Here is a 142,068-nt window from a genome sequence, read left to right as displayed (position 1 = left end):
TGCGTTTCAAAGGAATAAAACGAACAAATATTCGGACACAAAGCTATAACCACAGGGGAATGCCATGTCAGGGCCGTGGGTCAAGTCCAGCCCTCCAACACAGAACCTCCGGCCTCCATGATGATTTTGAAAAATATTATTATGCAAATAAGAGATGTAATACCTATTCAAGTCTAAACGCTTTATGGCAGAACATTCCACTAGGTCATATGTAAAGTGAAACATTGGCATTTGCAGAAAATGGTTCTTTACTTTGGGCTACGATGATGAAAATCCCTCCACGACGCAAACGTGCCTACCCCTGTACTGCCATACGTCTATACTTTTCGGTACAATTCTTACTTTTTATCCTTTTCCATTATAAATGAAATCAATATTTTTGCATTGCATTGCATGTTATTAAAAATTCATATGGTTCAAGACAGTACAGAACAAAAACATTTACTGTAAAGCATGGACACCAGTGAATGTAATTTTTGCACTTAACACCTGTATCAAACATACGTTTCATTGTATTCTGTGTCTTTCTTTTAAGGACACAAAATCTTCAGCCATAAACAAAAACAAATGAATGTGTTCAAGGTGTATACACTAAAGGACAAGGTATTTGCAGTCTTGACATTCGTTGTCAATGCTGTTTTTTTTTTGTGTGCCAATAGGACAGTGCAGCAGACACATTGTTTACACTGGTGGATAAACGTGTCTGACTTTTACTGTCCTTAAAACCAGACTTCTTATTAAACTGTGGTCAGCAGTGCAATGGCTCAGTGTGGAGCAGCCGCACAGTCGTCCATAGCAGTGGGACTAATGAGCCAGACTCTGCTGCTCAAGCTGACTGTGCCACTCTCACTTATGTACAAACGCCAAAAAGAAATATATGAACTGTAAATTCAATGTAGCGTCACAGTGGAGTCTATGTTATAGTTTGGTTCAGTTAAAGTTATGTAAATAAGAGTTGTAACATCTGTATTATTAAAAACACATTGTATTTAAAAAGAGGTGTCAAGGTGTCGGTAACCATAAAGCTGCAAGTAAAAACTGTCAATCAAAACAGAGACTTAATACTTATAAACAAGCAAGCAAGTTACTGGGTAAAAGTAAAATCCACAATAGATGAAAATGACCTTAAATTTGATCAATTATGATAAAAAAATATTATTTTCTATTTATCTAAAATTTTAATAATACAATATATCAATAGAATATTTAGTTTACGTGCGATGTCACCTGATACCTAATAATTGGCGACTGATTGACTGAATTTGTACTTTTGTTAATTGTATTTAAACTCAATATTATGTTTTTTCTTGCAGTTTTAAGCATCCATGTACAACTCTAAACTTACTGCTGCCATGTTCTACCTCTCAACTGTGAACCTTTGTTAACTGTTCTTTCATAACGTAATGCACATGCAGCGTTAAAGCAACAGTAGACAGATTTACTAAGGTCTTCATTTCCATCAGCGAAGGTAGATTACTGTTAATCACATGGACTTTGTGCAAATAAACTATTGACCGATACTGCTGACAATCACTTTATTTCAAGACGTCTAATTGCACAGCAACAGTATGTGTAGTTTATTAGCATGGATACCTTTGTCATACGGGCTGGAAACCCAATACAATAAGAATCAATATTGTAAATAATTACTGGAGGCGTGTACAGTTATGTGAACATGTCGGCCTGACCACCTCGTTCTCCTGTTCTCACTTGGCATATGAATGTGTAACATCAGTATAATATCACTGGTTATACGTATGTAATGAATCACAAATATCAAACTGGGCTCGGCCGAAAATGAGTAGAAAATAACCATGTTCTCACATAAGGAAATGGTCATTCAAGTAATTGCTTGAGAAAGAGAAAAAAAAGTATTTAATTGAAATACTCAATGCTTTGACGTGAAGTCTGTCGTGAAGTCTAACTCATTTGTTTTCAATCTTTTGCCATAATATGATACGTTTGTTTGACTGTAATTTCAAAATAAGTATAATTTATTTTCAGATGGTTATTATGAAAAATATGACTATTATATTTTGTATTGTATGGTTGAGCTGTTTATGTCAGAGAAAGATGGTGTACAAAAGATCTAACATAAGATATTTTATGCACTTATGCAGCTTACGTATAAATAATGTCTGTCACCATTATGATACAAATGTTCAAAAGAGTATTTTTATTATTGAGAGATATATTGTGAATATGTTGGATCATGCTTATTAGTGGCTGCTGTTCTCCTGCCCTTGTGAAATCATGTTTAAAAGTGACAAAACATCGTGCCATGGTCTCATGAATGTATCTTATTTATACCTTGACCGTTTTTAAATGCAGTGCCATTTAAATGGATATGGCCATGTAATGTTTCTACCGAATGTCGCTTTGTCTTTTCTGTGCCTCTTTTAACTTTGATAATTTGTCTAAACAATGTAAACAAAGTCTTGGAAAAATACAGAGACCAATTAACCTGACATGCAAAATGCTTTTGCGTATGTTCTGGCATGTGAATTTTGATGTTGTTGATGCTGCAAAAAAATAGTTGCCGTTCCTCTTGTTCCCATTAAGTGTACTAATAAAAGTTCTATTGTTGAAATGTGTTCACAAGCATGATTTCTCGCATGTGATCCTGAATGTGATGCATTAAGGTCTAGTTCATAACAGGATTTTAATTCCTGCACCATAATTGGCTGTTGTAGTACTGGGTGGAGGGGGTTTGAGTGTGCGAATGATCCTGGGGGCTATATTGTCGGGGACTTCGTGCCCCTGGTAGGGTCTCCCATGGCAAACAAGTCCTAGGTGACGCGTCAGACAAAGAGCGGTTCAGAAGCCCCTTATGAGAAACCAACAGGCCCCGTTTGAATCGTGAGGCCGTCCTTCTGTGGACCCACCACCTGCAGGAGGAGCCATAAGGGGCTGGTGCAATGTGATTTGGGCAGCTCCAACAGCTGCCCCCACGACCCGGCAACGGAAAAGTGGAAGAAGATGGATGGATGGATGGATGGATGGATGGATGGATGGATGGATGGATGGATGGATGGATGGATGGATGGAGTACTATTTTGATCATAAATAACAACAACAAAAAAGAATCATATTTTACAGTGCAGAATATTTCTGCACTGTAAAATGTCTTTTGTATTTATGTACGGTAATTATGAAAGGATTACACAGTGTACTGCACATTAAGAGTCAAATTCCAGACCAATACCTGGCAAAGTGGGACAGTCAAATCATCTCAAAAATATAGAATACTTTCTCGTTCAGGTGGCCAAAATGAGTTGAGTTGGGAAAATGGATGGATGGATGGTTCACTTTCTTTTTGCATTATAGATAACGTGTGTCCAGAAGAATAATGACAAATGGTGTCTGCTTCCTGTCTCCTTGTGTGGGATGTTGATAATAGGCTCTGTCTTCATTCTGCTACAACCTTGGTTGATTGGATGTGGTGAGGTCCTGAAGAAAATGACCTCTTTCTGAACGCCTCATCTTCAAACCATCTTTCCACACGATGATGATGTGGTGGCGGAGGTGATTTTCCTGGAGGTGTACAGCGTGTTCTAAAGTATTATGCAAATGCCATTTTTCTCAGATTTTCTAAGCTGTCAACTCAAATGAGAGTCAGCATAATTTTCAAGTCTTTAACTGGTAGAGGATCATTAGAATGTGGTTAAAAAAATATCCCAGTGATTACAGTATATATATATTTTTTAATAAATACAGTAAAAAACTCAAAATCTACTGTTCCAAATTATTATGCAACTCATCGTTTCAATACATTTTAAAGCTACATTTTAAAGCTACATTTTAAATCTTGTACATTTTAAAGCAGCATTAGCAGGTCATATTTAATGAAATCAAAAGGTATTTCCATCCAAAAAATCTTAGCAGGTCAAGTCATATTTTAACATAGGAGCCCTTGTGTGATAGCAGCTTCAAAGTTCTTAAATCCATTAAACTTGAGAGTTTTGGGACAATTTCTGCTTGGATTTCTTTTCAGGATGTCAGAATAGTCTCCCAGAGCTGCTATTTGGATGAAAAGTGCCTCCCACCCTCATAGATGTTTTTTTTGTTGAGGCTCCAAAGGTTCTCAATAGGGTTGAGGTCAGGGGAGGAGGGGTCCACATCATGAGTTTCTCTCCTTTTATGCCCATAGCAGCCAGTGATGCAGAGGTATTCTTTATAGCAGGACATGGTGCGTTGTCATCATGAAGATGATCTTGTTAGAGAAAGCACGGCTCTTGTTTTTGTACCATAGAAGACAGTGGTCAGTCAGAAACTCCACAAATCTTACTGAGGTCATTTTCACAGTTTCAGGGCGCCTAAAGGGGCCGACCAGCTCTCTCGCTATGATTCCAGGTCAAAACATGACTCCACCACCTCCTTACTGACGTCACAGCCTTGTTGGGACATGGTGGCCATTCACCAACCACTGCAGCTGTTTCTGTTCATGAGCATTCAATTAACAGTTTTGGGGAGGCTGGATAGACGGTTTATGCACAACTGCAGCCACTGGAGGGTCCTACACCTTGGTGTTCGGGAGACTCCGGAGGCACCAGCAGCTTCATATACCTATTTGCTGGTTTGCTGATGAGTTTGTCTGGCTGAAACCGTCCTCATTGTGCCTTTATCTGCACAAACCCATGTGTGCTCTAAATCAGCCACAAATCTGTTAACAGTACGATGATTAAGCTTAATCTTTCATGAAATATCAAAGGTTTTCATACCTAGACCAAGGCATTCAACTATTTCATGCCTTTCATCAGAGAGATCCTTTTTCTTTCCCATATTGCTTGAAAATGATGGTCTGCTTAATAATGTGGAACATCCCTTTTCCGTAGTTTTTTCCTTAACTGGGCTTAACCTGACAACGAATCATCACAGGTCTCTGAGATTCATGTCAGTTTTTCAAAGAGCCCTGAGACACAATACCATCCATTAGCTTCATTGAAAAACGTTACCTTTTTTAACTGAAATACAATTCATCATTTGGAATGCAGTGTATGCCATGACAGTTAACGCATAAGGTTGGCTGAACTCTCAAAAGTTCATGTAACTATTAAAGTGGTCAATTTAAATCCCCTAACTACGTTTCATTGGTCTATTGCAATGGAGTGGGAATTCCTTTAAAATAAGTCTGTGTTCTTCTATGTGGCAAAATAGTGTGCTTGCAAATTGTGCAATGCCTTTCTTCCCTTTGCCTTTTCAAATATCTTCAAAAGGGCTGTCTGAGGCTGACCAGAATTGTTGCTTATGAACTAAGTCATTTGTGAGATATTTGCATATTTCTGCACTGTAAAATGTCTTTAGTTTTTTTTCTTCATTCTTTTCTCCATATTTTAAGTGTGTTTTACAATTAATTCTCATTTACAAACACGACTTGGCCAAGAGGCTTCAGCAAAACATTCAACACACAACGTTCTGAACATATTGACAAAAACAATACAATATTACAACAGTGGAAACAAAGAGGGAAAGGTGTGTGTTAACAGGGGCAATTGTCACCTTTAATCTGCCGGCACTTATGTTTGAATATCGATACGTGGGTGGCAGAGAGTCCAGTTTTATTGCCTAAAGCAACGCTAAACCGCTGCAATCTGGATGTTTCAACCCTCTAATGCCACTACACCTTTACATTCTCATTCTAATCAATTGAGACCTTTGTCGACTAAGGATTTGTTCACAGCCAATAGTCTCAAGAGATATTGATGTGTAACGATTAAAAAATAATAACAATTCTGAAGCAATTTGTACTTTATTCATTTTGTTTGAAAGGTGCAGCACAAATACTACTGAAATGCATAACAGAATGAAGTTTGTATTGGAGCGTAGATTCATTAACAATGCTGACAAACTGTTATTTTGTCTCTCTTTCCCCTCAGCAACACTGAGCTGGCATTTCAGTCAATATGCTGTGAACAGGTACTCCAGAGAATGCAGTAATGCAACTCTATCCTTCATACATAATATTGTCCTTTATCCCCATATAAAGATGCAAATACATTTACACTGAAGCAAAACACACCATCATTCAGTGACTGCGATTCCAAAAAGCAGTTTAAAAAAAGAAAGAAAGAAAAAAGGTTTGTGAATGTACTTTTCTCTGACAGTGGCAATGAGCGTTCTAGTAGATTTGAGATTGCAAAGTCTATCAATCAAACAGGGATTTCTTACCAATGAAAATCAAGTAACAAACAACGCAGTTCATCAGAATGCAGATGAAAGCCCTTTACAAATGTGTGAGATGGGCAAAAATCTGAGGCACTCAGGGCATGTACGCAGTTCATGATTGGCACAGACTGTGTTTCAAATTCACACCAAGCAATTGATTAAAGCAGGGATATTACACTTTTGCAGATATTTGATAGTGCTTTCAAACACTTCTTGATCATTTACACTTAAAGGTGCATTATGCAACTTCTTATGTGAAAATTTGACCTTGCAGTGACCCAGCAGGTGTATGAATGGTCAGCATGGCACCTTTAGTATCGATCACAATGGCCTCCACAACACTCCAATCAATTGTTTTGGGGGTTTTCTGGTGAGAGGGTCTGTCGGTAATGAAAACCTTCCAAATTATTGGTCCTGGAGCGTCTTAGCGACCACTGTGACGGAAAGTAAAGGCGCCATGCTGAACACTCATACAGCTGCCGGGTCACTACGATGTCAAATATCAACTTCTTGTTCTACATAAAAAGTTGCATACTGAACCTTTAAATGCAATGTTGATCTAAAACATCTTACTTTAAGTTTCCCTTGACCCATTCTGCAGTTGTTTTTGCTTGATGCAGCTCTGTGACAAAGGGATAGACTATGCTATGCACCGAAAGGGCCGTAACCATTCCTGGTTACGTAAGGCAGAAGATGAAGATGAACCAGGGGTAAATGATTGTTATTATTATTGTGTAGCTAATGCCGCGGCAAATTGAATTGTTCCTGCTGAAGATTCAAAGATTACTCAAACATGCATGACTGGCTCAGAAAACAAGACAACCTTTATAATTATTAAGTTCTGGTTTAGTCCTGAATGTATTCACGGTCATGTTAATAGTTTTTCACTTGACCTTTATTTAACCAGGAAATCAGATTTTCCTGGTTCTGGTTTATCATGTCATGAGTCAGTCACAGCAGTCCCAATGTGAGCAGAGTAGCATCTTCCTGAAGGTGCGCCTCAGTTCAGCACAGCGAAAGGCGTAGATGGCCGGGTCAATGAGCGCGTGGGACATCAGCAGCACCACGTGGAGCTGAAACAAAGATCTATAACACTCACAATACGGGTTCATAGGGCACACCATTATTATGATCAGGTGGAGGAAAAACGGTGTCCAACAAAACAAATACGCGCCGAATAGGATGGTCAGAGTGAGTGTCCCTCTCATGCTGCTGCCCCACCATCTTTGCCTCCTGCCGCTCGGGAGGGAGGCGATTTTGCGGGCGTGGATCCGGGCTAACATGAACATATAGACGTACAGGAAGCAGATGATGGTGAGTGAAACAACAAAGAAGACCACAAAACAGATCATGATGATGAAAGACTCGAAGAAGCGAATCATGAACAGCGCGGACACGCCGCACACCGTCCAGATCAATGCCAAGATGGCCGCCGTGCGTCGCATGGTCATGATGTTGTAGTAATGGAGGGCGTGGAAAATGGTGATGTAGCTGCAAAAAGAAAGCAAAATGCCTGGTTCAGTGGCATGTTTGTGTAAGCTCTCAGAGGGTTTTCTTTGTTCTGTCAGACAAAAGTTCCTTAGAAATCCTCTGTACTTAAGTGTTGTGGGGGTTTTGCTTTTCACGCAAGAAGCTTTGTCAGCAACAAGTGATCTTTATTTGCCAGCAGGCCAAATTTATACTGATCCAGTAGGAGTGTAACTTGTAAATATACCACCTTTAGACTATTGATGGGTTAGAATAAATCTTACCCATTCTAACCTATCTTTAGAATAAAGAGAGTTAAAGATGAGAAGTATGCAGCACTTGAATGAACTACAGATGATGGCTTGAGAACTCTTGCTATGAGTACAAAATGTAACACTTGTGATCCACTGCACATCAGTAAATGTTAATTTGCGTTATTGTTTGGCAGAAGTGAAAACATGGCACAGGAACAAAGGATTATCAATGTATTGTCCAAGTGTAAATAGCTTGAACAAAGCTCAAACATATGAATTATTTATGGAATTTATGCATGATACAATCATTACAAAGTGTCACCTATAAAGTTTGTATACTGCAGTGTTGACGCACTGCGTGAGGAAAGTTACATGTTTCTCTGAGGTGAAAATTGCAGCGGTGATGCATTGACACGCCTATTTGAAGAAATAACTTTACATATCACATTTCGTCTGCTGAAAATAAAGTCACTGAGAATGGAGTGTGGACGATATAATCATAGATTCTCACTGAAATCTATCTATCTGAATATATGCCTCTTACTCCTTTTAGGTTAAAACACATTAAAGCAGTACTAAGTAACTCTTGCCCCTAGAGGCCATAAGCGCAACTGCAGGTGTCGTAGCAAGTTGTGATTTTTTACTTATTAATTGTCCATGAAAATAAATACTACGCTGACAGAAAATACAAAGGTAGAGAGGGATATTGTACATCTAATTACACAATGGAGATATTTTTTTGCACTCAAACTTGGCTGTAAATACTGTTTAAAGTGGCGCTAGCCGCAGTTAGCTTTGCCCGTTAGCCTGTTAGCTTCTTCTTTGTGATTCTATTAGTGTGTATTGGTGGCTCCGGTGCGGTTGCAGTCAAGTTGCAAGTGTGGTTTTCTGGCCAGACACCCCAGGGGGAGATGAAAGATCCTCCAATCATCCCATTAACACTTATGTTGCCCCCCAAAGGGACTACGAAAAGGATTTATTAAGGTAAACAAGTTGCTGCAATAACTGTGATAATTAGTATCTAATAGAGCTGGGCAATTTTCCCCAACATAACTGTTGGCTGCAAATATATTTTAAATATATATACGTATGTATTGTTTTTTGGTTCAAGTGCATCAACATACACAAAAATAGCAAAGGCAATCTCTGTAAAAAACTGAAAAGTCACTGTGTTGTGCTCAGATTTTTTAGCGACATGATTGTTTGGAATGCTATGAATCTATACATACAGTATATATTACACAACATTGAGCCAATTTTAAAAATTATTGAAGTTTATAAAAAATATGTTGTTGGTTCCTTTTTGGTCATTCGGCAGCTCCCTGATGTTTCAAACCTACCAGCCTCACAGATCAGCGCTTGCACTATTTCCATCCAGGTTTTAGCAGTGGCTTACACTTTTATCCCATGTGAAGAGTGCTGTTCATTTTGCTCTCCCTGCTTCACACTCTAAATCTAATTTGTCAGTTATAACTCACAGTCCTGCTCAGGCACGTCTTCAGCAGTGGAGCAAGAAATCCAGTCACAGAAAAGGGTTTGGTCAGTTCAATATGCTGTATCTGTGAGCTTTTTGAAGACAGCAGGAGGGAAGAGAACATCCACCTGTGAGATTAAAGACATGGCCACGTAATGCTGGAGAGTTAAGAGAAATGTGTGTCCAGTCCGTCGTCTATTGTGGCAAAACTTCGGGCTGAGATACTGCATTTCAGTTGTCTTTATGAAATGAAATTAATCATGGCATTAGTATCTAACAAAACAATAATAAATCAAACTGAAAAACCTACTGTAAATCTTACTGTTACTACTCTTTTGGTTTTTGTGTTCATTCCATCGAGAAATTCTCAACATTGCCCCAGCATGGCACTTAAAGGGGCTGGAAGCAAGTTCGCCATTTTATACTCACTACTGCCACCTCAGGCCACATGTGTAACTGCACCTTCTATATTAAGCTCGTGCATGACGGCAATTCGGGCCGAAGTGACACATTTTTGAGTGACCGTACAGGATTTTAGAGGCAGTTGTGGTGAACAGGTCTGAGCTCATTCTACACATTAGGACATGGCTGGAACATGTAGGGGGAGGAAAATACTTAATTTGAACATTTTTAAACTCCTTATAGTCCCTTTAAATAAGTTGCTTAGTTCTGCTTTAAACGTGGACAAGGTACAGCATCAGCCACACACTTTAAACTATCTTCTTATTGTCTCTATAGAGTATCAGGACAGTAGTTTGGCAAAGAGCAGTGTGCAAAGCCGTAGCATGTATTTGTCTCAAATTGGAGTTGAATCCACACTGTGGTTACTTTTACTAACTAGTTCTCTGAATGTCCATGGTCTAAAACGAATTTACTGTCAGGCTAATTCTCACTGGTAAGATAAAAATAACCGTCAGCGGCAAGTTTCAGTTCATCTGTGGTTCTCACACTGTGGGTCAGGACCAGAGGTGAGAGAATGTGACCATTTACCTCCTGAAAGTGCACATTGTCGTTGTGTCCTTGGGCAAGACACTTCACCCACATTGCCCCCAGTGTCTGTGTACATTGGTGTATGAATGAGAGTATGAATGGGTGAGTGGATCCTTGCTGTAAAGCGCTTTGAGTGCCTAAAGTAGGTGGAAAAGCGCTATATAAGTTGAGACCATTTACCATTTTACCATTTAAAAAGTGTGTTGCACAGTGGTGCTGAATTGAGGTCATTCTGTTCAACTTCTGCCTTGCTCTACTGCCCCCTAGTGCATTTTTGCTTTGTGCCCCAGAAAGGCCAGCACCGGCTCTGGACTGAGATCTAGTCACATCTTTCTGCCGCCCACATTACACGATTCGAACGAGTCCTGTCGTGAACCCTCCCATACTACGAGACACGACGCTCTGCGACGGGTTTCAACTCGTCACGACTCGGGAAATACTCACGGCGACTTCAATCGTGTAGTGTGTGTGTTCAGCTCACTGATCCAAAGATCGGCAGTTCCATCCCAGCTTCCATCAGCACATTCTGTCATTGTGTAATGCAAATTTTGAATGGCATTATTCATTTACATTTACTACTTGTGGCACCGGTTTGTAAATGATATATTAGCTGATACAAGTGTATTATTATTATGACCAACCGTAATGTCTTAAAGTAGATTGTTGGCCTGCTGAGCTGATATGGCTTCTCTTCTCCACTGCGATCCAAAAACATGCACTTTGAGTTTGGTGACTTTTGAATCTGAAATGCCCCAGCGAAGGAATGAAGCTGACCCTCAAAAGTTCAGGGTGTCTCAAGCTGGACTTAGAGCCGGGTTCAGTTTATTTTAAGTTTAGAAAAATTAATAAACACAACATATTTTGTTCCACTTGAAACTTAAATCCCAGTCAGATCCACGGGTTTTCTCTGGATTAGTTGACAGAGTGGGACATGCCTCTACATATGTTATATATTAACCAAGGAATTGATGATATCTGAAAAAAAACACGCTACCTTCAGATGCCTCTCTGTTTGAACATACCGTACGTGCTTCCCTCAACATTAAAGCACAGTTTAAGCTCTGCAATATGAATCTAAATTAAACTAACTTGACTTAAATTTAGAATATGAGTGGTTGTTTCATTTGGTTAGGAAATCTAAATCATACTGCCCCTTTTATTTAGTTTCATCTTATTTCCTTTATTTTATGAGCGTAAAACATTAAAAAACAATTACTAGATTCAAAATCAAAGTCTGAACTTTTATTTCAAGTAAATTATCTGAAGTAAGTCATAAGAAAGTCAGAAATTGTGCAAGTAATCTCGAACTAAAGATGCTCAAGGCGATCAAATGATTACCGGTACATGAATGTGGTGTGATATATCATTATACCACCATATATCACCACCAGATAAACATCACAGGATAGTCATGCAATGTGTGGTTTTCTAAGAAATGTTTGGGAACAATTTGCCAATGTTTAGAGCTTGAACTTTTCCCTGTTGCGACACAAATCTTCATTAGATTGTGTAGGTTAGGTTAGGTTAGGTTAGGTTAATTTATTTGTACCCGTGGGTAAATTCGTCTTGCAATTCTGAGAACTAGTCAACACATTAAAACACATTATACAAAGATAAAACATCACACATATATTAATATAAAACATGTAAGTGCTCCAGATACGAACAGGATGTGCCTTTGGTACAGATACAACTGAAGTTTAAGCCACTTGACAGTAACAAAGATTAAAAAAAAGCAAATGTTAAATTGCTGTTTAGTTTGCGCGCAACAAACAAACATGATGCATAATCGTGTCCAGAGGTGATTTGCATTACAAAGATAATAAATGCATGACATCTCAGCAGCACAATGTTCAGACAATGCGTATAGCCATGATGCGCTGAGTGCTGTGTGTGATTAATCTCCTGTACGAAGCAGAGGCAGCTGTGAACATGCCCTATAGAACATTTTAATGACCCTTTCAATACACTGTGGTTTTGCTGCCTTTTAGTTGGTTGTTTGGTTGCTGTGGTTTTTTGTTATTTCATCCCCAAATAAAGCCCCATTTAGCACTAAGCTTCTTGCAATACAATAATAATTACAATCCTTCAATGCGGGGCAACCTGTAAGGAGCAGTGGGCGGCTGCAGTTCAGCACCCGGGATCCATCTCCGCATGTGGATCAAAGCTCATGGTGTATCACTAAGCTGCAGGACACCCGTGTCTGAGGAAACCGGCTCAAGACTTAATTATGAGAGAAGACGGACTTCTCCTGTATTGTTTTAAAAGCGGTATTAGAGAAAACAGCAGTGTCAGCGCTGATAAATGTAGCTGTAATTTAGGTCTTAATGTTGTTTCATTGTTATAATTTGACGGGATTGTGTTGAACAATTGTGTAGAGTGATTGGGTTTATGTAGGTGGTGTGAGTGGTACAGTCGGGGTGTTTGGGATGTGTTTGGTTTGTTAACTAACCTGCTCAGTGACAGATGGAAACTATGTAATGATAAACTGAACTAAGCTAGCATATCTCTGAGTAAAATAAACTCATCTATATACATTCCAGGGATATTTCCGGAAAGGTTACACTGAACTTGAGGTGAACTTCACTCGCTGAAGCCTTAGTAACTGAACTGAACCATAATTAACACTGGTATGCTGAAAATAATTAGCACTTTCAAAGGTGTCATTATTGCTTATTGTTTCTTACGCTGTTGTTCTTGCAATCTCCTAAAGCAAGCTAAAAACAAAGTCATTGTTCAGTAGTCATAATTATGGCTAAATGACTACTGAATACTGCAGAGGCTTGAGCAGGTAAACATTTCTAAGTATGTTAACTACATAAAGACTGCTTACTTCTTCAATACAACAGTGTTAGTGATGAATATACTGTACATCACATACTGAAATCTGTGGAATGATATTCATCTTGCCCGTTAACTTAACTGACAACTAATCATCACAAGCGTCTGAGATTGATGTCATTGATTGAAATAGCCCTAAGCCCTTTTTTATGTTACTGAAAGTTGAGGTTGAACTATTCACTGATGCCATGTAAATAAGGCATCAATATTGCAATGCTGTCAACACTGGCCACAGCTTTTTGAAAGCAGAAGGTTCATTAAAGCAGAATATTATTTACCCGCAACTTCCCTCCAAATTCGACCCAATGTCATCTGTGGTTGATTTGGTGCAATCAAACTTGCAACAAACATTGAAACTCATATTTCTGTTTTCAATCTTTTACTTCTGCAGTAAAGGGAGTTATTCTTGTCTTTATTTACACAAGTACACAAGCCCCATATGTCGGTATTATTATTTGCAATTATCTCTAACATACAACATCCTGTTTAATTCTTTGATGTCTAGGTCATTGCTGGTTTCCAAACAGTTCCTATATGCAGTTTAGTCATAAATGTGCAGCCCTGCGAGACAACTTCAATTGTGAAATTGTGCTATACAAAAACAATTGTTTTGATTGGATAACAGCAAGCAGTAAAGCTGCAAAAAAGCACAGCTCCTTCTTTATGGGATTAAAGATGAAAGGGAGATAAGAAAAAAATCTACAAAAATTACTGACAGCTCAAAATCCAATTGGATAACTTACATGTACATTCAAAATGGAGATATCAGTTTTAAAAAAGCGAAGAAAAAAAACAACAGAAAAGGAGCATTTGTTCTAGAACTACAGTATAAGTGTTTTTTAAATCAAGAACCCATAAAAGATGCATTTAGTGCTCATTTAGTGCTCCTTTTAACCTTTGCAGCCCTTGCTTTTTGAGGTATAAAGGAGAATGGGGGGAAAACAACAAAAGCTTTGTTCAATAGGTTAATGAATATAGGGAAACATGTATGTAAGTCTTATTTTCATATGGACATTTTAAATGGCTTAAATGTAATTTAAACAAATTTGATACAAAGGTGTTTTCAGGGGCAATTTATACATGACTTTGACTGCAAGTAAACTAGTATTTACAGGAAATTTCTTAGGTTATAATCTAATTTTATCTAATATTTGAGAAAACATATTTTTAATTGACAAATTCCCATGCCACTATACAAATTACTTTCTACTTTTCTGTGTTCTTCTATTATTACAATGGATAAATCTTTGTGTATATGTACACATACCGATCCACTGCGATGGCCAGGAAGCTGAAGATGGAGCCCATGAAGGACATACAGAGCAGAGAGTCCAGGAGGTCGTCCAGGCTGGTCTCAGGCTTCCCCGTCTTCCGCAGCTGTCCCACATCAGCGAGCAGGATCATCAGGTTCTCCCAGGACTTTGTTAGGCTGGCCATGGTGTTGAAGGCGGCCAGGCTGCACATGAAGCAGTACATGGGTGAGTGCAAGTTCCTGTTACTGATCACTGCGATCACCACCAGGAGGTTCTCCGCCAAACTGACCACTCCGACAGCAAAGAACAGAGGCACGGGAACTTTCACTTCAGGGCAGTCCGTTCGGTTTAGTGAGGTGGCATTCATGGTCAGCTGAAAGTACAGAAAATAGAGGGTAATGTTTGTATCCAGGAGGAAAAAGATAGAACAGGGTACAAGACAGAACAAGTGGTCTTAATGATCATGATTTCTGCTTAGTTCTGTTTTTTGGAAGAGGGAGCCCATAATTCTAAATTAGATCGTTAAGTGTGGTCCAAACACATCCTATCACGTTCCACGGCATTCAAGAAGCAATAACCAGCCAGTTTGTTCATAGAAAATAATAATAATAGTAATTGATGCAAGGCACACAATGGCCTGTCTGCTTGTAAAAGGCTCTAAGCAACAAAACACATTTAATTTGGCAACGAGAGGGGGGAAAAAAAGCGAGAAGCCCCAGCATGTGTCCTGGAAGTGAATTTGTGAGGGAGTCTGTAGACTCATAATGGCTACAAACCTTCAATCCACAACTTTACATTTTTCTTTGATACACCCATTCCTTGTCCCATCTATCAAGGGTACTCACAAATAGAAAATCTTCAGCTCTTTTTCATTATTGAGGATTTGGTTCACATAAATTATTTCTAACTCAATGGGAAGCCGCTGAAGGGAACCGTGCTCTCTTCCATTAGATTCTGGTAATAATCTTGAACCAGATCAGGAGACGGTTCATCAGGCACTCCACCGGGTCAGTCATTTTTGAAACATAACCTTTGCCATAATCATCAACTCCAGTAAGATTGAGCTACGTGGTTACAACCTCCACTTGAACATTCTGGTCTCATTGGTCCAACTGAGCTAACGTCACCCTGTTCTTTTTTTTTGCTTTCACATCTTCACTTCTGTACCTGACCTTTTGCACTGTTGGACGACGTCTCAGTGGTCGATTTTTCACAAGTATAACCCTGTGTGGTTTTAGCTGTGAACAGGTTTGCCCCACTCGTAACTGAAGTGGCCCCTGTGAGCATGTGAACTAATGATGAGTTAAGTATTATTAGCTGCAGGCTCATCTGTTCAACTTTTAGATAAGTCCAAAGGGTTGACAAGAAACCAAATGGAAACCTAATGAATTTGAATTGGGAAAACAGCCTCTAATCTGGTCAATGGTAGATGATCTAACTTCTGATTATGTCATATCAGTGCTCAATTTTGGGATAAATCTAATGTGGTGAAATGTAATGCCCATAATAATGAATCTCATCTTTCCCCGGGCTAATCTTTGTAAACCAAACAGCCCCTGAGCTATGATGCACATTCCATCCTGTTTTACAAGCACTTTTACTGATACACCTCGAAATATAGCAGTACGTCAGCAGAGCAGCTGTTTCTGAACCCTAGATAAAAGCTGCTTCCCACCTCTGCTGCCAGTGGACCGTTTAAGATAAGAAAAAGTATATCTCCATGAAATAAATATAAAACTGTATAATAATTATGAAGTCTCATGGAAATAGTGATTATTATTAAATGGTGAGTCTTGAGATAATAACGCTGACGAGGAAATCATGCAATGTGTAATTCAGGATTTCTGTACTTTAGATTGCCAAGCATTGATATTCTTTTAGTATAACTTCACTAAAATAATGTATACGCCTAGAAATTACCCTTAGTATTTCAGAGGTTATAAACTGTAGTTATTCAAGGCGTCAACAGAGGGTGCTAAACTCAAGAGTTTGGCCGTGGACATGATCAGAGGAAGTTGGTGAAAGTGTCAGGAATATGCAGGATTACTAAAGCTAAAATCAAAAAATAAAATTCAATTTAGGTCTTATTTGATGTAGGCCTATTAAATATGTGTATTTAACCTCTTAACCCCGCCTGGACGATCACATTTTCTCCAGTTCGGCTTTATCCAATTGTAAAAGCCTCTTGGAAAAAGCTACAACATAGCGACAACAAAACAGATGGAAATGCAGCCAAAGAAGCATCAGAATAGGCGGCATAAACGTGATAAAAAAGAGACAACTACGCAACAAAAAAGCAAACAACAAAATTGGTGACAAAAAAGTGGCAAAAATGTTTGTGTGTGAACCCTTTCAGTGGCAATAAAAACATTTTCTGATGAATCTTTTTGAATTGTACTGTGTTCAAGTGTAGCTTCAATGTAAGTTTACATTAACCTAATTGACTTGATAGTTATTTGTCTCAATGCCATCAAACAAAAAAGAAAAATCACCTTGCCTTCTTGTTGCAATCATGCGGTAGACTAAAAAAAAGGTCCATGTCGGTCTACATTCATGACTGTCCCCATTCTGCATGTACCATTGTGCTCACAACGACGAGGCTTGCACATTGTCACCATGTTCGTCGCAGTAAAGAATTATTGACTAAGTAATAATAAAGAAGCTGTGGGTGAGATCCGCTCAGAAAGGCCTTCATAAATGTTATGTCGCAGAAACGGCTGGAACAATTGATTATGTATCGTCAAGGAGAAAACTGTTCTTGTGAAGTGAACATGTTTCCTGCTTTGTTGTTAGTGTGAAATCTTCTTAGATTCCTAAAGTGAGCGGTGGATTATTGTGAACTCAAAAGGAAATGTCAGTGTCTTGACATTTGTGACAGGGTGCACCGTGTGCCCTGAAACGCCTCACGTAAACCTGTTCCAAATTATTATGCAAATTGTATTTCAGTGTCTGTGTTCTGTTGTCTTAGTTGTCAGGTTAAGCCCAGTTATGGGAAACATTTCTGAAAAAAGGGGCGTTAACCATTATCAAGCAGACCACCATTTCAAAGCAATAAAGGAAAGAAAAAGGACCTCTCTGCTGATAAAAAGCGTGAAATAGTTGAATGCCTTGGACTACGTATGAAAACCTTTGATATTTCATGAAAGATTAAGTGTAATCATCGTATTGTTTAGAGATTTGTGGTTGATTCAGAGCACACATGGGTTTGTGCAGATAAAGGCACAATGAGGACGGTTTCTGCCAGACAAATGCATCAGATTAAGAGAACAGCCAAGTCACGTTTGGGTCGGGTCAGGCTTCAAGAGTTTTATCTTTATTTTTAATTTATGTCATTATAATCTCTAATAAAAATCTAAGCTATAGGCTAGACTATTGGATACACAACATGATTATACTTATTCTTGCCGCTCTGACCGGGCATTAAATAAATTACTATTCAGGCTGCTACGTCCTGTTCACCACATGCCATTATCACGGCTCTACATGTCTATTGATCCACCTCGGTCAGTGTCTCAGGCTCATTTGCATGACCTTTTCCTTTGTCTTGGGGCGGAAGAGGCTGCTATTCTGAATAGATAGGTTGAATCTGGGACCACATTTCATTTTATGAGATGATTTTATTTCTTCACAAAGGCAGCTTTTTTTCCCACCCCTATGAAAAAGTCTTGCTACTTAAACATATTGTTCTCTCATTGTCATAAAGAAATAGAGATAAACTGCTGATTGACGGTCGCAAGAGCTCTCTCTGGGTGTTGGTAAAGCTTCTTATGCTGTTTTATTCCAATATGATGCTTTTTGCAAGTAATTGAGTACACCACATTGCTCTGTTTTTAGCTGGAAATGTTTCTGAAGTATGTTGTATGTAAATAGATAGACCCCCGCCCTCAGTGTTCTGAACATGGCTGGGGTGAGATATGTTCTTAACCAGCCGCAATACACAGCTTCACACTGTATATCCAGAGGCTGTAATCTTGAGCAGATTCTAATCAATTGTCTCAGTCCATATTTTGCAGTGACATAGAGACAGCTGTATCACACAGTATTACAGGACTGCAGGACGCTGAGGATCACAGCCGCAGCTGATGAAAGAGTTCGAAAGACCGCAGGTGATGAAGGAAATATATTCTTTGTTGAGTCTTTTTACAGATGAAATCAGTGTGGTGTTTGCAAGACAATGAACAGTCTATCATCTACCACAGATATTCAAAGGACTCCACCTGTTTGTTGGGTTCATTACATAGGACAATGGGACCTGTAGCTAGCAGTTTCAAACTGGCTCCTCTGTTGTTTATTTCCAGAACGTTGTTTTTGCTCCACATCATAACATTGTCAACAGCTCCTGCTGCAGCCCAGGACTGTCAGTATCTGACAAAAAGGTCAACAGGACCGCATCATCTGAGTATTTGAAAATGTGTTGATAATTTCAAGTTGCCTCGACAGTCATCAGTGTATATCATTGTATATAATGTATATAATTCTATGGTGTATATACAGTATATGGTGAAAAGCAGAGTTGAACTGACTCTGTACTTTAACATTACTCCACAATGAAACTAAATGATTTAAATCAATAGTAGCAATATAAAGCAATTCAAATAAATCTAAAGTAGATTTTACGAATATGCATCATAATATTAACTGCATTTTTCAGGTACTGTCTAACTTCACGTCATCAGCGTTGTACCCTTGTCTCCTCTAAGCCCTTTCAAGTCAGAGTGATCAAAGAACTAATCCCTGGCTTCTGACTCACTGCCCAAGCGAGTGTTCATTGAGTTTTGTCTCATCTGTTTCTGTAACCGGCATGACAAAGATTCTTGCAGACTCATAATACCCTCCCCCACTGCCGGCTACAGAACCAGTCATTTTTTGACAGCAAACGCCTGCACCACAAGAGGATCAAAAACAAATACATAAAGTACATCTAAACTCATTCATTTTATAAAAGACACCCTGGATGAAATCTTTTTAACAGAAAAATCTATATCAATACCTCCTCCTCCTTCGTCTTGAGCGTCAAGTTGTCATAATACACCCAGCCAATCAAAACCGTGGGCAAAATTGAATACAAGACAGACACAATTTCCATCTCAGACGCTCTTGCCTGTGAGATTCACTGATCTGGGAGGGATTGGTTGTCAGGTGTGCACATGTCGTGATTTCGGCTCAGAAAGTCTGACATGACTCACTCATTTGACTTGACTATTGACTTAGACTTGGGAGGAAATGATGCTTTTGACTTCACAAACACTAATTTTCAAGACACAAACTACACACTAATAGTATTAACTCGCTATACAGTCAGTTGAGAAGCACCACTCCACCAAACAAGCTTGAGTTCAGGTTCATTGCACAAAAAGAACAAATATAAAGAGAGAGAAAGAATACAGAACACTCCATGCACCCCTTCAGCTGCCTTGCCTTTCCGCGTTACACTCAATCAGCCGGGGGAAAAAAACATCTCTTTATCAACATCCCTTAATGCAGCCTAAATTGCCTTGTTGTTTGATCCACAGCCATTTGTGACCCTCAAATCAATGTCCCCTGCGTGTGTTCATTGTGTCCATTGTTATACAAAAGCCAGAATTGTATAATTTGTGCAAAATTTTCAAAAGCTTGTGATTTGAGAATAGAGCATGTGGGGAGGGATAAAAGCATACTTACCTGCGTCAGCTATATTCCTGTTAGTCACTAATTTATCAAAATGTTGTTAAATAGAACGAGGTCTGTGCCGGCGCTGTTTTTTTCCGTTATGCGTGGAGTTCATATAGGAGACCATGCTGTTGTGCTAGCCTTAACCTCATCCTGCTAAGGTGAGAACACGAGCCAGTCTGGGGGGTAGTTTTGTTTGTATTGTCTGTTTATAGTCTGGGTGCAAGGATGGGTCACGTCAATGTAGTTTTCGCAAAAATAATCAGGTCTTCCATGCTTTTACTGTCTGTGGGGAGTTACTATTATTGTAACATATCGAACCAAGAGTTTCTGGAAAACAGTGTCCTGACCTGTAGACACAGAGTATGGCCGGTTGCTCTCAGGGGGTCATTTACTAAGCCTGGTGATAAATTGCTAGTATTACTTACAAATAGCGAGTGGGCGTGTTACACCTGATTGTGATGTATTACTGAGCCTATTATTACTGCCGCAAAATGATATGCAAATGAGTTTACTGCGCAAGTAAAGTCTGCACAAAACTGCTTCTGCTCTTATTCCTGACTGAGCGCCTTTGCAGGAACATATATAAAGTTAGGATGGATAAATGACAGACCTTCGCAATCAATAATCATCACTTTAATTAAAAACAAATTAGGCCCATTAGTATAACAAGTCCATCCTCTTGGCTTTAAAGAAATAGCATATGTGATTTGTGTCTGTTGCCTTACTCAAATTTTCCACATAGCGCGACACACACACACACACACACACACACACACACACACACACACACACACACACAATCTTGTACTTCTCTCTTAGTGAGGACACTCATAGACATAACGTATAACCCAGACCCTAACACTAGGGCCCCTAGCCCTAACCTTAATCCTAGCCCTAACCCTAATCTAAACCCATTTCTAACCCTAACCCTAAAACCACATCTTGACCCTCAAACAGTCCGTCAAATAAGTGAGGACCACCCAAAATGTCCTCACTTTACAAAAATGTCCTCACTCTGTTGGTTAAAAACTCAAACTGGTCCTCACAATGTCGTAAGTACAAGAATACACACACACGTATGCATTTGTTGTGGAATCATTCAGAGGTGCCAAGGCTAATACAACAGAAAAGAAACAGATAAAACATGAACTATGATGGTAAGCAACTTGCAAATGTTATGCTAACACCAGCTAAAGTTGCGCTAACAGTGGCTAAATGCTAATATCGGCAATATCCCCTTTTAGAACAGCGGTATGATGTTGTGAAATATTAAATCCGTATGACCTGCCTGATTTAGTGCGGGCTGTTCTGTCACATTAGTCTCGGGTCAGCGCTTTGGCCACAGCCAGAGGCCGGTCCCAAAACGTATACCTGGTCAAAGTGGTTTGGCTATTGAAAAGATCATCGAACCTGGTTGACCAGGCACTGGGTTGATACGCGCCTGCCTGTGTAAAGGTAGCTTTGGTACACTCTACCCTATTTGTACGTGTGAAAACACTTAGTAAATGATCCCCAAAGTGTTCTAACACAGCAAAAATATAATAATTACGACAAAAGAAAAGAGTATCCTGATCATGCTTCTGCAGTTGTGCGTTCGTGCGGTTATGGTTGTCACAGATTGGTGCAGCTGAGGTGTAAGGTGCTTTGAGTGTCACATGCATATATTTAATCCATGTAATTTCTAAAGGAGCTGCTCTTCTATTCGCTAAGAGAACAGCTCTACAATTCTCCTCATGGACAAAGTACATTTCAACCAACAAAAGACTCTCTGAAGAGCATGAATCTTGTTTAGAGTTCGCACCTCAGTGGAAGACAGTGAATTGACGGTAGCCTCGTGGAGCTGAATAGATGAGGCCAAAAGGGTCGCAATAGAAATAGTCCTGCTTAGCTGTGAATGTGAGTATTTTTATCTGCACACTTCACTTTTAATGTAATTAAATCATGATTGTTTTGTTGTTGTTGCTTTTGTTTCATGGATTAAATGTTTTTGCCTTATGTAATTGCATGCTGATTCCTTGAATTACCTTCTACAAATACATGAAGTAAACCTGCCTTGTCATTAACGTTCTTTCCCTTTACGTAAAAGCACAGATCCTAATTGTATAAAGTTTCTGATGAAACTGGAGAAATCAATTCATCATTACGTTTTTTGTGTTGGTAAAGAACTAATTATTTACTTGAAACTACTCAAAGTTTGATGAATATACATACTGTACATTACCACCTCAATACTAATTTTATTTTTGAACTCAAAATGCAATCATTCTTGACGATTGTATGTATGTATTGTATGTATGTTTTCGCTCTGTGCAAAGCAAAGAGTGCGATGCATTTGTGATTTGCTGTCAGCCTAACGGACACTACAAATAGAAAGTACAGTCGATGTAAATTGTATAATTCATCATGCATATTACTGTAATCCCATTGAGAAATTCTCTTTTGCTTTGTGAATTAACATATTTTTTTTCCATGGTTTACTGTAAAGCCTTTCTGATCAAAGCTAAAACTGCATAACAAGGAACGGCGCTTCTTTTACCCGATAGCCAAAGGGAAATTTGAACAACAGAAATGCAGATGAGGTAACAATCCAGGCTCTTTCGAATGGTGAGAATTTAAGTGAAATTTATTCAAAGGCAGATCCTGTATCAATAAACATTTCCATGACAGTTACAGTATCTCAGTTGGAGTTTTGATTATAGTGTTTTGAAATAGTGCATTCAGCTGCCCGCAACATCTGTTTTAGAAGTCTGTTTTAGATTAAAGGAACAGGCCACCGTTTTTCTATACTAGATATGTTCTTACTTGAGCTCAGACGAGTTGATGCGTAACTGTCTGGTCTTTGTGCGATTTCCCTATTTAAACACGGTTACATGAGAAGTTACACAATCCAAACATCTTAGGAGCACTTCGACGTCTGCGCAGAAAAATGTAGGAGTGAAGATATTACGTATTAGGGAAGAACATATCTTAGTATGGAAAAACTGTGGCCTATTCCTTTAAATAAAGCAAATGAAGCAGAGGCACGCGTCAGCATCAGGAGACAGGTCTACAGGCAATGCCCTGCAGTCACCTACTGCTCCTAACAGGTTACAAAGAGTACACGTTCAAACTCCAAGAAACAAAGCTTCAGCAATAAGCTCCCTTATGCTATGACTGTATCCAATTTTTTTAGTTACAGAACCATATAATCGGACACAGAGTTTATAAGTGCAAACTTCCTCGTAGTCCCCTTGGGTGCTCATCATTTGTTGAGTGCGCACAATGAGACAAATAAATATTTTTTTCTACTCATTAATTGTCCGTGAGGGTAAATACTACGCTGACAGAAAAGACAAAGGGAGAGAGGGATATTGTACATCCAATTACACAATGGAGATATTTTTTTCAGTCGAACCTGGCTGTAAATAGAGCTCCACAGTCCCACGTATCCCATGTATTTTTAGCGTTGACTTTTCATAAAAGTCAATTATTAAGACTAATCAGCTATGTGCTAACTACCGACACTTGCGCGGGTATTTTACGAGAAAGAAACACACAATACTTGATAATACGTCAAAATTACTTTTAGAATTTTGCAGTTTATAACGTTTTAGACAAATCTTCAATTTTGCCTTGTATGTTTCATGTCCGTGAGTTGGCACATAGATGATTAGCCGGCGCCCTGATGTTTAACTCTGAATAGTTGACTTTTTCGAAAAGTCAATGCTAATAATACATGGGATTTTTTATGTTGGACCCCGACACGTGACCGGGAGTGGGTGGGACTGTCGAGCTCTATACTGTTTAAGTGGCGCTAGCCCACAGTTAGCTTTGCCTGTTAGCCTGTTAGCTTCTTCTTCATGATTCCATTAGTGTGTATTGGTGACACCCACTCAGTGGCAGCAAAGTTGTAATTGTGGTTTTCTGGCCAGAGACACCAGGGGGAGATGAAAGATCCTCCAATCATCCCATTAACACTTGTATTACCCCAGAGGGTCTATGGAAAGGATTTATTAAGGTAAGCCAGTTACTGCTTTAATTTCAATCAAATCAAAATCACATTTTTATGAGGCTGGAATTATTTAGACACTGCAATGCAATATCAAACAGCAAAAACATGCTGTTTCCATCTTTTCTTTTTTCTTGTAAACTTTTTAACTGTTTAAATTCAACCTCTACATAAACATTAGTTTAGCAGCTCATTTGTGCTCTTCTCTCAAATGTTCCTGTTTTAAAGGGACACTGTGATTAGAATCTTTTAATCTTCTGGTTTTAAAACGTAAATCGCAAATGAGTGTGTATAATGTGTATTAGTAGTTTGACAAATTTTGCTATAGTCCTGCCCATGAATCCCATCATCCTGGACTGTATTTGTTCATTCATTACCCTATCTGAGTGGCCTTTTAAGTAGCCTGGCTATAAATAAGTAAACAATAATAAAAAATAAAAAAACACTTTTGCGTCACATCCAAGAGGTTTTTGGTATTGGGTGGAAAAAACAAGGTCCAAAACAGGATGAAGCCAGATCTAAACCTTGAACTTGCTCAGTAAGATTTTGAGCAACACTGAAGCTTAAGCATAACCAGAACTGCTTTAAAAGGTGTTTTATTTGTATGGAGGAATTTAATTCAGTTCCTTATTGTGAAACTCTGGGGACAGCTGAGCCTAAGGACACAGTGCCTCTGAAAGTCTCGAAAACATCAGAAAAGCGTTCGCTCCTCCTAAATTCTCCTACACCCTAAAAGTGCAAAGAATTCCTGCAATGTGCCAGAAACAGATCTTTACCATCACTAATTAACTATGGATTTATTAATAATAATAACATGTAGCACATACATTTGCACCTCAACAACTGTTTACGACTGTCAGTTATACATGATATATGCCAATGTCTCAAAAGACTGACTCAACTATGACAAATACAAGGAGACGACACACAGAGAAATCATCAGAGAAATTGATTTTGTATAACCTGGTATTTATCGATTTCCTAATTGCTTCCACAGAGGCGTGCCCACCGCACACTGGGAGCTTGAGAGTATTGAAAGACGTGGCGCTGTTTCATCACCAACAGGCACACTCGCACACTGATAAATGTGGGTTTGATCTCGGTGTGGGTCTGTCCCCGGCTGCGGAGCCCAGCAACTGGAGCCTCCAAAAGAAAAACCAAAGAACTTCTCACAGAAATTCCACTTTAAAGTCGGAGCAGTGCACAGATCATTCCTTATTCTGTTTCATATTAAAGTGCGTTTTGCTTTTAACACCAACAGTGAATAAATCAGATTGAACCCCACTCTGAGCCAGCTCTCGACCAAAACATGCTATCAGTTATATCAACCAATAATACAGCTGGATAAAATACTGTATAAGACACAAAATAGGTTTACAGAAAACAAAATGAATGAAGATCAAAATCAGCTGAAACTAATGTACTAATATACTTGAAACCACTGAAGGTCATTTGTTTCCAGTATATTATTTCCATCACATACGTATGAACAAATACATTGACCATTGACAGCAGCATTTCAAAGTGTTTTTTGTTTTTCCTGTCAAGATAACTGCTTCACTGCACATCTATTATTTCTCCTTTTTTCATGCATAGACCTCTCATCCGACCTGGCACGTTTGGTTGACAAAAGCTTGTCATTTTGATTTCTCTGGGGAAAAACCATGCACAGCATAGAGTGAGGGGAGAGATGACTCTATGGACACTGCAGGGTGGCACATGCACATAGGGATTGGATCCTTGTGGTCAGATTGGCCAAATCTCCCACTTTTTCTTACACCATTCAGTCATTTATGTAGAACGCTTTTTGCTTCACTAAATTGCATGTCTTGGCCAGCGGGAGCTCCGACTCTGGCAGGAACAATGTTGAAATATCAGAAAATGTGAACGTGGTGATGCAGTGCTCGGCAGTGCGTGGGTGTAGAAGCAGACAGGAATGGTTTTCTTGCAATTTTTTAAGACATGTCTCGTGGCTTAGTTCAGAGCTGTTTTTACCCATGACACATTTTGAGTAATCTTTTTTAGGTGATCTTAATTGTGGACCTTTATAGTTCATTCACATGTGACCACAAGTGTTAAAGGAATAGGCCACCGTTTTTACATACTAAGATATGTTCTTACCTCACTTTAGACGTGTTAATATATCCCCGTCTGGTCTTTGTCCGTGCGCTCTGTCACGCGAACGGAGCACATACACAGCCTCTCCCACATGTCACATAGCTCCGAAAAAGCTCACGATAGAAGCTACCAAGCTCTTCCACGTGTTCCCTATTTAAATAAAGTTACGTGAAGTGTTTTCATGCGAAGTATATTTACACAGAAATGTAACGTGTCGATTTTATAAGCAAATAAAAAGGGGGACTATATTGTGAGGCGTAATGATACGAGGAGCAAAACGTCCGCGCAGTAACTCCTAAAGGTTATTGACGGAAGTGAGCGGGGGAAGTCTTTAGGAGTTACTGCGCGGACGTTTTGCTCCTCGTATCATTACGCCTCACAATATAGTCCCCCTTTTTATTTGCTTATAAAATCGACACGTTACATTTCTGTGTAAATATACTTCGCATGAAAACACTTCACGTAACTTTATTTAAATAGGGAACACGTGGAAGAGCTTGGTAGCTTCTATCGTGAGCTTTTTCGGAGCTATGTGACATGTGGGAGAGGCTGCGTATGTGCTCCGTTTGCGTGACAGAGCGCACGGACAAAGACCAGACGGGGATATATTAACTAGACTATAGTGAGGTAAGAACATATTTTAGTATGTAAAAACGGTGGCCTATTCCTTTAAGGACCAGCTGCATAAGCAAATAAAAATACACTCTGAAGACTGTACTTTGGAGAAAACATTTTTCATGTAGTTACTGGCCACTAACCAAATACTGGATGGGAGTGAGGTCAGAATCTTAAGATCTATTTGAGATTTCTTGTATACACATGACTAGAATTACCAGGGGACCTCAGAAAAAGGAACATTTATTGATGGAGTCTGTCAGAGTTTCTATGAATGTGCAAATTTGTCATGTTTGGAATGTAAAAAGTCTCCTACCAACTCCAAGGTCTGCGGATAAATCAAGTTAAGTGTTAATGCGCTTGCGAGAGAGAAATGAAAGAGAGAATTTCCTGTGGTAAAGAAGTCTCCAAAGTTAATTTGTTCATAAATTATATACATATTTGTGGCTGAAGTTCGTAATCCCGAGGCCTCTCTTGTACTGGTACATTCAAAAAGTTTAACAAGAGGCATAATGAACTGTGCTTCACTTCTTTTTCCACGTGGATGCTTACTGTGCAGATTCAACTAATAAGAGGGGGGAAATATTCATCTCATGGTAATATTTCAACTGTTAATACAGGAGCTCAATGGAATGTTGTGCCCAAAGAAAGAGTAAATATCTTTCAAGGCTCCGGCAGAGCGAACTGCATTAAGAGATTTCTCATTTCCTGTGCATCGGCCACTCTTTGTTTGCTCACCTCTCTCTCCTCGCCTGCCTGTTCCCCTGCTAAAACACACACTTATATATATGGTAGATTACAAGATTATTAAATGTTATTCATGCTGGATCATAGCGCAGAGCAAAATGTCTGTCTTTGAAATTGCTAACATCATAGTGTTAGCGGGGTTGCATAAGAGACAATTATGTGATCTCATTTGAAAGAAGTGGTGTCTGGAGCCTCGGACAAACAGCTGCTCCTGATTTCTCGAGTCTTAGAAGATGAGGTGTGTTACCTACATGTTATGTCATTGCAGAAGGAATGAGAAAAACTTTGTTACATACAGTGTCTACCTTTTACTATTGACTGTTTCATATTGTCTTCTAGAATTTAAGTTGTAGTGCTTATTTTTTGGCGATAACCCATATTTGGACAGTTTATTAAAACACAAACTGTGTTTAAGTTCTAACTTAGATGTGCATGGCTGGCTGGAGTCGCGTGGGATCGTCCTTGGCCCCCATGCCTCCCAGGCCTTTTAAAGACCTCCCCCCTAGTTACAAGTATGCACTTATTAAGCTAAGCACAAACTTATACATGGACTAAGGAGATTTTCTTACAGATAGCGCCAAGTTATTCTTATCCAAAAGTATCCATGAACTATCAACGCAATGGTGAGAGACATTTGATATGTTCATTTAAGAATATATCACAAGATGCAACAAACGTCTCTGCAAACCAAACTTAGTTAAGACTGCCACCATAAACCTCAACAACAATTTGTAGAAAGAAAAAAAAAACAGCCACAGGTTAGTATCTAGCCTATACAACACACCCCTGTCCTATATCTCCACTAAACTGCGACTCGCATTTTGAACGATTTCAGTCTTATCTTTATAATGAACAAATTTGTATATGTATTTTGTTACAGGAGTCACAGATGTGTATCATTCTATGGTCTTTACACGGGTTTAGCTCATAAAACAAACCAGCCCCGGTCACGACTTGTGCTGTTCTGGTGTGGTCTGGACTATAGACGCCCTATACTGTCTATGCTATACACAACTTATAGAGGCTCAGAGTAAAGTCTCCAACTAGGTGCATGCAAAGGACATGAAATAATGTCAGGAATATATAAGACAATGTTGTTGAGACAAAGTAGCTTCCTCCCACACAAAGTAAAGTTATTGCAGTGTTAAATTTACCACCATACATGGAAAACATGGCAAATGCTACTCAGATGTGTTTATACATGAGGACTGCTTTAAGATCATATGATGGTGGTCATATGTCTGTGCATAGAGCATCATTCATAGTGTTACTCCCTTCTCACAAAGCATTCCTGTGAGCAGTGATGGTGGTAAAGAAGGAGAAATAGCCTGTGGTTGTTGACACCAATAAGGGTCTCATAGGCTGGTTAAAAATATCATCTTTTGTTGTTTAATAAATCAATTTTAACGTTATAAATGTCAGATGATTAGAAACACAACAAAAAACAAGCACAATAGGTTAATCCTCCAGCAAGGTGATTCTTTGAACTTCTTCCTACTCCTTCTGAGAACAATAGTCTTGTTTTGTTTTCTTTCGACTGTAAAAGATGTTTGAAATACTTTGTTGCTCAAATGAATTTTGTTTGTTTATTTATTTAATTAATAAATGAAATGAAACGGCCATTAGCCTGGCTTAACATCTGCAGTTGGGTCCTCGTGCTCCTTACAGATCCCCCAGCGGCATCGAAGGATGGGTCAAATACAGAGGACACATTTCTCTATAGGACAATAAAGTACTGTAACCTTAACCAAAGGCAAAGTATGCCCTACTTGTGATTTTTTTTTCTTTTAGATTGTTAAATGAGTCCCACGAAACTCCAGGTTTTAGTCTTTTACGAGTACAAGAAATGTTTTTTTTTATTTCTGGTTTACATTTTGCAGTGCACAATTACACAATGGCCTCTAAATCACATTTGATTGGTCACAATTAATAATTTAATGCCACACTGCGGAACATTCCAGGTTTAACATTGCTTCGTCACATCTTTAACTCAATCAATGAATTACGCCTTCCCCAGTCTGGCCGTAAAAGTGAAACGTGGGTGTATAGATTATTGATTGTTTCCAGGATAGGTCATAAGAATGAAGAAGCTGTAATGTTCAGATTTAGTTAAGTCTCTATTGCATTCTGCTCCGGTAGGTTAACACTAATGTGTGACGTCACACTTATAGGGGCCTCGATCTGGAGGTACTTGAGCAGGGGGTACTTGGAATTATTACAGATTAAAAAAGAAGGTGAAACAAAGTCGTTTTTTGATCATCCTTAAATTTAAGTAGATTTTCATGATGCTTATCAGTAAAGGGAGAGAGTATTTCCGCTTCATTATGATCCTGCTCATGAGTTTAGTCGATCACTGACAGGATCGTCGAAGTAGGTGGTAGCTAGTACGCCTACATCAGTTTAAGTAAGCAGTTTTACTGCCATCTAGTGTCTGTTATTAAACGAACAGGGACGATTGGTATGAAGATGGCTTGTCAGTGATTGAAGTTTTACTGCGCTTCTGTCAGTCTACCCCAGGGGAAACAGAGGCTATAGCATTTTCATTCATGTCATTTACATTATGCTTGTGAGCAAAGATGCTTGTACCAGACTAAAGCCATTTCAAGCTTTTTCCATATCTGTGGTCCTAGGGGACATAAGCAAAATGACAAAGTTAAAACAAATCATCACCATCACATCCATTACAGAGGCTAAAATAACATTTCTCAATCCCATGTTAATAAAATAGACTTCAATAATCACACAGGTCATCACATTTACAGACACACAAGGTAATCAACCCTTAAAAAAAGAAAAAAACATCTTGTCCTGGTAAAGGAACTTTCAAGCACATCTTAATCTTCACAATTTAGTTTCCAAGTTCAATCCAAGTTCATCTTATTATTAATGCTCGCATCTCTGGTTCTTCATAACCATCCTCTCACTCCTTTAGTAACTTCAGAGGGGAGCTCGTTCCACTGTGGCAAACGACCTATTTAGATCTATGGAAGTGAAATAAAACACCCTGCTGCTGTGTCTGAAGCGCTTTGGGTGCCTTGAGCACTGACCTTACAGGAGCAACGATGCTTACAATGATTCAGTGTGTAGATTAATGAGGGGAAAAAGCGATTTGGGGAATCCTGATCCAGATGACGCTCGCTGTAGTGGGTGTGTGGACCATAGACAGCCATTGGTAAAAAAAAAAAAAAAAAAATAGACAGTCATTGGAGCAGTGTTAACTTCGTCGACTAAAATAGGCTATTTAGTCTTAATTTTAGTCAAAGTGATATTTTTGACGACTAAAATTGGACTAAAACTAAATTAAAAGTTTTTCATGAGACTAAAACTATGACTAAAATGTCCAGATATTTAAGTCGACTAAAATAAGACTAAATAAAAATGAAAGGGAGAGACTAAAATCATCCAAACTTCTATTGACCGTCTGAAAGAGCCTCAGATCATGTAAATTCTCTGCCAAAGGATCAGCTCTGAGCTTTGTTCATGTGGAGCATCCATGAAGCAAAGGAACAAGATTAAACTAGAAATGCGCCATTGCGATTGACTGCGGAATTGCGGGAAGCGAATGCAGAAATTGCATAAACTGTTCAAATTGCATAAATTGCTTAATTTGCATAATCTAATTTGCATAAAGTGGTAAAATGCATGAATGGGTTAATTTGCATAAATTATGTAAATTGCATAAACTCTTTAAAATTCATAAATCCTAAATGGCATAAACTCTTAAGTTGCATAAACGCTTTAAAATGCATTAACTGGTTAAATCCCATAAAGTGGTTACTTTGCATAAATTATTAATATTGCATAAACTTTTATATTCCATAAACTGGTCAAACTGTTGAAATGGCCTCAGTGCTTGATTGGCAGAAGCACAAATGGCTGAAAGGCCTGGAGTCTCCCCATTGGCTGGATTCCCCCACACACACTAATGCAAAACATTTCAAACTCCCGTATAAAAAAACTGGAAAACTGCAGAAGGCCAATTTTTTCTCAAAATCCACAAGTTGCAGAAGCTGAACATGCACAAAGTGCAGAAATTGCATAAAATGCAGAAAAAAGTGCAGAAAAGCATGGATTTGCGGCAGCCCCATTATAAGTCAATGGGAAAAATCTCCGACATTTTGGCCGATTGCTGTTGCAGAAGTCCCAAAAGTAATAGCACCCTTCTCCTCAACATGCGGAACATTTTGATGCATAACTTGCATGAATTGCACAAAGCATGAAGGTGCTGAAAGCTGGAGAAAATCGGGAAAAAGATGGAAGAGGAATAATAATAAAGAACATGAAAACCAATAATTGACTGCGGAAGAATTCCGCAGTCAATCAATAAGATTTTAATGAACATTATCAATGCAAAGTCGACTAAATTCGTCTTAAATTTAGTCGACTAAATTTACTTGCAATTTTAGTCGACTAAAACTTGACTAAAATTGAAGATATTTTTTTTTGACTAAAACTAGACTCAAATCGAATTACATTTTCGTCAAAAGACTAAAACTAAATTAAAATATGTTGTCAAAATTAACACTGCATTGGAGTGGACTGGATGAAACGAGAGTAGAAATGAAGGCAAAATCGCGTGGCACTCGTGGCTGAATGGACAAGTTTAAACGAATGTGTCACGCTGTCATATATGAAACGTGCTGCAAACAAACAGAAACACGCACATTATCACACGCAGACTTCGACTCTGCCGCTGTGTTGCGCAGATCTCTCCTGTGCAGCTGGATGAGCTGGATACATCCACGCGCTGGATGGATACACTGCACCGGAAGTGCACGCAGGTCTGGAGTGTCTACGGGCAGAGTTTTGACATCAGCTGCGAATGACGGATGCTCGTGGCCCAAATGGCGATCACCGGGGAAGGCATTTTGTGAATGTTCCGTAAATATCGTCAGGAAGCCATCGCCGCCTGATCAGGCACACCGGCTGATCTTTGTGGAAACAGGTCAGTCCACGATCACTTTTCACACCGGCAATGCTAAGCGGCTAAGCTAATGGCTATGGAAATATGCAATTGGTCGATATTCCCCAAACTATCGTCTCATCTGGGATAGGTGTTGGTCTTTGATTTAATCGGAGAGGCTCAGGGGTGCACACGTGACTGTTTGGCATGGCCCATCCCGAGGAAAATATGCGTCAATGAGATAAAGTTGCTAGTTCACCAGTGGTCAAGAAAACGCATCTTTTATGATGATTATGATCATTACAGAGATTTAACTCTTTGGTGTTCAGTTTGTTTACCCTCTCATGTTCATCCTACCTGAAAAAAAACAACAACAAAAAACAGATGTAATTGGAATGAAATAAATGTGAGATGTCCTGACCTTGCCATTGCATATATACATAACTAAAGGGCTTTACTTGTTTCCTTTTAGTTTGTGGTTTGCTGAAAGTCCCTGGCATTTACATTGGTAGTTTCCCTCCTGAAGGACACACTTTTTTAAGGGTGGCGCTTCAAGAATGAACTCATTGTTATGTAACTTAACAAATCCGTGGAGCAGGAAAGTTCACTTTTTTTCTGTTTATGTCCAGTGTAGTGTTATGACATATTATTACAGTTCAGAGTCATATTAAAAGTCTGGTTTTGATCTAAATATTCTCCCTTTTATTTTCTAAAAAACAATCTGGACAATATAACGTCTGGAAAAAAAAACAACCTTCGGGAGCTCTGTTGACACGATTGTGAACAGTATTTTTTCCATACTGAGATATGTTCTTGCCTGAGCTTAGACGAGTTGATACATACCTGTCTGATCTTTGTGTGTGCGCTCAGTCATGCAAAAACACAGAAGATTGTTAGCGTTTAGCCTTTCCACCTCTCCGCTATGGACCCAAACGGGGGCGAATTGGAAGCGACGAAGCTCTTCCACCTTTTCCCTATTTAAATACGGTTATCCAAGTATAGTTACACAAAATTAAACATGTCAATTTTGTGTCAAAGTGCTCCTAAGATGCTACGCCTTACAATATAGTCAAATCAACATGTTTAATTTTCTTCTATTCTTGGATCATGTAAATCAGGGGTGTCCAAAGTGCGGCCCGAGGGCCAAATGCGGCCCTCATACCAATTTTTGGTGGCCCTCTGCCTTCTTGCTGAATCGGTACAGTATCAGAGATGGTCCTTTTTATTTGAAATGTAATAATTCTGCACAATTCTAACCTAACAGCTAACATTTCATTGTGAGACAGAGCTGGCATAAAGGTTTAAAGCATAAATAAAGGTATGGGGCACAATTTAAACCTCTGCTAGTCAAAGGTTTGGGGGCACTAACCACCGATCTACGGCCCTTCAACCCGTGTATGCTTCAATATGTGGCCCCCCATGAAAAAAGTTTGGACACCCCTGATGTAAATGCTCATGTAACCGTATTTAAATAGGGAAAACATAGAAAAGCTTGGTTGCTTCTAACTTCACCCCTGTTTGGGTTCATAAAAGAGAGGAGGAGAGGCTAAATGCTAACAACATCTTCAGTCTTTATGCGTGACTGAGCGCACACGTAAAGACCAGACAGTTACGCGTCATATCGTCTAAGCTCAGGTAAGAACATATCTCAGTATGGAAAAACGGTGGCCTGTTCCTTTTAAGAGAGCATTGTGGCAACATGAACATTGCAGCACAGTGTTCTTCCACTGGCAGTCTGTTCCCTGCAGGAGAGGTCAACGTTGAAAAGTTAAGTCTTTATTGGGGTTGCACTAATATTGCAGTTACAGGTTCGGAACCTCAGAACTTGCTTTTTGTTATTGTTTGTTATTTTCTTTTTAGCATGCGGTGACTGACCCTCACTCACAGGAGGCAGATGAAGGATGAAGAGCCCGGTGCACAGATGCAGGGATGTGGAGCACGGCCGCGCCCAATCCTCTGCCAACGGGACAAGCCATGGGGCAGACCTCCTCCAACCCGAGCAGCGCATCCCCATCTCCAAAGACGTCATTACAGCGTACGCCGCCCCCGCCATGTGGTTCATCAAGGACGCCTGTGGCATAGTGTGTGCGGTCATCACCTGGCTGCTCGTGTTCTACGCCGAGTTTGTGGTTCTGTTTGTCATGTTGATCCCTGCGAGAGACCTGACGTACAGCATTGTGAACGGAGTGCTGTTCAACACACTGGCCTTTCTGGCCCTCGCCTCGCACCTCAGAGCCATGTGCACTGACCCAGTAAGTGTGACATAACACTGACAATTAGGACAACATTTCAAGAGTTGTAACTGAAGGTACAGAATTTTTGCTAAAATTGTGGCTTTGCTTGTAAACAGCTCCTTGCTTCATAATGTCAGCCTCCACATGTTGTGCTCTATACAAATAGAAATAGGGTCCCTAAAACAATCAGTTACATGTTTTGCTGAAATATTCTGTACACTGTCAGTCTGCTTCACAAAGTTGTATCAGGGCATGACAAAGCATTATATTTTACATCTTGCTGTGCAAAAACCTTGGAACTACAACAGCTTCTACTGCTAACTACTTTCACAGCTGCTCTTTTAGATTGCGTCATTTGCTTTTTACCCTTTTACTTCTTGCACTCCATTATTGATTGAAATATAAGCTTAAAAATGCTGTTCAAATGATACCCTTAAGCATTGATTCTCCATTAACGCAAAATACAAAACTTTACATTGTTCACTGTTGGAAAAAGCACCACCTGCTTATCATGCTTAATTAATAATAATAATAATAATAATAATAATAATAATAATGCGTAAGTCTTATATAGCGCTTTTCGGGGGACACAAAGACGCGTTACAGATGAGACGAACAAACAAAGATGGCAGAGCTATTGTAGGTTGTAGGTGAGCTGAAACATGTGTGTTTTGAGCAGTTTTTTGTAAGTGGCCAGTGAGTCTGAGTATTACTGCTGCTCATACCCTCTCAAAGTCACAGAGAACTTTTTCAGAAGAAAAGCGCTGATTGCCAGAGCCAAAGCTCATTGTCTAAATTAGAGCCCACAAATCATCTCTAGTTTATCATAATGATCAGTGATGTGCAGAAAATGCTGAAGCCTCCTCTGTTGTGCCTCCAGGGAGCTGTGCCAAAAGGGAACGCGACCAAGGAGTACATTGAGAGCCTTCAGCTGAAGCCGGGGCAGGTGGTCTACAAATGTCCCAAGTGCTGCAGTATCAAGCCTGACCGGGCGCACCACTGCAGGTAGGACAAGGACACTGCGGCAGAGGGGACCGAAAAGAGAAAGTTTAAATTTAGAGTTTTGACCTTCTGTGGTTTCTGTATTTAGTTAAAAGTAGATATTTTAGCTTAATTGGGCAGGAATGGTTAGAAATGTAGGGGTTATAGGTTTGTAATGGAAAGACAAAATACTAACCCCAAACACAAAAGCCCATTTTTTGTTTATTGTTGTTCACTGGTATAGGCTGCAACCATCTTGGACTCTTGACGTGTTCATGTAAAAGAAACAGAGCAATACCCCTTTGTGCTTGGGGTTACATTATACAGCTGTGTTTATTTCTCAAACCTTTGCTTAAGCTGCTCTGTTGTGTGTCTTCAGTGTTTGCAAACGGTGCATCAGAAAAATGGACCATCACTGTCCCTGGGTCAACAACTGTGTGGGAGAGAACAACCAAAAGTACTTTGTGCTCTTCACAGTGAGTACTTACTTACACAGATTGGAGAGGCTTGTTGTGTGCTCTGGAACTGCATAATTATATTCTCATTCCAATCGAATCCAATTATATTTCAGTTGAATATTTGAAAATCTAATGAGCCCTGCACATAGTCAGTAAACATGGCACGTCTTTAAGTGACATTATGTAAATATTGCTGTGTTTAACAAACTGCACTTTTCTTTTCTACTGTTAAATATTTGCACAAAAGATCGCCTCAGGTTCCTAACGTCTTTAAGGTCTACACCAGGGGACTGGGGTGTTCAGGCCTAGGCTCTAATAAAATATTTTTATTCAATCCCCTGTACGATATTGTAACACCCCTGATCTACCCTGGTGTCTGGGTGTTTAAAAAAAGGTCGCTTTTGTCCTAACATGTGAAGAAATGTAATTGGTATAAATGTGCTTTTACTTTTTTAGAATTTAAACTGATGTGTGTTGGGTTTTTTTCATGTTTTACCAGATGTACATTGCACTCATCTCTTTACACACTTTAATCTTGGTGGTCTTCCATTTCCTCTACTGCTTTGAAGATGATTGGTCCAGTGAGTATTTCTGCATAGATCATTCACAATCATTGATTTACCATAGTTTCCCCTCCTCCCTCTAACTGAAATATTACCACTTACTTAAATTCATGACCCTTTCCAGACGTGACACCCGTAAGGTCAAAGCCAGACACCCACAAAGTGAAGAGTTGTGTGCACAGCTGGCTTTAGCCACATATTAGGCACATTCATAGCGTTCAGTTTGTATAAAATATTGTCTGAAGCCCCAGTGCTTACAAAACGTCTTATGACCTTTACCCTTTAGGCTTTAAATAGAACTCCACATACTGTAGTTGTTTTTGTGTTGCTCTGCGCACTATAATGCAAACTCATTCTTGGTCTTTCACATGCCCCCTTAGTGTTAGTTATGTAATAATTCAATGCAATTATTAGAGTAAAACACTTGATGAATTTAACATGAAATTTAAGTCACTGAAATATATAGTAGTAGTGACTTTGAATCCCAGTTTGCTATTTATTTACTGCCCTGTGGCAACTAATAACCAAGTGATAAAAGGCAATAATGTTAACTACCATTACCTTAGTATTTAATCTACGTCACATTGATGCATTTCTGGGCTCTGTAAATGAAAGTATAGTCTGTTTATCATCAGTTTAATGGAAACATTTACTGTATTATATTATTGTACACCAATAATTTTTAGGTTTTTGATTGTTGTTTCATTATGGACAACCTTTTTAAGATTATTGTACATTATATAGAAGAGTTAAAAAGACAGAAACCTCAACATCCACTACCCAGAAATGATGATTTAAACAATCTTTCTCTATGATTGAAAGCTCCTGTATCATAGAGCTTACGTCGTCATTATTGTCCTTTATTCTGGTATTGGAGGCCACATTCCTACCCCAGTAGTGCTGTTGTCTTCATTGTAGCTGCTCCTCTCATGCTCCTCTCTCTGCCCCGTCCCTCGTCCGTCCCGTGGTCATGTCCCAGAGTGCAGCTCCTTCTCTCCTCCGGCCACAGTCATCCTCCTCATCCTGGTGTGCTTTGAGGGCCTCCTCTTCCTCATCTTCACCTCTGTGATGTTCGGCACCCAGGTCCACTCCATCTGCACCGACGAAACCGTAAGTGCCTTCCAAACCCACGCTCCTCACGCTGTCCCGCTTAACCTTCTTCCTTCTCGGCTTCTCTGCTTCTCCGACATCTTGAACTAAAACCCTTTTAGCTGAGAGTTATTATGCGAGTGGAGGGTGAATGACCTGTAAATACCAGCGAAGTAGCAATTAAAACGTTGTCACTGGCAAAGGAAAACAAGCTCAAGAGGTTAAGTGGCATCTTAATGACTTGCTTTGCGCTAATGGCAGGATATAAGTCACCTCTCTTTTGAACATGGTAAAATCTGTATAAATTCCAACAATATTATAAAATGTACCATAGTCAAGAAAATGGGGAAGGCTCAATTTAAAAGTAGTGTCCTGAATGTGTTCAATACTACGTAAACTTTATAATAGGGATGCAAAATGTCTTCTCAATGTTTTTTTTAACCGCTCATTGTACATGACATTTTAATTAAGCAAGATAAACCATCGTCAAAAAAAGTAAACTCAACTAAAAACAAATCATAGACTTGTATACCTCAAACAGTTGCCAAACTTTGCGTATTTGACCTCAGATGGTACTTTCCTTATCATACAGCATGATGGGTAATGATTAGCATTCCCTTTAATTGATTAAGCCCAAAAAGGTAATTAATTAAAGCAGTACTAAGTAATTCATGCCCATAGAGGCAGAGAGATGCATTAATTGTCCGTGAGAGTAAATACTACGCGGGAGAGACTACTGAACGGGAGAGAGGGATATTGTTCATCCAATTACACAATGGAGATCATTTCTTCACTCAAACTTGGCTGTAGATACTGTTTAGGTGGTGCTAGCCCGCAGTTAGCTTTGCCCGTTAGCCTGTTAGCTTCTTCTTCGTGATTCCATTAGTGTGTATTGGTGACTCTGACCCGTAGGCAGCGAAGTTTTCTGGCCAGAGACACCGAGATGAAAGACCCCCAATCAATCTATTAACACTTGTATTACCCCCAGAGGGAATACGGAAAGGATTTATTTAGGTAAACATGTTGCTTAGTACTGCTTTAATCATGAACCCACCTGTTTGTATACAAATTTATAATCTCTGCAGTCTCTGTGTGTTTTCCTTCAGAAGCCAGCAATATTTTTTTTCAAACGTTTGTGAACTGTGAGTCACTGAGAGAGGCCTGCAGGTGAAGACACAGTGCTATTAATACGCCGACAGACTGATATAGTCTCAAACGCTACGCCTGCTGCCATATATCACCCAAACCCCTGCTTTATACCTACCTGACTATTATGATTTAATACAGAGCTGTGGCTCGATGCACCGGCAGGATCATCCCTCACTTTTATCTCCCTCAAAGGTCTATGCAGTTAAAACTCGAAAGAGGAAGTCAATGATTCTTAACTTTGGGTCTGGAGTTGAAGGCCTTGTACTTTGTTGTAACTTACACTTACTTTATAAAATAATCTGTTGTTTTGAATAGAATACAAATAAAAATGGTCACTTTTCAAACCCCTTTACGACCACAAAGTGAAAATTAAGTGAGAATCTGATCCCAATCAGTGGAAAGCTTTGAATGAATCCAGTCCAGAAGTCTGCACCCATAGATATCTAGGACTGGTTTAACTATATCAATGCTCTCTCTGCCGCAAACTTCTTTTTGTCTGCAACTCTCAACTAGGGATCTAGTAGATAGTAACAGTGAAACCCGTCTTAATTTCTAGGTGCACTTGGCCACTTTCAACAAAATCTGCTCTCTCATCCCATTACCCTGCTTAATGTCTCTGCCAGGTCAAAGAAAGGAAAGGATGTTTAAAATAGTGGTCTAGAGTTTGTGACATACTTAAGGACAGTGGTTCCCAACCTTTTTCCCTCGATACCCCCCCTGCTCATTCGGCAGATCCACAGCCAAATAGTTTTTATTTCTCCCTAAAATACAGAATTTTGAGTGTAGTCATTTCTTAGTCAGATGTGATGATTTGTTACCATTTAGTTCACCACCGGGCTGGGAACCACTGCTTTAGGACATCTGGCTCCCTGGGCTTGTGGGGGTTCAGTGAAATGTATGTGCTGATTGTGTAATAGCATAACTTAGATGTTATCTCATTCTCAAGTTGTTTTCCCAATTTATCGAAACCATTGATTTAGTTTAAAAATACAAACATTTACCCCAAAGAAACACAATGCATTGTACAAGGGTTGTAATTTTTGACATTTGCTTGCAGCAGGTGCATAACGTCTGTCTAGTCTAGCCTATCAGCACCAAGAAACTTGCTATTTCCATTGATAATTTACCGACAAACCAACTGAAGCTTGGTTGTCTCTCATTTGCAGGGCATAGAGCAGTTGAAAAAGGAAGAGCGAAGATGGGCTAAAAAAACTAAGTGGATGAACTTGAGGGCGGTATTCGGACACCATTTCTCCTTACTGTGGTTTAGCCCCTTCTCCAGACCCGACCCGAGCGGCAAGGCCGAGACCTACCAGTATGTGGTCTGAGTCCCGCCGGCGCGCCACACCTGCGCTTTGTGTTGCTTTTCCAAGACACTATTTTACTATCTTTTTTTTGTCTTTGTGAGTTTAATTATTGAGTTGCAGAGAAAAAGAAACTTATATTTGTGTTGAGAATCACTGTGAAGGATGTGTGTGTCTTATAAGGTTTCCGTTGTGTCCAAAGTCTTATTTTTCTTGCTGAATTGACTGCTGTTGAAAAAAAGGGGCCAGTTCATCTTACCACACATAGCGATTAAAAAAAAAAGTATCGTATTTTCCGCACGATAAGTCGCACTTTTTTTCATAGTTTGTCTGGGTATGCAACTTATACTCAGGTGCAATTTATATATCAAAATATAAAACCACACATATTTGTTATTTTCACACTGACAGCCGCTAGAGGGCGGTCTAGGCTTGTGTACCAGTATCTGCTACTACTATACCACTGAAGAAAGAAAGTTTGGAGTGAGCGAAACTTGTGCGGGACTGGCGACTGCAATGAAGAATGCCCAAAAGGGTAATTGCGAGCTAAAAGCTTGATGGCCACAGCGAGAGGAACGAACTTGCAATTGAGAGCTTGAACTACATGCTGCCGGGAGAGGCTTGTCAATGGTGCAGTTACGCCGCCCTCCATGCCCAAGTGCCAAGGCTGGTGCTACTTATACTTCAGTGACTTATATGTTTTTTTCCCTTCTTAATTATGCATTTTTTGGCGGGTGCGACTTATACTTCAGAGCGACTTATAGTCTGGAAAATACGGTAACTCTAAAAACCCATGAAAACAGTTTTTGCTGGTGGCCCAATGCACTCCTTCTGTACTTGTACTCCCAATGTGGCAAAGCAGCCATAGTACGTAGGAGTAACACTAGTTTATTATAAAGTATCCGAGGCATGCAAAGTAACTCACCTTCACAAATAGTGACTTAAGATGGGGTGGTATGTGGCTCACTCTGAGTGCCTACTAAAGATTCTATGTAACAACATTAAGAAATTGCTGGCAATGTAAGGTCATCAGACCAAACAACGCAAACGTTACATAGATTAGATACCATATTATTATTCATCCTCCTGAGGCTCTCTCTAATTTGTTAACAAAATATATGTAGCAAGTCAAAGCAACCTACTTAAAAGTTATTTCCTGTGTGTGCTCTTAGACGTTACTGGCCCTAAGTCTTACATCACCAGACAGGAATCAGTCGCATGTTCCAGACACAGGCCGTGTAATGTTTAAACCGCCGTCCTTTTGAAATATATGAAAAGCGCACCTCTAAATCTGCCAACATGTCCATCTTGAGGCCAGCCATGGTAAGTGATGCCAAATGAAACAGAGCTGCCTAATGTAGAAGGTCATACATCAGTTCTTAAATAGTTTGATAAATGTCGCCTCTTGACACAGTGTGAACCTAAATCACGTTTTAATGTATTTATATTCAAATGGTGGGGCCAGGGGTAAAGTATGTCACGTGGAGGTTAAAATAGTTTCAATGTTCCACTTTAGTCTTTCTGGAGCGTGCTGTTCATGTGAAGACGAGAGAGATCTATGAAAAGTGAATCTGATCCTATGCTGCTACAACGGAAAGTCTATCATAGAGAAGCTGGTTTCTTCTATCTAATCAATGATCTGGACCCACACTTGCATTTTAATGTAGTCTGTTACAATTTTAACAGCATTTACTCACTCAACTCATTCTTTCGTGCAGTACCACAGATGATTGTTCCATTTTAACACTAGGAATCACAAAAGATGGACAAACATGTGCCATTGTAATGTATGTATGTTTAATATCCAAAATTTGAATAAATCTCAGCATATCAAAGTTTAAACATTTTAACCAAATTACTTAGTGGAGCATGCACTGATTCCTCTCTGACTAATTTTGGCTGTTGACAGAGGAGATTTATTTGAGATATTTTTATTGGAAAAATGCCATAAGTTTTGTTTTTGTGCCATGTTTGCAATTTTTGTGCCAAATGTTGCCACATCATTCCCATCTTCAGGAAGTGAACTGGTTTAGTCAGCTGTACCTGGTCATGTTTTCAGCATCAACAACATTGTTGTGAGATGTGTTTATAAATGGGTAAAATGAAGGAAGATGTGAAAAGGCCTTGTTTTTTGTTTTGTTTTTTTGCCTTTATTCATAAAACATATTATTAGATTTTTGCAATTTACTCGGTAAAGAAAAATGGAAGTACTGAACTGTTTTGACTGTTTTTCTGTTAGTTTGTCATTTTACAAAAATTGAAGCCGATTACGTTTGCAATGACCTGCGTTAATTGCAGTGAATTAGTTAAACTGACAGATTTATTCTTATTTTATTTTAGCTGCTAAAATGTGTGCTCTTGTACAATTTGATTTCTCTGTAATGGTGAGATATGGACAAGGCAGGGTGAAGCTTGAAAGTTGTTGTAAAATGCCTGAATTTTAACTTCGGATCCTGATTGATTTTTTTGTGTGGATTGCCTATTATTTATTGTACATTTGTTTTTTGCACATTTTATTATTATCTTTTTAATATATATGTATATTTATGAATGCATGGATAAAATTATAGCTGTTATGTTGAAAATATGCAGGTGTTTTTTTACAGAAATTCATATAAAATGATATAACTGAGCACTTGAGTGTAGAATAAATCTCTTGATGCATTTAAGCGTGGTTTGTGTTGTTTACTCTAGGTTTAGCACTTTTTTTCCCCTTGACTTGTTTTCTCTTCACATTCACCCGATCTGTCATTCTCTCCCTCTACTGTCTGTCCACACTCATCCATTTGCTTTGGTTGATAACTCTGCCCCAAGTTTCTCTGAAGCCTTGTAAAGTCTCCAGAGGTAAGCCTGCCCCCTAGTGGTTAAAGCATGAATATTTTACAACCAGATCAAAGTACATGGCTTCTCTTTGTGCATTTGTTTAATTCAACCAAACATTGTGAATGAATGAGTGAACTCTGATCCTCATTGCATGCTAATTATTATATTCTTATTTATTATTATAATTATATGTTATGTTTTATACATTATTATGTTATTGATTTTTCAATTTGTATGGCACTACACATCTAGTTCAGTGTTTCCCAAATATATATATATATGTATTTTTTTTTAACTACCCTTATTAATCATATACTATTCGCTTTATTCTCATGAACCCATAACCCAGTCTCTGCCCTGACCCATAAATTGAGAAAGATAATCTGACACTTTAGTGAGTTTGGGAAACATTGCACTAGAGAAAACGCTTTGTGTCATTTCTGAGCCCTCTCCTCATTTTCTCCAGGGCATTGAGCGTCTGAAGGGAGAGGTGGGGAAGTGGGGGAAGATCCCGTGCTGGGAGGCCGTGGAGACTGCATTTGGGGGTCCTCTGTCTCTGTCCTGGTGTAGCCCTTTCTCTGGACTTAGCTGCAAACGGACCCCCCAGGAGCACATGGCCGTCCCTCAAGGGGAGATCATCGAGGAGGACGTGATCGAGATACCACTCACCTAAAACCTGGGCTGTTTGAACCACTACACAAGATGTCAGCCACAGCAGGGCATCCCAGCAGAGAGGAACCAGCCATAATGGATCCAATATTTATATATTTTTTATCTTTTAACTTTTTAACATTTATAGTTAAGTCTTAGGGCTGTATATATATATACGTATGTTCTTCCAAGACACAACTGTAATTACTTGAGGTGTCAAACTGTCAAAGATGCATGCAGTCACAGATGGGTTGGTTATGGAATTACGAGTTGGCAAAACTGTTTCAAACTCAGGCTGCGGTGCTAGTTAGTGCGTGATATGAGAAGGAATTGCATTATTCTATACCTGTCTTTTTACTACACAGTACGTTATATTGAGATCAAACAAACCCAAATGACTGCTAAGATGGAACAAAATGAGAAAACATGACTAAAATTGAACTAAATTAAATCTTAGTCCGATTGATGCATGGTGGCTTCTGCTATATGGACATTGCAGCTGTAGTTGTTTGCATTTTGAGAATAATATTTGCTTGGAATCTTTATCAAAATACAATCAGCACTTCTTAATTAATAGTTTTAATAGTTTTCAGTGCATGCACAAAGAACCACTACCTTGCTGCTCTCAGTAGTGTCTCAGTATCTATCGCAGTTTTTAAACAAGTTTCGATTAGGTGTGATACAAGTCAGGAAAAAAAAGGAAACAACATTTTACTTTTCTACCTCTGTTATAACAAAATACATGTAAAGTAATCCTGTTCACTGGTGGCTGTAAAGTGTCTTGTCCAAGGACACAAAAAGTATGCTCTCGAAGATCTGAACAAAATCAAGAATAAGCGTTTGCGAGTTATCCTATTTTAACAATAAAACTTCATATAACATACAGTCACAACAAGCACTCCTGAAGCTGCGATCAAAACACTGCATGCCAGATCCATTTAGGTTGTTTGTGTGTTGAATATGATGCAGTACATTAATCTATTGAACATTCCTATGGATGTGATTTATTTAGCTGCAGTTATGTAGTTCCTGCAAATTCGCAATTCATCTTGCTCGTAACATTATCTTTGTCATAAGAATGCTCTTCTGAGCTTTAATGTGTCTGTGGCAGTCTACATTTGGAAAGACTTCCATTCTGTACTTTATTTGATTTGATTAATGATGTGTCCAAAATTACTCTAAAGCATGTCCAATTTTCCTGCCTTTACTAAGTGTTTTTAGATCACACTGTGCCTTATCTCTCCCTCTATGTGAGAAATACCTCTTATACAATTGATCCATTGATCCATTGATCCATTGATCCTTTTTACACAAGTGAACAGTAAAAGGTGTCATTTAAGAGATACTGTCTTGTATTTCAGCTAAAGCCGCCCCATCTGAAGGGCTTTTACCACTATTAGGGGCTCTACTTTTCCTGTGTTTAATATTTGTGTGGGTTCATTTTAATAAAGGAAAGAAACATAAATGTCATGTCTGTGGAGAAACATTGACTTTATTCTGTTTATTTTCAGAAGGAGAAAAGAACAAATCTGGCTCATTGGCAACTAGTTTTCAGCTGGTCCCTGCTCTGTAACAAACAAAATAAAGCACTTATCTTCTATTCACACTTTAAATAGCATGTACATTATATAAATTGCCTAAAAAAATAACTTGTTTATATAAAAGCTATGTACTTACACTTAATAATTTGCCTGAGTTTTAGGAGCATTGGTTTAGAAGACCAATATAAATAATAATTAAAAAAAATATTTATTTTTAATTTATTTAAAATGTATTTTTTAACTAATCCGATGTAACCTTTTGACCAAAGTAAGACAGTTCCCCTTAATGATAAGAGTTATGTTTACGGTGTACCTTATTATACCCATTAAGAAATGTGTCCCACCCTTCGATCCCGGTGGGACAACCAGTGAGGAGCAGGGGGCGACTGCAGCGCAGCCCCCAGGGACTCATCTCCAGATGTTGAGTTATGCTCATAGTCAGAATCAGAATTGACCTATTGTACTTGTTATGGGTAGATTGAGGAAACTCATCCAGACATGGAGAACATGCCAACTCCACACAGAAAGGCACGGAATTCAATCCACGACTTTCTTACTGTGAGGTAAAAGCACAAGCAGTATTCCCTCAGCCACTGTGCCACGTCTGCAATTGTTGATAAAGCAATGCTTATCAGCTCAAAAAACATTTCCAAATAATGAGGACAAACAAGGGCTTAATGAGGACCATCCCAAAGGAGAACTTCACATAATTACACTTGTTTTAAATATATAGGCCTGGGTACCCCATTGTGCTTTGTATTTCCAAGACACTACAGACAGTTCTGCAGTATACTGCATCTCTCGAACACAGTCTTGTCATTGGTCTTTTTTGTCCTCCTCTCTCTGTGGACTCGATCCATGCAGCAGTAAGAGTCCACACAGCGTCAAAGAGAGGCCAATCCACCACAGAGTGTCCTGGGTCTCCCCAAAGATCATGTGACCAAACGCAGCCTGCAAATATAAATGTCTAATCTCAAAGCTGGCTAGTTGCGTAATTAGATGCAAAATACATTATAGTTACTGAAGATGAAGCAATAGCAATAAGACCTACAATTAAAAATGGAATATACTACAGCGGGAACCTCATGGACTGATCATTGTTTTCTTACGGAGGAGATGAAGTTGGACGCTGTGGTGGTGACAGTGGCTCGGGCTGAAGAGGAGCAGTGTCTCAGAGCTTTGGAGAAAAACGTCCACATTACGGCATTACAGAGAAACAGCAGGCCTCCACAGAGCACACGCAGGGGAACATCCAGCTGCAACAGGGGAGACAGATCTGATGACCATTCATGTCACAGTGTTTATTAAATCTGCTGTGCTCCAAAATATGTCTATGGTAGTGTGTTGTAAACAGTGGTACATGGATTGGACTCAAAAAAGAAATGGCAGTACTACAGTGGTGGTACAGGCACCACAGTTTGAGAACCACAAATGTAGGATGTGATAGAAACGATTCATATTTTGCTCAAAACCCCCACAGACGTTTTAATTCAATCATAAATAACCAGGTGAGTTGTAGGCTAAAGAATTGGCAGCATTGAGAGGGACAGTGCAGTACCCAGTCACACGCCTCCTCCCCGGCTCCGTGCGCCTGTGTCCACTCCCTGAGTCCAGATGCGCACATTTGTTTGAGCAAACCTGCGCTAAGAGACAGTTTAGCGGACAGTGAAGCTGCTGCGCCACAAAGTCCCGCTACGACCGCGTACAGAGAACCAGAAACCATGGTTTAACAGAGGAGGAACGAACCGGGAAGTGCGTTCATTCAATAGATACACAGATTATTAAAGCAAACGCCGAAGACACAAACAAACCGGAAACGCAAAACCTTTCAAAATAAAAGTCTTAAAAAAAAATATCGTTACAATTTCTCTTAGATACGTGGACAAAATTAATATATAAGACATTGTTATAAACCAAACAAAAACATTTCAGCAGCATTTCACACAGTTTCCACAGTTTGCTCGGGATTTTTCATACGATTCATGGAGGATAACATTCATTTCAAAGAAACTACTACTACTAATACTAATACTAATACTAATACTACTACTACTACTACTACTACTACTACTACTACTACTAAGGTCATCTACATTCTACATCAAATCTTATAGTTTTACACGTTGGTGTCATTTTAGTACCTTGACTAACTGTTTTAGTCACGTGACTCTTCTCCGGGCTCACATTGATGACGACATTTTGTTTTGGTGGCGCGGTGTCTTCCTCAGATCAAGCCCAGTGTTTTGTGTTGAAAATGAATAAAAAAGGTAAAGTCAGCGGAGTGTCCTGGGTGAAGCCATCGGAACCCTCGTTTTTAAAGAAGTTTAAAAATGATGTTGGGTACAAAGAAGGGCCCACAGTGGACACGAAGGTAAGGGCTCACCGTGTATTAGCTGACCGAGCTAACAGCAGGTAACGCGCGTTTGTTGTAGGTGTGATTGGTTGAATATGTGTGTACCGTGCCCCTTCAGCGCGCGGCGATGCCCACTCCGGACGACGACAGCAGCGGCAGCGACCGAGAGGACGAGCTGCCGCAGGTGGTGGTGGTAAAAACTGGAGACCTCACCGCGGACGAGGTCAAGAAGATCAAAGACAAGACACAAGGGGACAAAGACGATGGTAAGTGCTTTTCCCTCTTTTCTCATAAAACGATCTCGACTCAGGAATGGATGCTTGTCAGTAGTAATGCTGCCTTCAAGTGCTCTCGTAATTTTGGTGAATATACAACTTGAGTAGAAAATTGCACATGAACGCTGCCTCATCTCGTGTTTTCCACTGGGAAAGTGCAAGAATTTTTTCCCGAGATGAGATAACCTTTGACCTTTGGACACAATAGAGTTCGGGAATGTCCACAGTTACCATGGAGATCCGCCATCTTTGCAGCTGTTAGCATACATTTCCATAGACTAACATTAGCTAAAAACAGTATAAAAAGTGGAGGAAAAAAACAGTGGAACGACTCCGTTAGCTGCTGAGGTACTGCTGGTAAATACATCTAACAAACTGTGGTGTCCAAGTGTTTTAATGTGAACAATAACTCCAGTATTATAACTTTTAAAATCTCCATTAGTTTACAATTGCTGCTAATCCCATAATGCTTAGCGATATGACGTCACATTCCCGAACTCTATATGATTTGATATGAAGCTGACACTGTGCATTTAGCTAGTCAATTTGAATATAGTCTCTTTACACACTTATCGTCTTGTAAAACAGAGAGCAAGCGGTTTGTACATGACTTTCTCAGGTGAATTTATTTGTTGAAAGTATATTTGTGTATTGTTTGCTTTACTACCACACAATGCACTCATACTGTCCACTTCACAACTGGAAAGGATCAGGTTTACCAGAGCTCATGAAGGCAGCATTAATCACTCAACCCAATAATTACTAACGCCGCCTCTTCTCCACAGATGACAAACCTGCTGATGGTAAAATCGTCTTCAAGAAACCGGCCAAGCGCTCCTCATCGGAGAAGTTTCAGGGCATCACGGCAAGCTCCAGCAAAAAGAAGAAAAGTGTGGACGATGAGAAGGAGGTAGAGAAGGAGGTAGAGAAGGAGGCAGAGAAGAAGGAAGGCCCTGTGAAAAAGGTGAAAAACAACAGTCTGCTGTCGTTCGGCGGAGACGAGGATGAAGAGGAGGACTGAGTTAAACTATACAAAACATCCAGGTCACATCACCCGAATCAATTGTTCAACACGAGAAGGAAGCACAACACCAGACTGTAATGAAACGTTTCGTAGCCAGCAGATTTTTTTAAGACCATAAATGAAAGGAAGACACTATTTGGAGTTGGAACTGCACAGCTTTCTTCATTTTGATAATTTAGATTTTACATTTAAGCCAAGTAAGCAGTTATGTCAATTTTTCACAGCAGATTATTCAGATGTAAAAGCTGACTGCGCAGTTTATTTTTGCACAAATTGGGATACAGCCATTGGGTTTGAATCTTATCCATTTAGTGAGAATCCTTTGCAGACTGCATTAGTTTTATTTTCTGGACTAGCCACAGCTGCCTTGGGGTAGACTGACTGTAATGAGGCTGCCACACGGGCGGCGAGGAGGGTGAAGTGTCCTGTCCGGAAGATACGCTCTACTATCTGAGCCACTCGATTCCAGAGGATGAGCTTAAACGAAAAGCTGTCCCTGGTTTTAATGAACTTTTAAGATTAAAAATGTGCTATTTCTTGTAAAATGTGTGGTCATGTGTGAATGTTTGTGGTGTGTAATCTGTTTTTGTTTGTCATTTACATAATACTCTACATTCAGTGATAAACTGGATGTCTGAATATATTTTGGCTTCGACACAGGAGCTGTAACATTTTAATGTAGACGATGCATTCATGTCAATGCAGCTTTGTGTTTGATTAGTGTGAATTTTTATATGGATTTCCCTGTTGCTTTGACCATATTAAAAACAGTTCAAGATATTGACTATTTTATTGATGTTGCTTGTTTTTTTATATATATTTTTCTCTGATAAAGACATACATTGTGACTACTTGAAGTTGATCAAAAGTTTTTTTTTTATGGCCGATGTCGGTGTCCAGGTTACTAAATTAGATCGTAGATAACTAATACAGTGCACTGCTCCACAATAAATAAAAATGCTAATTAGGGGATAATGTAGAGTCAAAGACCCCCTTTTCATGTGTATAACGTGTGCATTAACGTTGAACAGGTAGCAATAACCCACTACAGGAATTCACACACACGCATATATTTTTTACCCCTTTATTCAAAAAGGCATGTTTCATTCTCACACCTGCATCCAGATCATTACAATTGATGGAAGAACTCTTGACTCAGAAAAATCACAACATAAAATCTCTGCTTCGCGATCAGACGCTGCGTTCACTGCGGTCTGAAATAAATACGCTCGCTGACTGTCCTAATTGAGTTATGGATATGAACTACACACTTAAGGCCAATGCATTTGAAATGATAAGAGAGAAACAGAATTCGCTGATATGTTTGGGAATATTATAAAAATGTAAATATACAGTGATGTTGAAACTAGAAACCTTTGGGCGGCGCGGTGGCACAGCGGTTAGCGCTCATGCGTCACAGCTAGAATGTCCTGGGCCTTTCTGTGTGGAGTCTGCAGGTTCTCCCCGCGTCTGCACAGGTTTCCCCTACCACTCAAAACATGTACAATAGGTGAATCCTCCTGTCAGGTGGTTCTAACCATTAGCCTGGCTCCACATCCCCACTGCATTGAGGATGGGTCCAATGCAGAGCAAATTTTCCTATAGGGATAAATAAAGTAAAACTTATCTTAAATGCTTTTATGGGCAAAATACACTTGATTTTCTGTATTGTATTCCCGTGGTTTAACCAGGAAAGTCCCACTGAGATTTCAGGGCAGGACTTCTTGGTGCTAGGGAAAACCAGAGCCAGAGGAGACCAGGATAAAATCCAGAACCTTCTTCCTGTTAGGCAAGAGTGCTAACCGCTGCACCACCGTGCCAGCCATATTTATTTCATGACATTGGATATTGGTCGTCTTCCTGTTTGCGTGCCATCTTTATATAATATTGAACTGGATCATTCCATCAACTGGGTTTATTATTTGGCTGTGTTCTTCCAACATAGCCCCATCTCAAACATTACATTTCAATAGAATGGTTCAGTGTAATGTAAAAAGCACCAATATAGTCCAATAGACAATGAGTTTTCCAAAAGCAAATAAAACAAGGTGATGTCATTCTGTTTCTCTCAGACCACTTAAATGATAAAAAATACATTTATTAGTCTTTACCGGTCAGTGTGAGCAGTATTTCACTCTGAATTCAAACCGTTAACAATTTACGTTTCAGTACCAGTTTATGACGGATGCAGTTCCACATGGTCCTCCAGCCCGGACATCCTAACTCTCACAGCACGTTCAAGTACAAAAAGAAATGCCAGTCAAAGGTCGCAGTCCCCCAGGTTTAAACCCACAGTGGGAGCATCCTGGGACTAGCCCATAAATCTCCCAAATATTTCGGACCCCCAAAGGCCCCTTTTACTGGGGCAAAGCTGGAGTCCAAAGCACACTCTGGTTTCCTGGGGTGGGGCTGTTGCAAAGTTCGATGATCCTCTGGTGTCTTGTTGAATTCGATTGGTGGATTTAGCTTGTTTTTAGTAGATAGTTTTGTTGGTGTCGTCTCTTCAGTCCAGTGGGCACTTTTGACCGAGGCTGGCGAAGGTCTATCGGGATTTCTTGGTCAGTTTTTTGCCCTTTTTCAAAGAGAGCTTGTTCTTAACAAAGCCACGCTTCCTTTTGGTCGTCTGTAACGGGGACAAGTGAGCAAAGTAAGGAACAAACTCCAACACAACAAAGTTTAAAGAGTCTAAATTAACTAGACAAACTATCATCATGCCTTATGAATAATCTTGGAAATAAAATAGCAGAAATATATCTTTACTATTTACAAATAAATGAGTTAAATAAAACACACATATTCATATTAAAAATGCGAGTTAGAAAAAAGCTGATTTAACAATATCTGTATTTCGCGTAGTAAAACTCCCATACCTTTTTGGACGTGTACTTCTGTCTGTTGGCGTCCATGCTCCTGAGCTTGTGCTCCAGCCGGTCCCTGTTCTCCAGTTTCTTTACTTTGTAAATGCGGACAAGCCAGTGCTCCGAGGTGAAGGCCTCCTCCAGGTGCTTCAGCTTTATGTCTTTGTTTCCGATCTCGGCATTTCGAGTCCTGTCGAAGCCAGGCGGCGTCCGGAAGTCCAACTTAAAGGAGAGAGATGAAAGTAGTTGATGAAATATGGATATAGTATGTGGGAAAGCAAATACAAAATTCATCCATGAACTAAACTCTCATGTTTTCCGAGCTTGTGGGTGGGAGTTATTCCAAGAGTGGCTGTTGTGGCGTACAAGTGTAGTCAAATACTATCTAGAGTTGCCATACCTGCATCTCTCCGAAGCGGTAGTAGGACATCTTGTACATGAGGCAGTTGAGCAGAGTCGGGGATCCTGCTTTGTCCACTCTGAACTCTCCCTGAGGGGTGAAGTAGTCACTCTCCTAAAGCACAAGCATAAAACACATTTCAATTATCGTTAATGTTCACAGACTTTTACAAAAAGTATTTAAGAAATGACTCTAGAGGATAGTGCATGTCTAAAACGGACCTGTATTTGCCGTGTTTGTAACTCACCCTGATGTCTCTCGGGTGCTCCCCTTCTGCGATCCGCACCATCCACAGAAACTTGTTGATGTCGTCTCCTGAGTATCCTATGACACCTCCAAAAATGATCAGAACATAATCCACATCCAGGGACCTCATGATCTCGTAAGCCGCCGTCTCATTGGATGACATCGCTTTACCAACCTGAAGGAGAGACAAAGAAACATAAAAGACAATTTAATCACCAGACTCTGCTAGACTAGACTTGTTACATCTGCTTTTTCAGTCAATTCAATATTCACATTTCAGGGCAACCATGTGAAAGACTTCCCACTGATCTGATTTAAAACATTATCAGGTATAAATGGATCAATATGACCACCAAGTGGCGCCACACACCAAGTAGACTGAACGGGATGGTATTGTTTTCTGATAAAGTAAAAGAACAGATATTTTTCAATGACTAATGACTAATTTAATGACTTCATTCATTGTGTATTCTCTGTAAATACCAGTTAAATAAAGCTGCACACATTTTGCATGTAGATAGCATTTGGAGAAGCATGTACGCTATATAGTTAAAATGAAGCTTTAATCAAGTGTGAAACTGTGGGATAAGTTACTTGTCAACTATAATGGAAAGTTTCCAGGGTGTTTTTGTATTTTCAAAACCTTGCTCTGCTTCTTTTTTGTGAATGTAATGGTTTGTCGATGGCGAGGGAAGAAGAAGTTGTTTCCCTGAATCCTTTTAAATCAAAGCTTTGAGTTTGGAGTTGGTCAGGGAGGACTGCAGCCTGTCACCTTGCGTAACTCTACACTAAAGGCAAAGTTTACACGGAGCCAAAACTCCAACAGATCACAGAAATGTCATACCAGGCACTGGCTCATTAATAATTACTTACCAATATATTTTAAAACATTGCCTTTGTTTATTAGATGATCTCAGAAAGTTCAATGTTTTCAGCTAGTTTTACGAACTACTTCTATCAAACTGCTTTTCCATATTAAAAGGTTCTGTGTCTAATCCAGGTTTTAAAAAAATGTTTATTGTTTAAACCTTGTGTCACTGTAGCCTTGATTTTTCGTGTTTTATTAACGTTTAAATGTGGCCATTTTTGTGAATACAAAAAGCCTTGAATGAAGTACATAGCTTTTGAAAACACACAATGAAGCACAACCTCATGTCATGGTCAACAGGTGAGGACATGCTTTTGAAGCTCTTGGGAATGAGTCCAATGAATGAATATGAAGCTTAATTTAAACATGCATGAATGAGTATGTTCATGTCGCCGCTCAGTTGTCCAAGTAAAATAACAACCACTTGAAAAATGTCCACTATAATCCATCAATGAATCAAAACAACACTTAAATGATCTTAAATATGTATGAAGAACGTTACAACAGGATTAAAGACAAACACTAGTGCTAAGTTCAGGCAGATATATTCCACAGCAGTGTCTCACCAGAGCTATGTGACTGTTGTTCCAGGTGTTATTGTCCACCAGTGTGGTCCTGTTGGCCATCCCCGCTATCTGATAGCCGTAATCCCACCAGGACATGACACGCGCGTGCTCGTCTGTGTTCTGCCTCAGCCAATAATACGCCTCCCTGAAGTCGTCCAGGATGTTACGAGACCTGGAGGAGGAAAATATGTATGCTTCAGAACAACGCTGAGTCTCTTATCCTTTGAAGGTCTCTTTCAAATAAACATACATTAAATAGATTCCTAGCTTAGTATATAACTCTTTCTCGTCTCAAGCACATAACCACGAACAGCAATATTTCACCAAAGAGACACAAATGGCACCATGAGTTTATTCTCACCCGTCGTGGTTGTATGAGGCCAGCACCACACTAGGGCTGGAGTAGGCGTTGCTGGTGACCCACGTGCAGTGAACAGCAAACATCATCAATAACATCAGCATTAACATCGTCACTATGGACTTGATGTTTGGTCCAAGCCCCTCTTCTGCCTTTTCCTGCTCAGATACATGTTTTCGCACCTTCCCGGCCTGCAAGAAAAGGTTAGAACATGGTTAGAACACAAGACAGATGACTGTACAGATGGGTTGTTAACGTAATGTTAGAGAGTTAATTGCTCCCATTGGGAAAATTCACAGGCTGAGGATTAACTGCTGGACTGTTTTTTATAGAGAGTATTCGTTCACCAGCAGGTACAGTATTAGCGGAGGAATGACAAAATGATAGGGCACTAGAGGAGACGGGTGAGCACAAAGGGAGGGGTAACAGACATGAAGGATGACCATTTTCACTCATGACAGCTGAAGATAATGAATATGATGATAATAGGATGGGAAATCAGGTTCTTGTCGATGAAATTTACTTTAAGTCAGGTAAAATTCCACGTAATGACAAATATTTTCATCATTTTCATTTGAAAAATACCTCATAAATGTACAAACAAACATGTGCTTTTGCTCCTGAGACAAGACTAACTTCACTGGGAGCGGGACGCCTCTAGCTCGTCTCCATGGAGATGTGACCAAAGTCAACAGAATTACAGATTTAAATAGGTTTGGCTCCATTCTTTGATTACCCACTGCAGTAATAGCATTTTTTCTGTGTGGAGCTGGTCATTAGGAGCATGTTTTATACTGATGGCAACAGTATAGTCCAAAATGTTGCGCAGTGTGCCTTTAAATTAAATGCTGAACTGCTTTATGGAAACTCACCCACACTTGTCTGGGGCGATAACATCGTAATCACACAATAACAAGAACTTATTTGGAGTTTGGTTGTTGTTCCTTTCCGTTTCATTTGTGTACGCTCTCAGTCGTACAGGAGTTTTCCATCGCAGACAAACGTTCTAAAGCCGTCACTTGCACTGGGTTTTTTTAGTGTTGAGGACGATTCACCCCTCAAGAGGCTTTGTCAGCAACTAATGGCCTTTCAGCATGAGGCTACAGGACAAATTCTGGGCTAGTGGGGAAGGGCTCATCTGTTATTTGTCCCTCCAATCTTTATTCTAAAAAGTTATGCTCAACTCTATTGCATAATTTACCCACAGGTACAAATAAATTAACCTAACCTAACCTAGGGTTTCAGTATCAACCAGGTGTCTGCTCTTTAACATTTTATAAATTTTGTATTTATTTATTTGTTTACATTTCAACAACACACCTGGATATTGAGCTATAGTTTTGACTTTTTATCGAGTTTCTGTTTAAGTTTATCCAGTGAACATATTAAATTGACTGGAAATCCTGTCTTCCAAAAAGGCTTTCCAACTACTTCATTTAGAACTTCAGTAGACATATTTTTACACAGATTCGCAGTGAGGGAGAAGCGATTGTGCATCAAGGTCGGATGGATCCTCAAAAAGCTCCGTCAGTTAAGAGCTAAAACGAAAAACCCTCCAAACTCTATGGTCCTTTGAGTTTGATGAAGGGTTTGAAATCTGTTGTTAAAATGGCATCTGCTTCATCTGGGCTGCCAAATCCAAAAACTATAAATATGTAAATGGGGATTATTATTTCTGAACATCACCAGGCTGCACTCTCACAGAGGAATATGAACGGTACATGCTAATATTTCAATAAATAAATACTACAGGTACCTTGCACATCAATAAGCACACACCTTGTCATAGAGGTTCCCTGCGTTTTTCTTGTCGTCTTCGTCACTGCTGTCCTCGGCCGGCGGACTTTGCCTCTTCATGTCGTCTCCCAGGTAATGTTCAAACACACAAGAGAAGGCCACCGCTGAGAGCATGCAAACCACCGGCGTGAGGGTTAGCATCAGACGGACCATGACTCCGGCAAAATACACTGCGCTGATGGCATACAGAGCCACTGTGGAGAGGCAAAAGGGAAGGGTATGAACGAATGCAAAAGGAGGCATGACAAGGTGAAATGTGCATTATTTAAAGCAGTGGTATTTTTTTGCAGGTATTTTATAACAATTTCCAACATATCTGGATCCCTATCTTGCTTATTGATGGTTAGAAAATGCAGCTTAGAGCACATTTATAGTACCTGTCTTATAAAGTGAATGCCGTATGTTTACTAGAACTAACCCTGTTATTCCACAATTTCTTTTATACTTGTTTTTAGCCCATGTTAATGTAAATGTTTGCTTAGCAACCCCCAACATGGCAGGTTTCTCGAATAATAAGTGTGAGGGGGGTGTAGATGTAACAGTTCAGCTATCTCATGGTTCGGTTCACAGGGAAAGGACCCACGGTGCATCACGGTGCAAGTACAAGATAAAAAAGAATGAGTTGGTTTGGAAATAAAACAGCCAAAGTGTTCATTAGACTGCATTAGACTATAGTCTCAGAAAAACACTGGCAATGTGTTGTATTTTTTCAAAGCTGCTTTGTGAAACAAAACCAAATAGAAAACAGGTTGAAGTGCTCTAAAGTAAAAAATATATATACATATACTCAGTTTCGCTTTCCATAGATGAAACACGCACAGAGGCTCATGTTTGGGCTGTTCCTGTGCCACATTATGCTTGTACTTCTTCAAAGTTTATGAGGCCAGATTTCGACCAATATTGGATCTTACGCATTAGTCTGTGCCTCTGACAATGCGCAGTGCACTGGATCCATCATTCACCGCAGCCTGGTCATCTACAGAGGAATCCATTACAAAGCCATGTGGATTTCATGTGTTTTTGCAGGATGTAGCTTTGCAGGTGTGGACTTCAGTTTATAGTAATGGATGATGATGACACATATGTACTTTGTTTGGGTGCACCCCTACACAAACACACTACATGCACCACAGAGCTTAAATATTTTAAGAAATATAGACTAAAACTTTAGTACGATGCATTGTTACACCCTTAACTGTATTCCATCCCAAACTCTACAGTGTTGAAAATATGCTGATATTTTTCCCACAAGAAGATTGCAACTCAGGGCGTTACAGCTAAATAAATGTGCATGTGACCAAGACGCTGAAATAGTTACGGTTTACAAGTGTAAGGCATTATTATTATTAAAACTTCTGGTAGCATTGTGTTTTTGCTATGGTAACTTTGAACCACTAAAACTATTGTACTGACCATGAAAGCATTTTTTTTTTAACGAGGGAATGATGCTCAAACGTTTTAAAGTATGCTCCAGCAAAGGAAAAAAAGCCTTTGCAAGTACAAGCCATTACAACCCATCCCTACCGTTCACCACATTTTGAGAAACAGTCTAAGCCTCACCGAAGACTCTCTCATCATTGATGTTCTTAATGCAGAACCAGAGTCCCGCGGGGAAGGTGCAGACCAGGATGTGCAGGTCGAAGAAGAAGGAGACCCAAGTGGTGGGCTGGTGTTCTGACACCGAGGCGATGATCGGGATGTGGATCTTTGCATAACTGGACACAAGAGATGACGCAGGTTTTAGTGTGGGCAGTGATATTGAGTAAAATAACAGTTTTCAGATTCAGGTCATAAAACTATTTAATAAGGAACATAATACCAGACAAAGGAATCATTTTATTCACTTGTATTGACACCAATTCTACCTAACTAGAGGATTATCATACCTTTACCTTTTCTGACAAGCCCTCATTGTTTAAATGCATATTAATAATAATAATGCATCGGTTTTATATAGCACTTTTCTTGACACTCAAAGACGCTTTACATTGCATTATTCATTCACTCCATACTTGGTGGTGGTAAGTTACTATTGTAGCCAGAGCTGCCCTGGGGTAGGCTGGAAGCGAGGCAAACAGTCTGCGCCATTGGCCCCTCCAACCACCACCAACCACTCACTCACTCACTCAGTCCATTTGGGATCGGGCAGAGCAAAGGCGGTATGGCCACAATGCTCTGCAGTTTAATAATTGATTAAGCAACGCACAACTGTCCTCATCTTGATTAACTTATGATTTATCCAAGATTCAATTTAATCAAAGTTTTTTTTAATTTTTTTTTTACTTAATCATAATATTAAACTGAAGGCAATTGTATAATATACTACTATTCAGTTTTATTTTGCAAAGCTCATGGGTTTGCAAGAAGCAAGTTCTGTATAATTGCGTAATACCTGTAGGTGTAATACCTTAGAACAATTTCAGGGTATAATTTATAAACAATAAATTGTGTTTATTTGACGAACACAATTCTTACAAAAAGTGGTGAAAAGTACTTTACAGAAACAAGTACAGTTTGGATCTACTTAAGTGTTGTTTTGGAATAGCAATAGTTTTATTTCATTGAACAGAAGTTAATCTGTCTTACAGAAGTCTATAAACGCCTTTTGATGCTGCGAGAAAATCCGCTCTGGTTGTTGTCAGTTATCTGGTAGATGACCCCTTTGGTTTTACTGCACTGCAGCAAAACTCCCTTTTCCTTCAAACGCCTTCATGTAACAGACAGTTAAAGATACTGAGGCGTGGCGCTAGTGCTCACACAGAATGTGCTAAATCGCACCGTAACAATGGCACTGTGTCGTTTCAGTCCCATAAATATTATGAGAAAAACATTACCATTTTACACTCATCATGATTACTGATGCCATGAATGAACACAAGTAAAAATGACTGCAGATACCTTTGAAAGTAAGACCAAGGACATTTATGAAAGACTGCATTTACTAACTCAGAGCCTTGGCCATAAAAGTTTTGGAGGCTTGACAATTGCCGTTCTGTTCTTATTTGATTCTGTTTTATGAGGAGGCAATAGTTGTGTTTCACTTTTATTACTTCCTGTCACGTAATTCAAGTTGATAGAATGGATGAACGGGGAATGTACATCTGAAATCAAATAGAAGAAAACAATCAGGGTTTTATGTTGCCAGATTAGTTTAGCAAAGCCAGATCACAGACACTGATCCTTCACAAAGAATTACAAAACGACAAAGCTGATTTCAGAGAAGATCCTTTGTTTGCAATATTAAGGTGTTGTTGTGATAACTCTGTTAGTTTAAAGTTTAAACACTCTTAACATTTGAGAACAGTTTTGTTTTTGATGACTGAACTGTAATGAATGATTATCTCCTTTGTTTGAGTAAAAAACTGATGAACATGCGGTGGAAAGTAACTTTGTATTCAAGTCAACTTTATACAATGACTCTGGTTGGTATAAAATCTTTAAATGACCAACTCTGAGCTCTCAGTTTGCAGTTTCTTTTACTAAAAATATGTTCACTAGGTTCCCTTCTCTCTGGTTAAACAAATGTATGGAAAGTTGCATGAATGGAATAAGAGGTGAAGTATCTTGCTTGAGGACACCGATTCAGACACCGCATCACAACCATTTACTTAAGTACTATTTACTATTAAACTCAATATAAGGCTATTTTCCATTGAAGTAATAAATGACTACAAGTTAAACAACAATGCCTCTTTAAATAAAGTAAAGTGAACAACTTTTTACTCAGTGCTAACTCTGAGGGGAGCTGGACTTCATGCTAAATGAAGCGGCAGACAGGGAGAAATAAATCTAACACGGGACAGCAACTGCTTCTCTCCTCAGCGTTTTATACGCTACACTTTTGGAGATTTATGCTACAGCTGTTTCTGAGTAGCTCATTTAAAGGCCATTAATTACCCCCTGTCCTATAGAGAGATGGTCCCAAACAGTGGTTATAACGACTTACCCAGTGTCCCACAGAGAGTAGAAGCGCCCACTCCACGGTGCGATGTAGCCTGAAGGAGATGCAGACAGATGGGGTGTTTAGCCTTTAAGTACATTTGAACAAAAATCATAGGAAGGCCTTGAATGCCGGCGTCTCCGAAACATATTTATATAATGAGGGACTTTCTGTCTGAAGTTAGAGATTGAATCAAAAAAATGGATGGAACGGAAAGTCCTTATTGATACAAAATGCTCACCAGCTTTTATACATTTCAGTCCCAGAGGATACATTTGTTGATGTTGAATAGAACAGAATACATTTTTAGCAGAATGAAACACATTATGGAAAAAGGAGTAATCCAGGTGTAGTGGATCAGCTTAAATGGTGGGGGAAACATGCTCCACTTGTTTGCTAATGTCTGTCTAAGGGGCTATTGTGCATGATCGCACATTTTTTGCAGATCTCACACTAAACAGGGTCCATCAGCTCAGTGCATTGGTCACACATGGTCGGGACGTGTAATTGGCCTGTAACATCTCGCTGCTGTATCGACCACATATTTAGTGTCAAATACACGAGTGAGGCGGGATGGAGGACACGGCGCTGCTGTAATGAGCTCCTTGTGACCACCATAATACATGATGGCATTACATTCCATCCAGTTGGATTGAAACTATGTTTAAGAATTATTTTCCAATGTATCTCAAATTTTTACCACATATACATTTTTCAAAGACCTCTACTGTATTTATATTTGTGACAATTTGTAATAAAGTTAGGAAAACCCTACAGATCAAAAGAAAGGACTACAAATAAAAAAAACATACATGGTTGTTCTTTCCAGGGAATTAATAGATACGATCCACAATGTGAATAGACAAAACAAGCATTGTATTGAATAATTCCTGCAATGCAGCACCTCTCTTTGGCGGCATGTATAACCTCATGTTGACTCTCCATTATGCATGTATGGTTCTGTGTTGGGAACATAACGGAAGCTTTAATGAGATTCCTCTTCTGGCTGCAGTAACAAAGTGAGACACCGGAGCACATAGCCAGTGTGGAGTGTTTGTAATATAAGCGCGATGTCCACAGAGGGTTGTAATAACCATAAACACTCATAGTTTTTACATGTCGCGCTTCAGATGCTGCAGAAACACATATTAATCTTTTAATTACATACCCGTCTGAACAGCTAAGCGTCTGCAGAAGAGAAAGCAAGGATGGAGGAGGTAGAGAGGGGTAGAAAGAAGAGAGTTCTCCATTTTCTTGCTCTAGCACTAAAGACATTTCTCACGATTTAAGATCAAATAAGTTCAAAAAGTTTAATTAAATTTCTACCCCCCTGATTGTTATTTGGTTGGGAGCAATTCAATCTCTCCGTCAAGAATAGGCTTTGTTATATCCAGACATTAAACCAAATAAAAGCTTAAGAAATAAATCCATTACATTAATTACGGTTTGTGCTTTACCACCCACTGCAAACAATCATTCAAAATGCATTATGTGTGGGCGCATGATAGAAAATACTTGAATTTAAGGTGAACAGCTTTTTGCCATCAATTAGTTCAACTTGAGTGGGGCAAAGGTCAATGTTAGTAATAATAATTTTAACTATCTGCATTTTCCAATTGTATTAAATCAACATTAGAGTAGAAAATCAGTTTTCATTTGTGGCAATGAAACCTAAATCTAAAACTATTACATCTTAACATCGTATTAAATCTACTGTGCACAAAGCGGTAGTGGGATGGCCATATTTGGCTGGTATTAATCTAAATAACTAACAAAAGACAACTGCAACAATGGTAACTTTAGTAAAGCTGTACACTTTCTGGTTTCTTGAATGTACTGTACACTTCTCCATTCCCCCTGCTCCCATTATAGTTCTTTCTTGTGGAGCACGTCTTTTATGTCCAAACCCTCCAGTATTAAAATGCTATTATCAGTGAGTAAGGCTGTCTCTGTGTCTGCTAGACAGATGTATTTTGCATCATAATGCAATTGTCCCTCCACAACCTCCATTAAAGCATTGCTGCATCAATTCCCAGCTTATTGCAGCATTTTAAATGCTTTCTCATAAAGCTGTCCATTGTTTTGCATTTAAATGGAAATGTAAAACTAGGAATAGACAATGTTTTGCCAATCAAAAACTAGTTGATATTATAAAGCAATAAACAAGGACATAACACATACAGCAACACAATATAACATAAAACATGCCAACAATTAAAGCTACATGAGCAGAAGCAAAGTATCTAATGGATCTGCTCTATCAGGCAATAGTAATGAAATCCTAGTTTAGGTAAATGCTTTCTGGAGTAATTTTCTCCTTAAGTGATGCCTTGTAGCAAGTGTATTTGTTGTTCACCCGTCTGATAGTCAAAACAAAAGCATTCAAGTATTAAGTTGATATGAAACCATTCGAGTTTGTTTATACCTGTGTACGTCAGGTATATAACAGAGAGGAACACGACTCCAGCAGCAAGAGCGACCCCGAGGAAGAAGAGCGTCTGAAACTCCTGCCGGGTTAGTCTGTCCTTCAGATACTGCAGGAAGGCATAGACCTGCAGCAGCACAAACACTCCTGCACAATACAAGAGGTAAAAAACATTACACAATAACCGAAGAGTGTGAAACATCCTCAGGAAGAGCTACAAAAGTTGTCTTTTTATTGTCTTCATTAAATACCAAGCGCGCCGTCTATAATGAGACATGAACACCATAACATTGAATAAACTACTGTGCTGTATATTCAGACTCACAAGTAAAATGACTTCATTGGAAAATAAGTCAAATGATAGAAATTTCAAGACTGTTTTTATCTTGACAAACCAATATATTATGTAAACACTGGCGGGCAACTATTAATGAAATATTCCTTTAAGTACCTTTAAAGCAGTACTAAGTAGCTTGTTTACCTATATCCTTTCCGTAGTCCCTCTGGGGGTAATACAAGTGTTAACGAGATAATTGGGGGGGTCTTTCATCTCCCACTGGTGTCTCTGGCCAGAAAACCACAATTGCAACTTTGCTGCCTACGGGTCGGAGACCCCAATACACACTAATGGAATCACGAAGAAGAAGCTAACAGGCTAACGGGCAAAGCTAACTGGGGGCTAGCACCATTTAAACAGTATTTACAGCCCAGTTTGAGGGGAAAAAATGTGTAATTGGATGTACAATATCCCTCTCTCCCTGTCTTTTCTGTCGGCGTAGTATTTACTCTCAAAGACAATGAGTAAAAAAACGCAACATGCTACAACACCTGCAGTGGCGCTTATGGCCACTAGGGGCATGAGTTACTTAGTACTGCTTTAAGTACCTTTAACTGTTTACAATGAGTTGGATGCAGCACAGTAAAACTACACAGGGCCGAAACATCTTGTGGCATTTATTAAAAACCTTTATTTCCCTGGAATTCAAGGAGACAGTTTTCTGACCTGCCGCAGCCATGTGTTCGCTGGTCCTGATCGGTTGGAATCCCACAAAAGGTATCTGCATGGAGAGGACCAAGCCGATGATGTAGAAAGTGCTGTATGCTGCAAAAAAAAAAAAAATAGAACAAAACGGGTTACAGAACAATTTAGGCTAAACAATGTGTGTAAATCTGCTAATTGGGTCGTCACGCTCTGCTAAAGCATTCACTAAACAGGGCAGGTCCACAAAAACTCTCTCAATGCGACCTTTTATTGTCCTTGGCGTCCCATACAATCAGAAAACAGCATTAGCGCTTGAAAAAAAGATGGACTCTCCAAGCGTCACACTTCAAATGATTTGCACACTTGGAAGCTATACACAGAAGCAACAACTCCCTTGCTGCAAAGACCCCAACTAGATTTGAAAACCGTTTTGAACAAGTCTATGAGGGTTATCTTAACAAAACAGCAACACAAAGGCTCAATAACAGGGCTTTAGTATTCCGATAGCGGTGGTGGCACAGCAGCCAATCACGGTATAAAAGCCGCAGTCTCATTAGAAACCAGAGAGACAGGCCTGGGAAATAAAGATGTACAAAAATTGGCACTGCGAGCTACATTTTCACTCCATTGGTTTGATGAGTTGGCCCCAAAAAGGAACATGCATGTCTTTATCCAGCGCTCTCAGCAGGATACACGGCTTCGGAGGTATCACCAGTCTGGTTAATGAGCGAGAAATAAGCCATGATTGGACAAACAGGAGACAGAGAGGAAGAAGATGGGCTTTTAAGGCTTGCTATAGCGATCATGATGGCAGCGCCCCAAAAATCAGGCATTTTAAAGCTACAGAGGAGAGACTGCAGGGTCTCAGATGCCTGTGGCTTTTGAAAGAGGCCGGCAAATGTTTCTATTTTTATTTTGCATATTTATTTTGTTGTATGATAATATAGCTGCATCATTTTTGACAAATATAATTACTAAATTATCAAGGTTATATATATGTATATTTTTTTTCTCCTTTAGAGTGAAAAAAATATGTCATAATGGAATCTTGTCAAACTCACAGTAGAGGGAACTTTGCTAATTCATTACCCAAATAAACACGGCTCGTCATTTCCTAAGTTCCAGTTCATGTAAGAGGCAGACTCCCACGGACTCCCATCTGCCCTGGGCCATCTACAGCCTGTCTGTCCACGGGAGTGCACCTCCTTCAACGAGGTTCTCCTCAAGTTTTCACTTCTCTCGCACTAGTTTTTGTTTTCTCTTGTCGTGAAGGAGGGTTTAAGGACGGGGGACACCCTGGGGCAACTATCCATCTGCTATAAAATGTCTTCTTCTGAAACACTGAAAAGGCACCAAGAGCCGCACACACCTGCAGCACAGTGGACGCACTTCAGGTAACAAAAAAAGGGGCAAAAGAGCAGAAGATGGTGAAAGGAAGATGGTAAAAGACTGATGGTGAAAGACTGATGTGCAAACCCTCCTGGGTTTCAGAGGAGCACTGAAGGCAGTACTACTTCGGCTTCCTCTACCGCCAAAAACATGCTGTTCAGTTTGTCCCACAGTGGTGGCGTGCTCAGTCACAGTGGCTCAGGACTAACACCTGGACGCAATTTTGTTGACAAATAAAGCACTTACTTAGGGCGTTTTCACACAGCGCTTTTGGGTCAGTGTGAATCCAACCGTAGCACTTTAGGCGATCTCGGAGCGGGTGAAGCATGAATGAGGCTGGCCTCACTGTATTGACATGTGGGTCAAACTATTCTCGCTTAGACGCCTCTTTTTTGCACAAAGAATGAATACGCACTGCATGAGGACGTTTGGATTACTGCTCTGACGGGGTAAAATGGATCAGCTTTAAATCATCTCAGTATGTCTCTTTCCCGTCTGTGAAACTTTCCTCTTCATGAGCTGATTTAAGTGCATTTCTCCTCGCTTCATGTATATCAGCCTCACTGTATTTAACCAGTAGGGTGAGGAGTGACCACCGCGCAACATCATCGAAGTGTGCACGTACAGTACGTACGTGTCGGTGCCTCGACAGGTTGATGCCCGTTGTCATGGGAATAAGTTCAGTGAACAGCTGAACATAAGACGTGGCTGATGGTGCGACGTTTGGTGCAGGCTCGTGTGAACACGGACTAAACAAACTTTGGAGTAAATGCAGTTCAAACTAGGGCGGTCTCATGTGTGAAAACAGCCTTACATACACTTGTTTGTCGGTCTGACTGTTTGATATTTGTGACATTTCTGATGTTCAAACTGCTCCTCTGCTTGATCAAAATCAGCAATATTTGTGAGGCAACTGCTGTGATGATATTGGGTCATTCAAAAACAGCTAGATTAGCTGTTATGACTGGAGTTGGTATCTATCTTTTACAGTGAATTTTAAAATGTTTACTGAACCCTATCTACAGAAAACATGTACTTTTTCCAGCAGTTCATTCAGTGTTGTTTCAAGTAATTCTAGTAATTGTTTTGGCCATTCTTACTAATATTGAATGAGAACTGCAATTACAGAAAAAAAGGGTACAGCTCCAGCAAAACTACCACCACTTTCAGAGGATTTTATAAAGTAGTAAGTACAAAAGGAACATGTTTATGAGTCTTTTGTGTACCTCTGGGATCTTGTTCAACAGAAATGATAAGATTATTACTGCCCATCATTCTTGTGTACTCCCTCCAGCACTTTCTGTTTTTCTGTGTCTGTGCCTAAATAATTTGCCCGGTTGAAGCATTACCAAACAACATTACGGAAACTCTGCCGGGAACATGGATTTGCCAATTCGTTTCTGGGCAAAACACCAATCCTCTGCACTCGTCTCTCTCCTGCTGCCACTACAAGAGTCATGATTTGTGTTGCAGTTAGTCCACATGACGTGCGGAGAGGCCTGACGTGCTGTTTGCATCATGGTTATCTCATCTTCCAGTCAGTGGTGGAGAAGTGATGACCGGCGGCCTCATAGGCAGCATAGTATCGTATTACATCTTCACTTTACTCAGTTTGTCAGTGAATGTGCCCTTTATTAAACCAGAAAATCCATGTGGTTTCATTCATATACCTGCAAACCCAAGGTTAGTGCCTGCTATTTCTCTCAAGTACAGCCAATACCACTTTATTCCAATAGGCCAGCATTGTATGTCTTAAGGCGTATAAAGTAGTTTTGATATGTAATGGCAAGGGTGTCTTTATATTGCAAGAACATAATAGAAACCCCAACAAAAAAGCTGCGAAAAAACATTAATAAAGCAACAAGAGGACATTTTCATTTGATTGTGGCCTGGCTCCAACAAGGCTTTTGGCAACTGTTACAGCATTTACTTCTTTATTGCTTCTGAATGGACGTGCTGACAATTAAAGTCAACAAACTGTTTAGTCAAAGTAATCAAACTTGGCACACAATTATACTGTTTAAAGCAAGATTATATAGAAAGTAAAAGCATAAGGCAAGAAATACTAACTACACATGACTCCAAGTTACTTTTCTGTCTCAAAAGCACTGAAGCTCTAATTGAGCAGATAAGTTCACCTACAGGTTCATTTTAAAAAGTGCTTTTCCCTGTATTGACATGTGGTATTTTCAATCAATCAACCAATCAGTAGAAGTCCATCTTGGCCCACGCAACAGGAAAGATTGTGTGCAGTTGTCGTTTCAATGTTTAAATTAAAATCAGCAAAACCAGGTTAGAAATATGTAAATACATGAGGAAACTGCAGTGAGCGAAAACTCGTCATCAATCACACCTCTGTAAAGTGGAAAAACAACGTTTGGAGAGCATAAAGGGTCACTGACGTCTGGGAAACCTCACAGACAGTACATCTAAACATGCTTTTCTTGAAATGAAGCTGAAAACCCCCCACAAACAAAGCCAAGGAGCTACTTGTGATGGCAAAGAAAGAAAGCCATGGCCACTGCGAGTATACCGTATCTTGCCATTAGTATAAAAACATGTTTTTACAAAGTACCAATTTTATCTTCCAGCATCTTGCAGTTATGATTTAATCTATTCAGTTCTACAAAACATGCTTAGAAAAGGACAGCGGAAATGCACTTAAGTGGCTTAATCAATGGAAAAACATTTTAGTGGGTTCACACTTTAGTCCATCTGAAGTCAACCCTTGTGCACTTCCTGGGAAAGTTTAAACTTTGTTTAGCGAACATCGTGAACTCACCACCTGACCATCGTTTGAGGAAAGGACTAATGCAATGAACCTATGCAGTCCACCACACTGACATCTCTAGGCATTTTCTTGTAATGAACAATGTTTCTTTCCACGACCATAGAGTTTATTGCAAATGCACCACTTTCTGAAAAAAAAAAAAACAATCTTCTAATTGTAGTGCATATTACCAACCACTTACCAACGACCAATCCACCTGAAGCTTGCCTATAATTACTTCGCGTTACATATTGACTTGTTGGAGGGATTGTGAAAGCAAGAAATGAAGCTAGCTACAGTACAACTTTGTACTTTGTTAAGCTCATAACATTGAAACTCAAAGTCATGTGTGTTTATGAAAGGTTACAAAGCACCAGACGAGTGCGCCGCTCCATCTGAAAGTCAAAGCCTGAAGAGAATCCTTGTGGGAACCCTCTGATGTCAAACCTAATGAGTTTTGTGCTGGCAGACTGACAGGACCGTCCCGTAACGGGAAGGCGTCCCAGAGAAGATGGTTCCCGGCACATGTCACAATAACACACCTGCTGTAGTACATGAGCAATGATCGGAATGGATTGGTCCAGACATGGATTAACACGAGGAGAGGAAGATAGAGAAGAAGAAAATATGTGACCAGACAAACAGTAAGAAAGGACTTAAATGGGACTACACCCATATTTTACAGCACTAATCTGGGGCAGGAGTAATCCAACAGTGACTTGCAAAACTCAGGAGAAAACGCTATTGTGTAGAATTTCTATGAAAATGCATATAATTTGACAAAATTGTGACTGCAGATCGAAGCATTAGACCCCATTGTGTATGCAGTGTGTTTTTGTGTGTGTGTGTTTTGTTTTTGGGTTTTTTGGGGGGGGTTTTTTTGGGGGGGGGGGGCTGTGGCTTCAATGCTCCTTCAGGTGAAGAAGGAAGTCATGGAGATTCTACATTAGACAGAACTTAATGCTTCTCCTGGATTTAAGTTTCATACACAAGGCCATCGGGAATTAGCAGTGATTCAGAGTGGGTTGGACTCAAATGTGCACCAAACGCCAAGCTCCAAGCTCTTGAGACAAAACAATACACAACTCAAAGCTTGAAGAGTTAAAACTTTGTGACTTCAGAATATGTCCATGTAGCGTAGTTGTGTCTAAAATGCAAATGTTTTCTGTATGTGGCCAGGTGTTCAGGAGAGACCAAGGTGAGTGAGAGAGCACAGGGGAAGGGAAGATCAGCACGAGGTAAATTATTCATGTAGCCGATAGTGTTATTCAGGACTCTCCACTTCCTCTGCTTAGACGGGAGTTTGAGCAGCTTTAGATACTGCACATTCGCTTTGATACAAGACTTCACAGACTTCCACGTAGAGCTTCTCTATACGGCTGTAACATACCAGCCTTTGCCAACAGGGCCATCGATAAATCTATAGCGCCAACATCTGTTTTTCATATTGTGCCACTTTTTTGAATATTGATCTCGAACAGGCCATTTGCAAAAAAAGTTAGGAATTTTGTAACTTCACTCCCAAAGAGAGCAGCCTCCAAGGGTCAAACTTTGAACCCCATCGATAATAAAAAGACACAGCATTATATTGCATCATTTAACATGTTTTTGTTAGACAATGAAACCACATACAGACACTTTCTTGAGCACTGGGGATCAATACAATTTCAACAATGATAAAAAAAAAATGTACTTGTAATTACTTAAATGACAGCAAAGCATGTCCGCCGTGTGGGACCCTGCTGTGGCTTGTGTATGAAAAGTACTTTGTGGTGTTGCAGCATTAGCCCTGGGTCCAGATTTTGTTGGTGAGTGGAGCGGCGCAGAATGTGTGAAAAGCCAAGGTCTTTGAAGGAAGGCAGCTTTAATCTTTTCTGCTTCTAGGTTTTCCTCCCACTTTCCCCCGTTTTCTATGAGCCTTTAAAAGCATTTCATAGTGCAGCTCTCTAGGGGCAAAGGTGCACAGCGCATACCTTGCATTAAACACGATGTGGATGCTGATGGTCCAAAATTATTATTGCTTTCAGTGGTTTTAGGTTGTACTCATGCTGGTCTAGACTCAAAATGTGCATCATAAATCTAACTTTCTAGACCTAAACTTTTATTAATAGGTAAAAACAGCACAACTCTGGTTAAAGGCAATTTGTAGGCAACAGAATCGGAATAAATTTCTGTTCTCAAAGTAGCAAAAATGATCATTCCTTTATATGAACTTAATATAACACACAAAGTTTATGATCATGCAGTATAACCTGTCTTTAGAAGTTCTAGTGCAGTGCGTATCTCCAACTTAAAGTGCTATTTAAAACCTTATCGTTGTTGATGGGATGATTGGAGGGGCTTTCATCTCCCCCGGTGTCTCTGGCCAGAAAACCACAATTGCAACTTTCCTCCACCGTCACGGAGCACTAATACACACTAATGGAATCACGAAGAAGAAGCTAACAGGCAAAGCTAACTGCGGGCTAGCGCCGCTTAAACAGTATTTACAGCCAAGTTTGAGTGAAAAAAATTACCTCTATTGTGTAGTTGGATGTACAATATCCCTCTCTCCCTTTGTCTTTTCTGTCACCGTAGTATTTACTCTAACGGGCAATTAATGAGTAAAAAACCGTAACATGCTACGACACCTGCAGTGGCGCTTATGGCCTCTAGGGGCAAGAGTTTTTAGTACTGCTTTAAGCTTGTGTTCTTTAACATTTTCAGGCCTCGACCTCTGAAATGACCATGCAAACTATCCACCACTAAAAAAAAATCTATTCATATAGTTTAAAATCAAGTAAAGCGTATTTAAAATCTTGCTAAGTAATGCTACATTGTTTGATTAGTTGTTTGTTTGTTCTCTTTAATTGAGACTTATATCAAATACATTACAATTATTTTCTTTTTTTTTAATGTTCGAATCATCTTGGGACGCACCGCTGCGTACACGCCACCCCCCTTGGGGCTCTAACACATTATTGATCTTTCACCACATTTACCATTACTAGAGCATATATTACGCAATTATCACTTTTTATCTTTGCAATTCCCTCACGACACAACCATCCAGAGACTAAAATAGGACTTTTATGATAATTAAGTTTTAATCTGGAATTTCCATAAAACTAACAACTTTAAATGCAAACATAAATCCCAGAAACTCCCGAGTGCTGACTAAACAGTTGTTTTGCCCTCCACGCTGGCCCTTCACTTCACCAGCTGCATTTGAATGTGCGAAGAGCGTCATTGTAAAGCTCCCAAGTCATCCTTTTATGCCTGTGAATTAATGTGGACCTAAAATATTCATGTTTGCAGATCGGAGCGTGGGAGAGCGGCGTGTCTCACCTATGTACACTCTGCGGCTGAACCTCTGCATCAGCAGCAGCACAAACACGTGCAGTGGGATGAGGTTGATGATGAAGACGTAGCCGCCCCAAGCAGAAACCTGCAAATGCACAAGACAAACTGTTAATGAGAAGTGCATGGGAAGACAGATACAGTACTTTTGACAAGCATGTGTTTGTCTAATCCCACCCCCCAAAAAAATCTGATTTTGGTCACTTTGTGTTGCAGTCTGACCACTGGCTGACTCCCTTATTCAAAACCATGCCTATATAGGTGTACAGCACTGGGATTAAGCCTAAGGCACTTTGCAGCGATAGACTTCACCCATAGAATAGAAATGTACAGCTAATTTCCGACAAACTTACAGCTTGCCTCAGAGTTATGGATTCCGGTTGGGAGCATGGTGATTTACCAGATGTCGCTCATACATAATTTCCTGCCTTGTCTATTCAGTTACCCCTTCTAAGCAACAAACCTTTGAGGAAAAAAAGGAAGTTTGTGAAAAGCACAGTGTCAGCTGTACACCAGATGTCTCAAACAATGAAGACTGATCTAAGAATGTGCTTGCAATACTCAATACAGAAAAACTTGTCAAACTTTATAGAACGCATCCTAATTGGTAACTAAGTTTATGCATAAAGTTAAAGCAAAACGGGTTCAGGAGGTCGGGGTTATCCATGTTTATGATACGTTGGAAGCTTTTTTAATTTTTTTTATGAAGTCTGCCAATTTACATGATTGGGCAACATTTTCTCCAAAAAGTATTGAGCTTTATAAACATACAAATGGCACCACAGCGGAAAAAACGAAACAATCACATTCCAAAGCAGCACATTCTTCCAAAACTGCATAGTGTCGGCTTGAATCGACTCAAAATGTCTTGCTGCGCTGCTTTCTTGTGCCTGGGATGTTCTGGTTTTATTTATCTTGACAGTCTGGTCTGAGTTCTATGTTTGTATTGTTGAGAACTGCCATTTTTTTCCTCTGGGTTTGAAACATAACTAACCGCTCTACTCTTGTGGTGAGATCGTCAGTTCATTCTGTATTTCAAGAATTGGAAAAAAATAAACCCACTGATGGAAAAAATATTGTTTTATCATCCATCACATGAAACTGTAGCAACAGACACATGCTTCACCAAACCTGCCTTTATCATTGAAACATGGAAAAACACAAAGGTGAAATAAATTATGTAAAAATGTTAAATAATAATACAAATAATAATTAAGCAAATGTCTTATTGTGTTAAATTCTCTTTTGCTACAGCTGCCTCCATAACCATTCAGAACTCCTCCACGCCAAGTCCAAAGAGGATAAAGCCAAGCCCTAGCGTTTGTTTGTTTATTTATTTGGTCGGGACAGTGCGTGTTAATGAACACACATGGGTCTCATGCATGTAAACACGCCTCCCTGGATCGTAGCCATGAGCCAATTTCCATCCTTTGTCCCACACTCACACTCCCAAACCCACTCTCATTTATTCTAGCCTATTGTACATGTTTTTAGTGGTAGGGGAAACAGGAGAACCCGGAGGAAACCTACAGAGACACGGGGAGGACATGCAAACTCCACACAGAAAGGCCCAAGGCAACAAGCGATGTCCTCTTAGCCCTAACCGAGCACATGCTGTCCAGTTCAGCTTCACCCAAATCGAAAAGGCTCTTGACCTGCGAGCTTCCAGCCTTGTAGGCCAGTGTAACGCCTCATTTGAAAACCAAGGCCTAAGCTCTTGCCTGGTTTTTGTTATGTTTTTGTCACATTTCTTTACATTACACTAAAAAACGAAATGTGGCCAAAACATTACAAAAAAGCAATGAGAATGTGAGGAAAACACAAGAAAAACGACTAAAATGTGACCACAAAAACAAGGAAGAAGCTTAGATGAGTTTTGTAGGCCTTATTTTTAAGGTGGGGTTAAGAGGTTAAAGGGACTGTACATAAAATGTTAAGTATTTTCCTCCCCCTACATGTTCCAGCCATGTCCTAATGTGTTGAATGAGCTCAGACCTGTTCACCAGAACTGCCTCTAAAATCCTGCACCGTCACCCAAAATGGTGTTACTTCGGGTCCGAAGTGCCGTCATGCACGAGCTTAATATAGAAGCTGCAGTTACGCATTAGACCTGAGGTGGCAGAAGTGAGCATAAAATGACTAACTTACATCTAGCCCCTTTAAGGCAAGTACTCACCTTTTGTGCATATTTTAGTTTGATTGGGGGGAACATGATCCGATTACTTTCCACATAGTCATCCGTTCATATATAGAAATTCCCCTTTGTACAATGAACATCCCCCCACCTGGGTGCAGCCGGTCTAGATCATCACAATACAATTTATCACCATATAATCTATGTAAAGGCAGAGTGCCGGATGCATTGCATTTCGATGTCTTTACCCATAAGCAAGCAGTGGCTTTGTGCTTTATCGTCTTGGGATCATGATGAGATTTTGATGCTCGCTAAAACACTGCAGAGTTTTATGGTGCGGTAGATAATCAGAGTTGTAAAATTCCCGCTGGTCTCCGCGCGCTGGGACCGAATGCTGCATGTATTTTGTCACTTATTCACAAAACACAGAGCCCCGTAATGAGGCAGTGGGCAGCCACACGAGTCCACCTGAGAGATGCCCAATTATTGTGAGACGTAATATTCGAACAGCCATTAAACCAGGGGAAACACAGAAGATAAATATTGGGTTGTTGCTATGACTTGCATTTGTATTTAAGTCCATTAGCGTTAATCTTTTTCGTTTTATAACTTTCAAAGAGAGCGTACTTTAAAATGAGCTAATGAACTAATCTTTGCTGAATGCACTGACCATGAGTGTTCAGAGCTTACAATAATATTAACCTCTTAAGCCCCACCTGAACCGAGCACATTTTCTCCAGTCTGGCATTACTCAAAACTGAACGCTTCTTGAAAAAAGCTTCAAAATAGCGACAAAAAAAAGAAGAAACAAAAAAAGAGTCAAAATGAACCGATGCCAGTGCAATGAAAAAGTGAACAACAAAAAAAGTGACAAAAACTCAACAAAAAGAAAAGAATGTAACAAGAAAGTAGGGATGGGTATCGATACCACTACTCTTATCCCCAAAAAAGTTAGATCCTATTCACCTTATTCCGGAAGTTCGCGTGGGCACCGCCATGAATTGTGCCCCTTTTCTCCTATCAGTTAACATAGGACTTGAGAAGTAATGATAAAATCAGTTACTACACGAAAACAAAGCCGATTTTTGGACGCACAGAGAAACGGTGCAGTGTTGACTTGTTGGTGCAAGTGAACATTGAACATTTTACACAAATCAATCTACTAAACATGAGATTATACCGGCAAACATTTTCCTTTGTTCTCTGGGCTTCACGCTCTACCAGAAGTGTCAAGACAACAGAAGTGTCGAGACAAAGCAAAAAGAGGCAAAAGTGGGCGGAATAATAAGGTGAATAGAAAGAGAGTCTACTGTATATAAGAAAGGCCAATTTTTTTTATTATTATTATTACTTTACATAGGACCCAATTTATTTAGAATTTGTGCATACATTTAAAATATAGGAGATAAAATACAAATATAAGCCAAAACACAAATGTAATTTAATAATCATCTAGTAAATGAAGGATTAAGTCTCATAAGTGGCTGTTGGTCACATTTGGCTGTAGCTCTGGGACAGAGCCCAAATGAAAACTTACTGTAAAATAATGAACTAGAGCCACTGCCCGTTTCCTCCACATTGTCACACATTGTGTCCAGTGGGTCGACACCGGCTCGCGCTGACGTGCACGAGGGATCGCGCACGCGTAAGTGTGTTCACGCCGCCGCGAGCGCCGTTTGTGTAAAAACAGCCTCCACCCAAAACTCTTGGGTTTTGTGAAGGGAGAAAAGTGCGAGTGACTCGTCCCTCTGTTCAATACGAAGTTGTTACGTTTCGCTTTTTACAGTGGGTTAGCGGCAGCAGCTCGGGGGGTTTCTGAGAATAAGCAAGTTTGAATGTTTAACACCGCATATCCTTCCCACGCGCACCTGTCTCGCTGCGCATACGGCTGCAGGGGGAGACAGGGGAGGCAGTCGCTGAGCGCAGGGATGGTCATTACAGTGCGCTCTCGTGCGGGGCAGTGAGGATGAACAGATCCGATGCAGGGAATGCATCCATGAGAGTGGAGAGAGCCTTTTTCGTGGGACTATTTGAGTGTGTGTGATTGGCGCGGCAACTCAGCGGCTCCGTTTAGAAGATCGATAAGGCTTGAGTTTATCTGTCCAGATAGACGGGCACATGTGGCACGGACGCCTTTATGATACCGGGTTTTGGTACCCATCCCTACAAGAAAGTGACAACGAAAGCGATGAAAAAGCAACAAAACTGTGTCGACAAAACGGCAACAAAGCAAGAAAAAGCTTTCTAATGAGGCATTACACTATCTTAGAGTCTGTAAACTCCAGTTGAGAAGCTTTGAGATTTGGATAGAGCAGAACTGGAGAAAATGCACTCGGTTAAAGGGGCTAGATCAATGGCCGCTGGCTGCTCTGTTTTATGCCCACAACACTAGAGGCCGCCATTGCTCTAGTACCTCCATATCGCCGCTGGTCCCCCATTGAAAAGCATTGGACTTTAGGCAGGTTAAAAACAACTTTAAAGCCTGGTCCCAATTTTTTTGGAACTATCTAGAGCTAGATATTCCTCGCTGGGTTAGTTACAATTAAGGGGACCAGGCTGGTTTTCGTAAGAAGATTTTTTTGAAATCTCGTACTTGAGGGTCGGACTGTTAGCATTGGAGCTGCGCGAGCTACACGTCACGCAAGGGCCGAGTCTACAGTGAAAATCCCGCCCTTATGTCCTTTTTAGGAACATGCTTCGTCAGACCTGGGGAGGGGGAGCGTGGTCATTATGGTAAACGGGGAGGAGTGAGGAGAAGCTGTCCATTTATATATACAGTCTATGGGCTAGATGCAAGTTGGTCATTTTATACTCACTACTGCCACCTCAGGTCTTACGTGTAACTGCAGCTTCTATATTAAGCTTGTGCATGACGGCACTTCGGACCCGAATTAACAACTTTTTGTGTGACTGTGCAGGTTTTTAGAGGCAGTTGTGGTGAACAGGTCTGGGCTACACATCATACATTAGGACATGACTGGAATATGTAGGGGAGGAAAATACATAATTTTAACATTTTTAAACTCCGTATAGTCCCTTTAAAGGTGGGTGGTAAGAGGTTCTCTCCTTTGTGCTACAGCAATGAGAAAAACATGGGGCACGATGCGCGGCTTTATTTTACAACAAGCCCCCACCACACTCTCTCTACACAATGAGGACCCCACATAAGATGCACATGTGCAGCGTACAAGGTTTGTGCCCATTGTCTGCAGGAGTGTGGAGTTGCCAACGAGGAGGCGTCATGGCGTACAATGATTCATCCACGCACCGTCAGTGGGTGAAGGAAATCTATGTGCAAATAATCTGCTTTATCCCTCTTCCAACAACTTCAGTTAAATATTCTATAGGACACAATAATAGAGGTTTTGTGACATGACGTGAAAGTCTTTATAACACACAGGCATTTTTGTTGTAGCCCCATGGTTAAAAAGCAGCAGGCTTACTGAAGTTAATGATTCTTCATAAGAATTAAGAAGTCTTACCACATTCATTTTGAAATATTACTGTATGATCCCACTTAATGCCGGGTCATTTTTGTGATTAAATTTTTTAAATACAACGAGTCAAAGTATCAACATTGTAGCCATGATGCAAATTGCTACAACTCCCTTCATCATATTCCTGCTTTATTATTACTACTCGGCTTTTGTTCCGTTCTTGTTTAGGGACGAGTTTTGGCCAGGATTAGCCAGGCGGTGGGATGTTTTTTGGCATGAATGTAGGACACAGAACGTACCATGTAAAAATAGGAGAGGCAGCACCCGATGGCCCAGAAAACAGAGCCCGTCTTCACCGATTTGACCTGCAGAGAAAGGAGAGAAAATGTGTTTAACAGTCACAACCAATTAATGACGGCAAAAGCTCTACCGACGATAACAGAAATTGTGGTTTTGTAAGTTATGCCTAGTGTGACGAGCAACAAATTTACTTTTCAAACTAGGTTATGCTTTTCCCTACGTGTCAAGAGACGTCTGTGGTTATAATTGGAACTGCTGTTACTTTAAATCTCAGTTGTGTAGCAGAAATGTGAATTATCTTTCTCTATGAATAACATTAGCCCATATAGACACTTGTCAAACCACATAGGATTACAATAACTAAAATATCCACCATATAATGAATATATAGGCACAACAAAGCGCATTAATGAAGCAAAACTGGTCTCTCACTTTTCAAATTGTCAGTGTTTGGCTGTATTTAGCACAATGTTTTATTCATCAGTCTGGTCAGTGAGGCTGCACAAAGGTCAAATACATTAGTCACTTGTTCTTGGCTAAAGTGTCTTATAAATTAGCACCGAGATTTTGCAGGTCACACGAATGTCACATGAGAGGCGCACGTAAACTGGCAACAATAGTCGATGGAATGGGGGCCGATTTAAAGGCAGCATGAGCAGCAGCAATGGCTTGAAATCATATGGAGGATCAGCAAATGGAGCTTAACACTTATTTATTCTCGTTTCAGCTTGGGGCAAAACCAGATCACTTTGTATTAGTTCTGAAATATCGTATCAGATGTAATGTTGGTAATACCAGTCTCAAAGTAGGATAATTTGGAAAGACGTGTGAAAGGTTTTTGGCCATTGTCATGTAATTAAAAAAAGGGAAAAAATATAAATAACAAATTCCAGTCCAACTTTATTTATAGAGCACTTTAAAAACACATGACCATGAAGACATATAAAAACAAATAGGAGTATTTTAAACTCAACACAATAAGAAATGAGGAGCCAGTGCAAAGGTTTCCCAAAGTGGGGACCAAGCCCACCTGGGGGGCCTCAGTGGCACTAAATGGGGGCCCCCAAAGCTTGTTTACAAAACGAAAACGCTGAAATAAATTGATCTTGAAAGGAAATGTATATTTAATGGCTACATTATTATACAACTGCGAGATGTTGCTTTTTATGTAAATTTAGTTATGGAATAAAAACAATTTCCTTTGCTGCCAGGACTCCCTTGAAAAAGAGGTTTTTAATCCCAGGTTAAAGCGACACTGCGTAACATTTTGGACTATACTGTTGCCATCAGTACAAAAGATGCTCCTAATGACCAGAAAATGCTATTATTGGATTTGGATGAGGATTTAATTCATTTAAATCACAAATTCTGCTGACTTTAGTCACATCTCCATGGAGACGAGCTGGTGACGTCCCGCTCCCAGTAAAGTTAGTCATGTCTTAGGAAAGCTGAGCCGCTCACAGCAAAGGCACATGTTTGTTTGGACATTTACATGGTATTTTTCAATGATGAAAATATCTGTCATAAAATAAATGGTTGTATTTCAATTAGATTTTTTAGGTAAAATTCCATGCAGTGTGGCTTTAAATAAAGGTAAAATAAAAAGCACATTTCTTAGAATAGAGAAGACATACTTATTTACTTTTAATATTTCTGAATGGATGAGGAGGCTGCAATGTTCTGGACTTTGCTAATGGCTGGTCTAAGTAATTAGGATGTTTTGTACACTTTTTCCAATGACAGTAAACAGAAAGTGTCGCTATACAATCCAAAATGAAAATGTAAACTAATGATTGTATAGATAGAACAGAAAGCTTACCCAGAGATAATATGTAAACTGCAGTGCAAAGATGGCAATGCCCTCGTTATCGAATGACCCGGCCACAGATCTGGAGATGTATCCTGGAACAATGGCGATGAAACATGCCGCCAGAAGTCCGGCCCCCTGGTTCCACAGTTCTCGCGTCAGCAGGAAGGTGGAGATGGACGTGAGACCGCTAAAAACGGGGGCCAAAAACACACAAACGTCCCGTATATGGACCGTGATGTGGAGGAGATTGAGGACGTAGTGTATGAGCCCCGCGGTCACCATCAACCCGGGGTAAACCTACAGAAAGAAAACAAAGATGGAGTTATTTTCATCCTTCATAAAGAAAATCCACAAAATGAAGAAAGTGTCAAAGTCTATTATTCTATTATACAGTTACAGTACAAAATCATCAGATTTACAGTAACACTGTCTGGCCCATTCGAAAAAGACATTATAGCCATATTGAAAGATTTTTATTACAGCCAAGAAACTCAATCTTTCTCCCATCATTCGCTGCTGTACAGGCTTAGTTTAATATGAAGTGAAAAGCACAACCGATATTGACAAGTGGTGCAGACAGTGTGTGAACAAATGAAAATGCTGTTCCTGCAGCTTTTCTCTGCTGTGGGAGCAAGATACTGCCATTATTTTTCCACTGAATGGGCAATTTATGAACTGTTTTCATACAGTGTACATTGGTGGTGTGCACAAAAACATTTTGTTGTGAGTTCACCTGACAATAGCCTTAGTTCATACTATTTTTGAGTGAGCTTTTTTTTTATTTTGTATAATGTATAATGTGTGTAATAAAAGGATTGCACACAAAGTTAGTTTTGAATCGCTCACATACAGAACAGTGGACAACAGAAAGCAAAATGGTTAAAATAATGAAGAAAAAGGAATTACAACAACATTCTCTCTGTAAACATGGAGCCAGTTCAGTAAATGTGCGCATTCATGTGGATCCACTTGTGTGTGAATACGCTGTAATACATGTGTCAGGCCTGAGTGCGGCGCTGAACCACAGAAAGTCTTCCAAATAAGACAAAGACAAATATCTAAAACCTGCTCCATGGATTTCTAAAAGTGGAATTTAAGCTTCAAATCTGACTGGACAACAGCATCGACGCTGTCAGTGAAAGGACTGTTCTAAGATCATGGACAGAGCGGAAGCCTTGGTGAGTTTTTGCGGTGGAGCAGAGGAGAGTGGGATTTTACAGGCATTATAAGGTCAGCAGATTGTGCATAAACGCTGGCGCTGTGATCTCATCGTTTTAGGAAAAGTTCCAACGAGGCTGAACCACTGGAGCCCCGTGAACTGCACACTGAAAACTTTCCACTCTGGGGCCTAGTTTGTTTCAAAAATGTACATTTACAGACCCCCCAAAACACCAGCGATGTATAAGTGATACGCGTGTTTGATGTTTATATGTTGCTTTGCATTTAGGACAACATTCATCTTCATGTGGCGTTCTCAAAGTCAAAGCCTGTTTAGTTGACTAATATCAACCCTTCCAGTCGAGCTCAGGAGAACAGATTAGCCCACAACAATTAATTCTCATCCATCGACCCCTGCACACACATAGTACAGTCGAGAGGAGAGGGGAATCACGAGAGATGAGCTGAGTAATGACGTGTTAAAATGATCCTCGTCTGTGTGTCCTCTAGCCGGTATGAAGACAAATCAGTTCAATGCTTTTTACTCATGCACCGCATCCCCAAAGAGCAGTTTGCCCATCCAGCAAATCTGCACAGTGAATGTGAGCGCATCCACACAGGGGAAAACAGGGAGAGATGTGCGGATCAGGTCTGCACCATATCAGGATAACACACGATGGAAGAACCATGTTGAATATTGAGATAAGGGATAATAGACTGTAATCATCTAAACCAGTGATGTGGCACTGGGACCCACCATCACGCAAGGAAGACAAATTGCGACCCAAATAAAAACGTTATTTGTCTTATATAATGCAAAAAAATCGTATTTCCCCACAGATTATAGTTGGATAAGTATTAGATAAGCCTAAAAACACTAGGGATGCACCGATACCGCTTTTTCTAAAACCGATACGAGTACTTGGATTTAAGTACTCGCCGATACCGAATACCGATACGAGTACAAGGCATTTTCTTCAACATTCTTACTTTTTTCACAGCAGATTGGTTTGTAATTAGTTAATTTACTCATGTACATTTCCTTAAGTAAAGTAGGCGACACATTTAAGAGTAGTTATATTAGAACAGTGCTGATGCCATTTATTTATTTATTTTTATTTTCATTCAATATAATTTTAAATTTTTATTGCACTTTCCATCATAAACAGAAAAGCCCATGTCCAAAAGCTCCCCAATGCCTGTGCTTTATTCATTTATATATTTGATATTTAACAATAGTATTGAGATGTTACTTAGATGGTCTCTTTTCGTCTTTACTTCAGCTCCGTGAGGATTTTCTCGTGTGTTTGTAGTAACTTAGCGAGTAGCTACAGCGTTTTCATTGTTCTGCTGCAGCTCATTTTCGCTCGATATAAACATGCTGTATGTCTTTAATTTGGATTTTCTGAGGACTTTTAGTCGCTGGGTTAGTTTTTCAGATGAATAAACCCCTGGGCATAAAACGGCGTCAGAATGGCCAAAACTGCTAGCCGCGAGTTAGCAACGCTAGCCTGTATGTTGTAAACACTGCAGACGCTGCAGCACGAACAACATTAAGCTCTGGTTAAATCCAGCACAGACTCTTATTTAGAGAGTGCAGTCTGTAATAAAGTCAGCTCTATGTGGATTATTCTATTTCCACTAAACAATTCTCCAGTTTGTTGCTATTTTCTCTCCTCAGCTGAGAGGTGCGCCTTGTAGGTGCGCTGGCCGCAAGTCAAATGGTATCGGTTTCTGGTATCGGGACCTCCTGAATGAGTACGAGTATGAGTACAAGCCTGTGGTATCGGCCCGATACCCGATACTGGTATTGGTATCGGTGCATACCTTAAAAACACAAAGACAAAACAAGCTGATAAGTCATTTTAACAGACTCAGGCTCAAGATGGATATTGAAAGAAATGTTCCCAGGGAAAGGCTCGCAACCTATACTGAAAACGGTTCCACAACCCACTTTAGAGTCCTCACCCTCCACCCTCCTCACCCTCGCGTGTGTGTCAACTGTGATTATTATGTGTCGGAAATGAACACTTACTGTGCCCCCCACGATTCTGCCCAGAGGGTACCACGCTCTCTCATCGAACCAGTTGAGGAACTCGTAGAACCCATTGGAGGTGAGATGGTGAGTCGACCTGTAGTTGAACCTGAAAGGAAAACAAAAGATGATTTTAGAGCAAAATTCTAATATTCGAAGTGCTAAGGCTTTTATGTTTGATTAGATAGACCAGCTTAGTTTAGCATTTTTTTGTTTGGTTTGTTTCTTTTTTGTTTGTTTGAAGTTGAAGTTACTTAAACATTAAATATCAATCCAGCCAAGTCCTGATTTAGTTCCAGGTTAGTCCTAGATCCCCGTTTTTGACTTGACATTGAGTTTTCCTGTTATTCAAGTTTGATAATCAATTACCAGGGATCTTAAACATTTTTCAGATCAAGACTTCCAAGCTGATTTTGTGAGACGAGGGACACCCACTATTCATCTAGTGCATCAAAATGGGTGAATGTGTGACCCTGTAGTGTAAGGCATACTGTATTTTTAATCTGAACATATTACAAACCATATTCAAGCATTTTGCAAACCCGTGACTTGGTTCATCTGTAATTATTATTTCACACACATGTGTCCGTGATAACAGATATCTTTGTCTTCTTTGATAATAAGACAGAAAATAAAGGAATCCCTCAGACGTTAGTTAAAAAGGACTTTCTGGCATTTTAAATAAAAAATAAAAAATACTTATAATCTTAAAATCTCAACCGAATTAGTGCTTCACTAAAGCTTTTATGTTGTTTGTTTGCTAAAATAATGACTTCTATCTAAACCAACCAAGCCTCGGGACAAATCCATCAAAAATAATCCAGCTATATTTTAAATCCTGCAGCAAGAGAACTTCAGATCAATGAAAGCACCCGCGTGAGTCAAAGCTTTGGAGTGTTGGGAGTGAAACAATATGGAGATTAGCAAACAAGTGAGAAAATTATTGAAGCTGAAAGAGCTGCCAAAATTAGTTAAAAAGAATCCTTTTAATGAGAGCATCTACTGTGACAATAGTGAAAGGTGTTCAAAGTTCATCCTAACTGGTGTTCAGACATTTAAAACATGTCTGTGTGGAAGCATGAGTTCCACTGAGTGCACATGGAGAGACACTATACAACCAGTATACATCAATGTAGTCCACATACAACATTGATATTGCAGGAAGGCGGCATGTTGTGAATGAACTGGCATGGTATTGATCAGGTCAAACTGACATAACAACACATTGCCCTCCAATAACAGGAAACCTTGGCGAGGCTGTTCTGCAAATAGACAAAGATGTTGAGCAATAACACAAGTATTTGCAAATAAACCTGTTTTCAATCCACTACAATGAAAACTCTTAGCACTGACGCTTGTGTTATTTTCAAGGTAAAAAAAATAAAATAAAAAACATCTTAAGAACTGCCAACACCACTCCCAGCGGTGTTGGCATTTTTCAGTCATTTCTATTCATCCTTATGGAGGGTGCTTTCATAATTCAGTTGACAGCTTGGGCTACATCAATGTTGACGGATGCGGACGCAATGTAAAGCACAAGCAACAAAAGAAACATCCCATGGGCAGGTAACATCAGAATAGAAACAGCCGGCTTTATTGTCCACAAACATTGGTGCGTCCAACAAACCCACAGGGAAAACCACCTCTCGTCTCTCCCATGGCATTCATCTCAGCATCTCTTCCCTCAAGATGTTTACACCCACTTATTCTTTTCAAGGGAAACAATATAGTGTGCAGCTTGTTGTAAATAGACTTTGGCTCGTGTACAAATAATCTTGCTTTGGACCTCAGACAAGCTGTGCTCATTCACAGCGGTTAGTCTTTTGGTCCCCAGTGCACTTCTTCACGCTAAGCACAAACTAGTGGCCCACTATAGAAATAAACACAGTTCTGATGGAGGCATATGGCTGGCCCAGGCCCCTGAGGAGATGGAGAAGGAATCGAGGGGGATACGCTAGAAGAGTGGTTTACAAAATATGGCAACAATTTCGCCTTGTTCTCGTTTGCTCCTGGTTGAGATTTGGTTTAGACCGAGCATTCATCATAATTCCCACAATCTAAAGACTTATTAGGTAGATTGGCTGATGAGTCTTGATAAAAATGTCTTGATGGCAAAAGTTTGACCTCCAATACACAAAACAGTGCATCACATCTTATCACAAAACTTTCATAACACTTAACAAATTCCCTTTCAATGAAGAAAGATCTTTTCCACTTATACAAAGACACTAATTACCAAGCTCCAACACCGAAAAGTTATGTAGCGCTGTCCCAACGCAAACCTCTCGACTAATCTTCACAACCGCGAACCCACAGTGGTGAAATCTGTCTGTGAAAGCAAATAAGGCGACTCTGAATTGATTGGCATGTGCTTGAGTGTCCAATGAGAGAAGCAAGTCCAAAAAACAAAAATTCTGAAGACAAGAAATGACGAGAACAGTCCAGACGGTTCTGATGGCAACTCCACTACAATTCACAGATGGTAAACAGATTGAAGACATTTCAGACTAATTATGACCAAGTAATTCGACACGTACCATAATGGCAAAAACTTTCTGAAACTGAGCATACTTCAAAGTCTTATCAAAAAATAACAATTTTTGCAACAGCAGTCTCTCATTACATCCAAATTGAGAGTTTATCGCTCAACAGTAAATGAGAACGGCGACCCTCTTCTTTATTAATCAATCTTGGAAATAAGGTTGAGCTCAATGGTCAAACAAACACAGCGATCTCAATAACGACCGGCAATTTATACCTGCACTAGCAAATAGCTCCTCTGCATACGCAAAAAAATCAATAATGAGAGTCAAAGGCCTCCATTGTTATAGGATACAGACGTGTTTGCATGGAGTTTCTGCTATAAATAATGCAATGTTGCTATATGCCGAATCTCTTCCTTTGTTATTTCTTTTGGTCTTGCACTGCTTCGTTACTTCCTTGTGGTCCCAACAGTAATGAAATGGTAGATATTTTTTAATTAATGTCCACGGCAGCCTGGGACCACAAAGTACATGATCTGTGTGCAGGAGAGGCCCTTTTTTTAATTAAGCCAAATCAGATTTTCAGCCTTACTGTGAAAACCTTGGTAACTGAAAAGCAAACTAAAGCCCATACAAAAACTTGGTGCAGATTGTGTCTTTGTTTCTGCTTCCTCAGAGTGTTGGATAAACTAATGATGTTGGCTAAATGTAAGGCTTGTGGTTGTTGTACTAGCATCCAAGGGTTTATTTCTACTCTTTTTTTAACTAAAGCGCTGACACTGTGCCGTTAGAATGAGCTAAAATGTTACTTCAACATCAAAAAGACATAAATGCTGGATTTATAGTGTTCTGTGTGTAGTTATTGAATATTTCAGATGTTACTGTAATGTATTTCTAAGAATTTGACAGAAAGTGGAATGTTTCAGGATTAGGCATTTGGGATGATGCGATCCCAATGCAAGTGTCAGTTATAGTATTTGCAGGACGTGGTATCAGTCAGACATTTTGCAAACTAATTAGCTGGCAGCCTGTCAAGTTACGATGAAAAATACAAACATCTGTCGTTCACCCAATTGGCATTACAGATTTAAGAGCATAAATAATTCACACACAAAAAAAAAAAAATGTTTCTGGGAGATTTATAGCGTTGTAAATCCCTGACGCCTTTCATCGGCTCATGGGGCTTACTGTAAAATGCTGTTATTCCCCAGGAGGCAGCGCTGAAGCTGTGAATCACAAGCGGGTATATCAGCATTAAGCCATGGTCCTCGTTTTCACACCATATTGAGTAGACTTCAGTGGAGGGAAATAATGTTAAGCCCAATAAGACTAAATTAATAATAACAATAAGCATGGCTAACACTTGTACTGCTAATCCTGTATTGTAGTGTCCTGCCCAAGGACACGACGAACTAAAAGAAAGTCCTTTGCTATTGATTGACTAAAAAATATGCAAAATCTACTTGATCAAGCTTTAACTGTGCTAGAATGTAGTACTCTCTTCAAAGACTTGAAGTTGTGTTTCGAGCCATTTGCGGATGTTTGAGTAATCTTTGATTCATCCCTGGCGACTGCTGTTCACTCAAGCTTGTAACCAGGAAGTGCTTCCCTTACCCTCGGATCTCTGGTAATGCTTATGCTGACAGGCAAAAACATATCGGTCACCATTTTGTTCACCTATTTTACGTCTACTATGTTGTAGACCTTTGTGTATAATTTTGCAACAAGATAAAGACAAAATATCAGTGGTGTATATCGGCATCGGCCAATCAAAACCAATCAAAAAAATCAGTATTAGCCGACACTGTATATCCAATATATCTACTATCGGCCATGCCAACCCCATTCATATCGGTCCCCAAAATTCCATATCGGTCCCCAAAATTCCATATCGGTCGAGCCCTAGTCCTGCCGGTGTGTAACAGAAGTTTGTTGTGCTGGGGAGAGGGGTGCTTGGGAACAGAGCGCTTGTTCAACCAGGAAGAATAGCGATGGAAGTGTGAAGTATTTGAATAAGCTGTTTTAGATCACTATAGTCAAGATGTGTTTGGAATTATTACCAAAAAACCACACAATATACCATGATGGTTAGGGCAGTCATGATAATTACTATATCAACTTATCGTTCAATAAATTCGATAAACGATACATTTTTGGGGTTGATGTTTATCGTCTGTACATTTAGTAGTATTCCCCCCCCCTGTTTCTTCTTTGTAAAACTTTAATTTCTAACTGAAGCCAATTAAGTTACATTATGTTTCATGTTTATTGCAGCTTGTGCTGTATTTTAGGATATGATGATGCACTTTTAGAACAAAGGTTTAGGGTCTTTTTAAGCCTGAGAGGTGACAATATCTAGTATCGTTAGAGTCCATAATATCGTTTATCGCGATTCTTTCCTGTCTCAATATATTGAACTTCAAATTCGTTATCGTGACAGGCCTAATGATGGTTATTGCATATGATCCACATGAGGTATGCATGCTGTTCATATTAGTTACTCTGCACAAATTCCTCCAAGCAGATGCAGTATTTTATTTAGAAAGCTACTGTAAGCCTCGTCTGACAGCAATCCTCCTGGGAGCAGCCGCCGCCTCAGCATTCAGACACTTTCTGCTGCACTGTAATATTTACTAAATCAAACCACAACTTATCTACTGCCTTTCAAGTTTCAACAAATGTATATTTTAGGTTTGGGGAGAGTGATTCCCCCAAAAGGTTGTCACAGTACATTGTTCTTTTTACAAGCAAAGCCTTAGAGATTTTACTCAATCTCATCTATATGTGCCCTATTGTAAAAATAGAAGGCCTCGCTCTCCTTCCACTGCATGACACTCTTCCTCTTTGTCCTATATTTGAACCACAGTGGTACAGTTAAAGTTGGTCAATGTCCAAACAAGTGAAGTTAACAACCTTTAACAGGCCACAGAGTCAGCTCAGCAGACAGCAGTGACCTTCTGCTGCTGTCTCCGAGGATCCAAGCAGCTTCATTCACAGAAAAAAACACTGGTGGGACGAGCGGTGATCCACACGAGAGATTTGATATCATGTCTCAGAATATTTCATGGAATTTATTGAACAGTAATCCTTTGATTTACTGCACCAAATAATCATCCAGACAATTTTCTGGGCTTGGGACAATGGGTTTAATGTTTGCTCGTGGCAGGAAAGACACTGAACTATAAAACACAGCAACTTAAAATTTAGAAGAAACAAACAAAGTTACCAATTCCAATAACACTACTTAATACAATCCAACATTAAAATAATATTTACTTATGAACTTGCTAAAAACAGCTTGTGTACAATTCTACCGTCATTTAGGGGGAATCTGGGGCTTTATTATAACGGCTCATAGGATCGGTCATAAAAGAGGTATGAAGCAAATGTAAAGTTAGCAATGCAACCCATCAATCAAGAGCCAGTTTTACTGCGTTGAACAGAGACTGACAAATGGTGTTTATTTAAAAGACATGGAAAAGCAAAAAGACATTTGCTTAGGATTTATGAATAGCACTCCCACAGGTGCACGGTTGTGGTTTTGCAATAAAACAAAACAGCAAAAGCAATTGAGCTGTGGATGAGTGAGTGGATGTTGTTCAAGCGATAAACTAAAGCTTAAGTAGAAAAACAACATATAAATAGGTTTATCGGCAGGTGTAGTGCTTAAGAGTGTTGGAGAATGGAGTCCATGGATGAACAATTTCAGTGCTCCTGCTCTGGAATTAATGTAGCTTTATCAAGTGGAAATATTCGAATTGTGATTTTGAACGGTTTAATCAATATCAAAGCAAGAGCAACAATTAAAAGTGTTGATGGTCATGTTTATTTTGTGATTGGTATGCACTATGCAGCCAACAACTATTATTGTAACTATACGAGAAATCTTGACCCATACAAACCCTTCAGCCCCTCCTTCACTGTTGTATGAGGAGATGGAGGTTACAGAGGGCATTTTGTTTCGAGATTGGAGCTTAAAAGCCTTTCTGGGACAGTCAGAAGCATGTGCACAAGTGGGCCGGGGTCATTGCAGCCTGGGGTGAAGTAGATGGAAACTCTAATAGCCATCGTCCACCTGTACTTCTGTCAGTGACATTATCGCGTGGTGCAACCTACAAAGTGCTTTCCATCGCCGAAACGAAACACAGCCCTTACCTACCTTTTCATCTGTGCGCGATGGCAAACAAGCTTCTAAATTACTATCATCATCTCCAAAGTGGGCCTCCTGTTTTAGGTACAAATCTAATTTCACAGTCCACGGGAAAGAAGAGAGGCAGCCACGCGTCTTGTGATTTTTCATTGTTTTTTGGTTTGGGTTTCGACCCGTGGCTGATATCTGAGAGGCAGTTACAGCGGGAGATGGAGGAGAGGAAGTGGGATATTAATGGAAATGGCAGCAGGTGAAGTAAAGGATAGAATGTAGAAAGTGGCAGATGTTGCACTGACTCCAACAAGGATTTCCAAGGGTTATTTCCAGAAAGTTCAATAAAAACATGAATGTCGTCACCTTTTCCGTCATTTCAGTGATCGACGATATCATTTTAAAGATAATTCTAAATAAATACATTTGAAAAGAAAATTACAATATCAACGTTTATCAGGTTTGTAATTAATTGCAAAGTCACTTCTCTTTTTGATAAACATTCATCAAAATTAAGAAATTAATTTGTAAGCACATTTCTGATTGTTTGCAGAAATAGCACAAGATTGTTGATTGTGAATAAGACAAATTCTTGACTGTAAAAATGTTATTGGCAAAGTAGCATTATGTCCCTGTTAACTGGCTTGACACTTATGAAGAGAGGGATTACCTTTTGCCAAAGACGTAAAAGATTCCTCCGTAATAAATAAAGCCCTCAATTGGGATTGGGATCTAAGTACTGGAGAGCTAATATGAAGAGCCCCCACGCCGCGTTATGTCGAGTTTGAACTATAGTAAAGGTGTTAAAGTCAAAGAGGACGGAGGTGGCTAAGCTGGTTTAGAGCTCAGAGCAGGACCTCACACAAAAGCATTTTGTAAAATCTCATCAAATTCCTCTAAATCCTATTCTGCTGTGCAGGAAACTGGCTGAGTACTGAGGAGCTGTGATTAAACCAGACACATAAAAGGTTTATGGAGGGGGAGCGGTCTTTTGGTCAGAACGTTTTGAAGAGTACAATATATTTTACACTCTACTAAGTTCAATAAAGCATTTTATGGTCCAAGACTATACAGACAGAATTGCACAAATGTAATCAAGAACAAAATGAATTATGAACAAAAGGATTACCAAATGATTTGAGGGTAAACACTGGTCAAACATGTCACAGAAAAACAGAGTAAATTCATTATTTATTTTAGACAGTTTGCTTTATGATGAATATAAAAGGTGGAATATGGATAAAATAGCGTGACAAGTTGTTGCTTTGTAGCTCTCCAGAAACTGTAGGCATTTTCATCTCCATTTGATAAAATTATAAAAACAAAGTCAACATCAAAGTCAAAACAAGTCTCAATCTATACAGAACGTGTTTGGCGCGATATGTCCATTATCTTTAAAAGGAACAGGCCACCGTTTTTACATACTGAGATACGTTCTTGCCTGAGCTTAGATGAGTTCATGCGTACCTGTCTGGTCTTTTCCTGTCCAGAGCACAGACGGTGTTAGCAAAAGCCTCTCCTCTATGGGGCCAAACAGGGGTTAAGTTAGAAGTGACCAAGCTCTTCCACGTTTTCCCTATTTAAATAGGGTTACATGAAGAGTTACACGATCCAAGTATAGTTACACAAAATTAAAACATGTCGATTTTCTAAGCGGATAAAAAGGGGAACTATATTGTAAGGCTTAATAATATCTTAGGAGCTCTTCGACTTTACTGCACGGACGTCGAAGTGCTACTAAGGTATTATTATTACGCCTTACAATATAGTTGGGGAAAACATGGAAGAGCTCGGTTGCTTCCTACTTCACCCCCGTTTGGCCCCATAGAGGAGAGGAGAAGAGGCTTTTGCTAACACCGTCTGTACTCTGTTTGCGTGACTGACACGTAAAGACCAGACAGTTACACATCAACTCGTCTAAGCCAAGATAAGAGAGAAGAAATCTCAGTATGCAAAAACGGAGGGTGTGTTGAGTGCCTGTTGTCAGCAAATGTAAAACCGCCTTCTTAAAACAAGAGATTGGATCAAACCACTGCTGGTGCAGATTCAAACAAATCTGAGCGAGATGCACAGGACTGATTCTTTTGAGTTTCAAATATAAGAATTCAGCTTACAGGCAAGGTTATATAGTAGCTACATAATCATTTTAATATCCTTTTTTCTTTTGCAAAAAACAAAGGGGGGCCTTTAGATAAACTGAGCCCTGGAAGCTGCTGACAGAGGTGAGAGGCACAGTAGAGTTGAGAAGGGACCATGTGTCAGCTCGAAGCGATTTCCTTGCTGACTGCTATGGCCCAGACTTGTGAAAAGCTTCCTCTCTGGACAATGGCAATATCAAATATGTAAGAACCATGAGGATTCATGTGGGGAGTGACTTTTTTTAGTCAACCAATTAAAATGGATGCACTGTCAAATAAGGCTTTATTAATACACGCTTTGTCATCTTTGCCAACATAGTATTTGGGCCGGCCCAACAATCTCATATATGTTCCAGTAGACCTTTTTCACCTATGATGCCAGAAAATGGGGAGACCATTTCCTTGAGGATTCATACAGTGTGATCAAACTGAAAACTAATCGACCTCATCCCCTTGAACATTCTTTTCTGAGCTGAGAAATAAGCAAACGCGTCATCTGAGAACTTCAAATTCATCACCAGGGGACAAGGAAAAGATAATTAATTTGGACACTACAGTTGACTCGATATTTTTACCCTGTTCTATAAACCAGTGAACCTCAGTTGGATCCAATTTCATCCTTGATTATTTTCAGTGGACAACTTCTTACTCTCAACTCTTTTCCTCCCATGGCACACACATTTACCGCCAGTGAGTTTGCGTTTTGTCCAACATTCCATAACGATTTACTCACGGTCATAAAATCTTGATTCCTAATATCCACATTGACAATGAGAACTAAAGCAAGTCTATACTCCAGGTTCATATTCACATCTATTCCCCAACATCAAAGTCCTGTCCCAATGAATTTACATCACAGCGCTGCAAAGTGTAAAAAGAAATCTTGTTTATAAATCCGATTTGAGAGCATTGGTCTGCAGCTGCTTTGGTTGGACGGTTTGTGGCACTAACAGCCCAACAACAACACAGCCTCAGCCCATTGCAGTCATGATGATTATTTAATGAGTAGTAGCTTTGCTTCTTCAAGCAGCTTACCAAGCATCACAGTAGGAGGAGGAGCGGAGGCCATTCAAAAAGAGGCAATGGGAAATATAATCAAGACTTATGGACTGCACAAAGGTAAGCCAGGCAAAAGAAAGTTTCACACTGTGCCCTTTCAACACTAAGGGATTGGAAGTGGCATAAAATGGATTCTGCGTGTCAGTAGTGGTTTAGCTACTTTTATCAAAGTCAAACGCAACCTGACATCAGTAAAGAAAGGAAGGAATTTAGTTGCATCAGAAGCATGGCTGCATTCACACATCATCCTGACCTATTGTGCATGGTTTTAGTTGTAGGGGAAATTGTGGGCACCCAGAGAGATCTACGCAGACACAAAAACATGCAAACTCCACACAGAAAGGCCCCGTCTGGCCTGGCCGGGGATCGAACCTGGGACCTTCATGTTGTAAGGCATGAGCGCTACATTGGATTACATCTACTGTTGATAGAATTTAGAATAAATGCATTTGTTCAGAAAAACCTTTTTACTGAAGGTAAATGCTGTACAGAAAGCCAGTGTAGCAAAACAAATACTCGGTCCAGTGTTAAATCTTCAGAGTGAGTTTCAGAAAGGCACAGGTTGAAGCACTTTGCGTCACAATAATAGAGTCTCTTCTCGGAGTATCCATTAAGTATGTGCATTAACTCTGTCCCTGGGCCCTTGTCCATCATCTATAAAAAAAAAAACAAGCTGTTGAGAGTTTTTGCGATTATCTAGCACTGTACAAACAATTTTTTAACCAATTACCATACCAACTCTCTAAACCAGGGGTCCCCAACCGGCTTTAGTCCGGACCCCGAAGCCTTTTCATCCTCTCAATATACTTAATTTCTATGGCTGAATTAAACATTAAATAACATTGAAAGAAGATGGCAACATTTTTGATTCATTTATCAGTTCTGCTTTGTAAATAGACAACCTGTGTTCATGTTTTAACATTTTCCAGGTCAATGACTGCATATGTCCGGACCCTGGATATATGTCGAAAGTTACGAAACAAAAGTTTGCGGACCTCAAGCTGACTTAGTTGGGGACCCTTGCACTAAACTGTCTCTAAACACAGATAAATTGCATAATGCATTCAAAAAAATCCCTCAATCATTTATCTAAAGGATCGGGACATATCCAAGAGCTATAACATCATTTGCTTTGATTCATTTTGGTGTAGTTATTACTTCCTCATTATCTCTTCTTCCATCCTGTCCTGCTCAACACTGACCATTGCAGCCGGTGGTGAGGTTCCATTTTTTCAGTTGTGTTTGTCACTGTGCATTATAAGGCGCTTAATATACAACAAGCAAACAAGCTCAAAACTCAGCAAAATGCAATTTCCCTCTGGCTCTGTGGGCAAACGCTTATCACTTTAACATTTAAGAACAAACTCTGAGGTGTCCTCCGAGGCCACCGGACACACAAGTTCAATTTCCCCCCAAGTTAAATGACTGAACAACATTTTCTAGTCAAATGTCAGCAAGACAGCCACCAAACACACCCCCCTCAGTAAATTGCAGCACTCTGGGCATTTGTGAGATAAATAAATTCAGATACACGCTCAGATTATGTTTGCTCTGGTCCCAGACAGCGAGAGATGCAATATTTGAAGTTCCTTTTTTAACTGTTTTTTGAAGTGAGTGATGAGTTCATTTCCTTTGAAAGCTCTGCAGACTGCTGGAGGACTTCTGCTTCGTCAATGCACTTACAGCACTATATAATAATGGTTTATGGGGAATATAGGCTACAGCTGCTGGGAATACACGATTTAATAGTCTGAATGTACTCATCTGACAAACATTGCTGACTGTCAATATGACTGATTTATTCGGAAAATAAACAGTTTGTTAGATGTCCAAGCTGTAGCAAAGCTTTTCTTTCATTTTCCCAATGTTAATGATGGGGCAAAAGCAATTGTCTAGTTCAGGGGTACATGCTCTTCCCAATGTTAAGTATGTATCACGGCAAGGCAACTTTATTTATACCGCGCATTTTGTACACAAGGCGACTCAATGGACCTATTATTTTTTGGAAACCTTGGTTGGACTTTTGCCTCCGATCTTTCTCATATCGGCATGGGTTTTGACTGCTGTTATTCAAAGTGTAAACAAAACTTGATGCATAATTTTCCTTCCATGGAGTAGTTACAAAGGAATTGGAAAAAACTATTAAGAATTAAAAAGTATCCAAGCAAAGTAGACCCAATTGCTTTCTTCTGGCCTGAATCCATGTCACCTAAAGCTCACACTAATAATATTCCGCTATATTGGACAAAACAGGCCAACTGTCACGATTCACCTTTTGTTCCCCTGTTTTTGTATGTTTTCTTGTCTTTGGTCTCGTCCTGTGTTTTATTTTGACGCGTGTTCCTTGTCCTTTGTCGCGTCATGGTCTACGTCAGCCCCAGTTTGTTTGAGTTTTTGGTTACTTCTGGATATTGTTATTTTAGTTTTCGTCCTTCATTAAACATCACCGGTTTTGTTGCAGCCCTGCATTTTGGGTTTTAATTTCTTCACACCACCACTATCCATGACACCAACGACATCAGAGGGACACTGCATAGATCGACCAAGTAAATAATCCATCCTGGCACCTGATTTGAGAGAAGGACTTCGACCATATCTTGTTAGAGCAAAGCCCAGAGATCATATGGTGGTTGTTCTGTTTGACATTTGGATTTGCGCATGGTAGAGATTAATCAGGGCTGTGCGAGGAAACAACCATGAGGAAATATTATAATAAAAGATAGGGGTGATTTGTCCTTCAAATACCGCAAACCCAAAAGATTCCATAATAGCCTCGCCTAAATGGGAAAACCGCCGCGTTCCTTATTGTGTCCTACTCCCCGCCAGAAACTATGACTCTAGCTTTGCTGCTGACTGTATTTGGATGCAGTTTCTATGGTTACCTTCACGGTTTGAGTTCAGCGGGACCTACTTTTTATTCACACGTTTCATTTCATTCAGAGGCCCTTATTACACACAAACAAAGGCATTACTGGTGGACACCGTCTTCCTTGCCACGAGGTCAACGGGCTCAATGCCATCTATCGCAATCTCCTTATCCAGGCCTGGTTAATCCTGTTCCAAACCCAAACAACACTGTCATCATGGCCACTGTCTCTCACTCACTCGCACCGATTCTAGGTGCGAAGCGCGAACCCAATGAACATCAGATAGAGATATTAGCCAGCCATATCATAATCCTGTTTCTGATTGTTTGCAACAAGTTCAAAAGGGCAAACATGTATTATTTGTATTGTGACAAGAATATCATCCCAGCCCTACCATAAAAGCTTCAGGTAGGGGGAGTGTCACGATTAATTTTTTTGAGTCATGGGTTTTGTGAGATAAAAAATTGCAATTTTAAGAATATTCTAGCCTAGCCTTAGCCATCCGTAAACTCCAGTCAATGATAATTTCCCTACACGTACCTCTGGGTCTGATCTCAGTGGCCGCGTTACATCGGTTGAATTTCAACCTGCCATTCAGCAAGAGGGGGAGGCGGGGGTTATAGGTGACATCAAGCCCACATTTGCTGGTTGTAGTTTGGCAATGGCGGCGGATACGAAAGTAATGGAAGCTCTTCAATGCGTTCCTGCTCGGCTCCCAAATATCCAGAAATTAAAATTCAAGAGTTATGCTTCACCCACTCGGGCGCATTACAAACGTCACGACCAAACGCTAGCGAAAATCAGATCCAATCGTTTCAAAGGAGTTCACCTCCCACCTGATAACGGAGCTCAATTGTGAAGGTCCAGACCCTTGTACGAAACGCAATGAGTACGAGGGTCTGGTAAAACCAGTTCAGTGTCTCAGTTTTTGTCTTTACAATGCTTTTTAACTCATTGATAGCCAATGACGTCTATAGACGTTAATTGAAATCCAAACCCTGATTGCCAATGATGTGGATGCGATCATAGGTCAGGTCACAGGTCAGAAGTAGTAGTAACCGTGGCTACTTGTTTTGATCTGATGTGGTCTCAGACAAGGGAATGACAATGGCAACAAGAGTAGAAGATCCAGAAAGAATGGCGAAACCTAAGGAAATACAGGCAAGTTACACATGAACAGGTTTTGGATAGGAGGTGGAAAATGGGGATCAAGGAAGCAGACTTAAAAAAAAACATAGCTTTGCTATGCTAACCCCGAGCCTGCATCAGGACATAGCGTCCGGCGGCGCCTTTTATCTCAGTGCACACGAGAGAGAAGCACTTTCTTTTTTTTTTGCTTCTCTCTTGTGTGAGAGAAGAACACGAGCTGTGCACGAGTGTGCTTCTGTTTTATAGATGGAAACCACTGTTCAGATGTTTGAGGTGTCACTAAAGTAGGGATGCACCAATACCACTTCTAAAACCGATATGAGTACGAGTACTTTGATTTGAGTACTTGCCGATACCGAATACCGATACGAGTACAAGGCATTTTCTTCAACAGCGTTTTCATTGTTCTGCTGCAGCTCATTTTCGCTCAATATGGACATGCTGCATCTCTTTAATTTGGATTTTCTGAGGACTTTTAGTCGCTGGGTTAGTTTTTCAGATGAATAAACCCCTGGGCATAAAACGGCGTCAGAATGGCCAAAACTGCTAGCCGCGAGTTAGCAACGTTAGCCTGTATGTTGTAAACACTGCAGACTCCACCCTGCAGAACTAACAACATTAAGCTCTGGTTAAATCCAGCACGCATCGCCTCCCGCGGGAGGTGTTCCAGGCATGTCCTAGTGGGAAGAGGCCTCGTGGAAGACCCAGGACACGGTGGTGGGACTACGTCTCCGAGCTAGCCTGGTGTCGCCTCGGGGTCCCCCCAGAACAGCTGGAGGAGGTGTGTGTGGATCGGGAAGTTTGGGCATCTCTGCTGAGACTGCTGCCCCCGCGACCCGGCCCCGGATAAAGCGGAAGAAAATGGATGGATGGATGGATAAATCCAGCACAGACTCTGATTTAGAAAGAGCAGTCTGTAATAAAGTCAGCTCTATGTGGAATATTGTATTTCCACTAAAGAATTCTCCAGTTTGTTGCTATTTTCTCTCCTCAGCTGAGATGTGCGCCTCGTAGGTGCGCTGGCCACACGTCAAATGGTATCGGGACCTCATGAATGAGTACGAGTATGAGTACAAGCATGTGGTATTGGCCCGATACCCGATACTGGAATCGGTGCATCCCTACACTAAAGCAAAAAATATGAGCATCAAAGTTACTGTTCTGCTTGATTACAAAAAGCTTGTTTTCTTTGCTTTTTGTCAGAAACCAGCATTATGGGTGATTTCACCTATTTTCTATGGACGATTACTAAAGAATGGAAAGAGGTACAAACAAACTTTTTTTTAGATGAAAGAAGAGTGTCTAATCTTTCTTTTGGTGGGTTTGGCATAGACCTAGAACTCAATTTTCTGTGGGTCTTGAAAAAACTGTCAAAATGCTGAAAAACTCTCTGGCATTAAAATACATACATTGACTATACAAAACAATGTCAACTTTACTACTTTATAATGACCATAATGACCATAATGAATTTATTACATGTCATTGGGCCACAATCTAGGCGAGGTTTTATGTTATAAAAATGCTGCACTGCTACTTAATTATTTGTCAGATGTTTTCATGAACAGACGAAAGAAACTTGTCTATCTGAAGTGCAGTAACGGGACTCGCTTGAACAGTTGATTATCATGAGTTCTTGCTTTCACTTTTCTTTATTACGCTGAGCAGAGACGAGCGCGTTAGTATTTTGATTGCATCTTGCATCCTGAAACTGTGGTTTCTAAAATTCATAAGTTAAACCTACCGCGTCCTTTTCTAATTGTGATAATCGTAAAACTGGTTAATCTTGACCCATCCCCTTTTTGAGCGTATGCATAGCACCACACAGTTTTAAATGAGACTAAATTAAGCGCCGAATTCTCCTGTCTTCATGTTATAGCAGAACAATAACATGTTCCTTTGTGTGCTGCGAGCGGGTTGCAAAGTGGGACAATTGCTGTGTACGTACTCCTGATAAATATTTAACACCGACCAGCCCTGTTTGTTGTCACATTAGAAGATTCATCAGCTGTGAAGAGGGAGCACGGCCATTATGATAATTTCTGCCTTTGTTTGTACATTTAATCAGGATAACAGTGCAGCTTTGATGAGGAGTTAGTGGAGCAGTCAGTTTCTTGTTAACAGCTTTGATGTGGATCTGAAGAGAAGACCACTGGGAAGAACAAGTGAGACACAAACAAGGGGGTAGTGGTGTGGAGATATTGTGGATATACTGCTGGATATCCATTCAAGAAATACAAATCCTGGATTGCATAATAAAACTTTGGTTGAATTGCTATCTTGAAATGCAGTTGCAGAGTTATTTTAATTTAGTAATTCTGAGCATTGTAAGATCAGTTTAATGATCAGATCAATTTGTTTTCATGTGAATGTTGGGGTGTTGTCGAGGTGTTGTTTTTGTTGAGAGGACGTTGGCCAATAGCGCAGACATGCAGCTTTGCTTCTGTAAAAAAACTATTAGTATTGCATAGAAACTAGGCCTGTCATGATAACTGAAAACCAAGTTCGATATATTGAGCCACAAAATATTATATATATACTATTGAAGACCTTGTAATGCCGCCGAAGCGAACTCTCTAAGCTAATATGAACATGAAACATGAAATACAATGTAATACTACTTAGGGGGAAAAATAAAGTATTACATTAGAAAAATGTGACAAGGACGCAAATAAATGTACAGATGATAAATATTGAGCCTAAAAATATATTGTTTATCCGTCACTTATTGAACGATTAGTTGAAATAGTAACATCACAGCCCAAATTGTAACTAAAAAGAATACAATGTATCACAAAATGTACATTTTGGGATACCCAAATGAGGTTCATAGTCTTAGTTACTGGCAAGACTAATATTTTTTGTCAGAAAGAGTTAGACTTAACACTTTACAGTCTCTACTCTCAGTAAGACCAATACTCTTGAGAGCCTTTTTTTTTAGGTTCATGTGGCTGAAGGAAACAGTCCCTGCTGAAAGGCAAAATCCTGAAACAATCATGGAGCCATAGTTATTATACCTCCTCATAAAATAAAGTATTTTAGCTTGTGCTGATCAATATTACAAAAAAATATATATTTATTTTTTTGATGTATTAATGGAAAATTCCCTAGTATCAGTTCAGCACAAATAGAGCGTAATTACGGGTACTAATTACTTTCATGCAATCAATAAAAACACAAATTGCAGGAAATTGGGATTCCCCTTGAACCCACACAACACCTCTGTTTTGCTCCACCACGACTCCCGAAGTACACACTTGCCAAAGCGTACTGTAGTTGGCTGACCCACTGAAGCATGGCTAATTTATGAGTGCTGAGTTTCTGCTTCAAGCGAGAGGAGAGCGCACTCGAGCATTTTGCATAGTGACAGAGAAATATGAATCCCCCTCACAAGTGGATACATTGCATTTTGGGGCATATAAAATATTGGGCAGAAAGATTTAGAGGCTTATATGTCCAGCAAAATAAAACTGTAAAGAACGGTGGTGAAATGTTCAGATTAGATAAAAGGATCATAGGGTTCTTTTTACAGCATATATATCCGTTGTAAAGATGATGAATGGACAATAAGGTCAAAGCTATTTTTACATAGAAGACAACTTGTTATAAACCTAGTAGTGACTTCACCCTAATAAAAACTGTCTTCTTGCTTTGTTATATTTCTTCAAGGTGAATACTTACTCCTACAGAGCCGAAGTAATTGAATAACACTTTTGTGGCCAGGTAATTAAATATTGACGACAAAAAGCCCTTGCCTTGATGAAAGACAAAAGTGAAAATGGAGCTGAGTAATTAAAAAAAAACACTGTTGTTTGCTGATTCTTTGTGCTGAAAAATGACAGTCAAGACAATAATAGACAATTATTAACAAATAAGCCATTAATGTTCTATTCTTTCAAAACAGTCACTCAACTATTCAATTTCTCTTTATCTTCATCCATTTTGGTCCTCGAACAATTCACAGAGCTACATTTGCAATCTAGCACAACACTGTACCTGCTACCGTACAGTACCGTCGGCTCACATAACCAAAGCAAAGTGAGATTGATAACAGGTGGAAACAGTGGGAGCCACTTAATAGCACAAGCCTCGAGGCAGTGTGCTGTGCATGTTTGTTTATCAAGTGAAATCGAAGGAAAAAAAGGTCTATATAATAACACACAGCGCAGAAATGATTACACCTGACATCCTGGTTTAATTTGACAGAGAGCATCCTCTACAAATAGAAAATGTAATGCAGGCATGGGATTGGCTGCTCCGAAATAGAAGTTATTTATGTTTGTGGAAAAGGTAGCAGGTGAGAGTCCACAGGGTGAACTTGAGGCAAATGGGAAGATAACCAGATAGTCATTACTGAAAAGCATATTGTTGTCTCAAGGATAAAGTAAAACAAATACTAGGGGACGCAGAAGCAAATGAGCAATTTTATGCAAGTAAAAAACAACAAAAAAACAACACACACACGTCTCATAAAAAAGGAAACACAAAAAGACAACAGGATTAGCTCCAGTGTAAAACATAACAAATAACTCCTTGTGGATGGCCCACCTTTCTCACATCCAGATATCCGCATACACTCTTCACCTGGACCAATACTGGGTACTTAAGTATAAGTTATCAACCACCTTGACTACGAGCAATCGGTAAAAGAGTGGCAGGCCAAGGATCTGCACGTTTTTATTTTGAATTTGTCAGTCAACCTCTGTAAACATTCTTCCAATCGCCACGTCAATACACAAAGTTTTCAAAACTTTAGCTTTGATTACAGCACGCATTGGCTGTGGCATTTTTTCAATGAGCTTCTTCAATGTCAGAAGATCAGGAGGTATTGGGATTTGAACATATCTTACAGTTATTATTTTTGTATAATGTTTTGATTGAAAGGGACATTATCGCAGAGATTCCAGAGTCAATATGACTCATGGCTAATTCAATGTTCTCATTATAAAACTCAGGGGATCTTAAGTCAGTGAAGTCAAGGCTGGAACAACCTTTCGAAAACTAGCAAAAATGTGCATGTGTAAAATGAAAAGGCAAAAACGACATTTAAAAGCATGTCTTTCAACGACAGGAAACCTTATATTTTTAAAGGTTAAACAGGCCAACTTCTCTTTTGTTGCTTTAGAATATCATGTCAGCCACTGTCACAATAATTTGGCACACAATACATCTAATCACAGGCAGCTTCTCTGGGACACACCATCTATATAATCAAACATATGGCTTCAACCAGACTGATGTGCGCCAGTGAACACAGTAAACATGGGTGTGATTAGAGTGTCCAGAGTGGAGTCTAAGGCATGTAAGTGGAACAGAGGAGAGGAGAAGCTGCAATCCTCAACCACATCCATCAGCCCTTTTGCTTACTGACCAAGATAAAAATTACAAAAATATTGAGTATTTAACGGTCAAGGTCACGCATGCACAAGTAATCGCACTGTATCGCAGGCTTATCTCCACACAGTTTCATAGCACAAAAGCAGCAGCTACAAGACCGCAACAGTTTAAGTTAAAGGGCTTTAAAGTTTCATCTTTAGAGGCAATATTTGGCGGCGACAGTGACATCCACCAATGTGTGTCCCTGTGCCTTCAATGAAGAATTAAACACAGTATGATTTTAAAAAGAAAAAAATATTGAAAAAGTAAAAAAAATAATCTATTGGGACTAACAAAATGAAGCAATACAGTCTTTGTGCCAGCACCAAGTTAGGATAACTTGTATCAAGAAGTTCACAATGTAAAAACATTCAAAAGGTTGCTTGTATGTAGGAGGCAAATAGTGCTGTGATGATAAAGTTCAAAGCACTGGCAACATAGTTAGGGTGTATCAAAGTTAGACGCCTTTCAAGCACATACCTGACAGGTAGCTATATTGACATACTGATACTTTTAAAGGAAAAATCTGCTCAGGATACTTCGTTAAAAGAGAACACACACACTGCAAGGTTCCCCATCAGACACCAATGACAGCTCTGTGACGAGTTGAAAGCAGAAAGCCCTTTGTCGACACAGAAAAGTCAAACTTGCTGTTAAAAGGTCTAGCGGTTCACTTCCAGCTGGAGGAGGACTGTTTCTGAACAGCAGGGTCGGACCATCTCACCTCCACACAGAGAGGCAGTCTAAAGTGGGGCCAATTAGGAGCTGACAGAGGGTACACAGCACGATGGAGGGAGAGTGGGTGGTAAACAAGGGAGCTAAGGTCCATGCAGTTGCACAGCGACTGCTCGTGCCTCTCAATATAGTCCCTGGAGGTCATATACAGCAGAGGAAGAACGTCCAAGTTTGTTAAACTCCACAGGAAACATCCCCCAGGGAATACACTCGGAGAGAGGAGCTGGAATCAAGGTCGCAAAGTAGTTTCCAGCCAGCTCACAGAAAAGTTACGTCTGGATTTTACTGTATAATGATCGCGATTGCACAAATGTCTGGACAGGGAGCCAGGATGGGAGTAATACGAACAGCATTTATTGATCCTCTAAAGAGATAAATGTCAAAAGGGGGGAAAACAAAACAAAACATTTTATTGAATAAAGCTTGTTCTGTAAGTGGTATTTTTGTAAACTACTCAAGAGTAAGCAGCGCTGATGACTGACTAGTGATGGAGAATGTTTGTGTCTGCTTTTTTGTGGTTGAATGCTGCATTATTTACCATCAACAGTTCAGAAAGTGTGAAAATATACTATTGAAAACAGTCTACCCCTGTTTGTGTAAGCTCTTTGTCGTCTGGGCATATTGTAGTGACTCGCAAGAGACGAATATTGGCTCCAAGTATAAGTTATCAACCACCTTGACTACGAGCAATCGGTAAAAGAGTGGCAGGCCAAGGATCTGCACGTTTTTATTTTGAATTTGTCAGTCAACCTCTGTAAACATTCTTCCAATTGCCACGTCAATCACAAAGTTTTTCAGTGTAAAAGGAAAGACAGGAGCTAAAGGGCAAAAAAAACAATTAGGGAAGACATGATGCAAAAAGTAAACTACAGCCAACTCCGACACCAAACCACTCCAGGCCTCGTTTGTACGAAATAAAAGGCAATTGTGGGGCAAAAAAGGAAAAATCAATCTAAAACACCACCTGTCACTCATCGGTGTGAAATTACAACAGCAATGATAAATTAGCAATCGTAAATTAGCTATTAACTAATATCTGCATTAAGCAATTCACCTTACGCCGGAGGTTCCCGTGGGAGCCTCCATTCACTGTGCCCGCTCCTTATCTCGTATTAGTTTACATATGCCGGCAGACGTCGAGAGATAATCAGTTACTACACGGGCACAAAGCCGTTTCCAGGCCGCCCACAGAAACAGAGCAGTGTTGGCCTGTTGGTGCAAATGAACATCGGACATTTTACACAAATCAATCTACTGCACACCGGATTTTTGCGGCGCATTTTTCCCCCTTGTTCAAAAAGAGGCATAAGTGGGCGGGGCGGAATAAGGAGATAAGCTTAGTTAGATTTAGGATCAGGGTCATTTCCTGGTTATTCATTTTAACAATGTCAGTAATATATAACAAATAAGAACCTAACATGAAAATATAAGTTCAGTACAGCATATTCAAAGCCGGATTTTGAGACCGGAATTGAATAACAGTAATTATTAGCTATTACTTTTCTGCCAGTTTGTTGCCAATTAACTTTGGCAATGCTTGGGCTATTGACCAAACTGATTGTCTTGATTATTTGTTTTTAATGAACTCTGTGCAGAATCATTGTATTTAGGAAAGATTACTGTGCATGTTGTTATAATATGCCAGCAGTTTCTGAAGCTTGTTTTATTGAACTCTTCACCACCCGTGTTAACCCAGCGTATTTTCTCCAGTTCAAGCTTTACCCAAATTTAAAAGCTTCTCGACTGCGAGCTTACAGCCTATAGGCCAGTGTAACGCCTCATTTGAAAGCTAAGACCTGCGAAACAGATTGTAACCTTTTTGACGCTCTTTCTTAATTTGTTGCTTTTTCATCACTCTTTAGTCACGTTATTATTGCTTTTCCAGCACATCTTTGTCACTCCTTTGACGCATTGTTGTCACATTTGTCACAGGGTTGTGTTTCGCGTTGCTTTTTTCAGTGCCTTATTGTCGCGTTTGTCACTTTTAAATCTCATTTTCGTGGCGTTCTTGTTGCGTTTTCGCTACGTTTTTGTCCCTTTTTGGTTGCTTTTTCATCACTCTTTAGTCATGTGTTTTTATCGTCGTACTGTTGCTTTCCCGGCACGTTCGTGTCACTCTTTTGCCACTTGTTTGCTTTCAAAACGGCGAGAGAGACTAAACACAGACACCAAAACCAGCAGATGATAAATCAAGCTGAACAGAAGCAGCAGGGGATGGTTGCAGTCCAGTTTCATCATCTCTGTCAGATTGAGTAAACTCCTGTAATTGCTTTTTTTGGACATAGTGATCTGCCTCAGGGTCGCCATCCCACAAGCATCGTAACACATAATAAAATCACTTACACAAACGCACCTTGCGCAGACTTCAATGGGGATCTTAGGTGATAAGAACGTTTGTGTAAAACTACAGCTTTTGCGTAAGAACATGGTGCATGGATAGGGAGAGCAAAGACGGGCAGACGCGGCACGCTCGCGATTGGTTTCCTCCTAATTACAATAAGGTCTTTATCCAAATGTTGGCCCCCAGAAGAATGGTTATTGCTGTGGTAATAACTAATGGGGATAAAGATAAATTTGCATACTGTGTTCAACGTGCTCAATTCAGTTTGATACAGGACCCACAAGACGATATCACAATGCAATCACTTTGTTCGTAACATTATCCTGTCACTATTCCCAAGTAGATCATTAAAAACACTCAAATTGTGGTGCAAAATTATGACAATGTCACTACCTGCCTGAGGCTTTATACGCACAAAGCCTCGAGAGATCAACTTTGAAAAGACTGAAGAACTATTGGTGCTGGAGACCCCTGCTCCACTGGTACTCCAGCCCCGAGAAACTGTTGCAAGACTCGGAGATGGTCCGCCCCGTGACTCGTCTTTATGCAATATGCAATGCTTGAAATTCACAAGGCAAATGTTCCTCTTGAGACATTAATTCTGACCTTTGTCTTCCATCGACCAACCCAACAAAGCAGCAAAATACAGAAAAAGTGGTTATGAAAATAAGCAAACTCATCTTGCTTTAAGAATTACAAACTCAAAACAACCAATACACCGAAGCTTGGTTAAAAAAAAACGAAATAACTGCTGCTCGCAAAGTTGCAACTTGATTTATTTTGGTTGAGTCAAGTACTACATTCATGTTATCTTCCCTCCTTATAACAGAAGCTCAAAATGACTCACCTCCCGTCTGGCTGTGGCATTATGAAACACTAGATTTAGCATTATGTAAGCTGAACATGAGGATACACCACATGTAATCAGGGGAGGGATTTCCTCACTGTATGAACCAATACACTCCAAAAAAAAAGAGATTATAATAATGCAAAATGCAGGTTAAATAAAGCCTCTGTTCTTTGTCTCTCAAACATTTGTTCACTTCTGCTATTTTCAACGGATGTTTAGGTGAATTGTGGGCAAACACCTGATGCATCCAGGCGTGTAGCATTGCTTTAAATCTCAGATCTGTTACAGCACCAGGGAACAAATGCTTTTTTATTCCTTTACCATCGTTAGAACTATTATTATTATTATTAAAATGTGTCCAATTAGTGACAACAGATAGAACAAGATCATTTGCAAGATATTTCTCAAATAAACCTGTCAAGAGCTTTGACCCAGATTCGGGGTGGTGTCTGGCGTTTCCCACAGGTGAACAGCCCCAGGCCCCAGAACATGTTTCAAGACGAACAGACAGGGCATCTCTGCTACAAAAGCACTCAGAAGCTTTTTATAAATACAAGCTGATGGCAACTAGGCTTGTCGCAGTAATAAAGTTTAAGCTTTGAATGTGTAGTAGTCAAACACCTGGCAAAGAATTACCATTTCAAGACCTCAAAACTAACCGTCTCCAAGAAGAAATATCACAAACAATGATTCAAAAGATTTAAAGGTTTTTATTACAAATTAATTGGAAATGTAGTTATTTGTTGTTATTTTGGGTGGATTCTAATTTAGTGTTGGTCTATAGTCAGTAATGACATTTTTTCCTGACTTAGCATGTTTCACACCTGAAAACACTGACAGCGTGAAGATGCAGACACGACGGAGGACAAGCTTCATTGCCAAAACTGCTGCTAGCTCAGTAACACCAATGAGATTAGCTCAAGTAATTAGAGCAAAGCAATCCTGAGGAGAAACTTTCAATGTCATCCAATCTCATCCGAACATCTGCAACAAATAGTCCCCCAAAGGCCATCATCACCAGTGTGAATGTTTTTGATGACAGCGCTAATACTATCGCAATCAGGCTTAAAAATGTTGTGCTATTGTTTGGACAAGCCAGATCAAATAAGATGAGGCGATTTTGAGTTTACCACAATGTAAAACGGAATTAACATTGAAAGGAATGACCCTTGTTTCATCTCTGTGTAAAACGAGATAAAATATTTGGTCAAGTTTGGTAGCCCCTGATTCAATTAACATTTATATTATATTTATATTCAGACATTTCCCAAATCAACCCTTTTTCTTAAACGTGCGACAGGTTGACCCAACGTGATGATGAACCACAGTCATATTGCACAAGAGAAACCTCCATCTGATCTACAAAATTAACTGACATTTTGCTTCGACATGCACAGTATCATTCTACTTGCCTGGATGCTTGAAGCTGTTCGTCTCTAAGCCACACAGGCGTGAGGCAGGAGGAAGCTGGGCAGGGGGTAGGAATAGGAAGTAGGATGTAGGGGGTTTGAAGGCAGGAGGTATTTGGCAGGGGCTGAGGTCAGGTCCACAGCAGCATCACATTTCAGAGCCCCTCTTAGTGAGCGTCTGCAGACCTGTCCAAAAGCCCAAACTAACCTGACCCCAGTGTTGAGAGCTCAGTGGAGCTAATAGGGAGTACAAGGGGATTTCAGCTGCTCCCATGAATCACAAGGCTCAATAACAGAAGCTACAATAGCAGTGTTTTGTCAAGCTGCAGCGGTATACCTCAACAATGGGACATTTAACGAGAGTCTTTAACGCAAGCAAGGGAGAGGATCCATGTATTGACTGAGCTGGCTCCACTGTGCCCATTGATTTACTTTGCTCCAGCAGGTGAACGCCTTTTCTTATTCAGTCTTTGTGCAAAGGTCAAGGCGACCAACATGCAATTTAGGACAAGGTAGCATGGGTAAAAACTCAAAAGGTTTTTTTTTTTGTCTGACCATGCTGAACACAATCTGCAAACATGTGAAACTGAACTGTATGAAGAGACTCAAGTTGTTTATTGTTTATTTAGATATGTTCTTACCTTAGCTCAGCTTAGAGGAGTTGATATGTAGCCGTCTGGTCTTTACGCGTGCCCTCAGTCACGTAAACAGAGCACAGACGGCGTTAGCATTTAGCCTCTCCTCTTCTCATCTATGGAACATGTCGATTTTCTAAGTGGATGAAAAGGGGAACTATATTGCAATATAGTTCCCCTTTTTATCCGCTTAGAAAATCAACATGTTTAATTTTTTGTAACTATACTTCGTGTAAAGGCTGATGTAACTGCATTTAAATAGGGAAAGAGCTTGGTCGCTTCTAACTTAATTTCCGTTTAGATCCATAGATGAGAAGAGGAGAGGCTTCAAGAGGAGACATCAGCCTTTACACGAAGTATAGTTACACAAAATTAAACATGTTGATTTTCTAAGCGGATAAAAAGGGGAACTATTTTGCAATATAGTTCCCCTTTTTATCCACTTAGAAAATCGCCATATTCCATAGATGAGAAGAGGAGAGGCTAAATGCTAACGCCGTCTGTGCTCTGTTTACGTGACTGAGGGCACGCGTAAAGACCAGACAGCTACATATCAACTCGTCTAAGCTAAGGTAAGAACATATCTCAGTATTTACAAACGGTGGCCTATTCCTTTAACTGTTGAAATATCATCTTGGCCACTAACTCTCCAGGGTGAATTGAACCCCACTTAAGTCACATACTTACTGTACACATGTATCCTTGAAGCATAAGTAGCTTTCTTTTAGTTTTGCTTTGAAAAAGTAGCTCATAGAAAAGCCTATTACACAATGAGTCAATGAATCAATTCAATCAAAGAAGGAGCTTAGGAGTTTGACCGTCAGACCAGTGAAAACATGTAGAGGTGGTTCAGGAATTAAGCAAGAAAAACATCAAAGAACAAAGATATTAAATGAAGCCGACAAGGCTAATTTTAGAAATCTTGCTTTTTCTGTTCTCATTTTTTCAAGCAGCACAGATTATGAGCCTTCAAAGTTTATTTTTCTATAGAAAATGCAATGATTTGTGCAGGGCCTCGTGCCCTTTCATCACCACACACAAAAAAAGTCACTTATTCTTGTGATGTAGATCTTCTAGCTGTGAAGCATAACGTATAGCCCTCTCACTGTGTTATCAAAGATCTTACCGGCATAGTCTTGCGCGTCTGTAGAAAAAATATAGTGTAATAAAAAGTCACACAGATGTAGAGCTCAGTAAAGCGATGGGTCTGTTAGCTCTGCTTTTAGAGATGGCTAACACCCCCTGACAGCAAACTTACAGGGGGTGGACACAAGGGGGTAGTGCCGGCTCAGTGATCAGAAAGAACAACAAACCTCAGAAGCCTTTAAACAGCTTTATTGTCTTTGACACTTTTATACCATGAGCTCACTGAAGTCTGACTCTGTTCATATAAAAAGGCGCATCACAGCAGCAGTAAAGATCAGATCCCTGTGGTTCCAGTTTCGATCAGATGTTGCTTGGGTGCTGCTCTGGCATCATTTTTTAACAATGAGAATGATGTCGGACAGATATGGGCCGACTTTTTGATGCGGGGGCAACATTGAGTTTTTGAACTTGCCAAGAGGGCCAGACCAGGGCTCGAATTGGGACGTTTCAAACAACTACAGTTTGCCTAAACACAGTTATGCGTATATTGGTGTCGTTTCCGCCTTTAAGGCAATGCATGTTAGGCTTTATCATCTTTTGTGGGCCAGATTGAAAGGCTCGGCGGGCTGCATTTGGCCCCTGGGACTTAGTTTGCCCACCCCGGTCTAGGATCATGTCTATCACCAATTGAAGACTTTCTGAGAGAGGCAGGTAGTGTGCAAATCAAAACAAAGTTTATGTCCTGCACACAAATAAGGTCTGACTCTGCACGATAAGAGAAAAATGTCATTTGGTTTATATTATGAAAGTGGAAAAAATGAGCACTGCTGTGGGCGCCACAAGTGTGAAAAAACGTGTGTACCAACGGGTGCTCTTCCAAGAAGCCAGCACCTTTCTGCTTTTCTGTCTTGGTTTATATTATATTGCAATAGAAATATTTCTCTAAATCACTTAAACACAGATCGTTTTATTAAACATAATTCAGAATGAAATCTGCGCTTTGTGACCATGTCTGTGAAAGGCGCTATATAAATAAAGCTCTTCTTCTTCTTCTTCTTCTTCTTCAATATTCCAACTTCATTCTGTCATAGATAAATGTGTCAACCCTTCAGAATAGTGACCAAACCCTTTCCAGTCATTGCAATAATTGTTATTATTCTGTTTCTATTGAATACAAAAGCCACATAATTTAGATGTATGGATATTGCTAAAAAATAAACAATAATAAAAAATACTTTGCTTGATTTGGCTGATGACTTTGAGTCCAGAGTCATGTAATCAAACCACAATCTACATTTCAAAACGGTCAAAAAAAAGTTGCAGCTAAGGTTGAGTTCTGCTATAATCTAATCTACAGGGTTTATCACAGGACATTTCACTATTGCACGTATACAAAACACAAAGGTTCTTTGTGCTCCTTGTTCCTTGTGTGGCCTTTACAAATGCACCTACTCTCAATTTCATATATAAAAAGGTAGAGATAGACCGATTCTTTGCGGCCAATAAGAGATCAATTAAAAACTGGGTTATTTTGGCTCTGGAGCAGCCCTGTCTCTCTGTCTGCCGTCTCCAGTATTGTCCCACCCACAGCACCATCTGATTGTTGACACGCTCTGGTTACACACAGAGCCAGGGCACGGGTAATAGCCAATCAGCAGTGAAAGCTTTGCATGCACAACGCTCATACACAGAGCTCGCATTATGATTCACATTTCTGTACAAGTTTTTTATTTAACTGATTTATTCATTTTATTAAAAAGTTAGGGAAGTTAAGTTTTCAGTTATTTAAATTTGAAAATTTTGCGCATCTGTTCAGTTGCTTAATAAATATGTGCAAAGGTATTTAACAAAGTTTAAGTGTTGGAGTTTGTATTTTTCAGTTTGATGCCAAAATTCTCGCTTTTACTGCAATACTTGGCCATGAACAAAAACATACAGGTCTCGTCTACCTCTAGTAAAAAATACTAACATCTGATCTAACCAAACAAGTTTTACACACAGCCCTCAGCATAACATTTAAAACCATGAAAATATTTTAGTCTATGTCATGCCACATTAGCTTCTCAGATAAAGTCAAATCCTCTGCCCGTTTGTCCCCTTCACAGCCGACTGACATGAAGATCGCAGCATAATCCTCCCTGCTGGTCTCACAATAATCATTAAATAACTTCACTGATGCAACGCAGGCTTAGGCCAAGGCAATGGCCCCTTAGAGCATGAACAAAAGCTTGGACATCTTTAAGCTTGTGGGTTTTCTTGTATGGCAACACAAGCAACAGCAAGTGTTGTGATGAAGCACTGAATACATCAAGTTTCTCTCTGTGGTTTGAAGGAGCTCAAAAGTCCCACAAAGCCAAGCAGAAACATAAAAAAGTGGCACAGGACCCATTTTCTGATTGCTTTGACTCCTTATCTGTAAACGCTCAGAGCAATCTTGCAGCTAAATCTAACTGCTATTGCTGCTGTCACCTGGAAACCTTTTCACACAACCACTGTGCACAACACAGATACAAGAAGATTCACTGCATTTACATCTGAGGCACAGCTACAACAACAATTGCATAACAAAAAAACAATTGTATTTCATTATTTGTAGAATCTGACTGTTCTTTTTTCTTGGCCTTTGTAACAAATGGATAAAACAGTCAGAATTAAAATATTACAGTGGACTTGGAGAAGTGTTTAGAGGCACCGTGTATGTTTGAGCAATCTCTGAATATTCCACTGTGACTATTCTTAGTGCCTCGATGGCAGCTTATACAATGTTCCTCTGATTTTTTCCGAGCTCCATCCACAGCCCCAGGAAGCACTTTCCTTACCTTCCGATTTCTTGCAAAGCTTATCGCACCTTCACAGCATAAGGAAAGGTAAATACATCAGCTGAATCTCCAACTAAGCAACACGCTGCAGCTCCGCTTTAAGACTAGTTCGGACAGGTCACCAGATCGGACAGCACACTACAGAGTAGGGCTGAAACAACTAATCGATTAATCGACAACTAATCGATTACTAAAATAGTTGTCAACTATTTCAGTAATCGATTAATCGTTTTCTAGTAAACACAGACTAAAATAGAGCAAAAATGACATGACAATTATGTGTTTTGGATGAAAACCTACTTCATTTTTAAAGTGAGGGTCTGCAGTGTTTTGTACATTGTAAATTTCATAAATATCTGTCTTTGCCTCGTCCAATCAGAAAGCAGAATTAGCACAAAGAGCCTCCCACAAATGTTTACTTTAAGTTTACTCCATCAACATGTCCTCAAGCGGCGCCACTTTAGCTTTATGTGGTCAAAAAATTGAAAAAATACAATTTCCATGCACCTTTCACAGCCAAGCGATTAATCGATTAATCGTGAAAATAATCGGTAGATAAATCGATTATCAAAATAATCGTTAGCTGCAGCCCTACTACAGAGGTTTGTTGTGAAGGGGAGCAAGTGGAGAGAAGGAGGAGAGGCTTTGAGGAGACAGTGCACTTTTACATTAACACACATTTACATTGTAGAGCATTTACTAACCAACAAAGTGCAAGATTGTGATCCCATAAATTGGAAATTATGGAATATTATGGATAAATTGCTTGAGTTGAGAAGGTAAAATCAAAGCGCTTTACAGGAAGGAGCCAGTCACCCATTTACACTCTCATTCATACACCATACCAGGATAAATCAGTAACTCATTTGCCCTGCAATAAGCCTGTCTGACTGGTTAAACTGGCCCAAGGTCAGGGTCAAGAAAGCTGAGGATCAATAAAGAGACAAAGCAACGATTTAATGTTTGGGCAACAAGGACTCCCAAGCTCTTAACTCTAGCTTTGTTTGTGGCTTTGTGCGCGCGCGTCAAACCAAACTGTCACTATCGTCCTAGTTTACTTTGCCTCATGCCCTCCCCCCATCCTATCTAATACATCTAATTCAAAAGTCCACTTCATGAAGAGTCAAAGGTGAAGGAGAGGCGACATGAGCATGACTCTGCCAAATTGGACATGCGCCTATTTCAGTCAGTTTTCACGTTCCACCGACCAAAAACATGAGCACCTTTGAACACATAGCAACTTGAAACCAGGAGGGAAATCTACAAAGCAACGCTGACGACGCGGATACGTCTTTAGCAATAACATGCGGACAACATCCCAGCACTCGTAGTAGTCAGGACCAAACTTCCTCATAGCGCAGATCGCAGCACATGCAACGTTAGCGACATGTAAGTTTCCATAAGCGCTGCAGCTTTTGCGCAGAAAATCGCACTTACCAGGGGTCAAACTCGTGGATGATGCTCTCGAAGCGGATGACCGCGAACAGCCTGGAGCTGAACCCGGCCAGCCAAGCCAGAAAGAGGATGGTGAATGACAGCAATGACTGCCACCCGGCCGGCTGCGACAGGCCGCCCGACAGCCCGCCTCCTCCCGGCCCGCTGCCGCTGCAACTCCCGCTGCTCGCCCTCTCCGCCACGGCCGTGCTGCTCCGGCCATTGCCCGAGTACGACGGCCCTGCAGAGTTCAGAGAAGACTTGTGTTTGCTGTCCGAAACCGGGTGATGTTCCGCCATATTCAATCCTGTCGTGGCAGGGCAGGCAAGCAAGCCAGCGAAGCTATCTGGTATCACACAGGAAAGAAATGCGCTCCGTCTTCCTATTCCAAAAAAAGGACCACAAAACCCCCTTCGCCCGCTCCAAAAGGGCCGCTGGGATTCCTAACTTTCAAACCTTACGTCCCACCGACCGCGTGACAAGAAAACAACCCCAAAGAATCACATAGCAGCACGATTTTGCACCAATCATTCTAGAAGTGACACATGCGACTCGAGCAGTTCCTCCTTCCTTCCTTGGAGCTGGATGAGGGGGCGGGACGAGTGTCCAATCCGGAAGCGCCATCAGCCTCTCACAACGGGACAGGTACCGCGAAGTGGAGCGCAGCGTCACAGGAGAGCCAATCAGAGAGCAGGGCGCTGACAGACAGCTAAAGTCACCAATAGGATTAGAGATGTGAGTCTGTTGGCGTACGGGGGTAGACGGGCTTGATTGACAGCAGCGAGAGCGAATAGCGTGTTAACAACACAGGGGCTTCTAGGGTCACGCCAACCAATGGAATAAATGAATTTCTCATTAGTCGTATGTGCTAGTTACATGGAGAGATAGTTGGCTTAAGAGCTTTACCGGGATTACAACATATTTTAATGACAGCTGAAATTGATGGAGGTATGTGTCTAAATGATTTGTCAGTTTAGATGAATTAGAAGAGTAAGTAGTTTGATCATCACTAAATCTGATTATTCAGTTCAAATTAAAAGTATGTGCCGTAGCCTATATATTTAACCAAACTTACCTGCAGGCCAAGTCAGTTGATTGGTTAAAGGGGTATTATGCTTTTTTCAATCACATAGCACCAGTCTATATCACACTACAATGATGACCAAACCTTCTGTTGGTCTGTAAATGCAGTAAGTTAAATTAACTGCCTTGTATAAAATTGCTCTCTCAAAATGGCTGTAGTGAATGTCTTGAAATAGGCCTCTGTCTCTTTAAGAACCTCTGACCCTTTCCGACACGCCCCCTCCACACGCTGTCTGTGGCATCAGTGGGGAGGGGGTTCTGCTGAGGACCAGTGGTTGGTTACTCGGCTGGTGACGAAAGCTCGGAGGCGTCTCCAGGAGGTGGGGGCGTTCCTAGGAGGACTCAGGCAAATCTATCCCTAAAATGGCTAATAGAGTTTTTACAGATTACTCAAAAATACATGAATGTGCCAAGGCAACACTTCAGCCATGTGTTTAATGAGGGAACAGTGCTTAATTTGATCCCCCGTTTGGGGGAACGCATTCCCCCAATTCAATTTTTATCAGGGTAAAGGATCTGGGAAATATTTTGGGGGATCCGGCAAAAAATGTATCTGATATAATGGTGTCTAATGAGAGTGTTCCGGCAAATGTTTTGGCCGGTTCCCCCAATCCATCACATCAGAACAAAAGTGTTCCTGAGAATACTAATTTACAAATCAAGCACTGTGAGGGAATGACATGAAAAAGTCCATTTTGCATAATGCCCCCCCTTTAAATGCCAGTGTCACACATCTGCTTTCTTGCCAAGCAAATGCTTTCTAGGAAAGTGAAGCCTATCTCTTCCCTGACGCGTATGTCCAACCCCTGCAACTTCAGTGATTACTCTATAAAAGTCTACATACTTGGGTCTACATTTTACTGATGAGCAGCTAACTGTTTGTATCATCTGTCAGAAAGAGCAGCTCCATTGATTGTAGAAGCCAGTCCTCTCAATTTTATCAATGTGTAGGCCTTGTTCCTGTGTTCTGTTCATCACTGAAAAGGGCCATATAAATAAAAGTTCTGTTTATGTTCTCTATGTGCCGGCACTGCATGTTCCCTCCACTTTGGACATGCATTATTCTGTTTGGGGGAAAGGCGCATCTCCAAATTGCCCTTTGTGAATACGTTTGAGTGTGTGTTATTCTTCCTTTCATTGTATTGTCACTATTCAGCGATGAATTCCAATGTTGGGAGACTTAAGTACATCACAACACCCGACAGGAATGAATGAAAGAACTATTGTGAAAACCGCTAACCTTGTACATTGGAACTGAACATTTCCAAGAAGCAATTTTACTGCAAAAATGTTTTCTCTTTTTCTAATCATGTCTCACCGTGAGTCCCCCCAGTCCGGTAATGCTGTCATTTTTATTTCAAGGCTGTGTCTTCATTGACCCACAAAGCATCATTCTCTTCACAGTATGCTTACCTGAGACCATAAATATATGTGGAACAGATAGAGACAGACATGGTTCAGTGATAATCCGTGGTCCTCAAGGAGCAAGCGTGCCTGCAGTGGGGGAGCTCGTACATATCCGGGAAAGCCAAGGGGAGGTTTGTGATACAACACAAAAGTTTGGAGGTAAGAAGTAATGAGCTTCACCTTTCACAGTGCACTCTCCAGAGAAACATCACCTCAAAGTTAATAAGGCCAACGTGGCTGCAAGGCACAGAGACAGACTGCATCCTGTGATACGACTCGGGCTTGCTCCTGCAGTAGGGGAGTAAGCACCACGTCTTTTTGTCAGGCCTTCTGGCTTTCTTCCTTTCTTGTATCTCATTCCCCTTTGACACAGCGTCCATAGAGCTTGACTGCACTAAAGTCTACATGCACAAAAATGAGCTCCGGAATTACACTGGGCCAAGAAGTTTTCAAATTGTGAAAATTGAAAAAAAAGTCTAGTTTTATGAATGAACTCTGTCGGGATTAATAGGACTGTTACAAAAAAGGTAATAGTAGCTATTAGGGGATTATAGTGCAAAGGTTTTATTATATATCTTCGGGACAATCTTAATGCAATCAACGGGTGACTGAGCTACTGAACTAATGTACAACTGCACGCTGTGTCTCTTGGCCAATCCAAAAGTGCAGTGCAATCGTTCTCAAGTCAACCGCATTATCTGGTTTCAGGAAGGAAACCAGTAAAGATTGCTTGTCTTGGATAGCAACAGTTATCACCATTATGCATAATGAGACATTACATTTCGGTTTTTTTTCTTATGGATTTTGTTAAATGTTTTGATGAGAGAGTTACTGAAATGAATCCAGTGTGTAATTGAAGTGAGGGATTGCACTGTACTTGAGGTAGTTTGATCATATCATAGCATATCAGTGACAGAAAACCATTGCAATGCCATCCTGTAGGCTATAGAACATTACAACTCAATATATTTGCATTACACAGTAACATGCAGGTTATGTTGCGCAATCTTGACATCTATATTTTTATACATTCAAGCTTGATATTTTAGAGTAAACACATCTAATGACCTATCGCAGTACAAAGTGAATAAATCACTGTAGCCCATGCTTTTACCCAGAGCTGTTGCGGTAATAAATGTAGACAATGACCTTTGGTGCAAATGGCTCAGTCTCATTCATTTATCAAACCGCTGTGCTTTACCTGCAGCAGTGCAAGACATGAGCAGAGGATGCGAGACATGAGTAGTAGCGGAAGGGAAAGTTGTTTGTGGTAAACAGCTTCCTGCTTTCACGATTCAATCAAATTTACATTTGTTCAACTGAGGGCGTCCTAAAGCTTCCAAGTCAAATGAACCTAAGTCATAATTATGGCCATAATTCAACCAGATGTGTACGTTTGCTCAGTGATTGTATTTCCATAGATTGAGGGTTCCTAGTTAAACTAAGCACTTTTTCACACGTTTAGCATTACCCACATCTAAAAGCTTCTTGTAAAGAATTTAAAAAACAAGAAAATGAGGATGAAAACACGACAATGAAGTGCCAAAAAGTGACCCAAAAAAGCCACAAAAGAGCAACAACAAAACCAACAAAAATGTGACCTTAAAAGCAATGAAAGTGCAACAAAAAAGTGATAAAAACTCAGCAAAAAAGTAGCAAAAATTAGATTAAAAAAGAACACGAAAAAGTAACGACAACACGGCAACAACACAAGGAATACGATTAGTTTAGATCAGTTTTGTGGGTCTTAGCTTTCAAATGAGGCGTTTACACTGGCTTGAAGCCTGTGAGTTCCAGTCGAGAAGGTTTTAGATTTGGGTGAAACTGAACTGAGGAAAATGCACTCGGTTAAAGCGAGGAGGTTAACTTGAGCAATTCAACGTTATCAATTTATACATTTAGATTCTTATTGCGCAGTAATTGAAGCCCAAAGGGAGTCGGCTGAAGAAATATATTATGTACTTCTACCCCAAATTGAATCTAACATTTACACTGATAGCTGTAACACACTTATTTTTACATTTCATTATTTATTTCATTCACTTATGGTGCACTCAATAGAATGCGTGCAACAGAGAGGAAAAAACCCGTCACCCCTAAAAGAGGTGGCCTCATCATACAGGATTACTTCTTTTTTAATAGAAATGTGATTTTGTGGTGTAAAATATAGTTGATATGTGCTGCCATCTACTGGAGCGGCGTAAAAAACACATGCTTGTTTACGCAGTGAGAGATGCAGATCATTGTGTGCAACCAAAGACATATTGTGTCGCGTGTAAAGAAGAGATTACTTTCTAGTATGTGAAATTATGCATCATTTAGAGTTAATATAAGCAGATTTTGTTGTTGTTATAGTGTAACTGGCCCATATGTGGGGCGTTGTTAGGCTGTAGTTAACCAGGACAACAGAGCGAGCACATAAATCTTCGGATCAAGAGAGGGAGAGCCCGGGAAAACGTACTTTCACAGAAGCTTTAAGTGTGACAAAATACTCACCACGTGCCACTACTTAAAGGTGCATTGTGCAAATTCTTAAGCAGAAAAAAAAGTTGACATTTGGGCGTAATTTGTCTTTCAGTGACCAAGCTGTTGTTGAGTGGTTAGCTTGGCACCTTTACTTTCCTTTACAGTGGCCTCTAAAAAGCTCCAGGATCAATTTTATTTCAAGTTTTTTCGGGTTCTCTGCTGATTGAACTGTCTCCATGGTTATGTATAGAGCCCACCCATAAAACCTAAAAAAAAAAAAAAAAAAAAAATGAAATAAAAGTGATCCTAGAGCATCCCAGTTGCTGCCGTGATTAACCTCATTCTGCTTAAAAAGTTGCATAATACGCCTTTAAAATATATCACCTTCCCAGTATCATCAGGCCCAGATCAAGATCAAATAAGGACAAGATCTGGTCTAAATGTAACCAGAAAAACACCCAATTTGATGACTGAACTATAGTCTAAAATTGCCTGAAGAAGCCCAAAGTACGTGCACCGTAGTTTGAGAAACTCTGCAGCCTATACCGATCAAAAAACAAAAAGCAATGATGGATGTGTTTAGAAATGAGACATTCAAAGAGATTGTTTTGGAGAAATGTACAGAGGTCCAAATAAAAGCCTCAGCTGATTGGAGACCTGTAAACCAAAGAGGATATTCAGGATAAAAGTGCAAAGATAGGGTGTATTAGTGGACAATGTATTAAATTAAAATAAATTAATTTTAAGAGGTTTGTTGTCAGCACATGTGCACAAGTGAAGCGTTCATTACTTCTCCCAGTCTCCTACTTTGAAGCTTTAAAATATGTAAATTCGACCGCACTATATGCAGATGAGGGGGGCAACGCTGACCTCTGCTGTCTAAACTAATGAACAGATGTCGATGCACCCCGTGTACACCTGTCGGACTGTCCCAGAGGGAGAAGGGCTGTCCTGTGGCACCCTCTGGGAGAGTCCTCCAACAGGCAACACAGGTCACCGTGTGGAAAAGGTAAAATGGTCACGGGCAGGTCACAAACCGTTTAGGGCAGTTGCTTTTAAACTTTTTTTTTTTTTTTGCACCAAACAGCGAAATAAAACAAAACAAACAAGAAGAAGAGCGGCAGAAAAGGCCAAAGAAAAAACACACAGAGATAACCAGGTGTAAAGCTGTAAGTCATTAGTAGGATAATAAGCTGTTAACTGTCCTGAAATGTAAGCTACTGTAAGTTATCCTGAGCATGTATTTATCTATATGGGAAAGACACAAAACGAGACACAGGAAAAAAAAAGAGACACAAAGTTTAGATTGAGTTAAGGTTGTTACAGCTGCAGAGTGAAAATCTGCATAAGTGAAGGGCGTGCTGAAGTGTGTCTGCAGCGGCACAAAACACTCCAAATAAACACTTCAGATCTGAAAGAAAGACAAACATTTCACAACCACATAGAAAAGGCTCTTTAAAAGCCTCAAACTCAAGGTTGTCTACAGCCGTCTTATCGTGTCCCCCTCTTTCATGAAATAACGAGGCTCATTTACTACGGCAAGAGTTAAATAGCTAGTGGAAGCTACAAAGTAAATTATGCTAATTTTGTTGGCATGTTACACTTAATATACCATTTGATGTTGCCTGTATTACAGTGTTACGGCCCCAAATCTGATGTAAATAAGACAATGGTGCTGTGTGCACAGTGATAGGTGCAACAAGCCTTAGCTCCTGCCTATTCCATTCTAGACCTTATGTACAGTTTATTCGTCTCTGTATTTGGAAAATGTTCAAATGTCTGATTCTGAATTGAATTGAATAAAATAAATAATAAATAAAATGCTGATCCACTTTTGCACATGCTACTCTCTTTGTACATGAGCAAATGTCTCTATTTCATAAAGTGAGGTGATTGCTCTGAGGCACAAGCTGAAGGATGGAACGAATTCAAAGAACATTTCCAGAGAACTGAATACAACATGGATGCAAGATACAGAATCCTAAGACTATTTTCGTAGCTGAGTGTGTGCATGATCAGGTGTCATTGTGGAACACATCAAGCCACTGCATGCATACAAAAACGTGTCTTATTTATGGATGATAACAGATTGTTAAGTGTATCTAATTTCATAGTCTATTCAAGGAACAGGCCACCGTTTTTCCATACTGAGATATGTTCTTGCCTGAGTTTAGACGAGTTGTTTCGTACCTTTCTGGTCTGTGTGTGTGCCCGTGGAAGAGCTTGGTCGTTTCTAACTTCACCCTCGTTTGGAGCCATAGGAATATACTGGGAGAGGCCAAATGCTAACAACATCCTTGGTCTTTTTGCGTGACTGAGGGCACACAGTTCTTCCATACTGAGATATGTTCTTACCTGAGCTTAGACGAGTTGTTACATACCTGTCTGGTCTTTGTGCGTGCCCGTGGAAGAGCATGGCAGCTTCCAACTTCACCCCCGTTTGGAGCTATAGGAATGTGCTGGGAGAGGCCAAATGCTAACAACAACAGACAGGTACGTATCAACTCGTCTAAGCTCAGGTAAAAACATATCTCAATATGGAAAAACAGTGGCCTGTTCCTTTAAAACTGAGATGGGAATCATGGCCAAACGTGGCTCAAGAGTTGAGCCCCCCCCCCCCCTTATCTCACGCTTATAAACAACACTGTGTAGTCGAACTTCACCAATATGTCTCTAATGGTTGAACTATCTGCCTGTGTTGATGAAAAGTGGTGCTAACTGCAAAGTATAACTCTATTTTGCAGTTTTGAAGACAAACACAGTTGGCATTGGAAACAGCAGGCTTCATTTCTCCATTCAAGTCAAAGTTTTAGACCTTTGGGTTTCTGTCCAGACTGCACTGTTTCACCTCGTCTCTCTCTGCAAGTTTGTGCTCTAATTACAGATCCACACAGCAACAGTGCGTGGGCAAAACTTTACTGAACTTCGGACGAATATGCATTCATCTTCAATAAAGTCGTTTTACTGGCAGCACTCTGACTAAGCGCAGCCGCAATATTTGAAACTTTAACAGACTTAAAATGAAATATGTTCTTCAAAAGAATCGTGTCCTTGTGTCTCTCCAGCATAAAAGTAACTTTGGTCTGTCAGTGGTTATCATTAGGCCTGAAGTATGAATATTGTGTTGGATGTTTCTACCTTTCCTGAATAACACCAGGAACGTCTTTAGGTGCTAGCTGTACCCCAGGGTCTAAGTCTGCAAACGTAGACCCTAATTCATTGTAAGTAGAGATCATTGTTATGCTTTAGTGCTTGTTCTGTGTTTTTAGGTGCTCCTCCAGCTGTTCTGGGGGGAACCCGAGGCGACACCAGGCCAGCTCGGAGACATAGTCCCACCACCGTGTCCTGGGTCTTCCACGAGGCCTTGTCCCACTAGGATATGCCTGGAACACCTCCCGCAGGAGGCGACCAGGAGGCATCCGGAACAGATGCCCGAGCCACCTCAGCTGGCTCCTTTCGACGTGGAGGAGCAGCAAGGCAAGGCAAGTTTATTTGTAGAGCACAATTCATACACAAGGCAATTCAAAGTGCTTCACAGTTGCATAAAACAAATACAATCAATAAAACATCAACATAGAATTAATCAATTACAGTAAGAGGCAAGAGTGTAGATAAAATACTTTCAGTTATATGCATTTTTAAGTCTTGTTTTGATTCGCTCTGTCTTGAGCACTATTTTTAAGTCTTGTTTTGACTCGCTCTGTCTTGAGCACTATTTCGCTCTGTCTTGAGCACTATTTTTAAGTCTTGTTTTGACTCGCTCTGTCTTGAGCACTATTTCGCTCTGTCTTGAGCACTATTTTAAGTCGTGTTTGGACTCGCTCTGTCTTGAGCACTATTTCGCTCTGTCTTGAGCTCTATTTTTAATTCTTGTTGTGACTCGCTCTGTCTTGAGCACCATTTTTAAGTCTTGTTTTGACTCTACTCCGAGCTCCTCCCGGGTAACTGAGCTCCTCACCCGATCTCGAAGGGTGTGCCCAGCCACCCAGCGAAGGAAACTCATTTCGGCCGCTTGTATTCGCGATCTTGTCCTTTCGGTCATGACCCAAATCTCATGACCATAGGTGAGGGTGGGAACGTAGATCGATCGGTAAATCGAGAGCTTTGCCCCGACTCAGCTCCCTCTTCACCACGACAGACCGATACAGCGACCGCATCACTGCTGACGCCGCACCGATCCGTCTGTCCATCTCACGCTCCATCCGTCCCTCACTCGTGAACAAGACCCCGAGATACTTGAACTCCTCCACTTGAGGTAAGGACTCCCCACCGACCTTTAGAGGGGAAACCACCTTTTTCCGGTGGAGAACCATGGCCTCGGATTTTGAGGTGCTGATCCTCATCCCGGCCGCTACACACCCGGCTTCAAACCGCCCCAGAGCGTGCTGAAAGTCCTGATTTGTTGAAGCCAACAGAACAACATCAAACGCAAACAGAAGAGATGAGATCCTGAGGCTCCCAAACCGAACACCCTCCGGCCCCTGGCTGTGCCTAGAAATTCTGTCCATAAAAGTAATGAACAGAACCGATGACTGATGTGAACATATTATTCACATCAGTAATTTTTTTTTAGATTGTGTACTTATTTCTTTTAATACCGACTGGCAATTCCAATACATGCATAAATACATCCTCAATTACTGTTTTCATTAGCATTGCGCTGTTTCCTTGAGATGCTCCTCTCTGATGTACAGTATATCCTCTGGCTCCCACATCACAAAGGAGGAGGGGGGGGGAAAAAAGGGGGTTCAAGTTGCGGGCAGGGGGTGTGGTTTGGGGTCCCTGTAAGCGAGGCTAAGTGCTTTGAACATTTGCTTTGTTTCCCCGTGTCTCCGGATGTTATGACAGAGTTCCAGATGGGCCCCGTCGTCTATAAATAAACCGCAGTTGCCGCCGAAAAAGCACCGACACTTATGTTTAATGCATCTCATTACTTTGCAGCAGGTCTGTTCCGAGACTTTTCAACAAAGAACTTCAGAGGAAAAGGCTTGTAACCTGGATTTGACCCCCCCACTGGAGAGAGAGATTCCGGGCTAAAGTATTCACTGAAAGCTCAAAGAGGCGATTTGCACTGAGTTGAAAAGCCAGTTCTTTTTTCTTCTTTTTTTTTTCCAGCACTTGAGCAGCAGGGATGTGGTCATTTTACTGGTGGCACTGGTGGAAAGAATCACATCATTTCAGTCCACATGAACTTAGGGAAACACACTTACACCCCCGCCTTATTTTCTCCAGTTCGGCTTTATCCGAATCTAAAACCTCCTTGACTGGACTTGACGACAGCTTATAGGCCAGTCTAATGCCTCATTTGAAATCCTACAAAATGAAATCAAATTTTTCTTGCGTTGTTACCTTGTTGTCATCACTTTTTAGTCGTAGTTTGTTCAGTCCATCCATCCATTCATTCTCTTACGTTTTTTCACTTTTAACAGAATAAATTAAAAGCAAAAATTAAAACTAAACTAAACTAAAAGAAAGAGAGGTGTTAGAGATTAAAGGGATATTTCAGGATTTTTGACATAGGGCCTCATTTCCTAGTTATCCAGAGTGTTCTATCTATTATTCATGCAGTCCTTATATTTGAAGAGTTTAGCAGTGCTAGACTAGTGCTAGGCTAGCGCATGTCCATGGTAACTAGTAGCCTGCATTAAAAACAGTCTGACCCAAGCACAGTGCACTTACAACACCAGACTATCAATATTTTTTGAAATATAACCAAAAGAGCTTAATTTGAGCAGCATCAGCTTCCTGGTTGCAAGCTACACAGCGGTGGAGTGATCTGTTACCGGGTCCATGGTAGTTTGTTTACCTGCAGCCGGCATTACTACACGTGGAATTCACAAAGGTGTTTTCTACAAATCAGATATGGCAACGTTTGGAGGACTACCCGATGATTTTGAAGAGGTTTTTAATGCAGGCTACTAGTTACCATAGGCATGCGCTAGCCTAGCATTAGCCTAGCACCACTAAACTCTTTAAATATAAGGACTGCATGAATTAAAAAATATAGGCTATGTATCTCCGGTAATCAACAACACTATGGATAACTAGAAAATAAAGGCCCTATATCAAAAATCCTGAAATATCCAAGAGGATCGATTAAAAATGGGCAGGAGTCTGGATGTCTATTATGCATGAGTTTATTTACCATCGGTGGGACCCGGACACATGAACTCGAGACATTGCGCTAGTCCAACCATTCAAGTCGGCCTATGCTCCCACAAAAGAGGGATAAATACCCTCTGTCATGCGTTATACTGATACACAAGCAAACCATGGAGCTTCACTGCTTGTTTCAGCTCTATTTCAGTTCACGCTTTGTGAATCGGTATGTGAGATTTATGAAATGTTCTTTACGAAAACCAGCCTGGTCCCTTTAATTGTAACTAACCCACAGGAGGAATATCTAGCTGTAGAAAGTTAAACAAAATTAGGCACCAGGCGTTAGAGCCGTTTAGAACGTGCGTAAAGTGCAATGCATTCTAATGGAAAACTAGCTTGTTGCAGCCCATATATGGAGGTACTACAGCAACTACTACTGTAACAAATTAATATTGGTTGGAGGTTTTTTTGTTCCAATTTATTCGGATCAGACTTAGAGAGCAAAAAAGTGCAAGCACAGGGTCAGGGTGTAACTGGATTTCAATGACATGACATCATTTTCAAAATCTTAGTCCGGTAAGCTGTTATAGCCTGGCCTTACCCATCCGTGAACTCCGATCAAATATCATTTCCCTCTGTACGGAATGAGTACGAGAGTATGGTAAGACCAGGCTAGTTTTGTTAGGACAGTCCCAAAACGTGTGAGCTAGTGAAGCCCGTTTCTGGCCGCACTGGTCAGAAGCTGTGTTCACCCCATGGAACATATTGGAAAAGCCATACTTTGGAGAGGTGTAGCCTGGAATTGGAATTGGAGCTTCCTGGTGATCAAGTAGTAGTAGTAGTAGTAGTGGTGGTAGTAGTAGTAGTAGTAGTTAGTTGTATACATTTTTTTAATTGCCGTAATAGTTTTGGAGCCCTTAACTTGAATAGGTAAACTGTTCCATAGATCAGAACTCCTTTAACTGACAAAAACCTCCTCTTTATATATATTTTATAGTCTTCACCATGGGGTTTTGTAGCATATCAGTACCTCTGAGGTTGTATCTAGATTCTCTCCTTTGAAGCAATTCTTGTAAACACTGAGGAAGCATGTGATTGTGAGCCTTGTACATCACAACTGATGATGAAATTTTAAGATATCTAATCTAATAAAAAAGTGGATTTGTTGGAGCAAGATATTCTGCATTGCTGATCTTAATGCTTTCTTTTGTATAAGAAGATAGGTTGTATATTAGTTTTATAGGCATTCCCCCATATTTCCACACAATAGCTAAGGTATGGATTCGGAACGATGAGTGAATTGTACAGTATATATATTTTTATATTACACGGTAAAGCAGAGTTTAGAAATTTTAATCTTTAGTGTATTTGTGTGCACTTTCCAATTTAACTTATCAATATTGATTCCCAAAAACTTTGTTGCATTTCAGTTTCTACCTTCCCAGTTTTGATTCGACATGGTTTGTGAAGGCATATATTCCATATCTGACAGTTCATTACATATTTTTGAAATTGAACCTTTTTTTCAACGGATCTTTAGTATAGTATTCATGTCTGAACTGGGAGGTTGATGAGGAAAAGATGGGAACTTTGATTTAACTAAACTAGTAAACTTTGTAAAGATAAAAAAAAAAAAAATCTGCATTAGTAATTTGATATTTCTGACGCAGCTGATCAAAAGATGCAAACACATTTTCAATAAAGAAATCCTGTATTGAATGTATTCCTTTGATTGTCCACTGAGAAAAAGCGGCTTCTCAAAGTGCTGGGTTTAACTCATGGTTAAGTGTAATCGGGGGTTAATACTGAAACATCTTGCCATTTGAAAAGTTTTCAAGATGTTAAAGTGCATATGACAGCAACACATTTCATCTGCATAGCCAACACAGGAATCATAAAAAGGTCGTAAAAGTGTCTGGAACTCATCGAATACAGACCTATATGGCATCATCACTAAATGCTATTCATCTTGCCTACAAACTGCTTGAAATGATGAATTTCTTGATGTGTTCAAATCCCCCCCCCCCCCCCCCCCCCCCTCTCTTTCTCCAGGACCTCAATCTTGAGATACAGGAAGGGTTAGAGCTCCCTGAGAAGAAAAGGTTGCTCCTCCTTGAACCTGCTGACATTTGAACCGTATCACCGAGGGCCACATAATCTATTGGCATGTTGAACTTCCTGTATATATATGCCAGTGTGCCCGATGATCGACAAACAGGCAAAATCTAACCCTTAAAGACTTATCAGAGCCACGCAAGATTGCAATTTCCTTCCAGCTCTGAAGTGCAGACGTGCGAAAAAGGATAAAATGCCCGTTGTAGAGATAGAGCGGTGTCTAATCAGTGCTTCGCAGCGGACGGCAACGATTCTTCTTGTTGTCTCTTTCTTATCGTCTGGATCGGGGGCCGCTCTGATGAAGGCCAAAGTGCCACCGCGTCCAAATCACCTCTAGCTCCTCATTATCCACACAAACAAACACACAGACACACACACACACAGACACACACTGAGGACAAAACACGGCACAGCAGTAATCACTTTTAAAGTTTTATTCGTTACGCTGCAGTTTGACTACAGCATAAGTACAAGCATAAAATCTTTGACTACAACAGCACTTAGAGCAACATTTTTTCCATTTTTTTCTTCTTTTCTGTAAAAGTATTGCAATAACAGACCTTAGGCCTAAAACCTATTACATCACAATTGCTTAAATAAAAAGAGGCAAAAGATACACAACGTTTTTTTACCCCCGCGTTTTTTGTTTTTTTGGGGGGGATATCTGCAGACTATCGGTTTGTGTAGTCGTGTAAATATCCCAGATTTGAGTGCGGAGGGGGCCGAAGAGGGGGGGAGGTCGACGAGAAGGATTGTAAATAAAGCAACAAAAAAAACAAAAAAATGTTACAAAATCCATGATGGAAGCAGTCCTATGGTAACTGTCACGACAAGAGAAATACCAGACTGTAGAGACAAGTTCTGTAATATTCGTTATTGATAAGAATAAAATCTGGAACAATTAAAACAGCTACTTGTCATCAGCGGTTGATTACAGACTCGTAGAAAGAGGGAGCGCACTGTGGAGGAGGAAACAAAACAAAACAACTCAATGAAAATAAAGTCAGTCTGAGCCCAAGTTAGTTCTTCAAGCTAGTGCAGGAAAACAGAAAAGTTTTTTTTTTCTTTTTTTTTTTTTCTTTTAAGTAGACTCTCCAAAAGAAAAGTACACAACTGCCACTTATTTGGTGCTTTAGACGAGAATGGCGCATTGCTATGTACATCGTCTATAGATAAGAATGAACATGCTCTGCGGATATTGTACAGAGGAGTTACTGGGTACATACTGTAAATAAATGATTGCAATGATAAGTATTAAACATGATGTCCATAATCATATACAGAGCCATATAAACTTCTGAATGTATAGAAAACTAAATGTAAAAAGAAACAGATAAAAACAGTTCGGTGATAAGAGTTACTGGTGCAAAAAGAAAAGAAAAAAAAACAAAAAAACATAGGGGAATGATGACCGGATTTTTGAGTGTCCTGCTTGGAAATGTTAATGCATCATCGGGTCACGCTGTGCGAAACATGGCTCGACGAACTTTGGCGGTTAAACAAAAGTAGCACGGGTGTAAATAGGACAGGTGCGAGTGTCCTGTCGAGGAAGTGCTCTGGAGGGCGGTGGTCATGTGATCACGCGGCACCTGCCATTTTTCAAATTTGTAATCGTAAGCGTTAAGGACAGTGGAAAACAGGTGGACTGAGGAACCAATGGCGTCACCGTGTCAATTTGTGAAGCGAGCTTAACAGAGAGGCTAAGCACTAATGGCTGTAATGCATTAGTGTAGCTTATTGTGGGTCAAACTGTTGATGAAATGTCATTGTCAGGCTACGATCGAGGAGCAACATGTAGAAATGTTTGATTGGTTGCCTAATCGTTACACAATGAAGATACTGGTCAGTTTGAAAGATGGCAACTCCGTTCAATTTATAAAAAACAATTCAGCACTCGATGATGTGCTACATGGGGCCAACCCTATAAGGAATTCAGGTTGGTCTATGCTAGCAAAAAAAAATAATAATAATAATAATTCATAATGCACATCAATTATCATACGACTATGAATTGAATAAGTGGAGTTTTCACTTCTTAGAGCAAACCATATATTAACCCATCCGAGATTCCTCAGTCCACTCCATTGTACAGTCTACAGTTAAAACAGGCCAATGTATGTGATAAAGTACTATGTTACATTAGCATGACTACACACTTGTTAGTAGACTCAAATCAGAAAGTTCCATTGACAAATAAATCGTTTCTCACCAATGTCTTTAAGCCACAGGTTATCTCATCTTCTCATAAGACTCATATCCATAGCAAAATATTATAAGTAGTAATTTGTGTTGCAACCACATTCTTAGCATCCTTTGCAAACCATTTTTTTTTTTTTCATAAAAAAGACAAAGCACGTTTTTAACTGTAGGCATTTTTTTACAAATTTGATGCTGCCTTTCTTAAAATTCTTATATTGTCTATACATTATATTACATTATTCACAACTTTTTTGTGTTGTCTACCCATTGGGTAGGATATGTGCATAATATATTCAAGTTATATACAGCACCTTACAAACAAACATAAAGAAAGACAGACTACTGAAAAAAGCACCGTTGGAAGTGAGGCACAACGAAGGTGGGAGCTTTGAGTGCAAGTGGGTTCCTATGTCTGCTCCACATGGGACCAACAGTCGGTCAGGAGGGCATCAAGAGCAACTAGGGCCTCTGTCCAACGCAATGAATAGAAGTGTGTACAAGCTAATATAACAACACGTAAGTTTGATTCAGACAGCGTCTTTAAGAGCAAGTTAAGAAAATGTTGACGCTTCAGAACGTTTTGTTAGCAATGTGGTTACAAATGCTAGAGCTAGCCTCTGCTGCAATCCCAAGCAACAGTTTGGCCCCAGTGTGGTCTGCTCAAACATGAACATTAGGCACCTTAATTACTCACATAATAGTAACATGCAAACCTCCTTGTAGAAAACATAAAATTCATCTTTATATCTTCCATTTACAAGCTATGACAGGACAAGCCAGGGGGGAGCTGACGGGGAGAAGGGCGAGGGGGGGGGAAGCAGGATCGGGCAATGCCGTCAAAACTGATTGAGACCTGTAGAAAAAAAATGTTTGCAAAGCGTCGTTGAAAAACCAGTCTCAATTCCTGGGCGTTTGACCTCAGCCAGGTTGGTTTGGGGGTTAATTAGAAAGTTTCATGCAAATCAGGAGTACGATGGTACTTTGGAAAGAAGAGCAAAAGAAGCATGAGAGCTTTAGCAGTAGCAACAATAGAAGCAATAGCAGCAACAGCATTAGCAGCGATGTAGTAACAAACAGTAAACGCAGAGTGCAGTACAGACGAGAGATGAGGCATACATTCGAATGCACTGATGACCCCCATGGCAGCAACACCATAAATGAACATGGGTCGTCCTTTTATATATAGAAAAAAAAAGTATGGGTAAAAAAATAAAAAAAAAAGTTTAAAATGATAGAGGCCATGACCCAGTACCATAATATCTACAATCACATAAACTTTAAACCGCTAAATGATCAATGGGTTCTTACTGCAGTTATAAAACATGAATTTGTTTTGAAAATAAAGCACACTACACCAAATGTACTAAATACTCAAATGATTAGTTTTCCATTGAATTACCAACATAGGATGCCTTTGTGAGATTTGAAAAAATAAAATAAAAAATAAGGCAAAAGTTCAAAAGGGGGATGCCTGAGGAAGGGCATTTGTGTGTCACTTACGACTAAACAAAACCAAACAGAAAAAGATGTGTGTAGCCTATTATGGCACTGGATTGTGTTAATGGGGGTAAAGCGTCGGTTTTGATGAAAATTGCAACATGGCATAGGCTTTTGTCTTTACAGCAAGGCCAGATACGCATCGCAGCCCCTCAATGCATCTGTGTGGCTTTTTTTTAATTTATTTTTTTAAAAAGAGGTCCAATTAAAAAGACTGTTTCAATGTTAATATATAAGTGTCCTTGAGTCTTTACACTTAAGAAAAGCTAATAATAGCGCACATACAAAAACACGCTCAGACGGTGCTCCTGGAGGAGAGTTAAGTGCCTTTCTGTGTCACAAAAAAAAAAAAAAAAAACAACCTATACCCACCAACGCAGACGGGAAAGAAAAACTGCACTAGCGCACAGCCAAATCAGATCTCCAGTCTCTGTACTCTTAAAGGGTTTGGCGGACTTTGAATTACATATGCACACTTTTTTTTCTTTTTTTTTTTCCTGGACACATGTTAATGAGAGGCAAAAGCAGAAGGGGAAGTGCAACGATGGCCGACAAAGATGGACAGAGAAAGACGGAGCAGAGGAGAAGGCAACAATGAGCAGAGAAGGCTTGTTTGTTTGTTTCTTCTTCAAAAATTCTTACAAAAAGGACCCTCCCATAGCCCTTGACTTTGACCACAAGATAATTTTATGTTAAACCTGATCGCTGTGCTGGAGAACGCAGACAGGAATCAGAACTGCTTCTTTTTTTTGTTTTTGTTTTTGTTTTTTCTCATTTTGTTTCTGTTGTGGCTTTGGAAACGTGAAAATGGACTGCTTCTAGTTTAGGCTTTTGTCTTGCTTTGTGTTTTTCTTTTTTTTTTTTTCTTCATGGCGTTGTTCTTGGGGTGCAGAGTTGACAGAATGCACTGTGCAGATGAGGGATGCATTGCTTTTCAGAAGCTCGGATATAGAAACTTCCTCCAATTGGGGACTGGGCGAAGCCTATTTTATGTTAAGGAGAAGTAAGCGGCGTCACTGAAGGTACGGCTGTAGGGCGATGGTCAGCAAATCATAAAGCCTGCAGTTGTTTAGCTTGTACAATAACCTTTGCCAAAGGATAAAAATAAAACTCCATGGGATATTTCACTTAAGTGTGCTCAGTGAACTGCATCTTAAAATATAAATTGCATTTTGAAAGGTTGGTTGGTAAACTTCATCAATAAGCCATCTTGCTCAACATATCCTAGATGGCTTTAGAACGTTTGGCAATTATTTTTATTATTTTTTTTCTCAATTGCCAGTACTTAGTTGCCTCTGGTAATGGCAAAATGCTGATGAGGGAACACTTACTTCTCCTTTAACAACAGTTTTAAAGTCAAGAAATGTTTCTGTACAATTTAGAGAAAACAAAGGAGGAAAAGCGTGGCCCGCCCAGTCGCCGTGATGGAGGCAGATCTCCGTAAGTGTACACATGTGCAGGGTTATCCTCTTACTAAGTCTTCCTGTGCCTGTGGAGTAAGCAGACAGGGATCATAGGCTGAGTTTTTGTGGCGTTTTCAAAAAAGGAAGGACATAAGCTTATAATACTTTTGTTTGTTTTGTTTTTGCTCCCAACTGTGTAAATAAAGTTCGGAGCCAGAGTTCAGTCACCCAGTCCATCCATTCACGAAAAGGGACTAAAAGAGAGAAAGAGAAGAAAAAAAAAAAAATACAAAGACATTTTCATCACAGAGCAACGTTTCCCTCTTTGCTTTTACAACAAAAAGTTAGTGCAACTTTAAGATAGCGTTTTCTTTTCGTGTTGAATGTTGAAGTTCCCCCTTTTGTTTTACTTCCTCATGAACCTTGGCACTAAGATTTGGGTTTTGGAGTCAGTTGTATTTGTTGTGATCTCTAGAAGTCCTTGATTCTCGCTTTGTGCACAGATCCCGGTCCAAAAGGAAAACAAAATGACAATAAAGTGACCCTCCTCAGTTCTGGTGACGGGAGGATGTTAAAAGGAAAGCATTTCATTCTGTGCTGCAGTTTGTGGTGTGAAGGAAAAGCCTCTCCACGCAGTGCATACGTCCAGCCCAGCGCTTTCAACTCCGACAAAGGAAACGGAGATCTGTGCACGCTTCCTCGCTGTCCTTTGTTTAGTTGTAGCAAGTATTTATTTGTGCATGGGAGTGTGGACAGAGGACATGAGAGAGACAGGCGCTGTGTGCCAAAATACACCTCCACTCACCATACAATGAGCAGTACATTTTGAATAAGTTATTACAGCCGTTTAACGTCAGGGTTGACAGCAGTGGAATGATTAATTCTAATATTTAAGCTCCACGACGCAATGTGGCATTATGAGATTGTTAGCGAAAAACACTAAACACCACAATTTGCATTTGTTTGAAACAAAGGCAAACTTGCATGTTTTGCAGTTAATTGTCCATTTCAAACACAGAGCACATTGCGCTTGCTCTATAATTCATTTGCTTGTGTGAGTACTGCTTGTATGAGAGCAGAGGTGATGTTGGACACAGCAGAGACAGAACAAAGAGGACAGAGTTCAGTCCGGGCCTTGGGCTCCTCAGACCAGGTCCTCCGGTCGGCCGTCCTTAGCCTTGGCAGGTACTATTGTGCTTTCGGATTGGCTCTGCTGTTGGATCGTCCTGCTGCCTGGTCCCCCCACCCTCTGGTTATTGCTGTGCTGGTGAAGAAAGAATGCCGCTCCGGGGTAGTGCCCCATCACCTCACTGTACGCCGGTGGGGGGCCCTCCATGCGCCCATGGGTGCTGGAGTTGGCCACGCTGATGCCCGAGTTACTGCTGGGAGGTCTGGGTCCCCCTGCTCCGCTGACGCCCCCGCCAAGGACCCCGCCCCCTCCCATGTCAATCAAGTCACTGTCATAGATGGTTCGGTTGGGTGGTGCCCGCACTGACTCGCGGTTCAGCTCCATCTGCTGCTCAGGATCTCGCAGCTGCAGGGTGCATGGGCCCTGGTAGGGTGGAGGCTCCTCTCCGTCCGACAGGGAGATGGTGGGAGGCAGGTCGATCTGGTGCTGCAGGTATGGGTACGTGGGCTGGAAGCGGCTGAAACGGTCGCGCTGCATGAAAGATGGAGCCGTGAAGCGGTCCCGGTGAGCCTGAGGGGCGTACAGCACCTGCACAACAGAGAGGTTTGGAGGTTAGAGTCAAGAAGCATTCACTCTGTGTTAGTGTGCTTGTCAGGGAGGAAATAGTTTATACTATTATATGTTAACTCTTAAGCCCACTCATTTCCACATACTGCAGATGCATATTAAGATCTTAGTCAAAACTAATCAAGTTAAAACTATGTGCCTCACAGTACAGAGCATTGCCATTAAAGATGAAGTGAATGACACTATGACATTTTGAAGCTGGCCACATTATAAACTGATCACAGCCAAGAGCCATTGCTCCATCCTCCACCTCATCTCTCCTTCTTGTATCTTTTGTGGCACGTCTTCACCACAATTAGCTCTTCAAACTGTGACAGCACGATCCATTTCTCACATTTTCGGTCCCTTTCGACACATTGTGTTCTGTGGCGGCGAGTCGTTATCGCAAGGAACCCATTTCAATTAGTGCTGTGTGGCTCTAATGGCCTGCCCCCACTGATGAACAGCCAGGAGAGACGGAGGAGAGAGAGGAAACACTACTGTGGCAATGGAAATGAAAGTGCAGAGGCAGGTGGAGTAACCAAAATCAAGAAACATTCGACTGCTGCTACCACACCGGAAAAACGAGTTGACTAATTTTTCTTTTATTACTCACAACTACCACAATTTCAACAAATACTCCCAACTGTATGAAACAGAAAAATATGTATCAGTACAATGCTGATGTAATCATACAGTAATGCATACCAAAAGTAATGAAGGTAATGATTGATATTATTTTCTGAGAATTTGATCTTGAAAGCAGAACTTGATAAAACTTCACCCGCACAGTGACGTAATGATTATCAAAGTTATCTAAGCAAGAATATACATGAAAGAGTATAAAATCCCCTCGTTATTAGCCAGCACTGATATATCGGGAGTCGGAGCAGAAAAAAAGCCCGAGAACGAGACAGGTGGATAGATGGATAGACATGCAGGAGGAGGAGGAGGAGAGGAGGTGTGTGCCTGTGCAGCGCAGTGGAGCAGGGCAGCTCTCAGACGGCTGTCTAGACAGTGTCAGGGGAGGTGCTGCTGATTAATGACGCACCAACCCCTCCTCCCCATGCGCCACCACACACACACACACACACACACAAATAGACAGGTTTCAGTATCTTTACAGGGACGGAGGGGCGTAATGAATTCAGATAGGATGTGATTGCCAGCTCTAAAACAAGTCTGGAACGTTTCAATATCAATTACCGTGGGGACTTCACTGGTCGGATCTGAGAGCCTCCAATTTCATATCTGTTTGGTCAACTTTGTGTGATTGAAATAACATAAGTTAACTTTAATAAGACGCGTCTGCTTCTTGTCATACTCTTTTGTGATATGCAGCACGATGGATAAATGAGAAACGTTTTTTGAAGTGCATACACCTGCTGAAAGAAGCATTCAGAGTAGTATCAATAACAGTGACGTTAGGTGTAGGCGCTTATGTCCCCGCAGATCCAGACCACACTCCCCTCGCCAGTCGCCCACTCTCCGCCGCTGCAACTCCCCTTGAGCCCGTCTCCCCGTGCCCTCCTCCTCCCTCCCCCCGCAGGTCTCCGGGGGGCGCTGCGGCGTTGACTCTGCTTTTACCTCTCTCCCTTTCTCCTGCTTTCATCCTCCCTGCTGTCTGCCTTGTCTCGCACTTAGCCTCTTTTTTAGTTCTGTTTACATATAGGAAGGCATCGAGAAAGCGTCTGTGTCTGTGTGCAGCTGCCGGGGCTCGTTTTCTGAAAGCAGATTTGGTGCATTCTGCGTAGGCAAGGGGGCAGCAAAACAAAGAGCAGTAATTGGCTTGGGTAAAAGTTCACACACAACACGCTCCCTGCCAAACTTTTTTACCTTACAGACTATTGTGTTTTGTCATGTTTTCCTGGGAGCATACTCCCTTCATAAGACTGGCCATCTGCTCTTAACTGCTATTATCCAAACTTAGCCATTTTTAGGTAACTTAGGGGGGAATATGTGGCACTTTAGGGAACATCGCCAGATTGTGGTTTCAGGCAAAATATCCCTTCTCCGTGTGAAACATCATCTTGTAATGTGTTCTGAAATGCAAGTGATTCTTATATTAGTTGAGTAGTTCATTGTTCCATTTTTTTCCTCTCTCTCTTGGATATCTTTATAATATGAAGTATGAAATTAACAAATAATAGATAATAGAAAGATAACAAATCTAATAGAAATGGATTGCATCAAGTTTAAAAATGCTTCATTTAATTTTTCTTTTTTTTCTCCATTTATTTTAATCAAAACCAAAATGATTCATCTACCGTTTACTGTTCTTTAGTGTAGGGATGCACCGCTCAGATATCGAAGCCGATACTGGAAAAAATACGATGTTGTGAATCGGCTACCAATATCTGATACTGAACCGATACCAGTTTTGGCCTTCGTTGCCTTGACAACACAATTTTCACTGACTAAATCCAAGTGAATATAGGCCTGTTGTCATTTTCAAGGACAGAACCTGTAAAATTCAAACACTGAGTTGGCTTTAACCTCCGCAAATGTATTTTTGATCGCAGCACAAAATGCAGCAGATAGCAACAGCATGCTAAACCTAGCGTCAGCATGCTAATGCTAACGAGAACTAATCAAGGCTTGAAGAGGCTAGAAATATCTAAACAAGCCTGATAAAGTAAGCGTTTGTATTTTAGTTTATGAAATGCTGTAAAACAATAAATGATCTAACCTAGATTTCAGAATTCTTTAGGAGTGAAGATATTGCTACGCGGACATAGAAGTGCCTCTAAGGTGTTGTTACGCCTTACAATATAGTTCCTCTTTTGACCCGCTTAGAAAATCGACATGTTTGATTTTGTGCAACTATACTTGGATCGTGTAACTACTCACGTGACCGTATTTAAATCGGGAAAATGTGGAAGAGCTTGGTCTCACTTCACCCTCGATTGGCCCCATAGAGGAGAGGAGGAGATGCTAAATGCTAACAACATCTTTGGTCTTTTTGCGTGACTGAGACCAGACAGGTACGCATCAACTCGTATAAGCTCAGGTAAGAACATACCTCAGTATGCAAAAACGGTGGCCTGTTATTTTAAGTAGAAAAGAGGAACATTCACTTTTTCACTCAGGGAAAGTCTCTTGGTATCAGCAGATCCTCAAAGCAAAAAAAAGCTGGATTGGTGCATCTCTACTTTAGTGGCAAACCCTGCCCTCACAACACGGTTCAACATCTGATACCAGGCATCCATTTTTTCCCTTTGGCTGCATCCTTGGTTAGCACACATTTGCCATCTTTGGAAAGTTGCCATTTTTGGGAATCGGTGCCATACCCATTACCCATCTAGTCTTCCACGGCTCAATTTCTCTCAAGATCAAATATTTACAAGCCTATGAATACAAATGTGATGAATTTTTGTGCCTTGGACTGTGGCATTGAAATCACACAGCAATTACAGAAGATAATGCACTCGGCACTAAGCTGCAGACAAAGGCAATCTGTCCCAAGTACATTGCACAAAGAACCATTTTATTCCCCGACACTTGTACATCACTACCCCCTCCTCGCTGAATTTCAAATAACATTAGCCAGTAAAACTTATTGATGAGTAGTCGCCGCGTGTTGCCGTTTTTAGCGCTGTCCTGTTGCAGAACATTGAGCAAAAGACCACATCCTGTCTGTGTTATGGCGCTCGGAGTTCATTTAGTTTATGGCACCAAACAGGAGCTGGAAACTCTCTTAAAATACAAATGGCCCGGGGCGAAATGTGTAATAACGAGTGGAGAGATGGAGCAAAACATCTCCGGCAGGTTGAAAAAATATCGCACTTGTGAGACTTGTTTCGGGATGGAAGCAGTAAATTAAAGTAGATCCTCCTGGAGCTAAGACACGAAAGGGTAATGGTGAATTTTATACACTGTGAAGTTTTAGTATATGGAATAATGATAATATTTTGCAATGTGTTGCAAGCAAATATACAAGACTTTTTGCAGTTCTTACTTTGCAGATTATAAACAGCAAACAAAACATAGTGGCTACAACGACATTCACTGAGACAATGTGTCCATGTATTTAGGTAGTTTAAAGTCAACAGATTAAAAGCACCCATTTATGCTCTAGTTATGTTTAGTGACACAATCTCCTTTATGCTTAAGGAATACATTTTTCTGGTTCAGATAGTTTACACCCAGTTCAGACAATTTCTGACACATTTTAGCCTCTGTTTAGTCCATATTTGATCTTGATCTAGGTCTGCTAGTCCTTGGAAGACCAAATATTTCACAGTGTAGTCCTTAAATTCGCTTAAAAGCTAAAAAACTCTTTGGTCAGTAACTTAGCTAGACAATGCTTTGTTTTGTCACCTCTATTTATAACTAAAACTGCTCTAATCTGCCCAATAGTGCCCATTTGAGTGGTCAGAGCGGGTCTCACCTCAGAAGCTCCTTGTCGAGAGCCGCTGTCAGAAGGCCACAGACACCCATCCTGCAAAAACACACATCAATTTCAACTTAGACACATTTGCCCAGGTTTGACCTGCCCAAAACATGTAAAGACAAGCTTATGTTTGATCTTTAATAACTGGCCATGTTAACAAATAAGATAAGCTACTGTTTTTCATGCGGACCGAGTGATCAGTAATCGTAGACAGTGAAGTGTGTATCTTCTGCCTAAATTAATGTGGAAACCCGCTGCTGCTAATAACACAGTGAATCTCCTGGCTTTGATGTCTCCAAGTCTGGGATGCGGTTTTGATGTGCGAGACCAAAAAGAGTCTGATAAAAAAAACAAAAAACATTCTCCCTTTGCAGAGTAAAAAGGGGAGAGGGGGGATAGAAAAATAACAACTTAATGAGCACACAAAATGTTTTTGGAGTTGTAAAGAGACGCAACAAAGACGAAAATGCTGTCAAAATAATTGTCTGCATCCTTTTTTCTACATTTGACTTTGGGAACTTTCATAAGTTGCCACAGTCAACAGCATTTAGCTGCAATAAAGGAACATTGAAATAGTGTCTTTGTGTGGATCTGATAGGAGCAAAAGGCCACAGGCTGTTGTTGCTTTGTAGCGTTCAGATGCTACATATACAACATGCATTCAGCCATTAATTTATATCTTTTGGCTGTGTGCGAGCGCTTTGCTGTCCAATCAAAGCTGAAATTATGCAAAGAGCAGCGGCGCAGATGAAAAGGAGGTGACACAGAGGTTAGCTTCTGCATAATTTCACCTACAGCAAGTAACTTCCAAGAATCAACATGCCAACAACTTGTTAAACAGCCTTTGCAAGTTCATATGAAAATGTTAATAGGCTTTTTTTTGTTGAATCTTGAACTTTTCTCTTTGACTATTTTGAAAAGTATTTATTCCTTAAGATATATAATGTTGCGTATGTCACTATGACTTCTCCTCAAATCACTGTAATGATTCATTTTAAGCTACATAAAAACAAAGGTAGGTAGAAGAAACATTTTTGTGCTATACTTGAAAACTAACACTCAATGCACAGTGCATTTTTGCCCCGACACCTGAACACCTCTGTCTAGACTGTGTCTGTGAATTAAACATCAAGGACCTGCGTCTGCCATTGAAGAAACCCATTCATCTATAACACACTGCTACCTCTCCAAATGTGGGACATGAGGGGACCATGTAAAGCTTTTCATTTACCCCAGCGGCGACGGTACGAGCGGAAGAGGAGCTATGTTTGTCCTGCCTCAGAAATAAAGAGTTGGAACAATGGGTGCTCTGGGACAGTCCGTGTGAACAGATGAAGAGGGGACAGGCAGTTTCAAACTGTCACGTTTATAGATCTAAATGTTATTGGCAGGCTTTGAGACGAAAGACGCTGCCAGACTCAAAATACATGTGAGGACAGTACAAGCGTCTTTGTGTGCGCGACAAACGAAGTAAAGGCTGTTTTTGAGCAGTTGGAATGGTGAAGAGTACTTGAAGTCCATACAAAGTTGATTAACTGACTCATTTACCTCAGGTAGTTAAAAAAAAGTAAAGTTATTCTCACATCTTGAATCAACGGGAGTTAAAAGCTTAACAATATAAAAAAAAGTTTACAAATGCAGAACATAGACACAACATATTGACCACTAAAAGTAACGCAAGTTTAATCAGTAGAGATAGCGTTATTAGAACTGGGATATACATTACAATATAATGCACCTTCCACCTATAGGAGGCAATTTATCACTATATATCTTGGACCCATTAATTCATACTGCAATGCATACGGTCGGACACTGGTTGTGGGTGTCACAATAAGAGCAGAGCAGAGGTCAAACTGCCAACCAATTTGAGCAACTATAAAAATACTTTTGTGACAGGTGAAATGCTTTGACAACAGCCAAAATTTAACAGCTAGACAAATGAGTATGGTAAGTGAACCTTAATACAGCTCTGGTGTCGTTTTCAAGAAGAAAGGTGCATTGCAGTTTATTGTTTATAGAGCTACATAAAGTGTAGGTTTCGGACACTGTATCCCGTTTTATAATCCGGAAATTACGGCACATCCCATTACGCCATTTTCTGTTGCGATACGGGTTACACTTTACACATGTCAAAGAGCATATTTCAGAATATGCTTAGAGACCTAAACCAGTGCTTCCCAACTAGGGGCATGAAGACACATGGGGTACTTGGAATTATTTCAGATCAAAAAAAGATGAGTATTTCAAGGGAAAGTTTGAATGTTTGAATATGAGATTATTTTAGCTTCATTTTCACAACAACACCCAGTTGATCACTTTGTAAAAAATATTGGCAAAATCCTTAGCTATGGGGTAAATCCAGCTATGTGATTCGCCTTTAACTACACTACCTGGATGACAGAGAAACTACCCTGTTTTGGGTATGGGGTATTATAAGTAAAATGAACGACGCAAGGGGTACGTGAAACAAAAAAGGATGGGAACCACTGCTTTAAACAACATTAGCTGATATTAAACATGATAAGACCCCATAGACACAAATATTATTTATTGTGTGCATTTTTAATATATCAATAGAACATTGCTTAAAGTGCATATGACACTTTTGTTTTTTGCTAAAACATACATTATACATACAACATACAAACACAATTATATTAAGATTTTACTAAAGTTTGTACCCAGCTTTCTTTAATCTGACCATTTTTGTGATGTTTATAGTTTCACTTTCTGACAAACATGAAGGCAAACTATTTTTAACAGGTGCCGTGACAACCATGTTAAGTCAAACACTTTACCTTCATCACTTCCTGTCAGCAGCTTAAAAATGTAAATAAAAATAACTTTTCTACTCAAAAGCTTCATTAAAACTGCTGCTTCACTGAAATAAAATGATAGTTATGGAACTGATGTTATCCTTCTAAATAATCATGTTTTCAAAAGCATCAAAGCCTGTCATAACTTTAATTGCGTGACCCCACCACATACAGTAATAAGCAGAAAATGAGTCTAGTATTGTTTGTCGTTTGTGTTTTTGCGCCGGTACCTGCTGCAGTGCGTGCTCGTGCCGCCGCCCCTGGCTCTGGCGGCTGATGAAGGACCAGGTGGACAGTTTGTAGTGGTTCAGCAGACAGATGATGACCACCACCATCACCGTCATCACCACGATGATGATGACGATCTGAACAAACTCCAGTTCAGCTGCAACACACAGAGAGGGGAAAAACTCAAGGTTAGGATCAAATACCACAGGAATAGTTCAAGAACATTCTGTCTGTCCCATGTTTATTGGTCAGTCTGGTCAAGCAGGCCGTCAGATTTGTCCAACATTCAGTTTATATCACTACTACCACGACTACTACTACTATTATATTTATTACATGTTCCCAAACAGTATATTCACATTTGTAGTCATGAAATCCATTAAAAAAAACCCTCCATAAATACGTAGTTCTTGTTGCAAAAAAAATAATTTGTGTCTATGTCATTGTGGGATCAAGGACGACTTTTTCATGTTTGTCTGTCGCCTTGGTAACAATATTTTGATAAGAGGTACTTGGTTCACTCAAAATGTTACCGAGTTGCTTTTTCTCTTCAAATACAGCTCTCCACACTCAATCTACCGGTTTCTTCAGGAAAATACTGCATAATAAAAATGTTCAGTTCACACCTAACTTTTAACAGAACTGCAATTTCAGTCTTTCTTTTGACTTAAACACAGTAGGCTCAGGCTGGATGCTGTGGCCGGCCTCGACCAGCAGGGGGCGGCACAGACCAGACGTCAGCCCCGTCCCTGTGCCATTGCTGAATACAAGTCTGGAGTGAGCAGACGCGTTCAAGTGGTCTAAAAAGATGAGTTCTGTCTGCAGTGACAGTACAGTCTTTGTCAAGCCACTGAATGCAGTCTGTGTCTGTGTCCCACTCGGAGCAGGACTGTCCCGGGACAAGGATGGCTCTGGGACAATCTCCTCAAGCCAGACGGGGGAGAGGAGACACAATAATGTGCACTGTCCTGTCTTGTCCTGTCCGACCCCGTGTCTGGAGTTCATATGTGACGTATCTGTCTAGTAAAGGGAGGTTTTCAAAGTTTGTCAAAAAAAAAAGGGAAGACATTGCTCCATTCTGTACAGCATATACAACAAAAAACAATAACACATCCCACAACTATGAAACTATAAAAAAGCAAGAGTAACTACATTCTGTAAGTACATTCATTATCATCGACTTTCACTGCATTTTTTTTGGTCTCGGTGGTGTGTCAGAGCGGCTTTAACTCTTGTATTCCCATCTATTTGCCCTTTGTCCCCCGCCTCCCTCTCTTCTCCACTCAGTCTAACTCTTTGAACTCTGGATGTCCACTCTCTCCAGCCTCTCCTCCTTGCTCACTCACTTTCATTCCTCCCCCCCCCCACTCTCTCCCTCTCTCCCACCTGTGTCTCTCTGTGCTTCTGTCAGAGCGCCTTTTGTTGTTGCAGTTGCCTATTTTTTTTTTTTTTTGTTATGCTGGAGTCTTGACCTTGTCTGGTCTGGCACTGGCTCTGACCTCTGACACACTCTCTGGACACTGACTCATTTCTCTGAGTTTCCACGCAATTGTGTGTGTGTGTGTGTGTGTGTGTGAGCAATTTGGTCCAAGAAGTGCACAACCGCAGAGCTTTGAGCTACAATATTTCTAATTTGGTAGACATTTGTTATTCTTAATAGGTTGCATTTCGAACGGCAAACTTTGTGTGCACCGATCCAGCTTTATTGCTACCGATACCGATACTAGGGTTTGAATATCTGCCGATATCCGATGTTTACAGATAGACAGACAGCTATCAAGAGACTTTCTTAAAAGTGTCTTTCTCTGAGTGAAAAATTGAATTGACGTTTTTCTCCATTTTAAGATCAATAAAGTCATATTTTATTGTTAAGATGTTACAGATCAATTATCAATTATATCTATTGATAAACCCTTGGATAAACATTTAACAAGGATCACTGGACCTTTCTACACTAATTATGAAAGGCTTAATAGAAACAACTCAAATCAAGTGATCAGATCATTACAAATATGTTTGATCAGTTATTTCGAAAACTAAAATACAAACACTTGGCCACAATAGCAGTGACTATTTTATTGTATTAGGCTACTTTAGGTATTTCTGTCATAGTTTCTGACCCAGCATTGATTAGATTTCGTTAGCATTAGCATACACTCGCTAGCTTTAGCATACTGATGCTAACCACGGCATTTAGCGCGGCGACAACCTAGCGATTGTATTCTCCTGGTTCTAAGCTTCAAAATGACAAACAGCATGCATAAAGATTTAGGTGGTAAAAGTTGAAGGCGTTGAGAACCAAAAACAGGTATCGATTCAGTATCGGATATTTGTAGCCAATACCTGATATCGTATTTTTTCCAGCATTGGCTCCGATA

The 142,068-nt window shown here is 40.2% G+C and overlaps 6 protein-coding genes across 9 annotated transcripts in view; 2 read left to right on the top strand and 4 right to left on the bottom strand.

Annotated features, from left to right (window-relative positions):
- Positions 1 to 7,112: 7,112 nt before the first annotated feature.
- mc2r (melanocortin 2 receptor) lies at positions 7,113 to 14,811 on the bottom strand (the record flags this gene model as incomplete). Its single annotated transcript, XM_079560684.1, has 2 exons — positions 7,113 to 7,656; positions 14,459 to 14,811. 2 exons carry the CDS (start codon positions 14,809 to 14,811, stop codon positions 7,113 to 7,115), a joined length of 897 nt encoding a protein of 298 aa, XP_079416810.1.
- A 17,517-nt stretch (positions 14,812 to 32,328) lies between these two features.
- Positions 32,329 to 44,434, top strand: LOC306966613 (palmitoyltransferase ZDHHC3-like). Of its 2 annotated transcripts, none has more exons than XM_079561415.1 (7): positions 32,329 to 32,509; positions 34,328 to 34,719; positions 35,582 to 35,706; positions 36,062 to 36,158; positions 36,640 to 36,721; positions 37,683 to 37,813; positions 43,535 to 44,434. In XM_079561415.1, exons 2-7 carry the CDS (start codon positions 34,369 to 34,371, stop codon positions 43,739 to 43,741), a joined length of 993 nt encoding a protein of 330 aa, XP_079417541.1. In that variant the 5' UTR covers positions 32,329 to 32,509; positions 34,328 to 34,368; the 3' UTR covers positions 43,742 to 44,434. The 2 variants fall into 2 exon arrangements, with proteins under 2 accessions (XP_079417541.1, XP_079417542.1); XM_079561416.1 differs by lacking the exon at positions 43,535 to 44,434 and adding an exon at positions 40,108 to 40,506.
- A 1,624-nt stretch (positions 44,435 to 46,058) lies between these two features.
- On the bottom strand, positions 46,059 to 46,983 carry LOC306967136 (transmembrane protein 42-like; the record flags this gene model as incomplete). Its single annotated transcript, XM_079562044.1, has 3 exons — positions 46,059 to 46,211; positions 46,370 to 46,516; positions 46,819 to 46,983. 3 exons carry the CDS (start codon positions 46,981 to 46,983, stop codon positions 46,077 to 46,079), a joined length of 447 nt encoding a protein of 148 aa, XP_079418170.1. The 3' UTR covers positions 46,059 to 46,076.
- Positions 46,984 to 47,447: 464 nt separating this feature from the next.
- On the top strand, positions 47,448 to 49,142 carry kiaa1143 (KIAA1143 ortholog). The gene is made up of 3 exons (XM_079562093.1): positions 47,448 to 47,631; positions 47,732 to 47,879; positions 48,674 to 49,142. The coding sequence occupies exons 1-3, from the start codon at positions 47,449 to 47,451 to the stop codon at positions 48,907 to 48,909; spliced, it is 567 nt and encodes a 188-aa protein (XP_079418219.1). The 5' UTR covers position 47,448; the 3' UTR covers positions 48,910 to 49,142.
- A 1,633-nt stretch (positions 49,143 to 50,775) lies between these two features.
- Positions 50,776 to 112,830, bottom strand: LOC306966600 (dolichyl-diphosphooligosaccharide--protein glycosyltransferase subunit STT3B-like). The gene is made up of 16 exons (XM_079561399.1): positions 112,250 to 112,830; positions 81,725 to 81,833; positions 78,541 to 78,828; positions 76,721 to 76,786; positions 70,839 to 70,938; positions 63,374 to 63,472; positions 62,371 to 62,517; positions 59,952 to 60,000; positions 57,566 to 57,720; positions 55,988 to 56,199; positions 54,212 to 54,399; positions 53,851 to 54,022; positions 52,418 to 52,591; positions 52,171 to 52,284; positions 51,783 to 51,992; positions 50,776 to 51,535 (listed from the first exon to the last, which is right to left on the bottom strand). The coding sequence occupies exons 1-16, from the start codon at positions 112,543 to 112,545 to the stop codon at positions 51,455 to 51,457; spliced, it is 2,460 nt and encodes an 819-aa protein (XP_079417525.1). The 5' UTR covers positions 112,546 to 112,830; the 3' UTR covers positions 50,776 to 51,454.
- Positions 112,831 to 129,317: 16,487 nt separating this feature from the next.
- Positions 129,318 to 142,068, bottom strand: part of LOC306966614 (low-density lipoprotein receptor class A domain-containing protein 4-like) — a 262,075-nt gene continuing 249,324 nt past the window's right edge. For 2 of the 3 annotated variants that reach the window (XM_079561417.1, XM_079561419.1), the window contains 3 exons: positions 139,693 to 139,847; positions 136,641 to 136,691; positions 129,318 to 132,232 (listed from right to left, as the gene is read on the bottom strand). In XM_079561417.1, coding sequence (XP_079417543.1) covers positions 131,660 to 132,232; positions 136,641 to 136,691; positions 139,693 to 139,847 — 779 coding nt within the window. In that variant the 3' untranslated portion in view covers positions 129,318 to 131,659. The remainder of the gene's footprint in view (positions 132,233 to 136,640; positions 136,692 to 139,692; positions 139,848 to 142,068) is intronic. The other variant, XM_079561418.1, reaches the window with a different exon arrangement.

The sequence above is a fragment of the Gobius niger genome (assembly GCF_951799975.1).
Source record: "Gobius niger genome assembly, chromosome: 8".
Classification (NCBI taxonomy): domain Eukaryota; kingdom Metazoa; phylum Chordata; class Actinopteri; order Gobiiformes; family Gobiidae; genus Gobius; species Gobius niger.
The sequence above is the reverse complement of the archived record's forward strand: the minus strand, read 5'-3'. Positions and strand labels throughout refer to the sequence as shown.

Bases quoted from the DNA above. Each gene is read 5' to 3' on its own strand.
- LOC306966613 (XM_079561415.1), top strand. From the start codon at position 34,369: ATGAAGAGCCCGGTGCACAGATGCAGGGATGTGGAGCACGGCCGCGCC. The intron at 34,720-35,581 runs GTAAGTGTGACA...TTGTGCCTCCAG, and splicing joins GAGCCATGTGCACTGACCCA to GGAGCTGTGCCAAAAGGGAA. The intron at 36,159-36,639 runs GTGAGTACTTAC...ATGTTTTACCAG, and splicing joins AGTACTTTGTGCTCTTCACA to ATGTACATTGCACTCATCTC.
- kiaa1143 (XM_079562093.1), top strand. From the start codon at position 47,449: ATGACGACATTTTGTTTTGGTGGCGCGGTGTCTTCCTCAGATCAAGCC. The intron at 47,632-47,731 runs GTAAGGGCTCAC...GTGCCCCTTCAG, and splicing joins GGCCCACAGTGGACACGAAG to CGCGCGGCGATGCCCACTCC. The intron at 47,880-48,673 runs GTAAGTGCTTTT...TCTTCTCCACAG, and splicing joins ACAAGGGGACAAAGACGATG to ATGACAAACCTGCTGATGGT.
- LOC306966600 (XM_079561399.1), bottom strand. From the start codon at position 112,545: ATGGCGGAACATCACCCGGTTTCGGACAGCAAACACAAGTCTTCTCTG. The intron at 57,721-59,951 runs GTAAGTCGTTAT...TCTTGTGTCCAG, and splicing joins TACTCTCTGTGGGACACTGG to TTATGCAAAGATCCACATCC. The intron at 51,993-52,170 runs GTATGGCAACTC...CTCTCCTTTAAG, and splicing joins ACCGCTTCGGAGAGATGCAG to TTGGACTTCCGGACGCCGCC.